The following is a 144,179-nucleotide window of genomic DNA, read 5'->3' on the forward strand; positions in this document are numbered from 1 at the left end:
ATATACTTTTAACATCAGGGGTATTTCTAACCGATGTCTAAAGTGCGATGTCTAATGTCATTTTTCTAGTAGTGATTGAAATTTGTACTAATTAGGTCGAGAATGTGTATAATTTTTGTTTCTGCCATCATTCATTTTAAACTATTTTTCACTCCATTCTTCAATAATTCCATTCCATATCCAAGTGAATGCAACCTTACAGTGTAAATGTGACATTCTTCGCAAAAGCAAGTCCTGCATGTACACTGTATAATGTTACACTAATTTTTATTTTATAATATGATAAGGTAAAATTTATACTAAATGTACATTTGGCACCAAATATGGAGTACAGTAATATTCACCAGAGTGTAATTTTTATTATCATAGATTTGAGTTGTTATTATAGAATTATTGTGTTGGGTTGGATGTGCTCTAAACATGTTTAAAAAACATTATCAACTAAAATAAATTGGCTGGCAGAATAAAATTATTAAGTAGATGTGAAAATGCAATTTTCAATTCCTGAAATATTGGAACACCAATTACTTACTTGAAACATCCAAGCCCTGCAACAAGGTGACCAGCAAAGCCCATGGCAATTCTAGACTCAACCATTCCACCAATCATCAAATGCAGGCCAGATGCACGTGCCAACTCAATGATTTCAAGGGCGCCTAGTACCCCTAGTTTGGCGAGCTTGATGTTAATGACATCTGCTAGATTTTCTTCAACTATCTTCTTTACATCAGCTAAACCCCGACAGCTTTCATCAGCGGCAACAGATACCCCGTATTTTTCTTTTGCAATCTTAGTAACACGACCAAGACCTTCCCAGTCATCCCTGTGAACTGGCTGTTCAAAAAGCACTGGAGTCAACTTCATCTCTGCAAAAATATTAAATTCTTAGAAAACCAAACATTATAAAAAAATTGTAACAACGCAATAGATTAGTTTTGACAAAAGGCAGATTCCTACCATGTAATGTCTCAAGAACCTGAATAGCTTCGGTAGAGGTGTAACCTTCATTAGCATCTAAGATAAACGCGCAATCAGGGTGGGCAGCATGTATTGCTTGAAGCACTTCAATGTCTCCTTTTAAATTCTTACCCACCTTAAGCTTCAAGGTTTTGAATCCCTTTTCGCGAAACTGTGAAGCCAATTGAGCAGCTTCCACCGAAGAAACAATTGGAATCTATACATAATTTTTTTTTCATATCTAATTAAGAATTCAATAGATAAATTATATGTTTATGTTCAACAGTAATTACAAGGAACAACTGTGAAAAATAAGCTTTCATTTGATTATATTAACAGGCAAGAAAAATGTGCGGAACTCAATGAAAAATAAAGTTTATTTCTTGAAAGGATATTAGAGATATCTATTTGATTTTTTTTTTTATGACTTTAGTGATTCAAATGAGACCAAAATTTTCTGAGTGATCCACATGATATTTTCAAATGTGAAAAGTCACCTAGTTGATAATTAACCTAATTTGATAAAGGGTAGTCGTGGACTTTATAAACACAAACAAACAACATCGACTATAAGACCCGTATTTATAATAAGAGTGACCAATGTTCAACCAACTAATACCCAAGTATATTTATAAATTAATTTATATTTTAAAGACTCCTGAAAAAAGACTATAAAGAAATTAAACGGAAACTGACTGTCATATCTGTGGTTATTGTGTTTGAAACACCACCAAACAATCTCCACAAAGGCTTGCCAATGCTGTAAGAAGCTGCATCAATCAGAGCCATCTCAACTCCTGCTCTAACCTTCAATTAATCAAAAGAAACTATATAACTGGAAATGCAAAATCTGAAAGATAACCTTCAAATACTAATTTATATATTTTTTTTTATTAACTTGAAACTCGTTGCAACTTACCGAAGCAAATGCATGGCCTTGTAGAATGCTACCAACCTCTCCCAACACTAAACCCAAAGTCATAGGAGGACTCCTCTTCAAAAACTCACATGCTTCCGCAACCTTTGACATAGCCAACGGCAGATCCTCGGCAGTTATAGGAGGGAGAATAGGAGCCTCACCCCACCCAACACATCCATCAACCAACTCAATCTTGATAGCCACATTATCAACTTTTTCGATCTTTACAGTTGCAACAGTAATAGGGGAAATCAAAGGGACATTTAAGGCTTTTCTTTCTGCCTTCTGCACGTCAACTATGAATGTCTCTTTCAAATTCTTGAACCCAGAATTTGCATCTGTCACCATTGTCCTCCAATGTATCAAAAATGTTTACCATGTGAGATATTACACTATATGTATTTATATGTTTTTTTCCGAGTGGTGTAAGTGCACACAGACATATGCCATGACCAGGTGCATTCTCTAATTTTAAATATCTTAAAAATGAGTTGGATCACACTAAACATTTTTCTTTAATTTTAATTATCATATATTCATCAATTAATTGGATAACGGTTACGAGAAATGAGTTGGATCTCATTACTTTTTTATCCTTTTATTTTATATATAATGTACTCACGTGTAAGAGAATGAGCTGGATCCCACTTAACATTTTTATTTTAATTTGATTGTCATATGTTCACGAATAAACTCAACTATTGATTGGATAACGCTTATAAAGAATGAGCTGGATCCCACTAAATATTTTTATTTTAATATTATTATATATGTATCAATAAACTCATCTATTGATCGGATACGCTTATAAGGAATGAGCTGGATATCATGTACTCATGTGTAGGAGAATAAAGAATGAGCTGGATCCCACTAAATATTTTTATTTTAATTTGATTATTATATATTGTATATATATTAATAAACTCATCTATTGATTGGATACATTTATAAGGAATGAGCTGGATCCCATTGCTTTCATTTCTTCTAGGAGGGTGTATTCGATTGATATTTTAATTGATTGTTCTTAATATATGGATTTCAATGGACTGCATGTGATCTTAATTTTGTGCAGATTCTTGATAAATTGTCATAGATTTGGTATAGATTCTTTAGGATTTAAGCACAGTACTTCAAAATGTCATGGATTTTGGTGTGATTTCGAAAAACTTAAAATACATGATAAATCCAAAATATCCATCATTTCATGAAATCCTAAAAAATCCATCAGCATTTGAATACCATCAGATTTTAATTATCTATTTATAAATATTCAGAATGGTGTAAGTGCACACATACATATGCAATGACCAGTGCATTCTCTAATTTGAATTATCCTAAATGATTTGGATCACACTAAATATTTTTCTTTTATTTTAATTATCATATATTCATCAATTAATTGGATAACGATTACAATGAATGAATTGGATCTCATTATTTTTTTTATCCTTTTATTTTAAATATCATGTACTCACGTGTAAGAGAATAAAGAATGAGCTGGATCCCACTAAATATTTCTGTTTTAATTTGATTATTATATATTTATCAATAAACTCATCTATTGATTGGATACGCTTATAACGATCCCACTGCTTTCATTTTAGATTATCCTAAAAATGAGTTGGATCACACTAAACATTTTTTTTTATTTTAATTATCATATATTCATTAATTAATTGGATAACGATTACGAGGAATGAGTTGGATGCCATTACTTTTTAATCCTTTTATTTTAAATATCATGTACTCACGTGTAAGAGAATAAAGAATGAGCTGGATCCCACTAAATATTTTTATTTTAATTTGATTATTATATAATCATTAATAAACTCATCTATTGATTGGATACGCTTATAAGGAATGAGCTGGATCTCACTACTTTCATTTATTTTAGGAGTATGTATTCGATTGATATTTTAATTGATTGTTTTTAATATATGGATTGTATGTGATCTTAATTTTGTGTGGATTCTTAATAAATTGTCATAGATTTGGTATAAATTCTTTAGGATTTAAGCATAGTACATCAAAATGTCATGAATTTTGGTGTGATTTCAAAAAACTAAAAATACATGAGAAATCCACCACTTTATGAAATCCAAAAAAATCCATCAGCATTTGAATACCATCAGATTTTAATGCGAGTTGGAACACACTATATATTTTTCAATTATTTTTATGTTATTAATATGTGATAATTTATTATTTCACGTTATTAATATGTGATAATTAATTGTAATATTTTATGTTATTATTATGTGATAATTTATTATTCAATTAATTTTAAATCATATTTTTATATTTCATATATCTTCATCATATGTATGAAAAGAGATATTTGTCGTGTAATTCATTAGAGTTAAAAAGAGTTAGATAAAGGTTCTTGTTAAAAAAATTCAAAATTATATATTTATAATTTATTTTTTACATCAGTACAATCTTCTTTTATAAAATATTATATGATAATGTATTATTATGAGTATTTTAGTATTTGAAACTGTTTAAAGAGCCCTTTAGATGCTCTTATGCTCTTTCTTCCTAACAACTCTTCTCTCACACTCTTGTCTGTCCTTACACACCCTCTTCACTCTCCTCACACAAATAAATTAAGAGCGAACACATTAATGTCCCGTTTCATATACTCTTCACGCAACAAGATGATCGGTGCTTTGAGAAAGCGGAGGTTTCCACCGATGATCGTGATTAGAGCTTTCACCATCGCATGTTCGGTGTCCGCTCATGATTGGGATCGGAGCTTTCACCGCCGGTAGCTCGAGAGGATGAACTTGGCGACAACGAGAGTGGCGAAAAACTGGATGCTGATGTCGAGCTATTTCGTGTTGTAGTAGAGATTGATTAAATTTGATACTAATTGATCGTTGTGTGTGAATGAAATCGAGGGGGTAAGGGTTTTAATAGGTGTGGTGTTGTGTGTGGTGATTTCTTGATGAGGCTGAAGGTTGGTCGCTTTTAGTTAATTTTCTGCTTTGCTTTTAGTTAATTTCTTGGTTACTTTTGTATTATCAATTATATCAGCCCCATAGGGGCACTTATTTTTCGCCGGTGCAACCACTTGCAACTTATTATACAATTAAACGTAATTTTCAAAAGATTTTTTCCAAGTTGTATCCATGGTTGCATGCATATAGGGTTGCTAGTAGTTAGTAGTGGCAAATGCAACCACCATATATTTGAAAATATTTTTTAGGACATAGTATTTTTGCAATTTGTTTTAAAAAATGATAATATTTTTGCAAAATTTCTTTTAGACTTGGTTATTTTGTGAAAAAAGCCCTATAATATACTATTATTTAATTTACTGTATGAATAGTCTTACTAATATTTTATACTCTTATTTATACGTGATTTTTTTTGTCATAATTTATACGTGATTTTAGAATTAAGGCAGATGGGTGAAAGTAAAAGGATTTAGTGATGATTTAACCGTTATATCTAAATTATAATAGAAAATAAAAATTGGTAAAATAGTTATGAATTTTATAATAAGCATCATATTCCATATTTATAAAACCTTCTTTTATTTGATTTTGTATATAAAATAAATAAAAGTCATATTCTAGTTACAAAACTTACTTTTATTTTTTATTTTCACAAAATTTACTTATATTTTGTTTATAATATAAAAAGAATACGTATTCTATATATTTACAAAACCTTCTTCAAACTGATTTTGATCATCGAAAGTATAAATTATTTTTTATATTTAAATATTATATATGTATAAATTTTATTATTATAAATTAAACCATTTATTAAACAACAAGATCTATCGATTCATATATATATATATATGGGGGAGGTTCAAAAGAGACCGAGACATTGTGAGAGACTCGAGAGACCATACATCAACCATCGGATATGATTTGATCTTGTGGTCAAAATTAATTAAATGAATTTTCTATATTTGTTAAGATTCAGTTTAAGGGTAGTATATTGGCAAAAAAAAAAATCTATAACTTTTGTACGTACATTTAACGTATTCAATCAATACAAAATCTCTACGTTTCCTTCCATGAAGAGATTGTGTCCTTCCATCTTTCACGCTGATGATTTAATTACTATTTATGAGCATAATACATACACATATATATTAATGATCTTGTCAATACAACCCACGTAACAGCTTGCAAGTCTTAATATACCGATTTTACTTCAACAGTTTTCATTCTCATTATATATTGGATTATATCGGAGCTTCAATGGAGAACAACTTGACGGATTAATTCATTCTTGAGAATATAGGTTCTATCTTTTTGTGTTCACTAGAGTGTTCATGGTGGTGTTCTGCACCAGTGATTTTTGTCAGTCAACTTGTTGCTAAGAATTCGATGATGATTTGGTTGTGCTTCTTGATAGTTAATAGTATGTTCTCATTATATATTGGATTATATCGGAGCTTCAATGGAGAACAACTTGACGGATTAATTCATTCTTGAGAATATAAGTTCTATCTTTTTGTGTTCACTAGAGTGTTCATGGTGGTGTTCTGCACCAGCGATTTTTGTCAGTCAACTTGTTGCTAAGAATTCGATGATGATTTGGTTGTGCTTGGGATTCACGACGCTGGAGGATTTTTTGTGAAAAAATTTACAGAGGTTCACAATCATCCTTTTGCAGGTAAGGGAGGAATGCAGTTCTTGAGGTGTAGCAGGTCCCTGACGGAGTTCCACAAGAGGTTCATTGTCGATGCACTGAGTTCCAAAAGTATACCTATTGTTTTATATACAATTTATGTATCCAATCAGTATATTTCCTTTTTTAATAAGATTTGTAATGATTTCAAGATTCACCAGCTCGAGCAATCAGGCTTGCATATATCAGGCTTCCCATATATCAGCTATATTCATTAATGTCATTAATTACTTACCTTATAATTTGTTTCAGTTACTTTTTCTAATAAATTGATGATGCTATATGACTAAGATAAAATGCTCAACTAAGATACAATGCTTAACTAAGATCGTGTTCTTAAACTGATCATTGAATCCAAAATATGACTCTGTAAATCACACGTGAGTTATTATTTAGTGTTCTGATTAATGTTCTTTTGTTGAGTTCATAAGTACACCCACAATTGCACTATTTTAAATATTTTATACTCTTAATAGAATTTTTATTTTAAATAAATAATACACTTTATATTTATAAGATAATATATATTGAATCTTATACTATAATATCTAAATGAATTTTTATAGTTGAACATCAAAACAAGTCTCTATAAGATAAGTGAAAATGTATAAAACTTAAAAATCATAATATTTATTGAAAAACACATTAAATTTTATATCACAATAATTAATGTAACATTTATTCATAGTAGAACCCGTATTACAATTCTAATAATATTATTAAAAATTTGTCATTACATAGAAAGTTTAATGTCTCACTCAGTAGAATCTTTAACAATGCATCACTAAATTATTTAAAATTAAATTTAACTTTAATTGAAAAGAACACATTACAAAATTAAATATTATATATGACCGATTTCCTAAACATCTAACAAATTTTTTTAGTAGAATCTTAATGTAGTTAGAGAATAATATAATAATAATTAATATAGCATAAAAATTTTTAATGTTAAAATATTAGAAATATAATATCTTAGTGAAACACTTAATTTTATATGAAGATTTCATAACGTGTTCGTGAAAGTGAAAATAATTATATTTTAATATTAAAATCAAAAAATAAAAATTATAACTATATCAATAAGGTTCTATTTGTAGTGTCCGCAAAATCTCCTGTATTTATTATTACTTTAATATTAAAATTCACAAGATTTTTTAAGGTATTCTTTACACGGAGGATAAAAACTTCAAGATCAAATATCTTGTTTTATTAAAAGTTCGATGACAAAGTATAAATATTTTCAACTATTTGAGTAAGAATTATATTAATCAATGAGTTATTCACCAATATAACACAACTTACTGAATAATTTATTTTTTTCTTATTGATTCCATATATAGATATTCAAGTAAAAATTTATACCGGAGATTCCATAACGTGTTCATGAAGGTGATATTTACATATTAATATTTAAAGGAAATTAAAATTACAATAATATCAACAAAGTTTTACTAGTAATATCTGCAAAATCTCTTGTATTTATTCCTATTATAGTTTAAAGAAAAAAAATCTTGCTTTTTTTTTTTGTTACCGTTTAATGTAAAATTTCATGTAGAGAATCGAAAACGTTGCTATTAATGATTTAATGTTTCAATTTATATTTGATATTCCATAACGTGTTCATGACAGTGATAAGAATAAATACATTTAAATATTAAAAAAATACAATGATATGAATGAGGCTGTGCTGGTAATTTCTGTAAAATCTCCTGTATTTATCACTATATTATATTGATTAATTTATATTTTTTATATTAAATTATTAACTTAATTTCACAAGATTTTTTAAGGCATTCCTTAAACACGTGATAAAAATTTTATATCAAAAGAATTAATGTAATATGTATTATTAGTAGAACCTTTATTAAAATCTTACATGCTAATTTAAAATTTCAAATAGAGATTCTTTAACGTGTTATATAGCCATATAATAAAAATACATGGTTGTGTTCTTTTAAAATTTACTAATAGAGATTTATTATTTTGATTAATATGGAGATTTATTAAGGTGTTCTCAAATACTAAGGTTTTAATGAGAAATCTAACACCATTTTGTAAAAAATAAAAATTTATTCAGGGGATTCCATAACGTCTTCATGAAGGTGACAAGAATAATTACATATTAATATTAAAAAAAAAAAATTACTATAGTGTCAACAAAATTCTACTAATAATATCTTCAAAACCTCTTGTATTTATTCCTATTAGGGTTTAAAGAAGAAAATCTTTTTTTTTGTTACCGTTTAAAGAAGAATTTTACGTAGAAAATTGAAAATTTTGCTATTAATGATTTAATATATTAATTTATATGGAGATTCCATAACGTGTTTATAACAGTGATAAAAATAAATACATTTTAGTATTAAAATAAAAATAAAATTACAATGATATGAAATTCTACTTGTAATTTCCGCAAAATATCTTATATTTATTACTATATTTTACTATCTTAGTCTTTTTTTCTATATTAAATTATTAACTTAATTTCCCAAGATTCTTGAAGGTGTTCTTTAGACACACGACAAAAATTTCACGATTAAATCTCTTGTATAATTTTTAATAAAATAAGGTGGGAAGTTATTATTAGTAGATTCATTAAGGTGTTCGTGAAAGGAGTGTTAAAAATTATAAATTTTAGTTTATCCCACGACATCACAACTCCCATAACAATCTCCGAGAAAGCAGCATAAAAAATTGAGAACGGTAAAGAAAAAAAAAATCTTCTTTAAACCATAATAGGAATAAATACAAGAGGTTTTGAAGATATTACTAGTAGAATTTTGTTGATACTATAGTAATTTTAATTTTTTTAATATTAATATGTAATTATTCTTGTCACCTTCATGAACACGTTATGGAATCCCTGAATATTTTTACTAATATTCCATAGGTGTTTGATCTAATAAGTATTTTAATAAACTCTTAGAGATAGTTAGTAGAACATTAGATAGAACACAAGATAGAACACATTTTACACTCTTGGAAGAGAAAATAACAAAAAAAATAAAATCTCACAATATCAAAACTTTCTCTGGAACAACCACCACAAATCAATGAGACGTTCACTACGTACCCAATTCAAGCTGCAAACTCTCTGCATCGGATAATGGAAGATACATACAAGTTTTAAAAAAGAATACAATTATAATAAGCAAACCAACCCAACATCACTGAATCTCGACGCTTCAGCTTTGCCATATCATCTACATCGATACAACCCATATCTATCTCCATGAACTAGAACAAAACGTTGCTCAAAACTGTTCAATGTTTAGATTCTTATAAGGTTATATAACTATGAAAAATATAAGGATCACAAAAAACACCCAACATCAAAACCTGACTTTTTATTTAGGTGCTTTTAGAGAAGATCCATCAATGACCCCAGTCTTGAACTTTCGGGTTTTGAAAGCATGTTCTCTTTCTTCGATAATCTCGATGTAAGAACATATAATGGAATCATGTAACTCTCCTACCTTGTCATCTCATCTTTTCTTCATGACAAGAATCTACAATGCTTCTCGAACCCGGCTTTTGAAGATAAGTTGCAGCGATGAGTGTCGATGATGATTGGCTAACGATATGGATAACATTTCATATTAGGGTTCTGTGAAACCTTCTTCCATCCATGGCTGATGCACTCTGCGTTTGATACTAGGGTTCTGTGAAAATTTGTTTTGCGCCTCTGGTATGATGATAATGATATTGTATTTTCTAATATGCAGCTGTGCAAGAGTTTCCAGAAATAAGAAAATACATGATTGACGCTTGCAGCCAAGAACAGCCGAGTCTTTCCTTATAGCCGCTGTACAAGGATCGTATATGTATATTTGTTTTTAGTATTTTGCACATCATTTTGACAAGCGTGTCCCTGATGATTTTCAGACTATGCAGATCTAATCAACGGTTGATCTTGAGTCTCTTGGGTCTCTCAGAAGCTAAGGTCTCCCTGGAACTTGACCCATATATGTGTGTATATATATATATATATATATATATATATATATATATACTAGCCTTAAACCCGTGCAAAGCACGGGCGGCTATATAAATTTAAACTAATTATTAATTATTATATAATAATAATATATATTAATGATAGTAAATTTACTATTTTTATTTTTTAACTAATTATAAATTTATATTTAAAAGTATAATGGTGGAGTTTTTATCTTGTAGTATATCAAATTGTTTAGAGATGTAAGACTATGAGAACTCTACGTGTAGCAGACTTTTAGTTATAAAGTGAATCACGAAACCAACATGACCAAACCAAAATTTTGTACGACGACAAATTATACCCATGTTGGCTTATTATATTATAGTATAGATAGTATAGATTATAGATAGCCCCGTATTTCGGCCTAAGTACCAACTGACCAAACTTTCAATGTTTCGCCTTTAATATTATAGTATAGATGCGTATATATTTTTTAAGGTTTGACTTTAGTTTTTGGTATAGTCAAATAGGTCCTATATTTGTTTTATATTTTGATTTGTTTATATTTTGTTCGAAACCACTAATTTTGTCTGAAGCCCGCTAATTATAAAAGCCCGTGTACCGTCCGATCAAATTTTTAATGTTTCGGCTTTAATTGTATAGTATTTTTTGGGGTTTGACTTTAGTTTTGGTATAGTCAAATAGGTTTTATATTTGTTTTATGTTTTGATCGTATATTTGTTTTATGTTTCGATTTGTTTATATTTTGTTTGAAGCCCACTAATTTTGTTTGAAACCCGCTAATTATAAAAGTCCGTATAAAAGTCCGTTATGTTTCGATTTGTTTATATTTTGTTTGAAACCCACTAATTTTGTTTGAAACCCGCTAATTATAAAAGTCTGTATAAAAGCCCGTTATGTTTCGATTTGTTTATATTTTGTTTGAAGCCCACTAATTTTGTTTGAAGCCCGCTAATTATAAAAGTCTGTATAAAAGCCCGCGTACCGACCGACCAAACTTTTAATGTTTCGGTTTTAATAGTATAGTATAGATATATTACAGTATTTAAAACATATAAATAATAATAATAATAAATTATAAAACTTACTTCTATTTGAATTTTACTATACTAAAATCTATTTGATTTTTACAAAATCTACCTCTATTTGATTTAGAACATAAAAATAATGATGATTGTATTCTACTAAGGAACGTATTTGTAAATATTAAAGAATATATTTTATTTACAAAACATACTTCTATATTGATGTATAAATTTTTATTCTATAATTAAAAATAATACATAAATATATATTATTATTATCTCAAGTGTTTATCAAATAATAAGATCTAATGGTTCGTATTTATTTGGTGGTACTATATCAAACAACCATATTATCCTCCATACGCTTATGTTAAATAAATAGCAATCTTACCAAAATCAAAACATAAATTTTTTGACCAGATTTCATATTTTGAAAAAATGACATAATTAATTACTACAATTTCTTTTGTCAAAAAAAAAATTACTACAATTTCTACATATTTGTACCAAGCTACTAATCTTCAAATTGAATGTCAAAAATATCACTCTAGGGTAATCCGACTTGCCCATATTTGATGTTTATATGTTGAAGGAGACATGCATGCATTATAACAATACTAAGCACATTTGACCATTGTAAGAGAGATTAAATGTTGAAATGTATTCCAAGTAGTTTGTAATAGGTGATGACTGTATAAAAATATTTTTCTCTCTACAACCAAGTTCAAACTATAGTAAATTTTTTTGAAAAAAGATTTAAAAAATATTCTATGTATGATGTCGAGAAGTTACCGATGTACTACATGTCGATAAGTTTATTTGACTTATCATGAACTTAACTATCTGTTAGGTCCGGATACGATTGTAGAAGGGGGTTGAATACAATCGTCACAAAATAATCGCGGCTGAATAATCTGGTTGAAGTATAACTTGTTAATCAGATTTAAATTAATTAATATAACAATTTTTAAGTCGTTATATAAATAATATGGTTCGTTTTAATGTCCACTAGTTCGTAGAATAAAAATGACAGGAAGTATTCTAACTTAGCGGATTAAAACAACCGAGTGATCAAAGCACAGAAAACTGTGGATATAACAATAGCAAGTTACTAATAACTTGAAAGTTTACAAAGCTTTGAACTAGAACAAATGAAGAGGTTGGAGCCATATTTATAGGCAAAACCTTGAACTAATATGACAAAGCTAGGCATGACAACTCTAGGAAGTTCTATGACAATTTAAACAAGTGCTATGACATTTATATGGAAAGGTATGACAATTAGAAACATTGTCATGGCACAAGTGGGAAGGTATGACAATCAGAAGCATTGTCATGCCTTATAAATTCGGTATGACAAGTGGTATGACAAACGGTATGACAAACTAAGGGAAGGTATGACAATTGTGACTTGGTCCCTAAGCATCCAAGCGGCATGACAATCAATGGATTGTCATACCTTGTGACAATCAGATCCCGGGGTAGAGAATTTTTCCGAAGCCCTTCAACTTCAGTGTCTTTCTCTATATGCATTTGGTCCTTGTGAGATGTCTTGTTATTTTCTTCTGATCGGCTAGTAGGAACCGCATCCTTTTCTAATTCAAAGACTAGAATCTTATAAATGAATTCTCTTATTTTGACCCACTTCAAACTAGATATCCTCCTTAGATTATCTGTATAGAGCCAAATTCTAGGATTGGAGATTATTGTTTCCGAAAAAAGATCATTTTCCCACCATCCCCAATCTCCCAATTCCTTAGTAATCCTCTTTAAATTACTTTCAATTCATGCTAGGCAAGGAAGCCCTCTAATTTCTACCAAGGCTTTCTTTTTTACCTTAAAATCTTCCTTCTCCAAGTTTCTTGGAAAAATAAACCAATCCTTTAAGTCTTTGAAATCGAAACCCTCCTTAGCCTCCACCGTTTGGAAAGTCAAGATAAATTTCTGACAACTCAACTCTTTAACCATTATAGATTTATATCCCAACTCATCTATGATTTCTTGCAAAATACATCCTGTGAGAGGATATTCTGAAAAGCAGACGACACTTCGCCCTGATAATTCTTCAAGATCTGAGTTTTTTATCATGGGGATGGGATTACTTGAAGGCATATTGTCCTTTTTTTGAACCTTAAATCCTTTATCTGGGCTATAGGCTTTCCTACCCTGGAAGCTTGAAGTCTCTTTGGGTGATGCTGAAGCCCCTCCTACTAGCTTATCATTCACCTGGTGTGAGCCTTCCAATCTCTCCTTATTCGGGGAAAGATTATTCACATTATTTTGACTATTTATTCCTCTTTGTTCGCACCTCATCAGAATTCTTAGGTTTAAATTGATTTTCCTTCTTGACATCATTTGCGAAGATAATTTTTAAAGGCCTAGAATAAAAAACCTCATACCTCAAAAGTTCCATCACACGATAAGCTGCCTGAAGCGAAGTTGCCTTGACAAAACCATATCTTCTGTTGTGAATATCTCTCTATATCTGAGAAGCCTCAACTGTATTGAAAAAGTCCCATATTTCTCTAGTTTTAGCTCTCTCAATCTCAGGGATGTCTGAGACGAACATAGTATCCTGACTTCTATTGCCTTTCTTCCTCCTTTCCACTATTCTCCAACCTTCCTCTCCTGATTGTTGCAGTAACGACTCCTTTTCTTGGATTATTTCTGCATTATCATTCCTTTGACCTTCCATCCCCCTCATACTTTTGTAGTGAATCTGGTTCGTAGCCATCCTTATGCCTTCTTTGTCTCCTCTCTCCACTAGTATACAAACATTTTCATCTACCCATTTAAAATTTGACTTGATTAACTGCAGATGCTTACATTCTCATTCTTCCAATCGATGCTGAAGACGTTCATCTTTAAAGCGAATCAAATGTCCTTCCCATGGCGAAAGCGCGCGTAAGCATTTTCAATGTTTCCTCTTCGGCTGCCAGTTCTCCTCTAACAACTCTTTCAAGAGTCTTTTCATCCACTAATCTCTTGATTCGAGCGATCCGATTAGCTGCAAATCTTAAAACTGTTTCACTATCCTTCTCCACGGCCTTGAACCTGATTCTTGATTTCCTCCTTAACCGTTGACGTATTACTTTTACAAATTAAATCAACAAAAATTATAGAATAGATGTAATACATGTATGATACGTTATTTTCAAATTCAATACAAATCTAAATTTGACATTATATCATACTGGAACATATACATACATAAAATAAAAAAAATTCCTAAAACTTTACCCACATCAAAAATTTATACTCCCGTGTTTCCTTTCATTTGTTTAAAAAAATTCACTGTTTAACACGCATTTTAAGCCTTTTAAAATTTCATTACGTATTTTCTTTCTAAAATTTTATTTTATTTACAAAAATTAAACATCAAAATTTTTATTTAGAAAAAAAATAGTTTAAAATAATTTATGAAACTCTATAATGAAGTTTTAAAACATGTGTCAAATCCTTTGTCCCCAATATAAAGAATCCAAGAAATAGAGGGGCTAGTAGTTTGATTATAGGGTCGTTTGGATAAACCTAAAAAATATGATTTTTTCTTCAAAATAAAGAAGTGGACGAGAAGTGAAAAGTGATAAAAATAATATATTATAATATAAAATCAAAATAATATTTCTTATTTTATCATTTCAAAAAAAATCAATTAAGACTTAACTAATAAAAAATCGTTAATAAAAAATAAAAAATACATTTGCAACCAACTTTGCGACTGCATTCGGTCGCTAAAAGATGATGTGGAGTTTTCTGCAACAATATTCAGTCGCTGACAGTGTTGGTCGCAGATGTATAGAGCCGAAAAATTCGGTCTACTTATTATAGAGGGAAAAATTATAGCGACGGCTTGTAGCTACCATCTACGGTCGCTAATAATCTGATGATGTGGCACTTTCGGCAATGACTTGCAGTCGCAAATAGGACGCGGTCGCTAATAGAATTAGCGCCAAATTTCCCTCCACTTTTTACGGGGGAATATTTATCTGCAACCAATTAGCCACGACGGTCGGTCGCTAAAAGTTATTTGAGACCAATTTATATGCGGTAGCTGACGTCGGTCGCTACTAGTCAAATTTTGCGACCAGATTTGTGGTCGCTGATAATTTTGGTTGCTAATAGGCCAGTTTCTTGTAGTGAAGTAAATTAAGGGGCCGTTTGGTTAGGGGTATTAAGGAAAAGGAAAGGTATTCAGCCTGATTGATTCTCTTTGTACCTGTTTGTTTTGTAAAAATCATCATTCCCTTTCTCTTTTTTTAGTAGTGGGTTTACCCAATAATGCTCATAGCTCATTCCCCACCCCCAAGTAGGTATTTGGATTCCCTTTCCTCACATTTTTCTATTTTGAGTTATAATTCATATTTTAAACAATTTAAATAAAAGATTATCATATAAAATATTTTTAAGAATTAAAAATAATTTTTAATTTAGTTTTTTAAATTAAATATAATTGTGACATAATTCACATGTTAATTTATTTTAAAAAATTAATAGTATGGTTAAATAAATTATATTAATTTATTAGAATGTAAATAAATTATCTTGTTATAGATATGAATACATTTAACTCTTTTGAAATTATATAATATTAAAAAAATCAAATATAAAATTAATCACACAAATTTTCATTCCGTTTCTGCAACAAAACCAAACAGGTAAAACAATTCAGGATCATTCATTTCCTTTCTCCGCGTTTCCCTTTCTGGATTCCATTCCGTTTTCCTGAAGTGAACCAAACGGCCCCTAAGAGTTATAAGTTATAAGTGATTAAACTGTTTGGGAAAGAAGTAGAAGTCCTCAAATAAAAATTAGCATTCTCAGCTTCTTATAAATGCTTCCAAATTTATATACAAACGGGTCAAAGAAAGTAGAAGTCGACTTTTTATCAAAAGAAGCACTTATAACATAAAAGGAGGTTGCATTCTTAGAAAGCCTCACTTATTCCTCTCTCTTTTCTCTCTCCCTTCCTCTCTCTTTCCTTTTTCCTCATTTCGTTCTATCGTTGGTTCCGATCTCCTCCGTGACCGGAATTTCGATATGTATAAAGATGGTAAACAAGCAGCGAGAAAGAGAATAAAGGTGATTTCGTCGATGGTGAATAAAGATGATTTCGTCGATGGTGATTATACGGGCTTTATTATAGATCCGGTAACATCTTTCTTTCGATTTATTTGTAATCAACTTCTCTCCGTCTCTCAAAAAAGGTGCGTTTTATGTTCGTGTTTTGTTGGTTTTGGTATATTGTTATGGTATCATGTATACATCATCGCATTTTTATTCCTTTTCTTATTTGTTTTGTTCTTAAGGTTGTATTGGATTTTCTCGGTGATCGGAATCATTGTTTTGTATCTTCTTTGAAATTTTATTCGGATTAGTTAGTGATTCATGTTGAGTTTTAAGGTCTTAATTATTCTAACATGCTTTGTCTTGTCCGAATTTGTTGTGGTCGGCCAGAATATTGTTTAAAATGTGGGTCTTTTTTATTATATATGTTCTTGGTGTTCTTGATTGTTGATTGTGTGGATGTATTTAGTGAGTGTTTGATCTTTTTATATTATAAATTTCAGTTTTAAATTTTTTTTAAGTGAATGTACGAATAACGATTATCTTGTTATGATTTGAATATCAATAATTTTATATGGTATAGTTTTATATATCATACTTTTTTTTTTGATAAAAAGGAATCAATTCATTAATTAAAAGCCATACGGCATCTACAAATATAATCGAAATTGGACAGACGCCGAATAATATCGCTGTTGAATCCTTTCTTCTTGAAGAGGCAAATAAGCGATTTGAAGATGATTTGAATATACACACTTGTTTCCATCTGATTGGTTTTCACCTGAATGTTTTGAACAATCGACCATAGATGCGATCCCATAATAACCTTCAAACCTGAATCAAACCCATGAAAATCATGCCGATCTATAACCTCGGTCATGAAAAACATAAAAACACACCCAAACATAACAAACCAACTCTCACAAGAAGGAGAGACTAACAAAACCCAAATAAATTGGGAACTTATTGAATAGAAAATAAGATTTCAAAATAAGAAAGTAGAAGAAAAGAAATCGGGGCTTTCCACCGGTGGAAACCGATGGAAGCCCCTTCAAAAATATGTGATGGAGGCTAGGGTTTTGAGAGAGAGTGGGAGAAAAAGAACGGAGAGAAAATTTTATGTTGGTGTATATTATTTTTTAAAAAAGGATAGCATTAATTTCTTCAGTTATATTTCATAGATAGAAATTATTTGTATAATTGGAATTTTATATTTACTTGTATAAATATATTAGGTGCTAATTGATAGCATTTTGATTTAAATTGTTTTGTGTTTGGTAAGTATTTTATGTGTATTTATTCTGCTTAATTGGCATATTAAATTTGTTGATTCATCTTTCACTAAATAGTAATGAGAATTTATTGGTTGCCATATTTGATGGCTTTTATTTAGGTCTTGATTTTGATCAAGAAGTTTGTACCATTCTGGGTGGTCATAATTGGTGGCATATATTTTGGACCATTATGGGTAGTCTTGATTAGTGTCTAACCAAAGGTGAAACCTTTGGTTAGATATTTTTCTTATAATATTTAGTATTCATCTTTTATATTTTATATATTTATATTGATGTTGAGACTTTAATAATTAGCAGGGATTTACATATATTAATAGTGCGTTTTTGTTTTTATATTTCAGGGATGAGGTGGATTTAAAGCCTCGGATGTTTTATTTCAGACATTAAGTGTTATTGTCTAAACTTCCGGGGACATTTTCATGTCTTTCGGTTAGATAATAAGCTTTTTGAATGAAAGAAACTTCTCGGAGTATTGGCGTATCTCGATGCGAGCAAGTGTTTCTTTAGTAAAAAAAAAAAAAGAAGAAGCACTTATCGGCAATAGCTAAACATGCACTATATTTTTTTTAATCATTTCTAAATTATCTTTGTTTGCCTGTTTTGGAAAACATATAGAAAAAGAGCAAATTTTGGCGGGGTGGTTATGTTCTGATTTTTATAAAGTAGCGGCTATTTTCCAGAATAGCAAAAAATTCGTTCTTTTCTTTCTTCTTAAGCGTCCGTCAACTTTGAAATTATAAAGTAAATGTTAAAATATTGGTCAAAATTTTCTGATTTTCATAAAATATTGGTCAATTATCAATTAATATTTTGTGATATTTTAAAAAATTTAGCCACTATCCTAAAATTTACTCTATATTTTTTAATATTTAACATATTATTAACTGTAATTAACGGGCATCACTTTTTAAAAAGAGTGGAAAAACTTGCCAAACTATAGTTATTTGAAAAATAAGCCAACATCTATACTATAATATAATAAGCCAACATAGGTATAATTTGTAGTCGTCTAAAATTTTGGTTCGGTCATTTCCCTTTATAACTACAAGTCTGCAACAAGTAGAGTTCTATCCCCCTTACACCATTAAACAGTTTCATATTGTTCAAATTACAAACACTTTGTCATGTACCAGGAGATAATAAAAACTCCACCATTCCTTTTCTAAATATAATTTATAATTAGTTAAATTTTCAGGAATGAATATAATTATCCAATTAATATAATTTAATAAAATTTTAATTCATTAATACTAAAACACTAATAAAATAATATTAAAATTTAAATTATAAATAATAAATATACAATTACATAGTCGCCCGTGCTTTGCACGGGTTTAAGGCTAGTAATACAAAAATATGGGAACTTTAGTTAGTACAATGATGCAAAATTACACAAACAATGAGAGACTTCTCTTAATTCCGACAAATACGAATCATCATCTAATTTTTCTTTTTATCTAATGCGCGTACTTCGACACAAACACGAATCATGGACACAAACACAAATCATCATGTTATTGTTATTAACTTATAATGTATTTTACTTCAAGGACAATGAAAAATTACTACAAAACAAACAACAATATTTCATTACAAATGAAGAAATAAAATATATAATAATATGATTTACAATTAATAAAAACATCTACATTTGAAATTATAAAATCATATACAAATTGATGAAATAAATGTTATTATTTTTCCTAATTATTAACAATATAAAAACTAAGAAAAAATATAATGGAATACTAATATTTAATCCATATAATTAAGAAGTTTCTTAAGAAAAAATGTAATATTTAACAATATTAGAATACTAATAAATTAATATTAAAAATAAAAAAATAAACCCAAAATATATACTCACAAAAGCACAAAGCGGACACGGAAACTTTCTATCTGCCTCCTTTTTTAGCCGTCGTCGAAAATTTCATCAGTTTTCACCGATGAAAAGCTTATTTTTCTTGATTTGTTCTCGTTTCCTCAATAATACTCTCACTGGATCTGCTCCTAGATTAGATCTACTCGATTTTCAAGATTTTGATTTGGTGATAAATCAGTTGGTAATTGGTATTGAGTCAAAGACAAGTGAAGTGACTGCAATTCAAGTTTAGCCATATTCGGTGGTTACATGTATTCATATTCGATAAGATAAGGATCGTGCGAATTAACCCCTCGATAATGATATGAGTTCTAAATCTTTTGTCGTAGTGCTTTTAAACATTCTTGTCTTATATGTCCTTTGTTATTGATTTTATATTTTGTATTTAAATTTTGTGATTCATTAATAATTAGATTTATCAGAATTTGTATTGCAAATTGTGTTTTAGACTAGTTGTATCTTTAGTTTTAATTATAGTGTTCTCTTCGAGCGAGTGCCATAGTTGATGGTTTTTTGATTGCATATTGTGATTTTGTTTGTCTTTTATTAACGATTGTGTTATATCAGATGACTTTGTTTCGATGCCCAACATAATCTTGCCAAGCGTTTTTTCAGACATAAAAATTTATCTAATTTTTGTGAGACATTTCGATATGCCTTTCACGTATGAGAGAATCTCTTTCGATCCTTTCAGTATTGTATTTTGGTACAATTTCATGAAAGTCTTGTAACCAAAAAACAAAAATACTACACCCCTAATAAAATGATATTAAAATTTGAATTATAAATTAAAAAAGTCGAATTATACACTCTTCCGAAGAACTATAGGTGGAGCACTTAGGCATAAATTGATACATGTCTCCTCGAGAGATTGAAGAGACATAGTGATAAACTAATCTATGACATGTGCTTTTAAACGTTCTTGTCTTATATGTCCTTTGTTATTGATTTTATATTTTGTATTTAAATTTTGTGATTCATTTATAACTAGATTTATCAGAATTTGTATTGCAAATTGTGTTTTAGACTAGTTGTATCTTTAGTTTTAATAATAGTGTTCTCTTTGAGGTAGTGCCATAGTTGATGGTTTTTTGATCGTATATTGTGATTTTGTTTGTCGTTTATTAATGATTGTGTCATTTCAGATGACTTTGTATCGATACCCAACATAAACTTGCCAAGCGTTTTTTCAGCCATAAAAATTTATCTAATTTTCGTGAGACATTTCGATGTGCCTTTCACGTATGAAAGAATCTCTTTCAATCCTTTCAGTATTGTATTTTGGTACAATTTCATGAAAGTCTTATAACCAAAAAACAACAATACTACACCCCTGTTAGGCCAAATAAACTCACTATATAAGATAATATAGTGAACACAATCCAAGACAAACACAAGTATAAGAGAATAAATCAATAAACTCTTATTCACAAATCACAGTAGCTTACAAATAATCTCTTAGTGATTTATATGTTATCACTAAGAGCTGCTAGGTTACACGAATGATATTCAATTGTTAACTCTTCTAGAGTAAACCCTAAGCTGTGTTTATATACACAGTTACATGATATCTACTGATTGATTTATAATTATCTGCTTCCTAAAATAATCTAATCAGTAGCTATCCTTCTGTTGTCCTCATCTGCACAATCTCTCTTGATCTTTATCTTCCTTATTTAGTCAGATAAGCTCCTGAAAATCAGCCGCCTGCAAACTCTGATCATCACTTAAACTCTGATCCAGCTGGCAGTCGTTAAACTCTGATTTCCAGCTAAACTCTGATATTTGCCTCTGTTAGATACCTGTGACATCATCAAATATGTAACAATCTCCCCCAACTTGTGCATTAGACAGAATGAACAAGTTATATATATTTACCGATGATGTCAAAAACAATCAAGGACAAATGCACGAAGTAACTAATCTGCATAAATAAATTAAAACTTACAGAGTAGGCAGAACTAATTACCACTTACAGAACAAAGCAGAACTAATTAGCCAATCAATCTATATCCATAGCTCTCCTTAACGAACTGAGTAATCAGATCTTCTTCAATTTGTCTCAGAGTTTGTATCATTTGAGCTTTGACAGTCTTTAACTCTTCATCTTCATCTCCTGTCTGGTATATAGCTGATCTCAAGGCATTAGCCTTGCTTCTCTTCATGGCTTCTCCCAACTGAATTGCTCCTGGTCTTTCAGCTTCATTATTGTAACCCAGAATTCTGGTTCCAGCAATAGTCTCCATAACAGAGCTATTTTTCTCCATATCAATCTCTGAACCATCTTCTAAGGTTATCTTAGGCACATATTCAGCATCAGAACTTATCCCATAGAATCTTCTTTTCTCTTGGATAGTTCTCTTCATTCTGTCAGACCATCTCCTGGATGCTTCATTCTTTATCTCAAGCATATAGTGAATATGCTCAAGTTCCCTCAGAGATTTTATCAGTAGATCAGCTTCAGAAATTCTGTAAACCCTGCCAGATTCCAAAAATATAGCAATTTTCTCCTTGTCTTCTGGTCCATCATGAGTGTCTATCAGAATTTGTGCTGATTCTATTATGTCAAGGTCTTTCTGTGTCACAACTTCTCCAGCCTTTTTAGTAAGAGGATATGGATCCCTGAAGATAGTTGCTGCACTTGTCTGTATTTTCTCCTTTCTGTGACCTAGACCTGTAGTGTCTCTTGCCTCTTTCCCTCTTGTTCCTTTTGCTCTGATCTGAGTGAATAAAGAGCTTTCCTTGTACTGACCTGTACCAAGGCTTCCAAATAAACTCTTCTTCTTAGGTTCAGCTGTGTCAACTTGAGCCTTGTCAGAGGTTGACTTGATCCAGGTAGCTTTGTCTTCAACTGGCTTCAGCTTTTCTTTCTTCATATCTTTAACTTGAGCAATGTCAGAGGCTAAAATCTGATCAGTAGACTCAGGAATGATTGCAAGAGTTTGCTTAACTTCTGATTCAGCCTTCCTTTTAGATGGAACACCATCTATAATCTTTTTCCCTTTTTTACTGGAATCAGAGTCAGACTTCTTCTGATAAGCTCTGGGCCTATTGATATCAGCATAATTGACTTCACTGATCACAATTCCTTTTCTTCTTGAAGAAGTTGATTTCTTTGAAGAGGAATCAGTGACCAGTTTCTTGCCATCAGAGCTTACTTTCTTCTGATCAATTTCAGCTTCCTTTTCATCAGACTTTGATTTTCTGATCTTCTTATTCTCAGCAGCCAACCTTTCTTCTTCTTTTCTAGCATCTTCAAGTGACACCCCTGGATTTTCCTTTTCAAATAAGTTCTTTGCAACTGCTTCATCAAAAGCCAGTTGTGTAGGGGCCTTGTAGAAGAAGGTTGTTTCCTCTCCCTGAATCTTCATTGTGTGACTCAGAATCTTAGATTCAGGATTACCAAGCTTAATTAATTGCTCAGAGAGAGCTCTTGTTTTACTGTCAGCTGGTATCAGAGGTTGAGATTTTGTTTTCTGAGATTGATGGGAACTGCTTCCAGCCTTATCACTCCTCTTTTCCTTAGATTGACTCTGAGAGTGTAAGATTATTTCAGAGTTTAAATTTCCAGACTCCTTCTTATCTTCATCCTCTTCCTCATCATCTGGTTTTCTCTGTTGCTGATCAACCTTGCATTTGTCTTTCAGTACTTTCTCCCCCTTTTTGACATCATTGGGGTTGAGAATTTTTACCAGTTGAGCAACAGAGGAGCTCAACTCAGCCAAAGTTTGCTGCATGGATCTCTGAGTGGATTCTATTGAGGAAAGTCTGGCTTCCACAGAGGAAGTTGGAGCTCTGTGCATCCTCTTGGAGTAACTTAGAGTACAAACCCTGTTCTCTGTAGGTTTGGAAGGAGGAATGTCACAGGCAGGAGCTGGTGATGCAGGTTTAACAAGTGAGGGATCTCTAACTGGAGAAACTTCCCTGACTGAAATGCTTTCTCTGATCTGAGCAGAGATTTCAGCTACAAGAATAGCTGAGGCAATAGGAGGAACAGAAGTGACCTCTGTAGCATCTGCATCATCATCATCATCATCAACTGCAATACTGAGTTTCTGTGAAAACAGAGGAGCTGTAGCTTCCTCAGAATTTGCAGCATATAACATCTCCTGATCAGGAGCTGCAACCAAGTCTTCAACAGGAGTCAGAGTTTCCTGAGCATTATCTGGGGTAGTCACAATTGCTTCTGGAGTTGAGACAATTGCTTCTGGAGTATGTGCTTCAGGAGTTGTGACATGTGCTTCTAGAGTAGACACATGTTCTTCTGGTGTAATTCCTGAAGGAGGTATAGCAGCTGCTGTAGAGTGTGGCAAAAGATCCTCTGACTGAGGAATAGGTTCTGACATTGGAATGTCAGCTTCTGATGAAGTAGTTAGAGGTACTGCAGATAGAGGTTCCACCATCAGAGGATCAGAGACTGTGACCATCTCAAGAGGATTGACTATGGATTCCTGAGGAGGGTCCACAGTAAGATCAGTGATTGTGGAGGTGGGCTTGATCTTCTTCCTGGGCCTTGAGATAAGAGGAACTGGTTCTGGCTCAGGCTCAGAGTCATAGTCTGATAATCTCTGCAGAAATCTTCTCTTCCTAGGTGGAGGAGATGGCTGTTTGGATGGAGATTTAGAAGATCTCAGTACCCTTGTTGGTGAAGATATTACAACTGGCCCTTTTTGGGAAGGACCAGAGGTTGTCTTTAGATCAGATTTTACAACTGGCCCTTTTTGGGAAGGACTAGAGGTTGGTATATCTTGTGTCTGGTGGGTGGAGGATGGTAAATTCTCATCAGAGAATAAGGAACCATATTTATCTGGCATTGCCAGCTTCAGTTTATCCTGTACAGTTACAGGTATAGCAAAAACAGGCAGTTGGGGTTTCTTACTGTCCTTCTTTATTAAATCAGTGAAAGCTCGTTTTGTGATTTTGAAGGGTAGTTCAGTGTCAGTATCAGGAATAGGGACCAGAGGATAACAGTATGAGAAAATAAGCTGACAAAATCTAGCAAAGTAGACAGTATTTGCATCTTCTAATTTCCTATCACCAATAAATCTCAAAATAGATGTAGCTATATCAAAATTGAGATTATGGATAAGAGCATACCCAATCTGCTGACTGAAGAGAGGAATAGCATCAAAATTGCTGCATTTATTCCCAAAAGCTCTTGTTATGCAGTCATAGTAGAAACTCCATTCTTTGCAGAGACAAGGGCGCTTGAGTTCCCCCATCTTATCAGTGTTACCAGAGTATCCAAAGAATTGCATCATATCCTTCAGAGTTTGTGTAGAGACAGAGCTATGATACTTGGAATGCTCTGGAAGGTGAAGAGCCTTTCGAACCGTTTCAGGAGTTACAAGATACTCCTGACCCTCATAGGAATATGTCAAAGATGGTGACCCGTGTTCACCACCATCATTGTATCTTGCTGAACGCCAGAGAGTCAAAACTTGTGCCGGAGATATAACTTCTGGTTGTGTGAGTGCATACATGAACTCACTGTGAGCAAGATAGTCTTGAATGAGATGAAACTCGTTTAGAGCTTCAGCATTTGACAGGATTGCAGCATAGTTATTGGTGACAAACTTTGCACCAGCATATTCAAAGGCTTTGGTCGACATTTTCTGAAAAAAAATCAAGAAATCGTGAAGTGTAGATGAGATGTTTGATGAAATGCGCACAAGAGTTTTTGAAAAGATTATCAGAGAGAGAGAGAGATATATCGTGTGAAATAAAAGGAAATGATCGTTCTCTGAGTATATATATGTATGTACGCATGTGGGTGAGAGTGTAAAGCCGTAGTGGGGCACGTGGCAAGCTCTGAACGGTAAAAAAAAATGGTAGTGGAGAAGTAATAATGAGTAGCGTGTGAATCTGTATAACTTTGTACCATTTACCAATAAAACACAATTAATTACCGTGTTTTTCTCCACTCAGGAATTCAAATGGTTTTTCTACCGTTTGATAATCAAATCTAATATTATCTTGACCAAAAAAATTTATTTTAACTCTGACTTTGATCAGATGCTGACCATTAACCAGAGTTTAAATAAATGACATATAATATGACAATCCAAAGAGTGATCATAGAATCTTGTAATGATGAGAGATAGATATTCAAGGTCTAAACGACACTTGTTCCTCAGAGTTTGCAAATATTTATTTAAAATCAGTCAAAAATTACTCGAAGTCAAAAATTGCAAATCACAGAAGTGGAGTGAAGTGTGTGTTTACATGAATATTCTAATGTCACAGAGATTGTCAAATTTCTTAAATAATATTAGAAAGAGTCAGATAATTAGAAAATGTTTTAATCATCTCATAAGCCGAGTTTCTCATAATAAGGATCAGAGTATACTTACTTCTTCTCTTTGGAACGACATCTGTCTTTAGAAAGGAAACTCCTCATGGTAAGTGAGTCATAACCTTTATCAGACTTTTGTTTTTCTCAGTGTATTTCTCCAGTAATCAGAGAATGTGAAAGGTCCCCAAAAAATTATTTTAATTTTTGATGCATTTGCTTAATACCAGCAGTGCACTTGGATCTTTCCTTTCACAAATATTCTAAGATCTCAAAGGAGTACCTGAGATTATTTTCTTTTGTTTTTCTTTTCTTTTGATTTTCTTTTCTGAGAAGAAATATCTTTAGGATCCATAATTGAGATTTATTAACTCTTAGCTCATAAGGGGAGTAAAGCAAATTCTTTTCTGAGTACATGTCTAATATTTAAGAAGTAAGACAATTTAGGTAACAAAATTAAATCATGTGTAGTGTGTTAAAGATTTCCACAACTGTAATATTACACAAATCAGACTTTAGAGATGCTTATGACTTAATTCAGGTAAGTGCAACATTTTCTTCACAGGAGTATCTTTCATTATGGAAAATTCAAGTCATCAGAGTTTGTCGGGTCAGAGTATAAATATCTGAGTTTATCAAATCAGAGTATAATCATCAGAATCTGATTAGAGAATAACAGATGCAGTTGTAGATTAGATTTATAATAACAAATGCTAACAGATAAGGTATCATGCAATGTATCAGAGTTTAGAGAGGACCAGAGATCATCCCTAATTCGTTTACAAGCCTTGTAAATGTTGCTTCAGCCAGAGGTTTGGTGAAGATATCTGCCAACTGCTGATCTGTTGGAACAAAGTGAAGCTCTACTGTTCCTTCCATCACATGTTCTCTGATAAAATGATACCTTATGCTGATGTGCTTGGTCATGGAATGCTGTACTGGATTTCCTGTCATAGCAATAGCACTTTGGTTATCACAATAAATAGGAATTTGAGTCAGAGTTAACCCATAGTCCAGTAGTTGATTCTTCATCCATAAGATCTGAGCACAGCAGCTTCCTGCAGCAATATACTCTGCTTCTGCAGTGGATGTGGAGATAGATTTTTGTTTCTTACTGAACCAAGAAACTAATCTTCCTCCTAGAAATTGACAGCTCCCACTAGTACTTTTTCTGTCTATTTTGCACCCTGCAAAATCTGCATCAGAGTAACCAATCAGTGTAAAGTCTGATTCTCTGGGATACCAGAGTCCCATCTCAACTGTTCCTTTGAGATATTTGAAAATCCTTTTGACTCCTACAAGGTGTGGTTCTCTTGGATCTGCTTGAAATCTTGCACAGAGACAGGTTGCAAACATGATATCAGGTCTACTAGCAGTCAGATATAGTAGTGAGCCTATCATACCTCTGTAGTTAGTAATTTCTACTGGTGAACCAGTATCTTTATCTAACTTAGTGGCTGTTGCCATTGGAGTGGTAGCAGCTGAGCTATCCTGCATGCCAAATTTCTTTAGCAGGTTCCTGGTATATTTAGACTGATTAATGAAAATACCCTCATCAGTCTGTTTGACTTGAAGTCCCAGAAAATAGCTCATTTCTCCCATCATGCTCATCTGATATCTGGACTGCATAAGCTTTGAGAATCTCTCACAGAGTTTAGGATTAGTAGATCCAAAAATGATATCATCTACATAGACTTGAACTAAAAGCAGATCATTACCATGGTTGAGATAAAATAAAGTTTTATCAATTGTACCTCTGTTGAAACCATTGTCCAAAAGAAATTGAGCCAGAGTTTCATACCATGCTCTTGGTGCTTGCTTTAGTCCATACAGTGCTTTATCCAATCTGTAGACATGATCTGGAAATTTTGTGTCCACAAATCCTGGAGGTTGTTCAACATATACCTCTTCCTCCAGCTCCTCATTGAGAAAAGCACTTTTTACATCCATCTGGTAAACTCTGAATTTCTTGTGTGCTGCATAAGCCAAGAAAATTCTGATTGCTTCCAATCTGGCAACTGGGGCAAAGGTCTCATCATAGTCAATTCCTTCTTGCTGAGAATATCCCTTAGCTACCAGTCTGGCTTTGTTTCTTGTAATTACACCATCACTGTCTGTTTTGTTTCTGAAAACCCACTTAGTACCAACTATTGATCTGTTCTTTGGTCTTGGTACAAGTGTCCAGACTTTATTTCTCTCAAATTTATTTAACTCCTCCTGCATTGCTGTTACCCAGTCTGCATCCTGTAAAGCTTCTTCCACTTTCTTTGGTTCTGTCTGAGATAGGAATGAATGGAATAAACACTCATTTGCTGTTGCAGTTCTGGTTTGCACTCCAGCATCTGGATCTCCAATGATCAGATCTGGTGTGTGAGACTTTGTCCACTTCCTTTCATGTGGCAGTTGATTTCTGGAACTAGATCCTCCCCCATAATCCATGCTAGTATTATTTTGATTCTCTGATGTCTCTCCCCCATAATTCATGCTATCTCCATGAGCATTCTGAGTTTCTGATGCTCCCCCTGAAGATGTGTTCTCAGAATTCTCTGATGCAGAATGATCAGAGTTTGAGGGGTCAGAATCAGAGTTTGAGTTTTCTGCCGAGTCTGCAACATTTTCATCCAGATTTTCATTTTGAAAGTGCTCCCCCTCAACATGTGCTTGAGGTTGATGAGTTGAAGTGACATGTTCTGATGTTGTCTCAGAGTCAGAGTTTATGGAATCAGAGAATGCATCTTCATCTTCAAATCTTAGTTGCTCATGATCTTCAAAATCTTCCATTCCAGTAATTTTCTTATCATCAAAGGACACATGAATGGATTCCATGATTACCCTTGTTCTCAGATTGTAAACTCTGAAGGCTTTTGTTGATAAAGGATAACCAACAAAAATTCCTTCATCAGCTTTTAAATCAAATTTGGTTAGCTGTTCAGGATGATTTTTCAGAACAAAACATTTACATCCAAAAATATGGAAGTATTTGAGATTTGGTTTTCTGCCTTTAACCATTTCAAATGGAGTTTTCCCATGCTTGTTAATCAGAGTTGCATTCTGTGTGAAACAGGCAGATTGCACAGCTTCAGCCCAGAAGTAGGTTGGTAACTTTGCTTCCTCCAACATGGTTCTAGCAGCTTCAATCAGAGTTCTGTTCTTTCTTTCTACAACACCATTTTGTTGAGGTGTTCCAGGTGCTGAAAATTCCTGTTTAATGCCATTTGCTTTATAGAACTCCTCCATTTTAAAATTCTTGAACTCAGTGCCATTATCACTTCTTATGATCTTTACTGCATCTTTAGAGATTTTGTTCAACTGTCTGACATGCTCAATCAATAAAGATGGTGTTTCATCCTTGCTGTGTAGAAAATATACCCATGTGTATCTGGTAAATTCATCAACTATGACCAGAGTATATCTCTTCTTTGCAATGGACATTATATTTACTGGTCCAAAAAGATCAACATGAAGCAGATGATATGGCTCAAGAATTGAGGACTCAGTTTTACTTTTAAATGAAGACTTCCTCTGTTTTGCTTTCTGACAGGAATCACAGAGTCCATCTGGAGTAAAAACTGATTTTGGAAGTCCTTTCACAAGATCTTTCTTCACAAGCTCATTTATATTATTGAAGTTCAGGTGAGATAGTTTCTTGTGCCAGTTCCAGCTTTCTTCAATACTGGCTCTGCCAAGTAGACAGATTGCAGAGCTTTCAGAGTTTAAAGATAGCTTGGCTTCATAGATGTTCCCATGTTTATATCCTTTTAGAACAACTTTTCCAGTGGTTTTACTGATGACCTCACAGTGTTCCTCCAGGAAATCAACATGATATCCTCTGTCACAGATTTGACTTATGCTCAACAGATTGTGCTTAAGTCCTGAGACCAGAGCTACAGATTGAATGATGACATTTCCAAGATTGATATTGCCATATCCCAAGGTTTTCCCTATGTTGCCATCTCCATAAGAAACATTTGGGCCAGCCTTCTCCACAAAGTCTGATAGCAGGGCTTTATTTCCTGTCATATGTCCTGAGCATCCACTGTCCAGAACTAGGATGTTTTTCCTGTTGCCCTGCAATCACATACACAACTAATGATTAGTTTTAAGGACCCAGACTTTCTTGGATCCTTTGTTCTTGTTAAGTTTGTTAACACTAGCAGCGGAAGATTTATCAGAGTTTAAATCAGAGTTTGTGCTGACAGACTTTTTAACAGATATGGAACTAGGAGAATCAATCTTTTTCTTCAAAGAAGGTTTCAGTTCATAATAATCATGATATAAACTATGGTATTCCTTACAAGTGTAAATGGAATGCCATAAACTACCACAATGAAAACAGGGATTCTCTGGTCTAAATCTAGTATTCCTAGTCTTGACTCCTGATTTTGAAGACATAGCATTTATGTCCTTATTTTTCCTGCAAAAAGAAGCAAGATGATTAGGATTACCACAATTATGACAAGTTTTCCTAGGAGCATTTGGAACAGGCATGTAATTGTTGCTTTTGTTTATTCCAACCTTTCCATTCCTATTTTTCCTAGGTTCCTTAATCCTGTTTTCTTTCTTAACCTCCTTGAGTTTATGCTTAAGTTGTTTCTGAGTCATTAAACCAATGTTAACCTGTTTAGGTATTTCAGTTTTTGATTTGTCCTGGACCTTTGATTCTGCAACAAATCTCACTGGAACCATCCTAGGTTTTTCAATTTTAATAGTTTTTTGTTTATATGACTCAGCTTCATTCTTATCAGAGTAACCTAACCCTTTCTTCCAGTTTCCACTTTCCAAGATATTCTGAGTAGTCTTCCCTGAGTTAGTCCAAAATCTGATTATCTGTTTTTCCTTAACTAGTTCTGATTCAAGAGAAGCATTTCTCTTTAAAAGTTCATTTTTAACAAGGATACAGTCATCTCTCTCCTTCTGAATCTCTAGCATCTGAACTAGTTCCTTTTCAAGATAATCATTTCTTTTCTTGACATCTAAGATCTCAGATTTTAGTCTTTCATTTTCTAAAGTCTGATCTCTATAACTAACATGCAGAGTTTTAAGAAATAGTCTTAACTCAGTTATATCTTCAGTATCAAAAGCAAGAGTGGAATGAGGTACCTTAGTTTCAACAGTCTCAGTGCTGTTGTCCATGTTTGCCATCAAGGCATAGTTGACTTCATCCTCTGATTCTGATGTGTCTGCCCAGCTTCCTTTCTTTGTGATAAAGGCCTGTTCCTTTTCTTTCTTAGCTTTCTTGCACTCAGTTGCAAAGTGGCCTTTCTCTCCACAATTGAAGCAGGTGTACTTAGACTTATCAGATTTTCCAGATTTTTCTTCTTTGCCTTCATTCTTTTTGAAGACCTTTCTATCAGAGTTTCTGTCTTTGGTTGAGAACTTCTTCCCTTTGTTGAAGTTCTTGTAAGCCATCTTCTTGAAGCTTTTTACCATCAGTGCTGCCAGCTGCATCATCTCAGTATCACTGTCATCAGAGTCTGAAGCCATATCAGAGTCTGAGTCAACATCAGAGTTTGATGACTCAGTATCAGATTTTTTTTTGACATGAGCTTTTCCCTTGCTTTTCACAGTTGATTCTTCTTGAACTTTTAGAGCAACTGGTTTGGGTTTCCCACCATGTCGTTTGCTCCTTTGCTCCATTTCAAGTTCATGAGTTTTCAACCTTCCAAAGATTTCATCCAGAGACATCTCTTCAAGATCATGATTGTCTCTTATAGTGGTTACTTTCAAATCCCACTTTTCAGGAAGAGCAAGCAGAAATTTGAGATTTGAATCTTCCAAATCATATTCTTTGTCCACAAGAGACAAGTCATTCAGTAGCTTGACAAACCTGTCATAAAGATCAGTCAGTGATTCACCAGATTTTAAATCAAAGTGTTCATACTCTTGAGTAAGTATGGTTCTTCTGTTCTTTTTGATGGCTTTGGTTCCTTGACATCTGACTTCCAAAGCATCCCATATCTCCTTTGCAGTTTTGCACCCAATTACTCTATTGGACATAGCATTGTCCAGAGCACTATGCAACAGATGCTTCACCTTTGCATCCTTACTGATAGATGAGATGTCCTCTGGAGTATAATCCTTCTTCTCTTTAGGGATCATCTTCTGGGGTTCATCTCCCACTGCAACAGAGAGCTTTGTTGGCATGTGTGGACCATCATAAATTCTATCCAGATGATCTGTAGATTCCAGAAACATGATCATTCTTACTTTCCAGACAGAATATTCAGATGCCCTGAGGACCGGAACCCTAAGAGACTCATATCTACTGTTTTGTGATTTCTCAGACATGATTGTGTGATTAAGATCTCACTGTAGGTATATCAACAGAGCTCGCTCTGATACCACTTGTTAGGCCAAATAAACTCACTATATAAGATAATATAGTGAACACAATCCAAGACAAACACAAGTATAAGAGAATAAATCAATAAACTCTTATTCACAAATCACAGTAGCTTACAAATAATCTCTTAGTGATTTATATGTTATCACTAAGAGCTGCTAGGTTACACGAATGATATTCAATTGTTAACTCTTCTAGAGTAAACCCTAAGCTGTGTTTATATACACAGTTACATGATATCTACTGATTGATTTATAATTATATGCTTCCTAAAATAATCTAATCAGTAGCTGTCCTTCTGCTGTCCTGATCTGCACAATCTCTCTTGATCTTTATCTTCCTTATTTAGTCAGATATGCTCCTGAAAATCAGCCTCCTGCAAACTCTGATCATCACTTAAACTCTGATCCAGCTGGCAGTCGTTAAACTCTGATTTCCAGCTAAACTCTGATATTTGCCTCTGTACACTAAACAAGTTAGATACCTGTGACATCATCAAATATGTAACAACCCCTAATAAAATGATATTAAAATTTGAATTATAAATAAAAAAAGTCGAATTATACACTCTTCCGAAGAACTATAGGTGGAGCACTTAGGCATGAATTGATACCTGTCTCCTCGAGAGATTGAAGAGACATAGTGATAAACTAATCTGTGACATGTTATACCAATCATCTGTTCAGAACATATTACAAATCGACCTTTTTTTTTGAATAAACAAATAGCCTATTTTTTTTTGTAACTTACGGATTCAATTCATTCAAAACGAAACATCATAGGAAAGAGCCTCCAACAAACACGTAGGAGGAGACGTGAACACATTATAGGAATTTACTAAACAAGGGATTCTAGCTACCTCATGTGCTACCCTGTTAGCATTTTTCCGAACAAAAACAATTGAAGCTTTATGCAAACCATTGAAAAGCTATTTGCAGCTCTCGATGATCTCTCCAATCTCTAAATAATTCATACTCTGGCTTTGAATGGCATTAACAGTGAGCTGAGAATCTGATTCAACTAGTATTTCATTATCTTTCTTTTGTAATTCTTTGATCCAAGATAAAGCTTCACGTACACCAATAGCCTCCGCTTCGACTACAGATACCTCACCCCAGATTTTGTAATTTTTGGCTGCCATAAAAGTACCTTCAGTATTCCTCATTACCATCCCAATTGAGAAAGCATTGGTTCCTGGATAAACAGAAGCATCGACATATTTCTTAAACACTCCAGCTGCAGGTGGTTGCCACTTTGAACTCGATTTTTGATTTGCTCTCCTAACATCTGTATCCTGTTTAGTGTTTTTCTGGCTTTTTCTCGCATGAACCCAGTCTGCTAGCATCCGAAAGCTGCTGTCCATAGCAAATTCCGATGTAACTATCTTCCCCTCCCATACCTTTTTATTCCTCCAGTGCCAGATACCCCATAGGAACACATAAATTTTGATCTTCTCTTCATTCGTTGCAGTGCTAAGCTTTTGAAGTAGCCACTCCTGAGAAAACTCTATTTGACTCCAGTCGTACATTAAACCAACATGATTCCAGCATCCAACAGCAAAGCTATAGTCATAAAATAAGTGTGACATATGTTCAACATCACCTGCACACATAGGACAAGTAATGGGAATTCTGAGTCCTTTAGAGCTTAATCTCCAGCGTACTGGAATTGCATTTCGACAAAAACGTCATACAAAAACTCTGATTTTGTGAGATATTTCAAGTGCCAGATGTTTTTCCAACCCGTACATTGCGGAACTACATTAGTGCCAAAGTGAGCATCATACGAGAAACGATAAGCATGTTTAGCAGTATAAATACCATTACTCGAATCTGCCCACACCATTCTATCAGCAACTTTACGTTGTGGAATAGGCAATGCTAAAATTTCATCATCATCTTCTTTAAGAAAACTCTACTGGATCAAGTCCGTATTCCATTTCTTCTCACCTGGCAAGAATAAGCTGGAGACCTTTTCATTTCCTGAATAAAACTGATTTTGCTCCACCTGAAAATTCACTTTATTTCTCAACCATGGATCTCGAGTTGCTATAATATCATCACCATTGCCCAACACCCATCTAAAACCTTTAGCTAACTCCTCCTTTGCAGTCCATATTCCTGACCATATAAAGCTGGATCCCTGCCCTTTAACTGCTTTCAATACAGGAGTATCAGGGAAGTATCTTCCTTTAAACACTCTTGTCACAAGTGAGTTCGGATTCTGTAGAAAATTCCAAATATCCTTACCATGTAAAGAAATGTTGAAACCAGTAAATTCCAAAAACCCAATCCACCCTTACTCTTTGCATAGCTCATGTTATTCCAGAAAATCAAGTTAATGCCTTTTGATTATCGCCTCTACCAGACCTCCACCAATAATTATTGTACATTTGTTCAAGTTCATGACACAAGGATGTAGGGAGCAGAAAACATGACATACTGTATGAAGGAATTGCTTGGGCCACATTCCTGATTAACACTGTTTTACCTCCTTTGGATATTGGTTTAGCTTGCCATCCTTGAATCTTTTTGCACGCCTTCTCTTTCAGATAGCTAAAAACTCTTTTTTTTAACGACCCACTAAAGATGGCAATCCAAGATACATTGTAATTGTGATCTCGTTATGCACCTCCAAGATCTGTAATATCTCCATTCGTTTATTCTCAGTGACATTCGCACTGAAACACACACCTGATTTCTGAAAATTGATAGATTGTCCTGAACATTTCTCATAATTGATGAGCAAGCTTTTGATGCTTCTTGATTCCTCACTAGTAGCTCGAAAAAACAGGAAACTATCATCGGCAAACAAGAGGTGGGAAATCGTTGGTGCAGCTTGCCTAATTTGGCATCCATGGTCAGATCATTACTAGATGCATCATCAATTGCATTTGAGAGACCTTCAACACACAGTAGGAATAGGTACGAGGAAAGGGGGTCGCCCTGTCTCAATCCTTTTCCTAGGAATAACTGGTCCAACAAGTGAGCCATTTAGACTGAAGTTATAAGTAACTGTTTTGACACAGAGCATCATCCATTCAATCCATTGTTCACAAAAACCCATAGCTTTCATTCGTCGTCGTAAAATTGACCAATTTACTCTGTCATATGCCTTGCTGATATCTAATTTCAAAGCGACTTCTCCTACCCTTCCATGCTTTTTGCGAGACATATGGTGAATCATTTCAAAGGCTATGAGCACATTATCCGTTATACCTCTATTCTGGATAAAAGCAGATTGGTTTTCTGAAATTAAAGATGGGAGTACCTCCTTCAATCTATTGGCCAATACCTTTGCCATAATTCGATAAAGGACATTGCACAAAGCAATAGGTCGTAAGTGTTTCATACTAGAGGCATTCTCTTTTTTCGGGATTAAGACCACATTTGTACTATTGAGATCTCCTGGAAAAGTCTTTGCTTTAAGCCACTGTGAGCATTGTTTAAACACCTCATGCCCCATTACTTTGCAAAAACTCTGAAAGAAAGCCGGATTAAGTCCGTCTAGACCCCCCGCTTTGTCAAGGTGCATCTACTTTAATGTTGTAGTAAACTCCTCAAATCTGAACTCCTCAGTTAGTTTACGATTCTGTTCTGCAGACAACATTCTATGACTCTATCAGGATTTTTTCATATTAGTTATCCCTTCCTCCTCAGTAAATAACTTGGCAAAATACTCCCGAACAACTTCACACATCCCACTGTGATCCTCGATTTTTTCCCCATCATCATTGGTCAAGAAAGAAATTTTATTTGCCTTCTTTTTAGCAGAGGCAGAGGCATGAAAGAAACGAGTGTTACCATCACCTTCACGGAGCCAAAATAATTTAGCACGTTGTTTCCAGTAGGTCTCTTCCTGAAGTAAAAGTGTATTTAATTGTTCCTTCTCACTTAGATACTTCTTCATACTATCAGCATCCTCACAATCCACAAGTTCATATAGTTTTGCCTTGTGCTCCCGTATCTCCTCTCTAAACTTATGAAAGAAAGATCTCCCCCATCTGGCCATGAACGAAGTGACCTCCACAATTTTTGGGAGTAAATGAACCACTGGAGTCGAAGCCCAGATTTCATAAACTTCTTTAATAAAATTTGGCTCTTTCAACCAAATGTTTTCAAACCGGAAGCGAAAATCTTTCTTCGATATTTTAGTATTTAATAGCTCCAGAATAATTGGCTCATGATCAAAGACTGACGCATGCACAATTTTCAGACTATTTGCTGGGAATTTAGCCACCCAACTTGCATCAGCAAAACTGCGATCCAGTTTTTCTCTTACCCAAGCACTAGTATTTCGACCTCATTCTCAAGTGAACTTACCACCTCTTAAGCTTATTTCAGACAATTGACATTCTTCAATCACATTTTGAAAACCATCAAGAAGATATTGAGGATGTGCAATTGTACCTTTTTTATCAGAAGCAAATTGTAGGTCATTGAAATCTCCCCATATGCACCAAGGGACATTCGATATGTTTGCCAATCTACGAATTAAACTCCAAGATTCTCTACGTCTTGTACGCTCTGGATATTCATAATAACATGAAAGACGCCATGAGACAATATTATTATCCATAAACAACATATCAATATGGTGACTAGAATAACCAGCTACTTGACAATGTGCAGCTTGTTTCCATAGTTCCGCCAAACTTCTACTACGTCCAATTCTATCTATTGAAAAACAATGATCAAAACCAAACTTAACTCTAAGTTCTTCAATCTTATTAGAAAAAGGGGTTATATGGCGTTTTGGTCACTCAACTGACCGGAAACTTGCAATTGGGTCCTCCAACTCAAAAAGTTGTCAGTCACATCAGTATACTCTTAAAAATTTTCATTCAGGTCACTGGCCATTACACTCCGTTAAAAATTTGACAGAAAGCTGACTAAGCGTCGTGACTTGGCTTAAATAAATCCACTGTGGCATGTACAGTCAGCTGAAGTGGCATTTTGGTCACTCAACTGATTACAAACTTGCAATCGGGTCATCAAACTCAAAAAAACTTTCATTTTGGTCACTTATCATAATATCCGTTAAAAATTGAAAAAAAGAAAGAATTAAAAGCTATGATGCGACACCTTTTTTTCTCTCTTGAAAATTTCAAAATTTATTAGCAATGAAACAAATACACACAAATAAAATCAATAGTTTCACCCACAAAAACTTAATCTTTATTTATCTCTTATCGTTGTACATATCTTGAGCCCATTTTGGAAAAACTCATTAAATTTTTGATGGACTTCTCCACAATGACCAAAAGAAATTATAAAATGATAATAGATTTATAAGTATGAAGTTTTTTCAAAATGGCTTAAGATATATATATAACGATAAAAGATAAACAAATATTAAGTTTTTGTGGTTGAAACTATTGATTTTATGTGTGTGTATAAAAAGTTTCGAAATTTTTAAGAGAGAAAAAAAGGTGCTGCAAGATAACTTTTAATTCTTTCTTTCTTCAATTTTTAACGAATATTATAATAAGTGACCTAAATGAAAGTTTTTTGAGTTTGATGACCCGATTGCAAGTTTGTAGTCAGTTGAGTGACCAAAATACCACTTCAGCTGACTGTACATGCCACGGTGGATTTATTTAAGCCAAGTCACGACGCTTGATCAGCTTTCCGTCAAATTTTTAATAGAGTAACGGCCAGTGACATAAATGAAAATTCTTAAGAGTATAATGATGTGACTGACAGATTTTTGAGTTGGATGATCCAATTACAAGTTTCTAGTCAGTTGTGTGACCAAAATGCCATTTAACCCTTAAAAAAAAATTGTCTCACTTAAAAACAAGAAAATGGGTCTGTGATCCCTTCTAAGATCACCAAGTGCTCGAATTGTGCAAGGGTTCCCAAGCCCTTGACAGTTCCAACTGATGTGACTCATTGCTGCTGGCTAGCTTGCTTAGCAAGCTTAGCCATTAAATTTGAAGAGGTACCTACACATAGAGCCGGCCATTCGGGCGGTTTGGCTCGGACCGAACCGTCATTTGGCCCGTATTTTAACGTGACGGGTTCGAACCGGCACGAACCGTAGTTGCTGACGAGCCGGTTACGGTTCCCGTATGTTTGATTCGCGAACCGCTACGAACCGGCACGTCAAAACCGCTCAGGCCCGCGTTAAACCGCGAACCGTTTGTGCTATTTATACGCGATATCCGGGATTATGTTTGGCACATTCCTTCATTAGATTAGATTAGATTTGCATGCCAGTTATATTAACTTTGTTACCATGTTCATTGGAAATTTGATTTTAAATTTATTCATTACTGAAAACACGAGGGTAGTAGACTTTTTTTTTTTTTTTTTACAGACGAGGGTAGTAGACTTGTGTTTGAGAAAACCGGGATAATAATTTCTTTCATTTCTTTATTATTTGGAAATCAAACTCATGAAAAATATTTTACTTGTCATTTTATTTTAGAAAATAATATATTTTTTGAAGGATTTTTTCAAAAAGAACATGATATGAAATAAATTACTTTTATTTTTTAAGATAAATAATTTTTTAATTAGTATTTTTGATGATTTTTTTATTTTTTATAACTAGAAAAATAAGAAATCGGCTGATTTTGTGAAAAAAAATTCTTTCAATAAAATTTTTTGCAAATAATTTTTGAATCATTTATCTGTTAGAAATATAAATATTCTAAATAAAATTTAAAAGATAAATATTTCATATAAATAAACAAACTCTTAAAGTAAGTATTTTTTTAGAAATTTGATTATAATACATGTACCAATCATATCTCTTCATAATCAGATTTATGTAATACTTGATCACCTACTGTGAAAACTGTGACAGTGTGATTCCGCCTTTTGTCTGCTAAACCGCGGCAACTGAACCGCCGAACCGTGAACCGGTTGAACCGCCAACCCGCTTAACCCTCCAAACCCGTAGAATCCATATAAGACGGTTCCGGTTTCCACTTTCTTCAGCCCGGCACGGACCAGACCGCCAACCTAGACGTGCCGGTTACGGTTCCTCTTGTGACGGTTCGAAAACCGTCTGAACCGGCCCGAACCGTCCCGGGCTCCCGGCCCACCCGAATGGCCGGGTCTACCTGCACAATCACCATGAGAATGAGTAGGGTCCTTGGTTGAGATATCTGTTTGTTGTGTCTGTAGTATAGGAACTTGGGCTTCTATCCTCTGCCGCTTTCTTTCCTCCAAATTTAGCCCATATAATTCTTCCGAGTCCAGCCCACTAATATTACTTGAATTTGAATTCTCCGCCTTAGCTGTCATATTATTTCCGTATTCATCTCCGCATCCCTGATTGTTAGCTGAAGAGTAAATCACACTTTGCACCTGTAACTTTGGTACATTTTGCGATTTGGTCTCATTGTTTAAAATTTTGCAGGTTGCACTCGTAAGTTTTTAATCTGTAACGTTTTGCACCCACTTAACATTTTCCATCCAAACAACCGTTAAATCTAACGGAAGGGAGGGGTAATTTGGGAAAAGATTAACAAGGGTGTGTACTCTGTGTGTGTCTGATTGACATTTTTTTTAAGATTGAAAAAAATTGAATTGAATACAGGGGATTGATTTTATGTACCTCTTGTTTCTCAAACTATCCCAAGAGCTTTCAAATCTGGCGACGAGAGAGCAAATATTACACGAGAGAGAGACCGGTTTAAGTTGTTTTATTAAACGTTGTATTAGTTTTATACGCGAACTCATAGTGCAATAATTTTTTTATAAAACAATGAAAGAAAATTAGGGTCATTTGTTGGACTTATTATACAAATTTATGAAATTTATTTTCAAAAATATTTATATTTTAAAATTTAATATTTTAACATATAATTTATAAAATTATATTAATTTTCATATAAAAGTGTATATTAAAATAAGATTTGCTAGTTGAAAGAACATTATATTGTATTAACATGTTTTATTTATAAAACCTATTTTTATTTGGTTAAGAACATTAAAAATATAAATAAATATTTTATATTTAAATATTATATATAATACTTATTTTCATTATATAATTTACCTTATAAAAAGGGTTCGGATAGAAAAGAAAAAGCAAAATTCAAATTTAAATAGGATCTTGTTGATCAGCTCAAACCCCAAACTGCCCCTCCTTTTTGTTAGACTTAACGGTGGTTTGGATGGAAAGTGTTAAGTGGGTGCAAAGTGTTATAGATTAAAAACTTATGAATGCAACCTGTAAAATTTTAAACAATGAGACTAAATCGCAAAACGCCCCAAAGTTACAGGTGTAAAGTGTGATTTACTCTTAGCTGAATTACTCACCTTATCCCTTTGAATACGCGAATTAGTTGTTGGACGCGCAAATTCAGGTTTTTGAATTCCCTGATTTTCTGCACTGTGATTATCCATTCCTTTCCGCGGTCCCCAGTCGCCGGCACCTTCCTCCCGAAGCCACTTGCTTTTACTACCACCTGCTACTCTTCGTGGTGGAGCACGGAGCCAATGTCCCCATTCCTTAACAATTTCTCCATCAGTAGTCTCTAGCTTCGTTCTACAGAATCGTTCTGTATAAGATAGTAGGCCACAAATGAAGCATAAGTCCCCCAGTTTCTCATACTTACAATTAACCACAATCTCTCTTCTTTTTTTTTACTATCTTCTTCTTTCTTTTAAGAGGTTTCCGAACATCTACCCGGATTCGTATTCGCATGAATTCACGCCATATGCTTGAGTTGTTCTTCGCATCGTACTGTAAAAAAGTACCAAAGAAATTACCCAATTGTTTGCCCACCATTTCTGTCATATATCCTACCGGAAGTTCATGGATCTGTATCCAGAAATCCACTTCATTCAACAAGACATTGACAAGATCTTCACCCATTTTTACTGTATTCATCACCAGAAGCGCACCATCGAATGTCCATGGACCACTACTAAGCACCCAATTCATATCATCTTTATGGTAGAACTGGAACAAGAAGATCCCAGACTTGAGTTCTTTGATGTTGATGCCCATTGCACGTTTCCATAGATCAGCAAGCTTTGTTCTCATTGCTCGATGGTTGATGTTTTTTTCAGTCATAAAACGACCCACAATACACAGTTCAAACCTGTTGCATTCCTCCTCCACTCCCTCATCAAAAACTAATTCTTCATTCTCTTCATTTTCAATATTCAAATCCTCCAACTGCATCTCAATGTCCTCCATTGTTGTCATGATCACACAAGCTCTCACAATTCAATATGATAGAAAGGAGAGAAAACATTCAAACGACTCTGACACTAGAAAAGGAGAGAAAAAAACCGCTTATTTTAAAATTCGGTTTAGCGCAGTTCAAAAAGAAAAACGGCTTTTCCGTAGACATTATGTTACAGTCGCCTACTCTGGACACTTTATATGAAAACATTAAACTGTTTTGTTCCATGTCAGGCAGCTTAAGTAAATAATTAGCCAGATGTTGAGCACATAAACCTGATTTTATGCTACAGTACAAATTAAGTTTATCCCAATGAGTCTGCTGACATACGTATTATACTACCAACAATAGCCTATCAATAAAAAGCAGGAGCACTTCTACATTTTCAAAAGCACTGAGCTTGGAGCTTCCACAGGACATACTGACCCTGCTTATGGATATCTTAACCTACTTTCTCATCTGGGTCAAAAGATTAGGTGGAGGTCTCGCAGAACCTCCACTACCACTAAAAGAAGAAAAGCCACCACCGCTTCCTTGGTTGCTAAAACCTCCAAATCCACCACCTTGAAAATTTCATATATAAACAACTCAGAAAAGCACCAAAAATCTGAAACACATTTATATTCATGATGAGAACAGTGTCAAATTATCGAACATACCTGTTGCGGGAAATGTACCGGAAGCAGCCCCTCCAAAACCACCAGCAGGAGGAATGGCACTAAATCCACCAAATCCACCACCAGAGAAGCCACTACCTGAAGAAGCTACACCAGAGAAGCCACTACCTGAAGAAGCTGCACCTGAGAAACCACTGCCTCCAGAAGCTATACCAGAGAAGCCTCCACCTGCAGAAGCTAGACTAGCAAAGCCACCTCCAGCTACTGCACTTGAAAAACCACCAGTGGGCTGATTACCAGCAAAACCACCAGCTGATTGATTGCCAGAAAAACCCCCAAAGCTACCACCCACAGAAGTGATGCCAGCCCCAGGTAGTCCCGCACCCAGCTGTCTTGACTGTCCAAAAGAACCAAGAACTGACCCTAAAGCTTGTTGGCCAGCTCCAGTTTGTGCAGAATGGCCAAATCCTCCAGTAGGTACTTGAGCAGAAGTCCCACTACTAATGCCACCGGCAAAAGAAGCAAAAGTTGAAGGCTGAGACGGTTGAGAGGGCTGCGGGGATGGGAAGCTAAAAGATGCTGGTTTGAACAGCTCACCACCGGGAACTGTCATTGAAAATGGAGGGTTTGCTGGACTAGTTGTGCTAGCAAAAGTACTACCAAATGGATTTGGTTTAAGAGTGGTTGGTGTAGGAATAGTTCCAATACCAAACCCACCAAGACTACCTAATGTAAGTTCAGTTGATCGACTTTCTTCAGGAGCTTCCTCTTCCATTTCATCCTCTTGCGTATATATAACAGCTGAATTATCAATCCTCTGATCGTTCGCAGTTGCAAGACTTGAAAGAGAAGCTGAAGCTAGAATGGCAGGAGATGGTTGTTCCAGATCAGGCTTTGTGGCTGAATGTGAAACACTGAAACTGAATTGACTTCCAGACTGTGAACTGGTTGAAACTTCGCTTGTAGCCTTTGATGTAACAGGAGGTTCAAGTTTAATATCAGATCTACCTATTTGTAATCCAGAGTTTGAAGTTGAATTCAGCATTTCAGACTTCTTATCTGGTTCAATGCTTGGCTTGACTACATCAGTGCTGGGAGGCTTGTATGAGAAATTTGAAGAAATTGCAGCAGATGAATTAACAAATTTCTCTGAAGGCTGAGAAATCGCAGCAGAAACTGTTGATCCATGCGGGGGTGCTTTTAGAACACTAGTACTAGAATTAACTGTCAAGCTGCCTGATGATACAGCAGTAGATGACACGCCTGGGGACGTTGGTTTTGGATGTGGTGGCGACAAATCTCTCACTGAGTTTGATATAGAACTTGAATATGACGATGATGACAATGAGGCTGCAGTAAATTGACCGGGATTGTTTCCAATAGTCCCAGGGTAAGAAAGACTGGGCGCTGAACCAAAGGCCAACGCAGCAGAGGACTGAGTTTTGCTACTTTTACCAGAGAACAAACTTTCAGTGACTAAAGGTTCATGCTTTAAGTTTCCACTAGCAAATCCAGATAGCCCAATCTGTTTGTCAGTTGAATTTTGAACAATATCTATTTTCTTCGAGGATGGGAGTATTTTTTCAGGAAACCTAGTGGAACTTGCAGGTGTTTGCTGAAGGTCAAATCCAGATTGCTTTGTCGACCTAAGATCATCAACTGCAAATTTATTAAGACCACTCCCTGAACTTCCAGTTGACTGTGAAAGCAATGGGGAAAAATTCGTCCTAGGCTGTGATGCATTGTGCAGTTCAGTTTTGAACAATGTTGTCGCAATTTCAGGAGACCTTGGCGTTGCATTTTGTGTAACTGCATAGTATTAGAAATGTTCTTGAGCAAAAATTCTCATTTACGAATTCACAACAAAGTTGCACTCATTATTCTCTAATATGTTTAATCTTCGATTCTCTTTTAGAAGTTCAACTTTTACCTTTGCCTTTGAATGAATTCGAAATGGTAGCTGAGCTGCTGGTAGATTGTTCAGTAGCAACATATGCTGATCTCTCCAATTCACGATTAAAGAGTTGCTGGTCAATCCCAAAAGACGACCTACCAGTTTTCGGTCTCTGGCGATTGTCTTGCAGAAGCATTCTTTTTACAGTTGTTTTTGGAGGGTTAAAGCTAGACCAGTTCTGCAATCATAATTTGAAAGAATAAGTACAGTGAACTTATGCTTTACATGACTGAAAGTGATAGAAATGAAAATACGGAAGGACTTTAAAGCACAACTTGATATCATAATTTAGGCCTTTGTGTATCAATTATCCCTAACCATGGAACTCGGACAGGCCATCTAAGCTGATTAGAGGTTAAAATACATTTTGTAAGAAATGGATTACCATCACTACATGATATGCATGACCACTAAAATGTGGGTCAAATATTAGCAGAAAAAGATATAAAAAGCACCCCTAATATATGTTACCCTGTCCAAAGAATCTCTGCGTCTCCTTGCAGTTTCTGGTTCAGAACTTTTAAGTCTGGTTGAGTCTTTTCTCCAGGATTGTTCTTTACCAGCAACAGAATTTGACAAACTCAGACGACCCTGTTTTGAAGAGGTATTTGAAGTTTTTCTTTCACTCCCAGGAGAGTTGTAAGAGGCATCGTTATAAGGGATGCCTATTGTTTCAAATAAATCTCTTTTCACGTTCGGTTTTTTAATGGAAGGTGATTCAATGCTCAGGACAGCCATTTGCTTTGAGAGACATTTAGAAAGATGCTCAGCAGCTGCTAGTTGTGCGCTCATTGTATTTTGTAAACTATGCAAGGAATTTACATATCTGAAATAAGTCAAACACCGACTTCAGTTATACTTTGCTGCTTGTTCCCAAAAACCTTTAAACTGAATCTAGGTAAAGCTAAAAGAAACTTGCTCCTGCTGCAATGCTATAGAAGAATAACAAGACCTAAAAGATCTCGAGCAAGGATATGGAACTATGACGGAGACTAACAAATTGTAGTAGTTTAATTACCTCGATGACCCATGCTTGCTTTGCATAGTTCTAGGATTCATGCCAGAATCAGCACACTCAGAAAATTTATTGAGCTCAAGAGAGTTGAAATGCTTTTCCAGATCAATTAGCTGATTAGTCAACTCCTGTAATATAGCATTTGTGAAGTTATAAAATTTTTAATATACATATCTAAATAATCACATGGATTATAACTGATATGCACCTGGTTTAGTTCTAACAAGTGCCGTCGCTTTAACTCTAGTTCAGAACTCAACCTCTGGTGATCCCACAGATCCCAATATCGGCTATCAGTGGCCTGCTTGACAATGCCTTCCATGTATATCTTTCTCGCTAAAGCTGAAGTCAATTGGAAATAATTTAGACATATTGAGCAAAAGAATGAAATATTATTGTGTCATTCAGGTAAAGTTTTATCTTGTAACAAGTAATGACCAAAATATATATCTTATTCCAGGACAAAAATGCTGAGGTTAACATCAGTAATAATCATTAGCATCTATATGTGTATGTGCCTGTCTTTCGATATTAATCTCTGTAATTTCTTGGTTGAGTTTCTTCTAATCACATTTCACATTGAATTTGGCTGTCAACTTGAAAAAAAAAACTGATAAATCTTGTGTGGGTAAGATGAGAGCACCAGATTAAACTCTAATATTTATACACAATATAGATCTGAAAGCTTCAGTGCCATCCTAGTTTCTCTTATGGCAAGCTTCTTTAATTCCAAATGCTACAAAAAAATCCTACAATGATTTATTTGGCAAGAAAAAGTTAAGATAAGTAGATAACACTATATGAATTGGTTACAAGCTTTCTTCGTTATTATAAAACCAATGTTGTTAGTTACCAAGCAACAACCATAAGCAGATATGAGCATCCATACTTTTTATCAGCATTTTATCAGCCTTGTTCATTAGTCACTAAACATTATGTGGCACCAATATTATTCTTTTCCAGGTATACATTCTACCTTAACTAAAAGCAAATCATACAAAATGTTCAGGCATCCCAACTAGGGGTGTAAACAAACCAAACTGTTCGTGAGCTACTCGAGCTCGGCTTGGAAAATATTCGAATTTGATTCGGTAATAATCGAGCCGAGCTCGAGCTCGAACTATTTGGATGTTTTACCGAGCCGAGCTCGAGCTTCAAATTACTCGGCTCGTAAGGTTCGCGAACCTTATCGAGCCTCTATTATTTTTTAATTTTTTTATTATAAATATATTTTTTACAAATATATTTAATATTTTATTTATAATTTATATATTTAATCGAGTCGAACCCATCATATTTCGAATTTTTGTCAATATTTGGTGACTCGATTCGAGCTTTCGAGCCGAACCCGAGCCTATCGAACTATTTACGAGCCGAGCTTCGAACTTGAAATTAACGGCTCGGTCGAACTCGAGCTCGAGCCCCAAACTTTTCAGTCGAGCTCGAGCCGAGCCTGACAGTGTTCGACTCGGCTCGGCTCGATTACACCCCTAATCCCAACCAAAAGCTTTATAAGTTTACAGGGAGAGTGAGGACGAAATAATATAACGAAATCACTTCAACTTACAACTAAAGCCAAGTAATACCTTGAACTGTCTTTTCAAGAATGAGTTGGATCTTAGCAAGTCGCTTATCCATGATACCCTGATGATTAAGCACCACAAAATAAGACATATTATACAAATTTGCAAGTTCTTGTAATCAAGGGGATCAGAGGGGATAGCATCTTTCATATATATACCAATCACCAATATATGTAATGCCAACTAAAAACTATCCTATAAAAATTTCTCCCTTAAAAACAATGGTTTAAATCTGAGAAAATATGGAAAACATTCAACTGCGGTCACAGACGAAGTTCCACAGTCCAGAAAATATTAAGCATTGGCTAACACACTGCAAATCAACAGTAGTTACTTTCTCCTAAAGTAAATGACCCTATGACTCTGGACCCACATGATTTTCTTACCCCTGAAGCATTAAGATCAACATAATCGAAGATTCTGGCACACTGCTGCAGTAAAGTGAATCCCTGGCACCCACTTAATATCTTCTTTTAAATAAACAGTACTTTGAACTCAAGTTACTTTTATTGGGTTTCAAATTCCCACTACTTTACTGTCATGCATCAACTGTGAACCGATTCTGTTAGTTAATTGGGTATCAGGTGCTACAAATTTACATTTATAAATTCTTTAACTTACAGTTACGGCTATTATCATTACAAAGCTACAGTTAAATCTGAACTTTACTGTTACCAATTTATTATTATTTTAACTTTTGACCTCATATAGGAAATTAGCTGCAATGTGGTAATTTAGAAATGCTTGCTTAATTGGTGAGTAAGCAACAAACTTCTTACAGAACTTAGAGTCATTGTTACACGACCATGAAGGATACCATAGCATAAGGTGTCGGAGAGGGAGAGCTTCACATATTTAAAAACATGTACAGACATATATATTCCTCCTTAAATACATAATTAGTATTAATTACACACAAACATATCCATATCTAGCCAAAACATTCTAGCATAGTATCAACCTCTAGAAATCTATACATATATGATATATGCCACTGTTGAAAGATCAAGGCATCCTACAATATTATATACACCATTCCCATATGGTTATTATTTCGTCATTATATTTGACTTTTTTTGGTTTGAAAAAGAAATAGGGGCCATAAAAGATGCTTTCTCAAAAAAAGCGAGATCTCTCATTCAATGCAGAGACGATCCAAGAAAAAAAACGGAAGAGAAAAAGAAACAGAAAGACTAAATATACAAAAACACACTACACTCTCTACTAAAATACTTGAAGCTTACATTCGTTACTTCTACTACTAGACAAATCACTAGGAAAATGTATTTGGTACCCATATGCCCAAGGAATGGCCTTTCAGTGACTACAAACTGCTCCGCTTTTGGCATATTTGATAGTCAATATTAATAGTTGATACTTAGATGAGTTGTGGCTCTACAAGACTAGGGGGTGTTCGTTTGGGCCTCAAAATGGTCAAACCCACATACAAGTCCCAAATTAAAACACAGTAAAAATTGTAGTTATGAATGATGAGGGTAACTGGTAAGAACAAGAACGGGAAAAAACAAATTTATGCTAATAAAAGAAATACATAAACTGAAGCATAAAGTAAGAAACAAAAAGCTAACCTTCCAATTCCCGCATCTTTCAGACAAAGTCCAGATCCCATCTTCTAGAGCTATAACTGAGTTATTTTGGTGAGACATGGATGCATCACCAAAGCCACCAAGTCCTTCTATATGTTCAAGAAGTAGATCCAATTCTTTGGTCATCTCTTCAACCTGGATAAATTCATATGCTTACAAGCAGAAGCAAATAACACTAAATTTTCCATATAGTAGTTTTAGACAGGAAATAGACATTTATGTTCTTAGAATAAAAGGACAGATTGCAATAGCACCAGTATACATGCAAGGACTTGTCTAGAATAGCAAGCTTTGCAGTGCCTATAAATAAGAAAGATTGCCAAATTCTAACACAAGGACAGTTGCATCAACTTACTTAACATAAAACATAAGCAGTAATCTTAGTTTTAAGTTTAAGTAGCTACAGAAGAGAACTTGATCTAGAACAACTAATGCTTTTTTGCATGCTTAGGACTTGGAAACAAGCTTCAAATGGTATAACCTTGATAAATCGATGAGAAGTCAGTCAACTTCCATTTTGAAGGCCAACTAATATTAGCCAAACACACACAAATATATAAATCTATAACCTTTTATGTAAGAAACAAATAAGAATAAGAATTAAAAGTATGAGAATGATATAAGTATACACTGAGGAATTGTTTTGACGAGTTTGATCCAGAACTCAGCAGTCCCTTCAAAGATTGTAAACGGGAACGTCCAGTGGTATCAGCCAAGTTGGAAGAATTTTCCAGCGCAATTTTTTCTCTAGATGGAACTTGTGGGCTACGGGATTCTGGTAAAGATTCCATATTCCCTACTATTGCTGGAGGTTTGTTCTTATAAGGTTTGAGATTAAAGGAGCCACCAATATCTTTAGAAGGCAAATTATTTAGGTGTTGAACATGTGTAGTACTTTTGGTATTTGATTGAATCATTTGAATTTTACTAGAAGGTAACATTGAAGCCCTTCCCTCAGCAGGAGTAGATATATTGAACTGTCCACTTGAAATTGACTTGAGCGAAGAATCCTGTATAGCAGTTGATCCTTTTTGTGCTTGCAATGCTCCGTGACCCCCAAAACCTTTTGACACATTGCTGTGAACAGCCAAATCAGATATACGAATTGTAAGTTTTTCTGAAGGAGTATCATTGTTAGATATAACTTCTGCAATTGTTTGAGGTTCATTATTTTTCAGATCCTTGACCGCATCTCCAGAACTGTCAGTGTTAGATATCATGAGTGCCGATGGTCTTAAAATTTCACCTTGCTTCTCAGGTAAATCTGATAGCTGGCCCTTTCCATCATAATTCAAATTTACAACAGGAGTCATTTGTGCTTGTGTGTTGATGGTCTGTGAATCTAGAACTTGTTTGACCATCTCTTTTCCACTAGTATAATCATCATTAGATGTAATTTGAGGAATGTAAGCATGTACAGGCTTGTAAACTATAGCACTTTCTTTGGCTTCCTCAGCCCCTCTCTTTTGTTCCTCAATTCTCGAAAGAACATCAAACGGTTGTACTTCTGTAGCAATTGATAGAGGAACATCCTCATCCTCTGAGCTTATACAATTAGCATCTTGTACGGTTGAATTGCCTATGGAACTATAAATCATAATAATCAATTGTCAGATATATAGCTTTATTACCCAAGATTATTTGATCATTTGAAAGTACAAACTACAAAGATAACCTTGCAAAATGAAAGAAGGTAAGCTTTCCATCAACTGTAAGGCACGCAAGTACACAGCAAGGGGAAACTTCAGTTTCTTCTCCAAAGTTGATCTTAGCAAGTTTATCCTGGGAAATTTTGTCTATCGAGAGGCCAATAACTATATTATCTTCGCCATCACCTGTAGTAAGGCAGTACAAGCTGTTACAGAGTTTATCTTACATTTTTCATTTTCCTTTTTCTTTACCTTTCTAAAAGATCAAGTGAAGTATTAAATAGTAGTTTAAATGCATATCAGACAAAAAGTAACTCCTAGTGAAACTTCCGATACATGAAATATAAATGCCAAGGACTTAAGGAACCAATGATAATATATTCAAAAAACAAGGAATCGTTATATATTACCTAGGGAAAAAAAAACATCCCCACAAGAAACCAACAAACTGAAGTAAGGCAGGGAAGTAGCAAGAAAAGTAAATTTTAATATTTACTAGTAAATGGTTTAAAGGAAATGGATTGACCATACTTAGTGTATAAATATAGTGAGTTTATTTTTACATGTAGGGCTAGTAATTTCAGATGAGGGGATAATATATTCATACGTCCCTAAACTAATCCACTTTTATTCGATAGGTCCCTAAACAAAAGATTCCTCAAACCGGGTCATTAAACTTTTCCAAACGCTAGAATCTAGTCCTTCCGTTAAGTAGATACTAACAGAGTTAGAATCTTGCTGATGTGGTGACACATCACCCGCTGAATCATGCTGACATGGTGACACATCACCAGCTGATTTGTACCTACATTAAAAAAAGAAAAATGAAATTAAAATGAAACTAAAGTTAAAAGGATGATATAAAAAAACTTCTTCCTCCATCTCTCCTCTCTCCCTCATCTCCCTCACTAGCCGCTGCCACCGCCTGGCCGGAGAAATTTCCGACGACCTCCCTCGTTGCTCTCTCTCTCTCCTGTACACACACCTCACCTCCTCAATCTCCTCCCCGCACCAAGCTCACCACCGCCGCCTATCACTCTCCCCTTCTGCCGTCGTGAGTCTCCGTCGCCGACGCGAGACTCCGGCCTCCTCCCCACATTTTCATGCCCTTCTCCTTTCACACACAGCCAATCAACCACAATTAATTTACAAATTAAAAACCCCAATTTCTACTTATAAACCCTAACCCCGTTTTTGTTTTACAGATTATGGGGAAACAAGTTTTTGTATACATAAGAAAGGTGTGTGTATTGATAACCAAAACTTCAGTTCAGTAGAAGGGGGGAAAAAGCTATCTCTCTCTGTGCTCATCAAGTTATCTCAGACTCCTTGCCCTTTCAAATAGTATGATGGGAGTGATGGGAGTGAAGATTATCATAACATTTTCTGTTTTAAGTAAGAATGAACTTGAGTTGCTGTGCTTTACTAATAGTACAATTTCATTGTTTTAATGTCTGTAACAATCAGCAGGTGAATTTTGCCATGTCAGCATGATTCAGCGGGTGATGTGTCACCACATCAGCAAGATTCTAACTCTGTTAGTATCTAATTAACGGAAGGACTAGATTCCAGCGTTTGGAAAAGTTTAATGACCCGGTTTGAGGAATCTTTTGTTTAGGGACCTATCGAATAAAAGTGAATTAGTTTAGGGACGTATGAATATATTATCCCTTCAGATGAGTGGTAGGTTATTTATAACAAGCCCAAGCTTTTTGCAGCTTTGTTCCATCATAATTTATCCACACAAGTTTATTTTTTATATCCTTTTGTCACCATAAATCATCATTTATTAATTCTGATTTTCTGTAAGTATCTACTACATTGGCATCATTTAAATAATGAATTACAATAATATACCTTTAATAAACCATAAGTACTAAAGATTAAGCTGGCAGGAGAGGAGAAAACAGACAACATTTAGGCTGAAGCAAGAGGGTGATGAGATAGATAAAAAGTGCAGGAATAAGTAAACTGAATTTTCATTTAGTAATAGTTCTGAGAGAAAAAAGGGTAATATCGCTTAAAAGTACAGTAAAACACATTTACTGTTGGCTTCCTACATTAACTGTTTGACACATTAGCCATAATTTCAAACTGATTAGCTCTGTCGGTCAGGTAAACAATGCATGCAGCAGACGTGTTTGGACGTAAAGTCCCGACCTCCACAGATAAAGATGAAGAGTAGAAATTTTAAAGCCGTTATATCAAGGGCCATCAATGATATAAGATCATTTTCAAGACAAATAACATGATGCACCAGAAAGTTAACTTGGTATATTATGTTCAGTGCACATTATAGGTTTTGGTCACCTCGACAATCAATTCTTGGAATCCAAGCATCATTAAGAATCTCAACCATCGCAGCTTCCTTCTTATCATCTCTCGACCAATCAAACAATACAATGTGCTGATCGACATTTTTTCTGTTGGCAATAATTGCAAGCTGACTGTAGCAAAACAAAAACCCAGAAGTTGGATCAATATTCTGAACGCTCAAAATTACCAACATATGATACTACTAAACACAGAAAGACCAGTGAATAATGATAGTATCAATAATATGCAATCTGAAAGCAACAAAAAACAGTATTGCAAGTTCCTTCTTCGTTTCATCTTATCACATTTTACCATTTTAAATGCTGCTCAGCTTCGTGTCGAGAACGAAGTCTTGGACACTAAACATAAGACATCCAAGTGCTGGAATTGGGATTTCTTGGGGACAAGGGACACTGCTTTATTTTTGAACACGGGAACCAGATTTCATTATTAATAAGACAAGGACCTTCGAAACAATTTTCTAGAAAAAGAATATCAGAAAAAATCAAATAACAACTTTGTAGAGGACTTGGCAAATTTACATCTACTCCTCCTCATCTATATTCTCATTTTGCATGACTCCTTTATTAATATATTTTTCTTTTCGTGGAGTCTTTCAGTTAGTGGTAGTGTCCACATTCAATGAACGGATTGTGTCCTAGTATCTGACACAGGTATGGAAGCTGGAACCAGCGATTCTCAGCAACGTACTTTGAATTTATTTAGTTAACAGCAAGTATTACTTTTACAAAAAAAATTAAAAACAAAAGTGATTACCAAAAGGCGAACCTTTAATGGTTTACTCCATATTAAATCAAAGACAGGTACTTTACTTGGAAGAGAAATTTAGTAGAGAAATTAGAGTAACCACTTTAACAGAAATAGACTGCTGGCGGAGGTTAGAAATTTTTCGTGAGAATGTATGGCAGTGCTTTTAAAATAAAAATAAAATAATAATAACTGAGGATTCAAGTTCACGCCATATTGTGCCGAAGTTGATACCAAGTGATAAGTAGACGTCAAAGCAATTAATTAGGAGCATGGTTTATTCGGGTGTAGTGACTAATAAGCAAGAATCCTCAAACTTTAGTATACAAGTATAAGGTGCAAGCAATTATATTTTAGACAATCACTGGTCTAAATATAAAGCATACAATCTTGAACTTCTCTCCAGATCATAGCGATAGTATTTCTTCTACGGTTGAGTTGCGTTAGGGTGCGGTGAATTCACAAACTTTTATCTTAATGTTGACCCACTTTTTTATCCTTGTGCTGAATCAAATTCTCCCAAAGTCGACTGACTTGAGGTTTGTCAGCTTGCCAATTATAAGCCAGTTGTGAAAGCTCAGGGATGGTGCAAGCATAGAAGGCTACCAATAAAAAATGTTTTGTAGAAGACATTGGTGTGCCTATTGACAACTTAATATGTTGTCCTACCAACATGGTTTGTCAGCTACCTCTATGCTTATCTCAGGGATTCAATACTCTCTTGGTAAAAAATTTGTACAGGAATTTGCCGTGATAACCAGAAGCATTTAGTCCAAACAAGAAAGTTCTGATATGTCCAAGACTTGCAAGAAAGTGTCCAATAAGAAAGAAAGCTGTAACATCACTCAAACTCTGGACATAGATAGTCAAACTTTAAATTATAAATGGGCAACTAAAATTAAGTAAAGGTTACCTCCAACTCAGCTGACACGTGTAATAACTATAACAAACAATCAGGTTAACTGGCTGAATGATAACAAGCAAGTTGGCCACAAATTAAGTATGTTTTAGCCTACTAACCATCAAAAAAACACAACTGCATAAGCACAGAGATGTATAAACATCTGTTTGGAGAATAGTCCATGTATACTCACACATATATTGAACCTTATAAAAAATTACTACAATTTAATGTCAATTCATTATACACATACCATTGGTGTAGATAACTCAAAAACATATGTGGACCACTTGCAGAGGGCACAACATCATCCATAAAACCGAGGAACACATCGTTAAACTGTATTACAACTGGATTGGAGGAGGGCTGCATAAAATGAGCTCAAAATTATAAATAAAAAAAACAGTAAATTACTAACGTTATTTGTTAATGAATATGACATCGATATACAACCCCTAATACTTAGAGAAAGCTTGTCCTCACAGTGATATTACAAAAACATAACTTTCAGATAAACATTTACTTGAGTACATGTAAGCGCACACAAAAAACAGGGGGGGAAAGAAAAGCAGTGATCAGTAAATCAGAGACTAGAAGAATTAAAAGTACATAAAGATGAAAGTTTCCCAAAATTTTTGAAAAAACTAGAGAGATGTAATTGCTCACATTTTCTAACCTAATCTGTAATAAATACCTGAACTACAGGTGGTGGCATGTCGTTGAATCAATGTGAGTAACAACTTAAACTTATTAGTCCTGATAAGAACATTACTAGCTCAAAAATCAGATTCACATGGCAAGCCAAGTTATAGGGTTGAGCTTTGACTCACTGCAAAAATTTGAAGGATGTCCGGTTCGACAATTGACACACAGGCTATTTACAACACATCGTCACTTCAGCTAAAGCAAATTATCTAATACCAGGTTTTACACAGGGCTTAATGGCTTGTAAATCCAATAGCATGATCAGACTGTTACACCAAATTGTGCCCGTGGTACACTATACGAGACAGAAAGGCTCCATATTTTTTCATTAAAGAAGCAAAGGATTGATTGTCTAAAGAGCTACAGCGAGCCACTAAGTATAGTGTCAAATTTTTAGCTTAAAAGAGTTAATGTAGCTCTTAAGAAGTCTATGCAGGCTGGGACATCTGCTAGTGTTTAGTGTCTACCAAAAACCTGGAAAAAAACATATAAGTTAAAAAAAGATCTACAATGTACTGAAAAGAAGTGGAAAACAGGGGGAGCACAAATGCCTGCACTGACATAGCAATAAAACTTTTAAAAGATTCAGTTTGTTCCTGACAAGTTTCTATCACAAGGAACCAGACTCCGGGTATCATAATGAGACATTCTCATCATATCAATGATGCAATACAATCACACAATGAAATCCAAACATTTACATAAACATCACTGCAGATTGTCATATAATGATCGACCTTGTTTCACACTTCTTAGTTCTCTAATTGTGATGGTTTGGCAAATCTTGATAGACAAGTGCACAGAACAGCAAACTATATAAATTTCAAACAGAAAGACACTTGGAAAGGTCAGAGAAGTTCTGTCAAACAAGAAGAGCATATTATTTATTGTGCTATTCCGCTGTCTCTGTAAATGTGGCATAGCCCATTGCGCTATTGTGAGGATTCCTACTTTTCTGTTTTACTAAATACACGGAAAAAACTCACAAATGCATTTAGTGCACTTCTGTTACCACGGACTCAATTACCAGATAATTGGCAATATTGTCCGTTATAGTCGGTTGAGCATTTTTTTTCTTAAATCTAAACTCATTTTACTTGTAAATTACTTTGTACTTTGTACTTCGGCAAACAATCTAGTCTTACTATTGTACAATTCAAACTTAAAACTAACTTAAGAGACTGATCTCCACAAATTAAAACATCATTTCATAATATAAATTATGTCATCAGATAGGTATCTCAAATCACATACCACTGCACACTATTTTAACCCCCAACGATTCATGAATTGACCAGACCGGCAACAACTGACACCACTAACCAAACATAAGACCACAAAAAAATTATTGAGAGATTACAGACACTCCCCTAGTTTTAAATAAATAACTTCTAATGGAATATACAACAGGATTCATAAGAAACATAAGCATTTATGGGTCTTTCACAAATATTAACAGTGGAAATACTTGAATTATGTACTGACATTAATGATTTCTCCCTCCTGGCTAGTGATAACTTGGATAAGGTAACCCTCCTCTGTACCGTCATCAGTTAAATGAAAGCACCCTAAAATAATGCAATCTGGACGAACCCACCTGATGGAATCAACTGACAGGAAAAAATATATATTAAATAAGAATAGACTGGGGGGGTGTATTCAACTGGGATTTTAATGAATTTTATATAGTCCATAGATTTTAATGGATTGTATCTGATTTTGATTTTGTAGCATAATTTAAAATTTTAATTGAATACCCCAAGATTCTGATACATTTTTTAAAATCCGAGTTAAATACCCCTAGATTTCATATATGAAAAAAATCCTTTAAAATCCCAATTGAATACACCCCCTAGATATTTATAGAGAGATTTTAGTCACACTATTAATATTAGAAATAGCGGAAGAGAGCATAAAATGCTCTTAAATCACTAAGATTGTAAAATGAAACATGGAAAAACAATTTGTCAAGATTAAGTTCAAAATAGTTATTTCTTTATTACAGCTTCCAAACAAAGGAACATATAATCAACCAAGCATACTTGAACCATAGTAATTTGGCATAGCCTGTTGAAAAACTTATATGAAGGAGCCAGAGGAAAGTACACAAATAACAATGAAGGTCATATCTCATATGTAGTAAAGTTTATGAATGATAAATACTAACAATTACACACTACTGAGTATTGGCCCAAAAGGTACTTGTTATATTCAAGTATAGATACAAGAATATCATAAATGTTAAATACACTTGTATTTTCCACTTGACGGATATATCCGCTCAAACTTTAGGTATATCATTCTTTTGTTTATTGGCTGAGATTAATTAATCAATAAATATTTCTCAAGTACAAAATCAATTACCATATAAAGCGGACCTTTTTCTTTAAGGCATGTAATTATAATTAAGTTTTAGATTGTTTGTGTAGCTATCCTCTTAAATTCTGCTTAAGCTTCCACTTGTGGACTAAGTGTAGGAAGGTCCCTCCAACACTTACAGCTGCTTATTGCCTTTTGGAAAAATGGGGAAGTACGAGCTCCCTTTGCATGTAATTGGCAAACTTTCCGGAAGCTCTTTTCTTGAACAACATATTAGATGACTCAATTTAAGATACAATCACTAGGCACAATTCTCAGAAATATATATTAAGCTTGAATATAAATTCAATAACTACTTTCGCCAAGGAAAAACAATTGTTTAGAGAAACAACTTGATACTCAATAGATGTACTTGTTAATATCTAATACATTACGACTCCACCTTGTGTGTTTTTATTTGACAAATATAAGTACAGGAATATACTTGTATAATGATAGCACTAGAAGTACCTTTTATGCTGCTGTCAACATCAGGATTTCCAACAGTTGACTTTGATGATAGAGACATGCTCAGTTTTTCATCAAAACTTGAAGATAAAATGCTAATAACTTTGTTTCTTGCCACAGCAACAAAATCACCTCTCATACTCCATTCAACTGTGCATTGCAATGAAATGATGCTTAATCATATTAACAATAAAAAATGGCTTTGATTCTACACAAATGATAACATATAAAATATAACAATTTATTCATAGTGATTATATTATTCATCCTTTTCTTTAACAAAATAAATTTATCAGGGTTGTAAGAAATATTTCAGAATTAAATAGAGAAAGGGAAAGAAGCTAGTTGCATGATTAACCTGCATCAACATTGTCTGCAACGTTCTTCAGATCATTTTGAGCACACCCATGATATAACTTCCCGTTTTCTAAAAGAACAAGATAATCTTTGTCCACATGCTTTGTCCATCTTATGTCCTTAATTACACTAGAGTCTTCAATTGAGCAGGAGAATGAAGGCTTCTGCTCCTGCAGGTACCAATACAAGCATTCTTACTTTAACAACTGGCTGAAGCGTATCTATGTTTAAACAATTAAAGACCTCAACAACTAATTGTACACAATATTTACAAGCAATAACAAATGAATAAATAATAAGCTTAATCCTCCTTTTCATTCCCTAGGCCATGCAAATCATCATTCTTCGGGAAGCTATCATGGCCTCCGAATGTATAAAATATGACCATAGTTTCTGCAGCTTATTCATTTAAAAAAGTTAAACAGCACTCTTACAATCAGTGGAACAATTCGGTTTACAAACGTAACTAACAGAAGAACAAACAATCAAACAGTTACCAAAGTGTAGCTATGTAGCATTGACATTATAATCACATTCAAAATCCATTACAAAACACCGCAATGCACATACATACTACCTTATTAAGAAGCGCAGTAACCAAGAAGAAATGAAGCTCAGCAGTAGCATCAACCGAAACAGCAAGTGTCAAAGAGTCAGCAGATAATGCCAGTATGGAAACCTTCCCAATCGGTACATCCACCACACTCAACTCCTGCACCGAGGCTCTGCCTTCCGTCTTCTTCGATGAATCAATCGCATCTTTAGTCTTCACAACACAAAAACCTACACAGCGAAGTAACAGTAATTAAAAACTAAATTAGCACGCAAACATATCCTCCCTCCATCTCAAGTTACAATAGCAAATTAATGTTTAAATTTTACTTTATTCGCGTATATGAAATTGTACCGGTGGAATGAGCGACGAAGAGGAGTCCGAAGCGTTCGGAGAGCGCCAGAGGCTGCGACGGAGGCTTTTCGAGATCGAAAATATCGGAATCGACATCGGAAACGATTGATATAGGCTCGCCAATCAGACAAAATCGGTAGTTTTTAGAACCGATTTGATCGCCTTCAACTTCATCAACTAATTCTTTGTGTATTGAGACCATTTTAAATTGAATTGAATTGGGGATAAGAATATAAACAAAACCCTAGAATTGGGCGGGATAGGGTTTTAGTTGAGGTGACCTAGAACCAATTGTGCAGCTACCAGATGGATGTACACTTCAAGTCAGCTACTGTATAAAATCAAAATGAAAATGGAATAAAACTTTTATAAATAATATACTCTCTGCTACCCTTTTTAGTTGTCAGGTTTCTATTTTTGTTGGTCAAATTGACTAATTTTGACTAAAGATTATAAGTCATTCTTTCATTATTTTAAGAAAACGAAAATTAAATCTTAAAGTAGATGTGACATAATTTTTTTCTTTTTTCACTTGATAAAATATTAATAAATTTCGGTCAAATTTTGATCAATTTGACCGGCACAAACTCAAAGGTGACAACTAAAAAGCGTCGGAGCAAATATTTATGTGGATGTCCTTTGACTTTTCCCTAGACCTTTGGGTGAAACTGGCCAGACTTTTGGTTTATTTGTAATAGACACTTATAAACTTATATAAGAGTCATTTGTATAATCAAATGAATAACACAATGATATCTACCTCTTTCTCTCTTTCTCTTTTATATAACCCTCTCAACTATTTTCTGCATATATTATTACATAACACGTAATCAGCACGATTTGCTTTTTCACTTTGTTCATATGTTGTACGATTCGCTCTTTTGTTGTGTTCATATATTAGTGTACTTTCATCTACAAGAAGATCATGTTTGAAATTTTTTGATGAGTTAATTGATGATTTATTTCCCCAAAAACCATGAGTTGTTCTTTTGATATTAGAGGTTCTTATGAATGATATGTTCTACGATTTGTCTTGAGGTAAGGAATCTTTGAACTTAATAGATTTGATCGTCAAATAATAAAATTCTAAGGTCCGCATATGTTCATCATTCTTTTCATTTTTATAGTATTTCTAAATGTGTTTGAGTTACATTAGTCTGGCATTTCTCATTATTTTTCATTAAAAATCCAGATTTGGTTCTTTTTATTATTGCTCGAGCCGGATGATGAAAAATTCGAAAGATTTTAGATATTTCAAAAAAAAATCCCTTGATATTCTACATGCATATATCGATGGTATGATTTCGGAAATGAATACTTAAACTATTTTTTACCTAGTTGAGTGATAATTCCATTACTTACTCTTAATATGCTTGTCTCTATATATTTGTTATTATTCATTAAGTTGATATAAGCATATTACATTGTTTCTTCTTGATATTATTCATAATTTTTCTGTGCCAATGTTATATTTTCAGTGGTCATGTCTTATATATAATTTTGATACCTCTTTGCGGGTGATCATATAGTCTTATTATGTCCTCTAAATATGTGTAAATTTTACATAAATTCTGGTGATTCATATTTTTTACTGTTGGAGATAAATATAATCTTAATTATTCATGTATCGAGTATGATGATTCTCACTTGTATTCTCTTTCTCATGAAATACTTTGTTTTTATTTTTGACAAGTAGGATAAAACACAAATTTAGATTTTTAAATCTGTGATCAATTAGATTCAAAATGAATCCAATATTTATTAGTCACAAGTGACTCTTCAATCCAAGAGTCCTACCGAGTGATCAACAGAGAGTAGGTCGTCGTAATTTTTAAAAATCACGAGTCATTATTTACATTAAATTGAGTTTGAATTGGTAATAAGCTTAATTATCATAAAAAGTAGACTGTACATGCTAATTAGTGTCATAGCTAATATTTTTTATAAGAGATATAAAAATCTCAATCATTCTTATCTATATAATCATGTGTGACTTTATATCCAATCGTTGTCTATATATGATTTATCTCCGGTTAAAATATACTAAAAGGTTCTTGCATGTATATATTTAATCATCGAATTTATGTGTTGACTAAAAGTTTTGAGATAGTGAAAAACAACATGTAGTATGTTTTAAAGGAGATGACTTGTGCACTCACACACTTGAATGAAATACAATTTCAAATGATGTCTGTAGACTATCCTATGCCAAGGCCAAATAAAGAAAAGCTATTGGGACTTGCTATTTACAAGACAAAGTTTGGTAAAAATGGGATGAGGATGATAAAGCTAAAAAAGTGGAGGAGGAGAAAGCTCAGAAGGAAAGGGCTGAGCAGGAGGAGAAGGATGCTAAGAAAGGAAATGCCATCAAGCCAAAATTAGTTGTTGGCAAATTGGGTCATGATAGCCTGTAGAGATATGAGTTTGCATTTATCACAAGGAATGAGCAAATCATCTGTGTTCCTCCTGGACATCCCATATATTCCAAAGCCAAAGAAGAAGAAACCAAGCTAAAAGGGACCTCCACAGTTGATGATGATAATCTACTCAGGATAGCTGTAGAGTTTGAAGCTGAATTGGCAGATGAACTAAGGAATGAGTTGGGAGATGAGGCAAATCCTGCTCTTCAACTACAAATCCTGGATGAGGCCAATAAAAACTTGAAGAAGAGAAAGAAAAAGAAGCAGTCTAAGCCAGAAAGTGAGCAACCAGCAAAGAAGAAAAGAATCATGATGAGATCTAAAAGGCCAGATGAAGTTCAAGTACCTCTTCCTTCTATTTTTTATTTGCCTGAAGTTGAAGTAAACATCAATCATGAGAAGATTAAAGAAGACCCTGTAGATTTTGATTTATCAAATCTCAATTTTCCCATAATCTTTATCTCCAAAAAAGATGAGAAGGCTGATTCTCTAGGATCTAAGAAAAACAAATCTTTTGAAGAAGAAAAATTTTCCAAGCCTGTTCAGATTGAGAAGAAGCATGGAAAACTTAAGAGATTTGATCCTGTTGGGCCAGTTCAAGTAACACCTCCATCAAAAGAAGTTGTAATTTCACCTGTAACTGAGATTGTCAAAGTTCCCAAGACAAATTTTGCTTAGTCTATTCAGCTTACTGAACAGCCTCACATTGAGTTGTTTCTAAATGAATTGGAAAAAGTAAAGGCTTTGCCAGTAACTTACAAATTTTCCGAAAGATTAGAATTCAACTACAAAACTGGACCTATGATCACTTGGCCATTACAAAGAATTCTTGATCAAGATTGCTATGTTCCCAAGATTGTCTATATGAATATGGATACAAGAAGTGGATTTGCAAGGGGTGTCAACTGTCAAGCATGAAATTTTAAAGAAGTTTGAAGACATTCAAAGAAGCTGGAGTAATCCTACAGACCTACCAATGAGATTGTCCATCCCTGAAATTGGCAAAGTTGTTCATGATCAACCCTATAAGCTGATGACTTCCAGGGATGAATAAGGAATCAAAAGATTTTTCAGGCTGAAGGATCATGCTAAGAAGGCTGATATTGATACTCTTAAGCACATGCAGAAACTACTCAATCAAAAGAATCCTGAAGAAGCTGACTTTATTGGAGCTCTGCAAAGAGAGATCAATATCAAGCTAGAAAAATAAGGGAAGAAAAGGTTCAGCAAAAGGAGTGAAGACAAAGCAAGAGAAAAGAAATGACTCTAATTTTCTCAGTCTAGAGGAACACTTCATCTCCACTGTATTCTCTTTAACTCTAGTATTTTACATTCTTGCAATCTTACTCATTCTTCAATTCAATTATCCTTCTTTGTAATCTTCTTTGTATAGTGTTTTGTTATCATCCAGCACCCATAATTTATATATGAAATTTCACCAGATATAAATAAGAGGAGATTGTTAGAAATACGTTATGCTTGATGATACAAAGTACTTTAATTTTGTACTTAGTTATTTTCCACTGTAGTTGATCAATCAATGGCATGCCTATTTTAGTATCCATTGATCAGATAACCCATCAACGGATGATTTGGTGTTGTAATAGAGCTATAAGCACCCTAGGTGTTGATAGATGTTATAGTGATCAACTGATATAGCAATTGTTCTATCAATGGATGTATAGATAAGGTGACATAATTGTAAATATTTGAAGTCATGTAATCTATACAAGTGAAGTGAAGATCAATGGCTAGTCAAAGCATCAATGGCTGAATAAAATACATCATCAACGGCTGCATCAATCCATCAACGGGTAACCTGTAAAGCTATCAATTGATGATTCCAGAAAACTATCAGCGGCTACCTTCTTCCTAGCAGTTGATGACTATCAATTCACAGCTACAAGTCAAGTAAAGGACAAAAGTCACATGGGTTGATGTGAAAGGTGTGCACCAGTTTTGGAAGCTAAACCAAAAAGAGTTTAGTCAAATATTAGGAACCTCGAAGCCTACCACTTCTAGCAAAGCAACAAGAATTTCAAACTGCCAAAAGTACTATCAAGTCCAAGAAATTCTATATTTGTAGCTGTTAGAAAAAGAATAGGTGTATGCATTTGCAGACTAGCTTAGTTTGTATTAGTATATATTCACATTGTAATTTTCATTTTCAATGTACAATACATCAAGAACTTAATAGCAAAGCAGTAGAGATAGCAAGAAAGATTTTGTAAGCTTCTGCTCTTCATTCTTTTGTAAGCAGCCAAGTAAAATTTTACTTGGGAGGTTCATAATAGAAAAATCTCTCAGGTGGACAAAAGAATCCACCTGAAATTTTTAGGATCCTTGTTCTTTTAAATTTCTGTTTAGATTTTGATATCTCTTGTCTTTTGAATATGATATGTTTAGCAAAAATAGTTTGAAATTTTTGTAGATTATATTCAACCCCCTTTCTACAATCTAACTTATTGTTTACATTGTCAAATAACGTGTTCTGATATTTCTTGGATAACTGCTTTACTTCTTTGATATACACTGTCTTTTCGGTGCTTTCTTTGCATATTCTATTAATTGTTATTTTGTGCTATGGGACTTGCTGAGCATTCAATTGCTCATTTTTATAGCAAAAAGTGAATATGGCACGTTTTGAGGGAACCGCCCGGAGCGGGTATCAGCAAAGGCGAGGAAAAAACGCATCACACGAGCTGAAACTGTTAGACAACGACGTTTCTTAGTACGGACTTTAGTTATAATAATCATAGTATGTATTCGAATTAGCTTCTATGTAGTCAAGTTAGACTTAATAGTGTTGTAGACGATCGACCCTGCAACTGTGAGGTGGGAGTTGAAATTGTATAATATTAATATAATTCAAGTGTTGTAATGAGCCAGATGTTTAGTGACGATCTAAATCTACGAGATGCGAGTCTAGTGCGTCAGAATTATTATTATTAGAGTAAAGTTCAAAGTTGTGGCCAAAGTTTACACCTTTTTTCAAAATGTTGGCCAGAGTTTCAAATTCTCAAAAAAGTGGCCAAATTTTGTCTCCGTTTCTTAAAAATGTGGCTCCCGTTAAATGTCACTAACGGAGTAACGGACAGAAGGGTAAAAATGAGTTCCAAATTTTCACAAAGGTGGCCAAACTTTGGCTCCGTTTCTAAAAATGTGGCTCCCGTTAAGTGATATTTAACGGGAGCCACACTTTTAAAAAGCGGAGCCAAAGTTTGGCCATTTTTTTGAGAATTTGAAATTCTGGCCAACTTTTTGAAAATCGGTGTAAACTTTGGCTACAACTCTGAAGTTTACTCTTATTATTAATATTATTAAGTTACAAATGTTACATTTTCACATTCACATATTTTGCTAAAAAGTAAAATAAATATTTATACTAAAAATAATAAGATCTGTTTGAATATTGCCTCAGTAATTGCAAAGGCTGATCTTCTGGCATAAATCATTCTAGGAATAAATTCAGCACTGATTTCTTGCTGAGCATTATCTATTTTATTTAAGTTTGTATTTCAGTTTTTGATTTGTAGCTTATTTAAATGCCTAAGTCTGGAGCAATAAAATAAATCAATCTTTAGCATATCTTCTCTGCTTCTATATGTTTCAAGTATAGCAGTGTTTTACAAACTAAAACCAACAAATTGGTATCAGAGCGCCTCTTCTTGAGGGACCTGTGACTAAATCAAAATAGCCACACACACACCTTACTTCTATTTTTTCTATGGATCTCGAAAAACCATTCACATCTCTAGCACCACCGGTGTTCAATGGTGAGAATTATCAACTCTGGGCAGCGAGAATGGAGGCACATCTAGAGGCGAATGATCTCTGGGAACCTGTTGAGGAGGACTACGAAGTTCCTCAAGTAACAGATGCTTCCACCATGTCTCAGGCTAGGTATATACGAGAGAGAAAAGCAAAGAAGTCAAGGGCCAGAGGTACGTTGCTTGCAGCGGTTTCTGCAGAAATTTTTACAAGGGTTATGACAAAAAAATCAGCATTTGAGATCTGGAATTTTCTCAAAACTGAATATGAAGGAGACGAAAGAGTTAAAGGAATGCAAGTCTTGAATTTGGTCAGAGAATTCGAGATGCAGAAAATGAATGGGTCAGAAACAATAAAGGAGTACACAGGTAAACTTGTTAACATAGCAAATAAAATAAGGATACTTGGCTCCGATTTTTCAGATTCCAGAATAGTACAGAAAATTCTTGTTACGCTTCCAGAAAAATTTGATGCTACTATTTCATCTTTGGAGAGTACCAAAGATCTGTCAAAAATTACATTGGCAGAGCTAAATAATGCTTTGCAGGCTCAAGAACAGAGAAGATTGATGAGGGAAGAAGGTTCTGTGGAAGGAGCTCTTCAAGCCAAGTTACAAGTCAATCACAGTGACAAAGATAAGAAGAAGAAATTTCAAAAAAAGAATTTTCATCCTCAAGATTCTTTTACAAATGCAAGCAGCACCAAAGGAGAAAGATACAAAGAATTTCCTCCATGTAAACACTGCGGAAAGAAAGGTCATCCTCCTTTCAAGTGTTGGAAAAGGCCTGATGTAAAATGTGGAAAGTGCAACAAGATGGGGCATGATGAAAAGATATGCAGAAGTGAGTATTACCGTAAAGAAAATGCTCAAATGGCAAACGAGCAGGAGGAGGAGCAGCTGTTCGTTGCATCTTGTTTTACAAGCAGCAGCTCTAGTGATTGTTGGCTAATTGATAGTGGCTGTACCAACCACATGACCGGAGATGAAGAACTTTTCAGAGAGCTGGACAGATCACAAGTTTCGAAGGTCAGAATTGGCAACGGCGCATATATTGCTGTAAAAGGAAAGGGAACAATCGCCATTGAAAGTTGTAGAGGTACAAAACTAATTTCTGATGTGTTGTTTGTACCTGAAATTGATCAAAATCTCTTAAGTGTTCGACAACTGACTAGCAAGGGATTTAAGGTTATATTTGAGAATGAGCAATGTTTGATCAAGGATGCAAATAACGTTGATGTTTTTAGAATCAAGATGAAAGGAAAAAGCTATTCATTTGATCCAATGGAGGAGGAACAAGCTGTATATTCAGCTAACACAACTACTGCAGAATTATGGCACAAAAGGATGGGCCATTTTCATCATGCAGCATTACTAAATATGCAGAGAAAAGATTTGGCTATTGGTTTTCCGCATATAGAGACTGAATTGCCAAATTGCAGGTCATGTCAATATGGTAAACAAGCCAGAACTCCTTTCCAACAAGCAACATGGAGAGCCACCTCAAAGTTGCAATTGATTCATACAGATTTGTGCGGACCTCAAAGAACTCCTTCTCTTAATGGTAGTAGATACTACATCATTTTTATTGATGATTTCACGAGAATGTGTTGGATCTATTTTCTCAGGTTCAAGTCAGAAGTTGCAAGTGTGTTCTTCAAATTCAAGCAATGGATCGAGAATCAAAGCGGCTGCAAGATTCAAGTTTTAAGGTCTGATAATGGCAAAGAGTACACCTCTAGTGAATTCAACAAATTTTGTGAGGATTCAGGCATTGAACACCATCTTACGGCTCCATATAGTCCACAACAAAATGGAGTCAGCGAGAGGAAGAACAGGACAATAATGGAGATGTCCAGGTGCATGCTTCATGAGAAGAATTTGCCTAAAGAATATTGGGCGGAGGCTGCCAACACATCTGTGTTTTTGCTAAACAGACTCCCGACAAAAGCCGTAAATGGGAAGACTCCTTATGAGGCATGGTATGGTTATAAGCCCTTAATTAAAAATCTTAAGGTGTTTGGATGTTTGTGTTTTACTCATGTGCCACAGATCAAGAGAGACAAGTTGGACAAGAAAGCGGAGGCTGGTGTATTTATTGGATATAGCTTGATATCCAAAGCTTATAGAGTTTTTCAGCCCGATACAAAAAAAATTATTATAAGCAGGGATGTAAGCTTCATGGAGAATGATGAGTGGAGCTGGAACAACGAAAAAGATAACTCTGGTGCAGATTATCAGCAACCGATTAATTTAAATCAAGATGAATTGGTTGATGATCCCGCTGTTCGTGGCACCAGGTCACTTGCTGATATTTATCAAAGATGCAATGTTGCTATTCTTGAACCTGATGGGTATCTACAGGCTGAAAAGGATCCTCATTGGATGGCTGCAATGCAGGAGGAGCTCTCTATGATCGAGAAAAATCAGACCTGTGAATTAGTTGAAAGACCCAAGAATCGGAAGGTGATTGGAGTGAAATGGGTGTTCAGAAAAAAGGAGAATGCAGATGGAACAATCAATAAGTATAAAGCGAGGTTAGTAGCTAAAGGGTATGCTCAAATTTTTGGAGTAGACTATTTTGATACGTTTGCTCCTGTTGCAAGGCAAGACACCACCCGAATGTTACTAGCTATTGCAGCCCAAAATAAGTGGAAAATTCATCAACTTGATGTCAAATCAGCCTTCTTAAATGGCTTTCTGGAAGAAGAAATATATGTTGATCAGCCCGAAGCCTTCGTTGTAAAAGGGCAGGAGCACAAAGTGTATCGATTGAAGAAGGCGTTGTACGGCTTAAAACAGGCGCCAAGGGCCTGGTACAAAAGAATTGATGAATATTTGTTGAGTTTAGGCTTTGCTAAAAGCCTTAGTAAGTCCACGTTATATGTTAAAGTTGAGCAAAATGATCTTATTGTTGTATCCTTGTATGTTGATGATCTTTTAGTAACTGGCAGCAGCAATGAACTTGTTCAGAAGTTCAAGGAAAACATGGAGCAAGAATTTGAAATGGCGGACCTTGGAGAGATGTCTTATTTTCTTGGAATTGAAATCAAGCAAAGGGAAGGTGAAATTTTTATGTGTCAACAGAAGTATGCCAAGGAGATCTTGAAAAAATTTAAAATGGAGGGTTGTAAAAGTGTGAGCACTCCTATGTGTCCCAAGGTGAAGCTCTTTAAAGATGATGGAGAAAAGGTAAATGAATCACATTACAGGAGCCTGATTGGGTGTCTAATGTATCTTACGGCAACAAGGCCAGATGTTCTATATGCTGTTAATGTTCTGTCCATATTCTTGAATTGTGCTACCGAGACTCACTTTAAGGCTGCTAAACAAGTTCTCCGGTATATCAAAGGGACCTTAAGCTTTGGGATCAAATTTTGTTCTTCGCAGAACTTTGAGTTACAAGGTTACGCTGATAGTGATTGGGGAGGGTCTCTGGATGACATGAAGAGCACCTCTGGATTCTGTTTCTGCTTTGGATCAGGAATTTTTACTTGGAGTTCTAAGAAACAAGAGATAGTTGCGCAATCAACAGCTGAAGCAGAATTGATAGCAGCAACAGCAGCTGTTAATCATGCTTTGTGGCTCAGAAAAATTTTATTTGATTTAAATCTGGAGCAGAAGCTAAGTACTGAAGTTAAGGTTGATAATCAGGCTGCAATTTCCATCTCAAACAATCCGGTTTTTCATGGAAAAACCAAGCATTTCAGCATTAAATTGTTCTTTGTAAGAGATGTTCAGAAGGATGGTGCAGTACGTTTGAAGTATTGTAGGACTGAAGATCAGCTGGCAGACATATTTACAAAACCCCTTGCTAAGGGTAGATTTGAAGAATTGAGAGAAAGAATTGGTATTTGCACCTACTGAAGCAAGGAGGAGTGTTTGAATATTACCTCAGTAATTGCAAAGGCTGATCTTCTGGCATAAATCATTCTAGGAATAAATTCAGCACTGATTTCTTGCTGAGCATTATCTATTTTATTTAAGTTTGTATTTCAGTTTTTGATTTGTAGCTTATTTAAATGCCTAAGTCTGGAGCAATAAAATAAATCAATCTTTAGCATATCTTCTCTGCTTCTATATGTTTCAAGTATAGCAGTGTTTTACAAACTAAAACCAACAAGATCAAATACAAATATCATTTAAAACAACATAAACTAGTGGCCGGTACATGCCACGGATTTTATGATAATTTCATGTATAAAACAGAGAACCACTTTACAGAATTCAATTATTCAAAGTACTATAAAACTTGCACTTAGACAAATTTAATTAAGCGATTTATTCCTTTATTACACTTGCTAGTTATGAATCAATCAAGCTTAATCCACTAATTTAAACATATAAATTAATTTCGTGGCACAAGCTTAACCATTAGGCCATTCTTCATGTAAAGTGTGGTGGTTGTTTTTGGTGCAACTTCAAATCCTTCAACAACTTGAATTGAATACCTTGCTAAAATTGAAGCTGTCACCATTTTCATCTGCGTGTAAGCGAACTTCTTGCCCACACACAGCCTCGGCCCTCCATTGAACACAGCATACTTGAACGGATTTTCGCTCACGAATGCGCCTTCTTTGATCCATCTCTCAGGCTTGAATTTGCGACATTCGCTGCCCCAGACAGATTCCATCCTGGCCATTGAGAAAATGCTGTAGAGGACCTTTTCACCGCTTTTTACTGTCGTGCCATCTGGAAACACATCGTCCTCTAAAACTTCTTTGAAATCGAAAGGGAGAGGGGGGTAGAGGCGTAGTGATTCGGACAATGCTGCTTGAAGATAGACCATTTTGTGGAGCTCGTCTGTTGTGAAAATAATGTTCTTGAGTTCTTTTTGGATGTTTTGCTGTCGCAGACTGAGGATTTCATGAATTTCTTGCAGAATGTTTTTTTCGACATGAGGGTGTGTGGAAACTAGCCAGAAAAACCAAGCTAGACCCACTGAGCTCGTGTCTCTGCCTGCTAAGATGAAGCTTATGCAGAAATCTTCCAACAATTTATCCGAAAAATAACCGTTTTTACCTCCCTTTTCCAGGTTTATGACCCTGGACAATAAATCAAATTTTTCGTCCAAATTAATGTCCTGTTCTTGTTCTAATTCTTCCTTCCTCTCCTGGACAGTCTTGGCTGCAAAGTCATGCACAACTTTGACTGATTCCTTAAGTCTTCTCTCAAAGCCCAAGTCGAAGAACTTTAAAGCCTTCCACACAAATGGAGGAACCATGAACCTGCATAAAGTCGATTCAGTGGCTTCCTCCAAAGCTTTAGCAAACGGCACATCTGGCAGGCCAATCGACATGCACCCTGGATCGACACCAAAGGCTGCTACACAAATGTTATCAAATGTAAACCGGAGCAACAATTCTTGTAAATCAATGCAAACCTTGGACTCCACTAGATTTTCCAACACTTTCAGAAGCTTCTTGTGCACCAGATCCTGCATGCTCTGCGTCGAGTACTCCACGAATCGTATCGAATGCATAACAGTAGCAGCCGCCTGTCTTTGATGTTTCCAAGACTGATCATCAGCATTGAAAATCCCTTCTCCAAGCAACTCAGCAAACCTTTCCCTGTAGTATCTCCCTTTCGGAAAATTATTGAACTTGGAGTTCAACATGTACTCTATCTTCACAGGATCAGCCGTGACAATACCACAAATTCCACCAACGCTAAGACCTCTAAACGGAACCGTGCCTCGATTATCGATCAAAGCTTTTGTGATCCATTCATGAAGGCAAGTAGAGTGCATGATCATCGTCGGAAAGATTCCGACCAGTGGCCATAACATTGGGCCCTTGGAAGTGAGTTTCTGAACAAGTGAGCTGAAAACAAAGAGACAGAACAGCAAAAATGCTACGTCGTAAAGGCTGAGTTTATCACACAGTGTAGTGACTGCAGAGGAGAAGAAAACCTCCGTGGTGCTCATCTTGAAATGTGATAATTTGGAATAACAATGAGCTAGGTGAATTTATAGAATAGATTAGGGAAGTTTTAGACATGCAACTCGCTTAACAACCACATAATTGCCACCGTCTATCGTTGCTCAAGGTCTTAACTGATGTAGACAGTGCACACACAATCTCTACTCTAGCTATACATGCGTATTCAAGAACAGTGTACAAATTATGTGCTCCTCGAAAACTCGAAAACAAACATTATAAAGTCTCAAGTACCTAGATGCTCTTGTCCTTACTTAAGAATTTGTCTCGATAAATGGCCTATATATCCCGTACTTACAGAGCAACAATAAGACCTTCTTAAAAATTATAAATATTAATTTATAGTTATCAAAAATGGGTCATTACAATCATATATTATCTTTTCATAATTTTAAAAAATTACTTTAGTATTTTCAAAAAAAAAAAAAAAAAATTACTTTAGTAAATACAAAAGAGACCGTACATACTTTTTATTAATATATACAATATTTTTCATTATACTAAATTTTAGAATTGAACAATTCAAATGAAAAATCAAAATGAATCGCTAATTTGAAACAAACATAGCAGTATTTAAGCAATATTTTGCATATATTTTCGGTTCATGAGTTGGACACCGTCTTCGTTTTCTTTTTTAAAAAAAGAAGTTAAAACCGATTTAAAGTCTGATATGTATCTTTCTGAATAACTTATTTTATATTTAAAGCTACTCTTTGATTCTCAATCAACCATCAACTACTTCTTCCCGCTTTTAATTACTTATGAATTATTGTGCTGTTTCGCTGAGTTTAAAATAAATATTTTTTATCTAAAATAAAAAGGTGAAGTGGAAGTTAAAAATAAGTTATAACTTATAAATCATTAAAGTATTTAATAAAGAATTAGAAGTTAGGAAACATAAACTAGTATTTTCGATTTTTTATAAGCACTTTTTGACTCTTTATATAGATCGTACGAATAAATATTTTTAATTTATAAATCCAGTAGCCGAGTTTTTAAACCGGGCCAAACACCCCATTATTCTCTTTGTTTTCTATGCGACGCTTTTATGTTTCGTACCACATTTTTCGATCATCGTCATTGTATGGTTAAAAAGAATTATTTTTATTGAAGGAAAAAGTAATTTTTTAATATTTGATTTGATAAAAAGAAAATTTAGAAATTTCTTTCTTTTTTCTGAATATAAATACTTAATCAAAACTTTAATTCATAAAATAAAATAACTAAAAATAATGACCCTTACCATTTGACACAGCCCAACTAAAAATACGTGTAAAAAATCAAAGTGTTACACAAAAAATAGAAAAAAAATATTATATACGAGAATCTCAAATAGATTTTTCAAATAAGCTCTTAACACCAAATTTAAAATAATTATAAAAAATTAATTCTTTAATGGGTTACTAGAAACTCTTTAAAAATTTAAAAGTTTATTCTCTTTCCTCTCTTTTTAAAAGAAGATCTAAATGTCCTTAATATACTTTTACATATATAATATTCACTTACCTTCAATTCTGTTTCCCGCTTTTTTCATAAATAAAAATAAATATAAATGAACAAAGAAGTATCAAGAATATGTTAATATTATCTTGATTTTCAATAATTCACTTGTTAGGAAGCATATATTTTATGATTATTATAAAAAAATATATATTAAGAGTGTGTTGGAGAGGTCTCCACTGTGCGGGAAGAATGGATGATTTTAATATCTGAAACAAGAACAAACAAGAAATGTTTAAAAAAAAAAAAAAAAAACAAACAAGAAAAATTAGGATTCTCTTTAGGGGCACGCTCCAGAAACTGTGGGGTCTAGACAAATATAAAATTGAGGTTTAACAAGTAGGGTGACGCGCAAAGAGAACCAATCTTTATAATAAAATTTTAGAACCATTTTGCTGCAGAATTCTAAACTATAAATAGATTTTCGGGATTTAAATTTAAATACATGTTTTTTCATCATTGTGTGTATTCAAAAATAATTTTAAAATATAATACATAAATAGGATTAAATACCACATTTTTTGCATGTGCCGTTCTGCTAAGAACCCTAATTAATACTATAAGGTTCTAAAAATTCTTAGGCTAAGGGTTTCAAAAAGAAAATGACCCGATATGTATATGTGTAGGTATATATATGTAAAAAAAGTATAGTTTTATAATATATTTTGTTTATAATTTTCCAGTTCGCCCCTCAATTCATTTACTTTTTAAGCTTTGATTTTAAAAACGCAATTGTTTTCATTGCAGATATCAAATTATAGACTACTATCGATATATGTAAGGTATTTGGGTTAGACACACACATCAGATTTCAAAGTTACTGGTTATTAATTTATAATGTAACTTTCATCTCCCAATTATTTAGAATCAAAACACTTTAAAAACTTATTAAGGATCGCGCTCAACAGAAAAACAGTCCTTACTACTGCAGAACCCGAAATTTTAAATAGATTTTTAGGATCCAAATCTAAATGCATGTTTTTTTGATGTTTTTCCATCGTTGTGTGTGTTCAAAAATAATTTTAAAATATAATACATAGATATTCACATTTTTTGAATGTGAAGTTCTGCTACGGAACCCTAAATAATACTAGAAATAAGGTAAGGATTCTATGGATTCTCTCTCTGATGGCTTTCTCTTGAACATGATTAGAAAACATATTTGGTCAGCATGGGGCACCTTCACGAGCTCACTTTTGATGGGATTGATAACCCCCCAAACTAGCGTTGGAGAGGCCAAGTCACTCGCCTAGTGCGGGAGAGAAAAAATACCCCGAGCTAGTGTTGAGAGACTAAGTGCACGACCTAACGTGGGAGAACCCATATGCCCCAAATTAGTGGTGTCTAGCCTAGCGTGGGAGAGCCTAAGTGCCACGAGCTAGTGTTGGAGATGCCAAGTGCCCCTTCCTAGAATGGGAGAGCCTAAGTGCCCCAATCTAGCGTTAGAGAGGCCATGTACCTCGGCCTAACGCGGGAGAGCGAAAGTGCCCCGAGTTAGTGTTGAGAGACAAGTGTCCAGGCCTAGTGTAGGAGAGCCCCAGTGTCCCAAGCTAGAGGTGTCCGGCCAAGCGCGGAAGACCCCAAGTACTCCGAGCTAGTGTCGGAGATGCCAACTGCCCCGACCTAGCATGGGAGAGCCCAAGTACCCCGAGCTAGCGTTGGAGAGGCCAAATCTCTCAGCCTAGCGCTAGAGAGCTAAAATGCCCCGAGCTAGAGTTTAGAACTGTCCTTTTAGTGCTTAATTAAAAACAACTATTAGTGAATAACCGCCTCTTTATGATCCTTCGTTAGGATTTGCTCATTTTCAAGTAAATCGAGGGGCTTCCACTCGTTTTCTCCGACGGAAAGCCCCAACCCCTTCATTATCTTTTACTCTCGTTAACTTTTCCTCAATAAAACCCAATTTTTTGGGTGTTTTCTTGGAGTGTGTGTTTTGTCGAGTGTTTTTGATTAATTGTGATTGGGTTTATTTAGTGTTGGATCTGTTGAGAAGAAGTTTATTGAAATTTTTGATGATTTGCAAAGATTGTATCGAATCTGGGACTGTGGTGATTATTGCAAAAACTCACCTTATAACCAAAGATTGTTCATCTTTTACGGGTTTACACTTTTGACATGTCTATAGGTGGTATCCAGTATGTAGCTAGCTGGGATGCCTTCGACAGGTCTATAATTGGTGTCCGACATGTAGATAGCCGTGGTGCCGTTTCTCCATCTCAATTTTTACGATTGATGTTTCTGAACATTGGGCTAACAATGATTTTTATGTGATATGGTCAATTGCGATGTTACTATTTTCGGATATGTTAAATGCAATTTGGATCGTCTGGGATGTCTTTGATTTCATTTTTGACTTCAAAAATTTTTAAATTCTTTTTTTTTTGCCAATAGAATTTTTAAATTTTATGTGTTAAACAATCATGAAACAAATTATGTAATTATTTTTAATATGTTATTTGTTTTATCACCTGACTATATAGTTAAGAGTTTTTTTTTAAAAAAAAACAAGTAAACAACTATTAGTAGTACCGGTACACCATTAACTGCGCCACGAAATCAATAGCCCACTCTGATAATTTTCGTAGCGGCTTCGACGAATCCCTGTTCGAGTTATTTATAAAGTGGGGCTCTGACATGATTTAACGGAATTATAATCTAATTATTAGTCGGTTATAAATTAACTTCTTATTTGATTAATTCCGGTTTGACAAGTAGAAAGAGATGCGACAAAAAAATATTTAAATTTAAGTGACTTTCTATATTTTTTGAAAAAGGAAAATAATTCAATAATGAAAAGCCATACAGCATCTACAGATATAATCGAAATTGAACAAACGCATAATCATATCGCTGTTGAATCCTTCCTTCTTCGGTAGGTAACCAAGCGATTTTTTGAAGAGATATGTACATGCTGTAATACTCTCAATGTTGTTTTGAGCAATCGACCATAAATGTATCACCATACAAACCTTTATCACTGAATCAGCACCATGAAAATCCTGCAGATCTGTAATCCCGGACATGATGAACACACAAAATCCAAATAAAAACCTAACTCTCACCAGGAGAGACCAAACAAAACCCAAAAAATTGGGAACTTATTCAAGAAAACAAGAGATTAATTAATAATAATAATATAAGAAGGTAAGATTGGGGCTTTCCACCGGTGAAAGCCGATGGAAGCCCTCGGATGAATGGCGGAGGCGGCTTTAGGGTTTTGAAGAGAGAGTTTTTATAATTGGATATGTGTCGAACTCTTAGTGACTTTCTATATTATCTTCATAATTTTAATTTTGAAATAATGGTAAAATTATTCAGCGCGTCTATTCGTCCATTATCAAGCGATAATTATTAAGCATTGGCATGGAGTTTAATACCAGCACTAGCGTAGAAGCCCGTGCGAGGCACGGGCACTGTTATATAACTGAATATATTTCTGATCAGAAGTTTTGTTCATTTCGATTGTATATTAGTTTTGTGTCAACCTTCTCCTGTATGAAACTATTTGCAAAGAGGGATCATCAATTCATGTCACCATATTGCCGATATTTGTAAAGAGTGTCAAAAAAACAACTCTACTTTAGCATCAAATTAGGTATGTGCATATATTGTATAACACATACATATAGTCAGATTTTGGTGCGGATACATTTCATGTAAATATGAATAACTTATAGCCCAACAGACCTTGTAAAATTTGTTAGTCAAGAACTAAACAAAGAGAAACATACCTAAATATTTAAGAACTGGTAATTCTTTCTGCATAGCAGTACTTCTCTGCAACACACTTACCTGGCTAGAATTTCCTATATAATATCATTGATGAATTGATGAGTAGTGACATAAATTAATATTCCAAAAATAGGTCATGTTTAAGATTCTTAGTTGGGCTAGACATTCTGTAAAAACCGAATTTAAATTCAGTTAACCAAAACCGAAATAGAACAAAAATGCAACCGAACACCAAACCGAAATTAATTCGGTTTTAAAACCGAGCCGAAATTCATATTTCGATTTTTACCGAAAACCGAAGTTCAAAACCGAAATTTGACCAAATCTTGAATTACAGAAACAAACACAGAAATTACTTTACAAGTCATGAATACAAATTACTTTACAAGTCATGAATACGATTACTGAATCAGAAAGTTTAAATACATCTTGGCATCACAGTTGCACAGTCTTGTATCTTGCTGAGTGTTAATATTAAGTGTTAATTGCTAATGCTAATGGCTTATGGCTGACTGCAGAAGTGCCCTGATTGCTGAATGCTTGGAGTCTTTGACTGGATGGAGACATACAAGCTATTGGCGCTCCTCTCTGACTGGTGCTGCTGCAAAATGACAAAGGAATACAATAACATATATATGTATTTAAGTGGTGGACCGATAACTACATGGCAAGCTCAGATCATACAGTAACTTAACTTAAATCATTTACAACTTATGGAGTGATGGTGCATGGTTATGCGACTGAGTGCCTGACTGATACTATCCGAAGAAACATGTCAAGTCTTTTTAAAACACTAATGGCCTGAACAATTGCAGGGATGGGAAGATTGAACTTAGCCAACAATATTGTGCAGGGTTTGTCTAGTGTGTGCCCATGGGCACACATTATATATACACTAAATTTGATGAGTTTGGTGGATTTTAGTTGGTGGACTTTGGTGTAAATGCAGGGGGGCCATCCTTATTTATGATTAGATGACCAATAAAAATGCATCAAAATCATAGGAGTTAGTGCTTATTGTGTGCCCATGGGCACACCATAGAAAAACCGTAAAACAAATAGAATCCACGACTCTGTATCATTTCCAGTAAACAAAAAAGAGAAGCTCTTCTGTCCATGTACAATTAATAACAACTGAATTTAAAAAGTATCAAGCATCCTGAATTTTCTAGAATTGAAGTGGACGATGATCAATCACTAGTTCAGAACTATACAACTGCAAGTGCCTCTCAGCAACAGGATGCTATTTCTGATGGAAAGAAAATGAATCCAAATGATTCCCAAAGAAAAGCAAGTTCAAACTCATGGCCAGATACTCAATTATGCTTATTCTCAACTTGAAAGAGAGAAAGCTATCCAGCAGCAAAACAAGAACATGACCTTCTCAGGACGGATTAACATGGCTACCAATACAGAAACAATAAAACGACCTAAGGCATAAGGTTAGAGAACCATATACCAGAAGTACCTCTACTTTGTTCAAACAATATCATGCAGCTTCAAACTGCAAGCTCGATCAAATAATTATTGTACAACTTATGCAGCCTGGGCAGATAATTTTGAAATGCCAACTCAAACTTAATATGTACAGCACAATTACCTCCCAAAGACCTCTAACAATTACAGTAAACAAAAAAAGATACAGAAAATAAAAAGTGTACAACTGAGAAAACATAGCAGTGAAGTGTAGATTGATTAACCAAACTAATGATACAGTCTTATATATTTTTCAGAGTACCCATCTAATCTACTGCATCATATAGCTTCAAACTGCAAGTGCTAACAGTGGCCAAGGAATAAGTAGTTTGAAGGGTCAGAAAGACAGAATATATCACAGCTTCACATAGTCATTTGTATCCAGATTACAAGTAATCAGAAAAAACAAAAACAAATTAAATACTTACGGTGGATGACTTGTTCCAGTCGCTGAAGCTGCTGCAGAACTTGCATCCATGTTCATTTTCTCTAGTGCTGAAAAAAGAAAATACCACTAAATATTCTTAATAAATATAAAGGTGAGCAGTGCAAAAATAATCAAATAATAAATAAATATACGTTCATCTAGTTGTTTCATTTCTTCGGTTATTCAGTTCAGTTACCGGTTAACCAAACCAAATGCTCTCCCCTAGTTACCAGCAGTCGTCGTCCTGTCTTTCTTAAATGAGGGCTTTAGTTCCCAAGATCTGCCACATCTATGTTTGCCCGAATCACATCATCCACAGAGATTGTAACAGGTTTTTTATCCCTATTTTTAATGTCCACGATCTATTAAAACAAAGCATATAGTGAAAACCACAAATTTATATAAACTGCGATGCAAAAAGTACTATGCAGTTGCGGAAACTACAATTGAAGAGGATCACCTTGGTGTGTACATGTACTATCTCATCCTTAAACCTTCCTAAAGCAGCAGCAGCAGCCGCCGAAGCCTTTTTGTGTAAATCAACCTAATGAAGTACATAAAAAAAAGAGGTAACATAATAGAAATATTACTGTAATGTTGAACAGTCAGATCCAGAAAACAACTGCAGCTTGATCCTGATCCAATCTTGTAACTCCATCACGACTTGCAACAGCCATTGGTAGAAGACAGTTTTGCGCCACCTAGTGAATTTAACAGGACTGGTTTTTAGTGAACTGCACATTTTAAAATAACACAAATTTGAGAGAAATATATATTTCACCCTTGAATTGACTGTTCCATCCCAACGCATGGAGTTTATTGTCATGGATTCTAACCCAACACCAATCCCTATTCAAATCATAACATTCAGAGATGTTCGAAAATATAAAGGTTTACATCATAGGCACCAATAAAGATATAAAATAAAATGTCACGCTACCAATGTCATAAAATCCAGCTTTGATAGCTGCAGATCGGATGAACACTGTCTATTTACTGTTTTAATTGGCAAAGTTTCTGCGGAGCCCGGAATTTTATAATAATTAGCAATATTCGGAAAAATTACTTCAACAAATGGAACCCACACAAATGGAGCAGAAGCAAGGATCTCCAATTTTGATCAGGCATACATTTTTTATACGTTATTAATGGAAAATATTGGTTGTTTCAATCTATCTTCAATTGGATAATCATTTTGATCCTTCCTGATTACTATTAGTCTTAGGTGATTTATTTTGACCCAAACAAGTGTCTTGGTTAATCTTAAATCTTAATGGCTTATCCAGTATGTGATATCAATTAACGACCTCCAGCCTATACTGATCTTTTGTACCACTGTGACTCCTGTGGTACTTGCTATCCCTACCACTCCCTGCTCTACAGTTTGCCGTTTAATTCAGCTTTTATTTTAAAATAAAAATTAATTTGGGAATAGCAGTAATACATAATGAATCAATGCCATGAAAGCTGAAGTCTAATATCATAATTTATATATATTATCACTTCTGAGTGTAACCGAGCAGGTGAAAATTAGATTTACCGTATGTTAAGTGTAATTGATCCTTCTCTAAATATGATGACATCACAGCTGCAGTTTCTGCACTATTGGCATTCCCGTCCTCTCTCCAATCCAGCAGCTTCACTATGATATAAGAATGACGAAGTTTGGTGAGATCTTTCAGATATATAAATTAAAAGGCACAAAAAGTAATCGTACAAAACAATAGCTAGTTTCAATTTGTCTCAACCACAATGAAAGCCAATTCTCTAAAAAAGAGAACTGATGGATCCAATAGTATTAGAGTAGCTAAAACATATCACAAAGAGAATGTGAGAATGGTAATAAAACACAAGTTAGATAACCAAAAAAAATCGCAAATAGATTCTTGAAATGTAACATCTGTTACCTGCAACGTCTGTTTCCTCATAAGTTACCCTATATACAGTACCAGAGCTTTATAGTATTTTATCCCCAGGTTACATAGATCAAGCTCCCAATCTTCTTTGGGTAGAGGCAAATATGGTTTTTAGGTTGATTGAAGGAACCTGTTCAAGTGCTTCTCCAACTGAACATCAAATCCTTGAGATCAACTTTGTCTACACAGAAGATCATCATCTCCTTGCCACTAAGACTTCTTGTCGCTCTATGTATCTTTTAGGCAAAGTTTAGCTCTTCCCCCTATTAAATCAAACCCCAAAGCCACATCTCCATATTCAATTTTCTTATCCTCGCCCTTTTTTTTCCTCTATAAACTTATATTCTTTTTACCAATCAGATGCAAACAAAGCAGCAGCATTCTAGTACAATCAATAGTATAGCATTCAACCCCTATCCTGTGGAAATACTTAGATCATTATATTTGAAGAAGTAAAAATACAGATCAGATCAATCAATTAAACAATACAAAGATATTGACTACCTGATCTTACATACCAATTCTAAAAACTTAAACTTTATCTAACAAAACCTTCAAATTCAACTCAGCTAAAGTCCTTTCACAACAACTATATTTTTGAATTATTTACATTTACGCTCACCAGTGACCACAACATTCTCAAAACAACAAAATTATTTTCATAAAGAAAATCCGCATATACCACTACGAATTTTAACCTTTAGGGCCATTTCGCAAGATTTCAAATGAGAAATAATTGAACAAACATCGGGTCCTAAAGATATATACATAGATATAGATACACGTCACTAAGATAGATTGGAAAGGAGAGAAGATTACCTTTCTAATTGGGTTTGAGACTCTGATAATTAGCTGCGGAAAAAATTTCAGTACATATTATACACACAAGCAGCGGAACTGAAGAGGCGAAACTCAAGAGGCAGGGAGCATATCTAATTAACAACGGGTATGGCAAAGCACGTAATTTTCAAACAAATAAAGGTATTCATGTAATTTCATAGGGATTTTTTTGGCTCAAAATGCCCCTCGTCGCACTATAATATATAGAAGTAGATTTGGTTGGACTCGCGTATTTTATTTTTTAGTTGGTTTGACTCACGCGCATTAATGTACTCCTTTTTTCTATTTTAATAGTCTTGTTTGTCAAGAATTTTTTTTTCCCATATTATTTGTCCTTGTTCCAATTCAAATTTTTATAATTAAAAGTAATTATGATTTTAAGTCTCAAAAAAAAATAAAATCATAAAACATACTTTTTTTTTGAAGAATTCATAAAACATATTTATCTTTGTCTTCAAAATATTTAACTTTGACAAAAACTAAAATTTATTTATATTCTTCCTTGTTATAAACTCCTATATTTTAATATATTATATATGTAACTATTGTTAAAATGATTATGCTTCATTATACTAATAAAAAAAATTGTTGCTATATAATTTATAAATATAATGAGTATTTTTTTCTATTCTCTTTTCAAAAGAATTTTCCACAAATAAAAAATATGATAAATAAGGAACATAATAATAATGATAACCCTCAGGAAAATGTCACTGATGTCTAACTTTTTTTAAAATTTTCTAAAATTATTACAAAGATAAAATTGAATATCTTGTAATATAAATATTTTTAAAAATAACACTTAGAATACTAAATTATAAAAGTAAAGTACAAGAAACAAGAGTCTCTAGACTCTCTACTGCGTGCACGCACAAGATTGATACTGAAACAGAACGAGCTCAAAGTTGGGTTGTGGTTTTGATAGCACCCGGGCTGGGCTAGAATATATAGCACAGATTCGGGCTGGGCTGGAATATATAGCAAAGATTTCAAATCTTAAAAATAATTTAACAGTGAACACGGTGGGATGCGGCCAGAGACGGGTCCAGCCCAAGTTTGTGTCCGCCCCTGCTTTGACTTATTTTGGAACCAGTATATAACGGGTTTTTGTTATTTGTTTAAGTTTGAATTGCATGAGTTTAAAATAAGTGCTTCTTGCTTAAAGTAAAGAAGTGAAATATAAGTTAGAAGCAAGTTAAGACTTATAAGTGATTAAAGTGTTTGGAAAATAAGCAGAAATCCTGAAACAAAAGCTAGCATTCTCAGCTTTTTATAAGTGCTTCTTGACTTATTACACAAACAGTATGAAATAAGTGCTTCTAACTTATAAGCCCGGAAGTTGGCTTAAAAGCCGTGGCCAAACACCACCTATATATACTTGGTGTCAATGTCTCCAGCTGAGTTTTGAAACTTATTCTGCATAAACTACCAAGATAACATTTAGTAATCGATCAAAATTAAACAATAATCTAACTGAAACAAAATCAAATACAGTACAACTTAAGCTTGAGATCGAAGCAAAAGACAATGTGCATGTTTGGGAACCGGAAGCAATTTCTACTTCTGCCTTCTGCTTTTCTTGACCCGTTTGTGTAAAGAAGTAGAAGCACTTTTAAAAAGCTGAGAATGCTAACTTCTATCTCACAGCTTCTGCTTTTTTTCCAAACACTTTATTAACTTATTTACTCCTCACTTCTACTCCACTTTTTTACTTTAAGCATGGAATCACTTTTTTAAGCTTGGCCAAACGGCCCCAATAATATTATGTCCACGTACATGATACATTTGCAGATGTTTTTTGTTTCATTTTCTTAGGATTTATTTGGTTATTTAGAGGACTGTGTCCCTTTTTTATACACCTTTTATGCTGTTCTATTAACCTGATCACGGATTGTGTGAACATCTATCGATATCATTATGTTTCATTTGCTTTTGATCTGGAAATTATCGCTTGCTTTCTCATTTGATACAAAGATTTGTTTGAGCATCGTGTCTTGAGTCTCGACTAAGATGCATGTTGATAATATGGTGACCAAGTCTGTCGATTCAGTGTGATAGGCACATTTTGTATTCAAGCTTAACTGCTGTGTTGTGTAATGAGCTCACCTTCTATTTGAAATCTGTTGTAGCACTACTAAAAATAATGCAATAGACATCGCCGTTTTAACATCGGTTAGGAAAACCACTGATGTTAAAAGTAATTTTAATATCGTTCGATTTTTAAGCGATGTTAAAATATCTATAAACATCGTTTTAAAACATACTCGCTGTCTAATCAAAAATTTTCGAAAATAAAATCAAAACAACTAAAGTACAAGTACCTCATTACATACATACACATTCCATTCCTCAACCAAAATTTTGAATTTTTCCTGAACCAAAACTCTATTCCCCCGTTCCCCCTTTCTCGCCCTCGCCCCCTTTCACTGTCCACACCCTCTCTCTTTCTCCATCTCTCTCACTCGTAGTCTCTTGCACGCATCTCTCTCTCGTCAAGCTTTAACCCCATGCTAGACTTCAACCAGATGCCTGAATTACCAACTCGCCGGACCTACCACCGCCGAGCCCAATCTGAGATCTGCTTCCGTTTCGAAAACGACGACCTCTGCTTAGACGACATCGTCGCTGACTTCAATGGATGGGTCATGGGTCGGGTCACGGATTGTGTGTGACTCAGGGACTCACAAGCATAGAAATTCAGTGGATGGGTCTTCTTTAAGTCTCGATTCGATGATGGTTTTGATAATAGCAGTGTTAAAAAAGCTCCAGCGCCTGATAAATTGGCTAAAAGGTCATTCCCTTTTCATTATCATATATTTTGTGTTTGTGTATATGATTGATTGACTTTGTTTTTCGTTTTTCGATGTGATCTTGTTAGGGTTTCTATTCTTCAGCTGGGGGTTTTACCAATTACGAAAGGCACTCTTTCTCAAATCTCTCTATTTTCTACTTTTGATCAGTTACTCTTTGTATATATGTATGATTCAAAGCGAGAGGCTACTTGGGAATTAGAGGATTCTATTCGTGAGAGGTATCCGCATTTATTCGATTCAGGTACGAGTTTTAGTTTCGTTAGATTCCGGGGACGGAATCCTTTTTAAGAGGGTATATATGTAATATCCGTATTTATTTATTATTAGTAATAAAATCTGAATTAGAATAGAATTAATAATGTTAGTTAGTAATTTGATTAGAAAAGAATTAGTAATTTAGGATAATAATAATATTTGTATTAAAATGATTAGATTTGAAATAGAACTAGTAATTAGATTATAAAAAGATAAATATTAATTATTAGAGTTCTATTAGCTGTAGGATATTTTAAAAAGCTATATATATTTAGAGGCCTTCTCGTTAAAACCCTAAGAAATAAAGTGAGGAGCTGCGCGGCGAGAGAGCAAGTACCGGGGAAGAGCTTTGTCTCGGAAATTATAGGCAGAAAAGGTATCCTGCCATTTGATATTGAATAATGTTTTGCCTTGTTATGTCGTCATGCTGTATTAGTTTGTTAATTGGCTACCCATTCATGCACGGTGTATTGGGTACAGGGGATATAACAACTGTCACACAAGAGTATAGTTTTTACTCCTTAGTATTTATGAAAGGAAATGGGTTATGGCATGCTTCCGCAACAAATATCAGCCTGTGTTGACTAGAGTATTAATCACTGGATTTGAGATTTTGTTGGTATATTATCGAGTCTGTGAATATCTCAGTCGATTATTATAAATCTTTAATAATAGATTATAATCTTATATTTAGGTTCGGAGTTGGGAGTTTAGCGAATAATTTACGGCGTCTCGTACGTGAGTGTTCGATTAGCTATTTTCGAGGTACGGATTCTATTCCTTTTATTCAGCGCTACTCCTTTCGATATTAAATGATTTTGATCTGTCCTATTTTAATCCGTCCGATTTGCTAAATTTGTTTTGTGCTATTCATTTGACTGTTTTGATTTCCGAAAAATATTTTAAAAATCTGTTTTGAAAGATTTAAATATTTGTAATGCGGTTTTCAAAGATTTTACAAATTGTGATTTGTTCAGATTATTTTTTTTTTTTTTGAAAATGAGAATAAATCTCAACGAGAATTGGCAAATCACTGTGATAATTCTTTCATTCAAGAAAGCTTATTATCTAACCGTCGGTCATGCAAGATGACCGGGGAAATTTAGACAATAAAACTTTAATGTCCGAAAAGAAAACCGGCCTTCTTCCAAGAATCCTGAAAATAAAACAATAGAAACAAAAAGAATATAAGTCGATATATTTAACATATTACATCAAAATATTTCCACAATCATGATAACTCATGATTGAGACAATTAAGCTCTTAATTAAGGCATAATAATAAAATATTAATATCCTTAATTAAGACACAATTAACGCCATCAAATAAGGCCCAATTAACGCCCTCAATAAAGAGGCCATCAAATAATTTGTTCAGATTATTTGAATTATCTGTACCATGTGATTTTAAAGTTGTGAAAACTATTTGTTTTGGAGCCCTTAGAGAGATATAGGGTATACCGAGTTACCCAGCTGTAGGGGTACTACAACCATGTCTTTGCGGCACCATTGACATGACACTTCCGTGACAGTGTGATTGGTCACGGCGTATCCTTCTGTTAGCTTTTGGGAGGAGATTTGGCCATTTTGATTATTTGTTTAGGATACGTGGGTGCACCCGGTTCAGTTTGATTTGATTTGTGATTTGCGGTGACGTTGTATATGCCGTACACGTTATCCGATTTGTTGCACACATTAGGTACCCTATGATGTGTGTATCTGTATATATTCTGATATGATCTCGGTATGAAATATCCTAACCCCTTGTTGCTTCAGCCTGTTATTTTAAAATAACTGATTTATATTACTGTCAAAATATTTTAAATGTTTCTTGTTTTGTAAATGCTTCCAATCCGTACTGGGCATTTGGCTCATGCCGTATTCTTCTTCTAGCAGGTACTTAGGGGGATTCGGAAGTGTGTGATGGAGAGCAGCCCTTTCTTTTCATTGATTAGGATTTATGGACTTCTAGTATTTATTCAGTTTTATTGTTAGAGTTCTATTTCTTCGCATTATTCGGATTTAATTATTTTGGAGGATTTAAATCATTTTAGGAATTATCAGACTTGCTTATTATCGTTGGAATATATATAGTGCTCTGTTTGCAGGTTTTGGATTTGTAGGTAACCTCTCGTCTTAATTTAAGATGGGGGTGTTACATCACCACTGGGAAGTGGGAACTGTCACTGAAAATGGAGGGTTTGCTGGACTAGTTGTGCTAGCAAAAGTACTACCAGTTCAATAGCAAACCCACCAAGACTACCGAATATAAGTTCAGTTGATCGACTTTCTTCAGGAGCTTCCTATTCTATTTCATCCTCTTGCGTATATATAACAGCTGAATTATCAATCCTCTGATCATTCGCAGTTGCAATACTTGAAAGAGAAGCTGAAGATAGAACGGCAGGAGATAGTTGTTCCAGATCAGGAGATGGATTACCATCAGTACATGATACACATGACCACTAAGGTGTGGGTGAAATATTAGCAGAAAATGATATTAAAACACGCCTAATATATGTTACCCTGTCCAAAGAATCTCCGCGTCTCCTTGCAGTTTCTCGTTCAGAACTTTTAAGTCTGGTTGAGTCTTTTCTCCAGGATTGTTCTTTACCAGCAACAGAATTTGACAAACTCAGACGACCCTGTTTTGAAGAGGTATTTGAAGTTTTTCTTTCACTCCCATGAGAGTTTTAAGAGGGCATCGTTATAAGGGATGCCTATTGTTTCAAATAAATCTCTTTTCACGTTCGGTTTTTTTTTTGGAAAGTGATTCAATGCTCAGGACAACCATTTGCTTTGAGAGACATTTAGAAAGATGCTCAGTAGCTGCTAGTTGTGCGCTCATTGTATTTTGTAAACTATGCAAGGAATTTACATATCTGAAACAAGTCAAACACCGAATTCAGTTATACTTTGCTGCTTGTTCCAAAAAACCTTTAAAATTTTATCTAAGTAAAGCTAAAAGAAACTTGCTCCTACTGCAATGGTATAGAAGAATTACAAGACCTAAAAGATCTCGAGTAAGGATATGGAACTATGGTGGAGACTAACATTATAGTAGTTTAATTACCTTGATGACCCATGCTTGCTTTGCATAGTTCTAGGATTCATTCCAGAATCAGCACATTCAGAAAATTTATTGAGCTCAAGAGAGTTGAAATGCTTTTCCAGATCAATTAGCTGATTAGTTAACTCTTGTAGTATAACATTTGTGAAGTGATAAAATTTTAAATATACATATCCAAATTATCACATGGATTATAAATGATATGCACCTGGTTTAGTTCTAACAAGTATGTCGTCGCTTTAACTCTAGTTCAGAACTCAACTTCTGGAGATCCCACAGATCCCAATATCGGCTATCAGTGGCCTGCTTGACAATGCCTTCCATGTATATTTTTCTCGCTAAAGCTGAAGTCAATTGGAAATAATTTAGACATATTGAGCAAAAGAATGAAATATTATTGTGTCATTGTTGGAATTATGATTCAAAATTGTAACTGAAATATTAATTAGTTGATTATGTTTTAATCTCTCTTTAATTAGAGAAGATTTGTAACTCCATAAATTTATTATGTGGCACTAATTGTGCCTATGTGATTTGTATGAGCTCTATATAAAGAGCCTTTTGATTATAAAATTATAAGTTTCTATGTCTCTCCTATAAGCTTCCACCTAATATATTATATCTATTTCCCTCTTGTATCTTAAAAAAACCAACAAATGGTATCAGAGCTTAATGATGGTCTTAACAGATCTGTGAGTATGAGTGCTCCATGTTTGTGGTGAGAAGTGCACCACGGTTGTGGAGAGAAGTGCTCCACGTTTGTGGTGAGAAGTGCACCACGTTTGTGAAGAGAAGTGCTTCATGCTTAGTGATAAACGTTTGTGGTGAGAAGTGCACCACGTTTGTGAAAAGAAGTACTTCACGGTTGTGGAGAGAAGTGCTCCATGCTTGGTGATGATGAGAAGTACATCGTCATTTTCAAATTCTGAATAAATTTTACAATTTCGAATCAAGAGGGAGTATTGGAATTATGATTTAAAATTGTAACTGAAATATTAATTAGTTGATTATGTTTTAATGTCTCTTTAATTAGAGAAGATTTGTAACTCCATAAACTTATTATGTGGCACTAATCGTGCCTATGCGATTTGTATGAGCTCTATATAAAGAACCTTATGATTGATAAAATTATAAATTTCTATGTCTCTCCTGTAAGTTTCCACCTAATATATTGTATTTATCTCCCTCTTGTATCTTAAAAAAGCCAACAGTCATTCAAGTAAAGTTTAATGTTGTAATAAGTAATGACCAGAATATATATATATATATATATATATATATATATATATATATATATATCTTATTCCAGGACGAAAATGCTGAGGTTAACATCAGTGTTAATCATTAGCATCTACATGTGTATGTGCTTGTCTTTCGATATTAATCTCTGTAATTTCTTGGTTGAGTTTCTTCTAATCAATGTTCATTACAATCACTGACTAAACATTATGTGGCACCGATATTATTCTTTTCCAGGTATACATCCTACCTTAACTAAAAGCAAATCATACAAAATGTTCAGGCATCCCGACGAAAAGCTTTATAAGTTTACAACTAAAACCAAGTAATACCTTGAACTGTCTTTTCAAGAATGAGTTGGATCTTAGCAAGTCGCTTATCCATGATAACCTGATCATTAAGCACCACAAAACAGGACAAATTATACAAAATTTGCTAGTTCTCACAATAATATATATTATTTTCAGGGAGTAAATTTCAAGGGTGTGGCTGAAGTTTACACCGATTTGCAAGTTTGTGGCCAAACTTTAAAAATTACAAAAGCGTGGCCAGGGTTTGCCTCCGCCTTTTAAAACTTTGGCTGCCGTTAAGTCCGTTAGATTTCAGCTGTTAACTCACTTAGAAATTAAAAAAATAAAGGGGTAGATATGTAAAAATATATAAATAAAATTATTTGGGGAAAAGGGGGAAGAAACAGAAAGGGCTAGGGTTCTTTAATCAATCCATCTTTCTTTCCAAAGATAATTACAGAACAAAGCTCAACAGGTCCATAATCCAACAATTCTTGGATTATCTGTTCAATATATTCCTCTTCTGGTGACTTGAACTCTTGAATACTCTCCCCTTGACTTCCTTAATCTCATTTGAGGCATTGTAAATGAAGTTAGTACGTGCTCTTGGTCAACACATGAGTCGCGCAACCTGGTCGTATGCTTGTACTACATCCTCAACTGTTTCAAATGTGCCGAGCCAGATTCTTGTTTTCCTGTGAAGAAAATAGAAACAATGGCTCCTTTGATGTGAACAAAAATGTGGACAGTTTTGAGTTAGTAGTGAATTACACTACAGGGTCGCGAATTTCGGAGATCCAAGAACCCCAATGCCTCTGACGAACTCCGCTGTATCTCTGTTGAGGTCTGACCATATTGAAGCAAAAAAAATATTTGCATAGAGGAAGTCCCCACCATTGGTAATCGAGTTTCCAGGACAAGGAGAAACCGAGTGAGATACATGGGACTTCGGAGGATGTAGAGGAGACTGTGGTGTGGAGAGAGAGGAAAAAAAAGAGAGAGAAGAAAGAGAGATGGAGAACGAAGGACAGCAGCGGCGGCTGAGAAAATAAAGGAAAAAAAAGAGAAGAATTTCAAAAAATCCAAAAATACCCTCAACTCCGTTAGCTCCGTTAGAGGGCATTTGACGGGAGCCAAAGTTTTAAAAGGTGGAGGCAAACTCTGGCCACGCTTTTGTAGTTTTTAAAGTTTGGCCACAAACTTGCAAATCGGTGTAAACTTCAGCCACACCCTTGAAATTTACTCTATTTTCAGGTGATATACTATTATTTATAGTAATAACAAATTTTGACGTTAAAACAAGAAATATAAACTTGATTATACTATCTAAATTGATGAAATTTTTTCATAAATCTAACATAAAAGATATCACAAAGATCAATTAAAGACATAGATGATAATGTAGAAGTTTTTTTAAGAAAATTTGTATAATAGGTATCAAATTTTTACTTTTCACGAAATGTATAAAAATGTACGTATATAATTAAAAAAAAATCACTTTATGTGAAAGTTGGGATCAATATTTAGCACTAATATTTTTAGAAAAATATATTAATTATCACCATAAAGAGGTCATTAACTTTTAATACTGATCCTCATATCAAGATTTTCAACATTTTAAAGAGTTTACCATTCCATATAATATTTTACTTAGAGGGGTTTCTAGTGTATTTGTCTTATTTAAAATATTTTACACACACATACATATAATCGATATATATATATATAAAGGAGGATGCGGACGTCTCTAGAATTGTTCGATTCAGTATTTTGATTTTTCTTAAATTTCGGAGAGAAAATATAGTTATAATTCAAAAAATCATGTTCAAGAATTCTAAAGGTAATATAATTCTAATTTCAAAAAATAAGGTTTAAGAATTCTAAAGATAACACAATTCTTTTCTTATTGGAATCCAAAGGTAATACGGTAGAATCTAGAAAAGAATTCTAAAACTAATACAATTCTTTTTCTTATTTATAAATCATAAAAGTAATAAAATTTTAATTTTTAATTACATATTAATATAGAAATTATTAAAATTTAGAATTCTGCTGTAAAATCTTAATAATTCCATGATTCTATTTTAAGAATGAATTTTCTAAATTTTTTTAAAATAATTTAAAATTACCTGAATTACTCTTCATATTTAGTTAAAAAAAGATTATATATTCGGCCCTATCCGATTTATATAAATTTAAAATTCCCGCATCTCATTCTTCTTCATTTCATCTAAAACTCCCATTAATAGTTTGTGAGAACAGACCACACAGTAGTTTTCAAGATTCTGCTCATATATATAAAAGAGGATACAGGGCGCTTAGATGGCGCTTCTAAAAATCTTTCGTTTAATTTTTCTAATTTTTTGAGAAAAAATTGATAAATTAGTTAAAAATACTAATCGTAAAAGAGATATAATTCTAAGTAGTTAAGAAATAAAAATCTTAACAAAAATATAATATCTAAAATTTGTGAAATTCTAAATAGTTAACAAATATGAATCTTAAAAGAAAAGAGATATAATTATAATCAATTAAAAAAATAAAATCTATGAAATTAAATATATTTATCCAATTATAATTATAATTTTATTATAATGTAAATGATTCTTGAGAGTATACGCGAGAGGTAATATGGAGTTTTAGAAACTTTCCGTTTAAATTTTCTAATATTTTAAGAGAAAATAGATAAAGTAGCTAAGAAATAGTAGATATAATTCTAAGTAGTTAAGAAATAAGAATTTTAACAAAAATAGAATAGCTAAAATCTATGAAATAAAAAATAGGAATCTTAAAAGAAAAAAGAGATAATTCTAAACAATTAAGAAACATGAATCTTAAAGAAAAATATAATAGCTAAAATTTATGAAATTGGATATATTTATCCAATTATAATTATAATTTTATCATAATTAATGATTCTGGATTAGTATTGTATTTGAGGGGAGGGCGGCCCAAATTAATTTTTATCTAAATAATGATAAATTTTCTATCAGTATTATGTTTGACGGGAAAACAGCTAAAACAATTTTTTATTTAAGTTATAATATATATTTTTTTTATTAAAAAGGAACCACGGCTTAAAATAATTTTTATCCAATTATAATCTTTAACTTTATCATAATTATAATAATTTTTATTAGTATTTGTGTTTGAAGGTAGGGCGACTAAAACTAATATTTATATTATAATTTTTTGTTATTATATTGTGCTTGACAAGAGAGCGGCTCAAACACACACACACACACACACATATATATATATATATATATATATATATTATTATATTTAATTTTATCATAATTATAATAATTATTGATTAATGTTATCTTTGATGGGAGGGTAGTTAAAACAACTTTTTTTATTAATGATATGTTTGATGGGAACATGACTCAAAATAACTTTTATACAATTATAATATTAATTCGTATCAAAATTTATAAAAAATTCATAAGGCCGCCGCGAAGCGCGGCTTTATTCACTAGTATCTCATAATACACTTTAATTATGTATATATATACAAATATTCTTTAATGCATTCGTTTTTGCAATATCCCGTAATGTACTATTAATTTTATTATAAGAGTGATATTCAATTATTCTTTAGTAAAATATATGATCTTAAAGTAAAATACTACGCGACATAGAAATTTTTTGAAAAGTTTGACACTTAAAACTTGTAAAACACCCTCCATTCTTAATTTGATTTTACAAAAAATAATTCTAAATAATTTATATTTTGTTGAAAAATTATATTGGGATATTTCACAATTTAGGCCCATCAATTTATATTTAAAATTTTGATATGGTTGTAGAAGTCGGGAATAACTAATAAATCGACCTACTAATGCAAATTAGTCAAGTTACCAATGCAGGATTCACGGAGGATTGATCGGATATTTTTGGACAAATCAAAATTTTATACATAATGTAATTGATAAATTAATAAATTGATTAGAGACCTTTAAAACAGCGCATGATAGTGATAATTCATATAAATACAAGAATAATTTTGATATTTTTTTTTTTGAAACTAATTCTGATATTCTTACTTAACAAGGTACTATTTCATTTGTTTTTCAATCTTTTGCTTGCTTACATGAGCGGAAGCCGCGCAACAAAAAGCAGTTTGAGTAAACTTAAAAAACGTGCTTTTGATTTAAAATAAAAAAATAACTAGAAGTGAGAGGTAAATTAAGACTTGTAAGTGATTAAACTGTTTTGACAAAAAATTCTAATTTCTACACAAACTGACCAAGAAAAATAGTTATCGATTTCTTATAAAAAAAGCTGTAAGCGGGACTGGCCAAACAGGCACATATACAAAATTATGAAATATAAACATCATGTTTATATCAATTATCAAGGACATTATTCGCGCCACAACTGAAAATGAAACCAGAATCTCTAACACCATCATTCCTTGATTAGATGTAGAGATCAATGTACATCTCCACAATACCTTTGATTTCCCTGCATCAAAACAGATGCTAAGTCCTATGTCTATACCTGTCGTCCTAGCTAGAAAATGAAAATAATTGCGACATTGTTAAATCACGGATTCAAGAGAGTGCGTATGGCGAGAGCTCGCTACTCACAAATTATTTGGGGTTGTCGTTGTCATCCAGGAGATCATCGTAAGGATCTCTGCGACCTCGAACCTGACTAATCTTGGCATCCCAGAAGATCTGAGAATTATGGCGATCGAATGTCCAGAAGCCGTATGGACGAAGCGGCAATGCCCAATTCTCTTTAGCTTTCTCGCACCTAGCTCTAGTTTCGTAAATGTGTTGTCTAAATTTCTTGTCTCTCTCGCTTGGATCTTCCATTAAATTCAGTATCAAATTCTCCGCATACTCCCAGAAATTCATTTCTTCTGATCACAACTCAATACAAGATTTGATTTTTTCGTTGAGATGGATTTTAAATTGACAACACAACAATGTTCTGCTCTTCTCCCGCGCAATACAAGGAGGCAGTTATTGATTTTATCTATTACTACTACTTAAAAAAATAAGTAATTTTTTTGAGTAAAAAAAAAATAAGTAATCTTTTTGAAAGCGTTCTTTTTGGTTACGGAAAGTCTTCATAATAATTTTACAATATGTTATAAATCATCAATATACTTATATAAAGGAGAAGCGAGGGGCGTGTATTTGGCGCCTCTCATATCGTTCTGTTCTATTTTTCTAATTTTCTGGAATTTTTCGATGAAAAATATCAAAAATGAGAATTACCGTTTGGCTATATTAGAAGCAAGTTTCAGAATCTGATTTTGTTTCATATTATTTATGGAATATAGTAGCTTGAAAATTTTAATCTGATTTTGTCTCAGATTATTTAATTATGGGAAAGATTAGCACACAAGTCTCTCTGCACCTATAAATACGCGTATAGATTGTAGGGTTTTGGATCATTAAAACACAACCTGCTCTTTCTCAATACCAGAACCCTACCTATCTTTGGTGATAGTTGTGGCGCCTCTCATATCGTTCTGATCTATTTTTCTAATTTTCTGGAATTTTTGGATGAAAAATATCAAAAATTAGTACTTTTTTTAGTTTTGGGTATATTAGAAGCAAGTTTCAGAATCTGATTTTGTTTCGGATTATTTATGAAATATAGTAGCTTGAAAATATTAATCTGATTTTGTTTCAGATTATTTAATTATGGGAAAGAGTAGCACATAAGTCTCTCTGCACCTATAAATACCCGTATAGATTGTAGGGTTTTGGATCATTAAAACACAATCTCCTCTGTCTCAATACCACAACCCTACCTCTATCTATCTGGTGATAGTTGTCTTACTCGATTTCTAACTCGGTGGTGCCGTTCTTCTACGATGATAAGTGAAGGCTGTTTATACAGTATTAAAAAAAATAAAGGTTGTTGCAAGCAAAAGTAGTTATAGAGGGAGTCGACAAATCCAAACACGTGAAAAAGAAAAAGTATATAGTATTGACATGATATTTATGGACGATATCAATAAATTAACTATTAGTGATGTATGTTTGTTGGTTATTTTTTTTATAATATTTGTTTTTGTTCAGCGAACATGTTTTTTGTTGTTAATCTTTATATGATTTACTCTGTATATAAAGAAAAAATTATTCATGCATTATCTGTTTGCTCCGTTTAACCAACTTTTAAGTGAAGGATATTTATACAGTATTAAAAAATAAAGGTTGTTATAAGCAAGCGTAGTTATAGACCACTATCTCACGGATTTAAGTTAAATGTTTTTGTGCACAATCAATCCAGAAAAATTGGAGGAAAGTGATAATGTAAGAACATGATTACTTTTTAAAAAAAAACACAAATAAAATTAAGATTCGTCGTACTTTAAATTGTTAATTACGTGTATAAATTTATTTTCATTTTTTCACCGTGAATTATAGTCCAATTTTACAATTTTATATATTATTATTGGTATAACATTAAAATTATTATAATATATAATTTATATTATCCTACAAATATTAATTTTGAATCATTAATATATTTTTTATAAACAGTCACAAAATTATGTTATTCTACAAATATTAATACTAAATTATTAGTATAATATTTATAGGCCGCCGCAACGCGCGGCTTCTCAACTAGTTGTATATATAGCAGAATATGTTATAAATAACTTCAAAAATCAAAAAATATGCTACAAATAACTCCGAAAATAACATTTTCATTCTAAAAGTCTGTTCTCCAATTTCTATAGTAATTTCAAACTAGATTATCCCGAATTTGATTTATATATAAACTAGTTGAGAAGCCGCGCGTTGCGGCGGCGTATAAAAATTATATTAATAATTTAAAATTAATATTTGTAGAATAAAATCAATTTGCGGCGACTTATAAAAATTATATTAATGATTCAAAATTAATATTTGTAGAATAAAATCAATTTTATATTATAAACATCTCGAATCAACACCAATATTAATATTTAAAATCGTAAAATTGGATTATAATTCATGAGTGAAAAAATGATAATAAATTTCTACATGTAATTAACGATTTAAAGCACGACGAATCTTAATTTTAATTGCGTTTTTTTTAAAGTAATCATGTTCTTAAGTAACATTGTCATTAACTTTTCCAAATACTACTTCTTAGACACATATACCACTCCCTGCATATAAAAAGCATATGACTCTTTAACAGAACTGATTGACGACATCTAGCCATATGCATCAACCGCCCAATAAAATAGACGGTAACCTTGCAAACAACAACAAATACGTCCGATGAACAAAACAAATATTATAAAAGAATAACCAACAAACATATATTTATATTTTAAACATCTTAATACAATACCAATATTAATATTTAAAATTGCAAAATTGGACTATAATTCATGAGTGAAAAAATGATAATAAATTTCTAATTACGATTTAAAGCACGACGAATCTTAATTTTAATTGGTTTTTTTTTTTGAAAAGTAATCATGTTCTTGACTAACATTGTCATTAATTTTTCCAAACACTACTTCTCAGACATACACAACTCCTTGCATATAAAAAGTATACGGCTCTTTAACATAACTGATTGATGACATCTGGCCATATACATCGATCGCCTAATATAATAGACAGTAAGCTTGCAAACAACAACAAATATGTCCGATGAACAAAACAAATATTATAAAAGAATAACCAACAAACATATATCACTATCGTATTGAGAGAGAGTATAGGTTGGGTTTAGATGATCCAAAACCTAACTCCCTGCATATAAAAAGCATACGGCTCATTAACAAAACTAATTGATGACATCTAGCCATATACATCGATCGCCTAATAAAACAGACCATAAGTTTGCAAACAACAACAAATATTATAAAAAAATAACCAACACATATATCACTGTGGTCTTGAGAGAGTATAGGTTGGGTTTGAATGATCCAAAATCCTACAACCTATAGGGGTATTTATAGGTGCAGAGAGACTTGTGTGCTACTGTTTTCCATAATTAAATAATCTGAAACAAAATCAGATTAAAAAATTTGCAAGCTCCTATCTTCCATAAATAATCTGAAACAGAATCAGATTAATATTTGCAAGTTATTATATTCCATAAGTAATCTGATACATAATCAGATTAATTCATGCCAAGATATATACCATATCAATTAATCTGAAACAAAAAAAAGTAGTTATTTTTGATATCTTTCATCCAAAAAATTAGAAAAATAGAACGAAGCTGTCTGAGAGGCGCCACCTACACGCCCCTCGCTTCTCCTTTATATAAGTATATTGATTTTTCTGTCGTATAAAAGTTCGAAACTTTCGAATGTAAACACATTCCATTAACGTAACATAAACTCTATTCATTCCACAAGTTGAATAGAGTATGTGAGTAGTGATATATCTGTTGAGGAGTCAGTTTCAAAGAGTCATAAACCACGAGTTTTGTAGAATCTTTTTAATTTCTTGTGGAGAAAGAAACAGTGAATACGCTTATTTTCAAGTCAAAAGGCGAGAGCCTAGATGCATACAAATGTGCAGAACAACAGTCAACAGTGGATTCAATGAACGAAGCAGCAGTACTATGAGATGTTAGTTCATACTGGGGACGACATATTTTAAGTATTAGGTGCCAGGTTAATATGCAGTGACAAGTGACAACGAACCGGCGTTGAGATTAGAATGCAACTCCGTCAATTTCCTTCGCATACTATAATCCCGGTCGACTTGAAAATATTAAAAAAAACCGTTTTTTGAATAATCACGAAGACTCTGAACTTTCTATCCAAACAAAGTTAGGGTTTGTCTAGTATGTGCTCTGGGCATATATTAAGCGCGAATTTTTTTATATTTAAATCATTTTGATTAATGTGGGTGGTGTATTTACAAGGGTCCATCGATTAAGTTATGCTATAATCTGGTTCAACTTCAATGTGGATTAGCCTACACACGACTATCTCGTACTTGTGATTTTTGTTGCTGTACATGTATAATGGTGAAGTCTAGTGGCTGGGCAGGATCTTACACATAACACATCCATGATCCAACCACAATGGTTGGACCTTCAAATGGGAATGTGGCCTTTTTTTGGACCACTTGTTTTTATATCTGGGTTCTGATTCTGGATATATAGCCAAAAACAGCATTAATAATGATATGATTGTATGGTAAAAAGAAACAACTGATCAGTGCTCTTCAACCACTAAATTCCCCTTTACAAATATACACACTAACCATAATTTAGGATATAAACAAGTGTGTATGTGCGTTCATTGGTCTCTCGTGGGGCTTAAACGCAAATATGACCTCTGCTTTTGAATGCACTTAGCTGCTTCTTCAACTTTTCATGCACTATCTCATCTCTACTTGCTTCCTTTTATCTTATTTTTTTAACAAAACTTGCTTCCTTTTATTATTCGTCGCTTTATGTTATTGCAACCAAATCTTCAGACTAGTTTCGAAATGCCATTGTATCCTTCAGCAAGTTGAGGTTCATCGAAAATTGAATGACTAGAGTGCTCATAGAGAGCTTCAAGGTACTCCCAACCTAGCGAGCCAAGAGCTGGATTCGGGCATTTCAAAATCTGCAACTTAAGTTTACTAAAACAAGTTTTAGCCCTCGTTTGACTTAATTTATAAGATGTATAAGAGGTGCAGCAGATCTTTTGTGCACTGCATATATACAGTTAAAGTGAAATCTCCAGAACCATAAATTGCACTCTGAAACACATGCTAATAATGCACTCAATCTTGTAATGATGATGCTTACAAATAAAAACTCTACTAGCACTGGATTTACCTTGGATACCCTGTCTTTAACCCTGTGCTGCTGAGCTTACTTTTTGTTAGCTTTTTCCTCACTCAGCACTTCAATGCAATTTAGCTGGCTTTCCTTGAAAAAAGCTGGACTCGTACTACATTTCATTATCATGCATTCATGCTTTCAAATTTCCGATATCAACATCAATTAAGATAGTAATGAAACAATTTACCAACAAAAAATCCATCTAATTTGAATTGGATTTTCATCTTGGTACTAATAAGACAGAGCTAAAAGATTGACAGAGAATTTGGATAACATTATATGATACAAGTTAATAATGTAAGACTACAAAACGAAGTGTGCAAGATTGTCATTGTAAATTTAGTTCTCTCTGCTTTCAAAATTTATCTCCGATTTCTTTTTCCCGAACTTTCTAAGTAAACTCAAAGTGTCCTATGCTCCGGCTCCAAAACGGGATAAGTAAACTCAAAGTATCCTATGCTCCGGCTCCAAAACGGGATATAATGGGTATGTTTGATATGTCATTGTCGGATAGTCTCAACTTTCATCCATTGCATCACCGGCAATCTCTCCGCCATCCCCAATATGGTCACCTTCTCCATCATGATCATCCTCCCACCTCTCCGGGGGCGTACATTCAGCCTTATGGCGCGTCCTCCAGTCGAGTGCCTGACAGGCTCGTGAACAATAATTCACATCCCCACACACGGAGCACCTACGAAACTCATGCCTTCTTGATTCAGGGCGTCCACACCCTAGATGCGAACATAGTCTGAGCCCGGGACCAGGGCTTTTCCCCCCAAACCAATCACTCAAAAACTGATTAGCCGGGTGAGGAAGCCGCTCAGGAACATTACAACCAAAATCACTGAGCAAAGGACAATTAGAACAGCCCCCAATAAGCCATGAACTAGATTTAAAAGCCTCGGGAGTGTCCTGGAGAACACCTGCTAGCTCACGAGCGTTTGCTTGGACTAAGAACCGACGTCCCTCGGCCACATTCTGACGCACCCCGTAGCCGTCTTGGAGGCAATGGCCTAGCTCACGGAGCGCGTCGATGTGGCCGAGGAACGCAGCTCGAGCGCAGAGTGCCACACCGGCTCGAAGATCCTTGTCGGTCTTCGAGCCACCGCTGCCATTAAACTGAATGACCGCGAGCGCATAGAGCGCCGCAGCGTGCGACCTAATCGCGGCTTTCGCTAGAAGTGATGCGCCCGTACCTCTGCTACGCAAGCAATAAAATCTGATCTGCATGACCGAATAAATAAACAGAGTCGCTTCAAAACACAATTACAAATTCACATGATTTATAATAATTTGTTAATTATAAATTTATAATAATTCGTTAAGCAATAGTAACATGTAATATATATATAATTACCATGCCAAGAGTGTAACAAGCTTCAACATTTCCAGAATGAGCACATTGCTTGAGAAACCGGTGAGCTGATTCCGACCACCGGGAAGCTTTCACGGCAAACAGTTTCGGAGACGCTTTCGAAAGTACCATCGAATGAAGTCCCAGCTCATTCAATCTCTTGCATCTGTATTTTCGATCATCATAATTCATAAACACTTCACATCAATTCCGATCAACAGAACAAAATTTACGAAAAAATTTAAATTTTGTAAAAAATTATCAAAACTCACGTCATCAAAACACGGCCAAAATCCGCGGGACTATCCGCGGTGGAGCTGAGTTTGCATAGAATAGAAAGAACGAGATCATCCGGCAAAATATCCAAATAATCAATTTTCTTGCTACGTTTTCGAAAATTCCCCGTCGCGTTAAATTCTTTTTTCCGCTTGAAAACATTTTTTTCGAAACCAGAATCTCTAGGATAGCATAGCCCTCGCCTCGTTCTCATATCGTACCGCACCACCTTACACAAAATGTGCACCGATATCTATATCTCAATATCTACATCAATAAACATATTTGTGGTGCATGAAAATACGTAAAATTAAATAAAAAATGAAAATCTTTATATGTGGCTCTTCAGTTGTGTATGTGATGAGGATAAGGAGAAGTGAAAAAAAGAGAGGCAGAGGGTGTTAAATAAGAACAGAAGAGGAGATTAGAACGACGACGATAAAGCGGTACGTAATTTTGAAGACTTTGTTTACGGGATATTTACGATTTTAGCCTTTTGTCGTATTGTTTGTAATGTAATCGGTCAAACTGAGTTGACCGGATCCATGTGTACGTCTTCTGACGGTGTTTTTACTGTGGTAGTTTGAAAAGCGGTTAATCTTGTTAAGAGTAAAAAGTAACTAACTTTTTATTTGTTTGAACAGACCACAGAATTTACAGGGCGGTTAAAATGTAGTTACTGTCTGAATTGGTTTGCGAATTTTAGGGTGACCGTGGTGTAACGCGAGATGACAGTGCGTGTTTTTATCCTGTAATTAAAATGAATTTTTTCAATTGTTTTTCTTGAATATATATGGGTATTAGAATTTATTTGTAAAAATATTTAAAAAATATTAGTTTTAATTTTTGAGTTAATATTGAATCCAAGTGCCAGCATAATCTTTAGCATTTTAATATGTACTAGATTCTTTTTTGTCAGGATATTTATCACAATAATACTCCCTCCATCCCAAATTATATGACCCTTTTGAGAAAAAAATTTATCTCAAAATAGTCGAGTATCTCACTTTTCAATGCATATCTATCAACAATCTTCCATTCTCATCCTCTCTTATTTATCATACCACTAGCTAATATACAAAAGAAATCAACACAATAAATATGGGTAAAGATGGAAAAAGAAACAATTATTTAATATTTCTTAATATGTGTGAAATGAGAAAAAAAACCCATCTAATTTGAGATGGAGGGAGTATTCGTAAAAGTATTGAAGTTAAGTATTATTATTGAGTTAGAACTCCTTGTATTATTGGATCCTCATAGCACATGTCTCAAGCATTTTACAAACGTCGATGTAATGATGAATATTTTGACTAACGATAGGATTAATTTGATTATAAATGCTTAAGAACGATATTTGCATGTTATTATCAGCTAATTAACTTGATGCTTATCTCTATAGCCTCCATCAACTAGAAACTTTATTACTTCAAGCAATTAATAATATAAAAAAGTAAATGATCAACGTCGCGTGAATAACATAAGTCCGCCGTCCCTTATGTCACACCGCCGTATAGTTTCAATTTCCATCACCTCAAATATGAAGTAACGTGCTTAATTTGAATGATCGCAGTTCTTTTTCGATCCTTAACAATTTCATAAGCGTTACACCGATTAAAATTAGCATATTATATTACTATAATTTATAGCATGCATGCTAGTAGCCCACCAAACATCAAGAAATTCGAGACCGGCGTGCTTGCATTCTTCCTCTATATTATCTCATGTTATTGTATAATATTATATTTAAAAACAAAATATTAAAATACGTGCGTTGTGTGTTGATATTTCATGAAACTATGATACACTGATGAAGGCTTATATATATTTTCCGTTTTCTTAATTGTTCGATATTTATATTCGGATCACGGCTGTTTTATTTTAGATATTTGCTAATAATGAATTATAATTATTACAAAATCTAATCTGTAATTATTTAATTCTCTGTTTTGTTATGAGATGTAAGACCAATCATAATCAAGGTTGATCCTGACTCAACTAAACAAATAGTCCAATTCTTGATTTAAAACAAAGGATAACGAAATATTGTGCGGATGCTGTCACAAGATACAACAGATAGAGCTGCTAAACCTGTTTTGTATAATTATTGATCATGATCGAATAGAATTGGTAATTAATTAAAGCACCCATCAAAATCACTAGGCGGCATATATTGCTAAAACATGATAAAGACATGAATTATTTTTTGTTTAGCTATTGATCGTCATTAGCTTAAACTATAAAATTGCAGAATTCGAATTTATTTTTTTTGTCACATAATACTTTCACGTATGATAAATTGTATCATAATACAATAGCCGCTCTTATGAGTTGATTCTTTCGTTTAAAAAAGAGAGACACTTAGATAATAAAGTTTTAATGTTTGATAAGAAAACACCCATAAAAAATCTCGCTGTCGTTCTTTCTTCCACCTCGCGCCTGAAAAATACAATACAAATAAAAATCATAATAAGTTCATACAGATAATAGAATATATAATAAAATATTCGTGGAAAGTGATTATTATCAATAACTTAGTTAGAAAAAAATAAGTAGAGTGTATAAATCATGGATAGAGGGATGACCTCCACATATGCATAAAAGATCTAAATTTAATGTATTTAAATTATAGAAAGTCAACAATAAATTGTTATAAATTTTTATAACACTTGTCATGACTCGGGTCGTAATAGTAAAATTTGAAATGAACTAATTAATTTGAAATGAATTAATTAATTAAAAACGAAAATTTATTCGTCCTTTTATTTTAAAATAATAGCTAAATGCTTGCATCTCTTTTCTGTCGGCCGTTAAATAACTTTGTATTCGATTATTTTCAAACTAAATCTTCTCGCGATTCTGCGTTGTTTTTGTTCTTTAGTGGGATGCCTTTTGTTCTCATTCAATAATTTCTCCATTATTCATTCCCACCTTTCGCTGTATATTATGTAAACTATATTAAAAGCAATATATCTCTTCTTTTAATATTACTCGACAAGACAGCTTCTGGAACACGAACTTGTATAAACAAATTCAAAACAATATTTTTAAACTTTATCGGACTTTCTTTTAGCTTATAAAGAAAAAGATACACCTTGAATGATGCGAAATTTATAGTATTTTATTTTGTTGAATTAGATGTTTGATGTGAATGATAAAATCTGAGCAGTAGTACGTATGATTAGTTACAACATTTACTCATTTTTTATTTCATTTACTAGTTATTTAATTTGATGATTGAGTCCGTTATTCTTGAAATATTATGTATGCTCAGACCACAGTCATCTTCATTTTATTCGTAATGTAACTACCTTCAATTACATAATGTGATGTGAGATGAATATTTCAGGATGTTTCGAGTAGGGCTGTCAAAAAAATTCGAAAGATCCGATATCCGTCCGAAAAATCCGTCACCGTATCCGGAAAAAAGCGGATATAATCCGTATCCGGAATAAAACGGATATTATCCGTATTCGAATCCGGGGTTTGCGGATACGGATATTGATACAGGCGCATCTGTATACTTATATAAATTTATTATTTACTTATATTTTTTATTTTATCATATAAATTTTGAAAAAGAATTAATATTTAAAATAAAAAAGAAACATTAAGTATCTTGCAAATGGAGAAAATGGAACTATCTTCATTAAGCTTTTTCTTTTTAAAATTGTTGCAGATAGTGTTGTTTTGTGATTTTAAGTTGTTAAAATTAATATTTTGTTCAAAATATTTGGCCAAAATGCCCAAATTTCTGTTAAAGTATGTTATTAATTTTTGATTGGGTATACATTTACTGTTGAACGGTTCAAAATATGTTTTTTTAATTAATCTCAGAATGTATATTTGATTTTTTGGTGATGTTTGAAAAAGCGGATACAGATATTATCCGTATCCAGATAATATCCGGCTGGATACGGATACGGTTTTTTTTATTCTAAAATTTGCGTATCCGTATTCGGATCCGGATCCGATTTTGAGTAGGCGGATACGGATACAGATATGGGCAAATCCGTATCCGTTTTATCCGTTTGACACCCCTAGTTTCGAGTATAGGTTTAATGTGAATACCACATTATTATTAATTAAACTATACCGTTATCACCGGGTTGTAGTGGTCGTGGTATAAATTATGAGTTCTGAGTTATTGTTCACTATATGATTATCGTATCGAATAAGAATATGAAAGTGTTTTGAAAGTATTTGTTTCGTATATTGTTTTCGTGTAAAAAAAGTATATTTTATCTTATGTGTATACCGTTAAACCTCGATTAAATAATATCTGATAAAGTAATAACCTCGCTTAAGTAATAAATTTTGTCAGTCCCAACTTGGGCCAATGTCGTAAAGTAATATTTTCGCTAAAAGCATAAGATGATAAAAATTTAGAAATTCATTAAAGGCGCAGGTAATATGTAAAGTAATAATTCATGAATTAAAGGCCTGACAGTTTCAAGGAAGCCAAACACCCTTTAGATGCTGAGGCTTGGATCGGTCACATGGAGAAGATATTTCGTGTACTAAATTGTTCTGAAGAGGAGAAAGCTCGCTTTGGTGTTTACCGTCTTGAAGGGGATGTGGCACTTGGTGGAAATCAGTGGTGGCTTCCCATCTGGCTGGATATGAGGACACTCTCACCTGGAATGTTTTTAAGGCGCAATTTGATCAGAGATATTTTCCAGCTTGTGTTCGTGAGGAGTATGCTCGTGAGTATCAGAATATTGCTCAGAAGGAGGATGAGTCCGTCACAGATTTCCAGATTCGATTTCAGAGGTTGGCTAATTATGCTCGGTCTATTGCTGGAAACGACGCTGATAAAATTATGAAGTTTAAATGGGCTTTGAAGGATTCCGTATGTAACCATATCATTTCTAATCGCTACGCTACCATGGATAGTTTGGTGGACAGTGCTAGAGATCAGGAGCTCCATCAGATGGATTGTGCCAAACGTCTTGAGGTTCAGGACCAGAAAAGAAAGAGGGATGATGATCCTCCCAGATTCCAGAATAACGGAGAATCTTCGGGCGGATTTAAACAAAACAATCAAAGGTACAACACCCGCAGTTTTCAGCAGAAAAATGGGAATCAGCAAAATAGGTCAGGCAATCAATCTGGGAATCAGTCAGGCGGTCAAACTGGTCAGAATGGAGGAAATTCTGCTTGTTCACACTGTGGGAAAATGCACAGTGGTGTTTGTCACTGGATTTCAAGAGCATGTTTGAATTGTGGACAGGGTCATACTATTCGGGACTGCAACGCACCGTTGCAGAAATCGGGAGATCAGAACAATACTAATAAGAAGGATGAGCAGAAGAGTTCGGGACGTGTGTTTTCTCTCACTGCAAATGATGCTGCTAACTTATCAGGTCTATAACTTTAATTTCGAGGACGAAATTATTTTAACGGGGGAAGAATATAATATTCCGATATTTTATTAGATTATTTGAAGTTTATTTATATAAATGTGTTAAAACTATATTTGTTTATACTTTAATTCGAAAATAGTCTATAAATAGTTTTGGAGTCCTAATCGAATTCTAGTAAATGTTGATAAGGACAGTTGGTATCCAGAGCAGGCTGTCCTTCGGAGTGTGTTAGGTATGAGACTAGCTCATTCCCTAGGGTGCAATCCGTGGACCGAGGTTTAAGTTTGACTTGTCTGTGGTTAATGAGTTTTTAGTTGTGTGTCTTGACTTTTAGATAGGATTTTTTTTAGAGTAGATTTGGGAGAATTTCGGGACCAATTTTTTTTTAAGGAGGGTAGAATGTAATATCCCGTAATTTTTAGAATAATATTAATTGCTTAGTAATAATAATAAAGGACTTAAAATCGGATTATGATTAGGATTTAAAATTGAAGTAGGATAATGGGCCTATAATATGGATCAGACTTGTATTCAGATAACGGGTAGGTATAGAATTAGGGTTTGGAGACTTTTTATATATCGACTGCGTTTCCTCATTTTTTTTATAATCTTGTGCGAGCCGCCCAACTTTTTCTTATTTTTTATTTCAAAAATTCGTAGGGATTTTTATACACAAATCAGTTGTCTTGTAAAATTCGTAGAAAATTCAATTCTTATCGGATTTTGATGATTCTTGATGTTTCGGAAACCTCTTTTAATTGTCTACAACTTTCGTTCACAATGTTTTCTCATATTCCGTTTCGAACTGTTCTAAAAATCCCAAAACTTATTCAGACACTGTTTTTCGCTTTGAATTTGAATCAGCAGACGTTTTATTTAATTCCTGATTTGTTATGAGTTCGTTTTCGATGAGCCTTACCTTTTCTGAAAGATCTTTTCGTCCTCTACAGCTTTTGTGTTTTGAGTGTTTCCAGAAAATATCGTTTAGGGGGTCAAAACATTAGATTAGTGATCTGGGCAGATTGGAATCATGGAGGCTTTTGGAGTTTTAAGAGGAGATAATTTTGGTTGGTTGCTGAGGATTGATTATATGATCTAGGATGGTGTTGAGTATTTGATTTCGGTGTTGAGGTAAGTTTCTGATTGATCTTTCCAGTGTTTTAAAAATTATGTGTTATATATTTATATTTGATTGTATATGTTAGGTCCAAAGTATCGTAGAAGGGGGGGTTGAATACGATACTCACTACAATTTAAAATTCTTTCGAATCTTGCGGATAAACAAATTGCAGTTCTGTAATGGGTTTCGTGTTCCGGATATTTATTGGGTCGGTTTCTGAGGATATGAAAATATTAAACCAACACACAATATTTTCCAAGGTATATCTGTATATTGATAAATACCTCGAAGGTGCTATAAATCCAAACCCGAAGGTTGGCTACAATGGCTACTACTACGTACACTCACAAACCCTAGCTTCTAAATATATATATTACAAAACTAAGCTATGATTTATTTGTGTGTAGTAGTGTGCAAGGCACAAAGCCATTCCACCATAAAGGTGGTGAAGAGTGTGTTACAAATGATAACAAAATCCATGGGTATTTATAGACTTGTCACTAACTAACCCTAGTTAACTTCATGAAGCCAAACTTGCGCCTTAGGAGTGAAGAGGAGTGAAGTTGCGCCACCGTTAATGAGCTCCTGTATATTCACTGTGTCACTCTTCTCTCTCCTGGTTAACACAAAGTTGCGCTAGGGTTTGAGGTTGCGCTTACAGGGTACTCCAGTGTGTTGAACACTTAGAATTTATTCTAAGTATCCAAACTTGCGCCACCATTGCATATATATATGAAGTCAAACCTTGCGCCATGACCTAGGAGGGTCAAATGTTGCGCCACACTGTTATACAGTGTATGAGTATGCTTCCCAGGACTTAGAAATAATTTCAAGTGCTTCAAACTTGCGCCAACACAGTGGAAGAATTCCACTGTTCTCTCTCCTGGTTAACATGTTAACCAGTTTGCGCCAATGAGTGTAGCAACAGCCCTGTTATCTCTCCTCCCTTGAACTTGCGCTTATGTTCATTCCACCAGCGAAAAGATTCATCTGCCTTAGCCATTTACATCACAGTTGATACACATATATATACAAAGCCATGCAAACCCTAGAGTGCCCTAGACACCTGACATCATCATATGCATGCATAATATATATAATATAATATATTATGTTGTTATTATATTAATAAATAAAAGTATATATAAATATATACACATATATATATTTTATTTATATGAACATATAATAATATATGTACATATATTTAAATATATTCTCATATATTTAAATATATATAATATATAATTATATGTAAATACAAATGAAAATATATATATAAATATATATAGAGATATATATAGTTATTTATAAATATAAATATAAACATAAATATATATATAGAAAAATATATATAAATATATACATATATATAATATTTATATAAACATATAGTAATATATATATACACATATATTTAAATATATTCTCATATATTTAAATATATATAATATACATATAACTATGTGTAAATATAAATATAAAAATATATATAAAGATATATATAGCTCTCTCTAAATATAAATATATTTATGCACATAATATAATATATATATATACACTTAATTATATTATTGCTTATGTAAAATATAAATACATATACTATATACATATATATTTATTTAAATATACATACATATAAATATACATATACATATGTTTTAAAAAAACATATATACATATATATTATATATATTATATTTAATTAAATATACATATATACATATATATAAATATATTTGTACATATACAAATATATAAGTGCACACATATAAAAGATAGGTCACTTCCTGATATGGCTTTCTGTGGAAGCTTTGACATATGGTATTTGAGCAGTAAGCTTTGGCATAGCTTGCAGAGGCTAGGCATATGGCTTGGCTTGGCTTTGGAACAAATGACTTGTTATGACTTGATCAATTCTTCGATTGATAAATACTTTGCAAACTCCGTATGTGCTGACGCTTAGTGCACTGGTCTGGTTCACAAGCGACTAACACTGAAGTCACACATTGTACCTTCTTTGTCAGCAAACATTGATCAGTCGGTTCCGGGTTAGTTTATGCTTCAGTTTGTTGATTATAAATAACCAACCAAGATATATAGAAATATCTTGCTTCAAGAGTTGCACTGAAATCTTTCGAGTACTTGGACAACATCTTCATTGCTTCCGCAATCTTGAATACTTCAATCTTTATTCTTCACTGAGGCATGAACATATTAATGAACTTCTTCCAGTGAACTTATTCCTTCAAGACTGTAGATGGCTTCTTCAACCTTTGTCTTCGTATCTTCCGATTTCGGTGCAGGCGTAGTGTTATTTACTTGTCCTGTTCTACTGTTGAGTTATCATCCCTATGTAACAGATAGGGTTGTCTTTACATTTAGACTTACAATCTCCCCCTATTTGTTTGTTAATCATAACAAGCAAATCCTCTGGAGGATAACTCAACTAACACTAGAAAAAGTAAAGCCCTGGACTAGTAAATAATGCTACAAAGTTTCTGGATCATATAATACATTTCCAGATTTCATGAATAAAAAAAAAATGTGCATATCACCCTTTATTTCTCTTGTTCTTGCTTACCTGCCTGAAAATCCTCATAGTCTGTCTTGAAGAGAATTCAAAACATTCCATTATGCAAAGAACAATCAGCAGCTTCATTGAATTCTTCAGTGGTAATGAATAAGTTCCTGTCTACCACTTACTGAAGAATAAATGTATCACTTTATACATCTCCTCCCGTTACCTTGATCAGGTTCCCCTTAGTTATAAGTAGTTGTCTCCCCTTAGATGAAAGATCAATCCTCCTCCTTAGTCTCAAGAAGAATCTCCCCCTCAGTAGTACACAGCTAAAGAGTAGTTTAATCCTCCTTAGTTGTAGACAGCTAAAGAAAGCTAACTTACTTTTTCTTCCCTTTTTCCTCCCCCTAAATATATTCTCCCCCTTAGTTGTGGAATCCTCCGAGGATATGTGGTATCAAATATGGTCAAGGAACGAGTACAATACTTCCTGTACCAAAAGATAATCTCCCCATAGAGAACTAAACAACGCTAAAGCTGGGGTCGAAGAAAGAGTTCAGAAGAAGGGTTTACTTTGATTGGGTTGGTCCCTATGTTGAAAGAATAGGTTCCAAACGGAAAAGTAAGAAATAAAAACTGACATTCCAGTAACAACATCCATTTTGTCTTTAGGTATAAATTTGGTAATTAGTGGGTGTCTCACTAAAATGTTCTGCAGGTGTATCACTCAACACTCAATTTTCTCTCGGTTTTTGGGTAAGGGTGTCACTCACGAGTTCTGTAAGTGTATCCCTCCACACAAATACTGAGCTTCCAAAATGCTGAGTACCTGCAAGAAAATCACCTTAGCCACCCTTAAAGGGGGTCACCGGTGGTGCAATGGGAGTTCGTAATTCCCAGTCCCTGCAGACTCATCAGATAAATCCGAATCATGGTCCACAAGTTGCCAACCACTAAGTGGCTTATCCAATTAAGGATCCAGAGTTGTTTGCTCTGGGAGGTTAGACAAAGGCTTAATTATGGCAAAGGCCTAAGTCCTCCTCAATGTCTGTGAAGACACTTGATTCAAGAGAATCATCAACCATAGGTTCACACCGTGAAATAGAATGAACTATAGTTGCTTCCGTCAATTCTTTCAACAACTTGTGAGCTTTCAATACCAATTATTATTATATGTACCTCACAAGTGTTTCACTCTTCTCAATTTCCTATGTGTTTGCACTCACTCATGCTCACATATTTCTCATTCAGATATCTAACTGGTTCTTCTCAGAATCTCACCAAGTGTTTAACTCTCAGTGTTTGGCTCACAATGTTTCTCTCAGCACTCAAAGTATGGTCTTCTGTACCTGCATGAGAAAATCACCATAGCCCCTTCAAGAGAGGTCACTGGCGGTGCAATGGGGTTTCGTAAATCCCCGATCCTCAACTGACTCATCAATAAATTGACTCATAGTCATAGAGTTGCCGATCTCCTATAAATAGGAAATCCATTCCGATTGGATCCAGATCTGTTCTTATCTGGGGAGGGAGACGAGAATCCTGAAGATTTGGCAATTGAGATCCTCGTTTCCTCCTTACACCTGTAAAGGCATCAAACATCTTATTTACCGTAAAATGATAAATGAAGAAGTTGCTTCTGGAACAAAACCTTTAACCTTACTGTGCACTCTCTTGTATTGTGTCCATAAGATTTTTTTGTTTAGGCTCTTCATCAGAGTGATTACTGATGATGTGCTTGACTCAATACAAGATGCTCTGGCTGACGAGCGAATTTCAATGGACTCATCCTGTTGAGAGAATGATTCCAGAGACTGTTTAATTGCCTTTTCAGCTCTATATTCTTTTGGGAGAATACAGATGAGCAACAGTTACCTCAAGTTTGAAAACACCTTTTCTCTTGAGAGGTAGAGCTGTGGGTACACTATCCCTCACATCCTTATTTGCTGCAACAAGTACAGTTTCTCCCTCATTGACTTTTTGTTTGAAAAGTTCCTTATTACTCCAGGGGGAAAGTTGGGATGTGTTCTGAATTTGGTTTTGTAGTCTGGGATAAAGATTGTTGGTTTTCAACCTTATGACTATCTAGGAAAGCCAAGAGGCTGATTAAGTTCCGAAGAACAGAAGGAGATATAAATGCATTTTAGAAAATCTATGATTTTGAATGAGAGCAATTGCATTTAATCTTTTGAGGAAAAATGAATCAGTTGTGATTGTAAAAATAATTTTCATAAAGAATGACAATCACAACCGATGAAAGAATCAAAGTTTTCCATTAAAAACTGGTTTGAGTACGAGAGTCTGAATCTATGCATAAAAGGTTTAAATGAACTTGTCTTTGAAAAAGACACAGACTCCTGTTTCTCACTACAATTTTAAAAAGAAAACAAGAAAATTTATGCGCTACAGTGTATAAAGCACTCGCCACACTAATTAGTGAAAAGGCCTCATACTAGCACATCGTCAAAACAGACGCTGCAAGTGACAAAGATCACCAAGTACACAAATACAAGATAATCAATATCTCGTCTTATGACGCTACATGTGTAGATGCAAAATATTCTAAGAAGTATTTATGAAATAGAGTAGTGGATACCAATTGTTGAAATCAATTGATAAGAAAATTTCTTTGAAGAAACTCACCACTCCAGAACATAAATATGAGACAGAATAAAGATTATGTTGTCTCCCTTGTACTCAGGATATTAAACACCTAAAAGATATTAGCACTAGTGGTTTTAAGAAATATGCAACAATATTTCACCAGTGCCAATACATCACAATTGATTCACAAATAAAACATCAATAAAGCATCAAAAATAGATACCAATTAAATATTTCAAAAATGAATTAATCATGCTTCTATTATTCTATCAAAGTCAATCATGAAACAAATAAGCATATAATTGTCATGGATCACAATCTAACTAAGATAAAATAATAATTACCTACGCAATATCATATAATTATCAGATCAGCATATAACAACTAAAATTATGACAATCATACAAAGATATTCGCAAGCCCGAGGGAAAGTTGAAGAAAAGTTCACAAGTCCTATACATGTAATCATTAAACACAAGTGAATTCACACAACTCCTCGCAGAAAAATATTAACAATTAATATTAGTGATCTACATATAAGCATGCAAAAATATCACTAACACTAAAAGTATCGCAACTATATGCAGTTAGACATGAAATGAAATATCAATTAATAAATCATCAAATATCCAACACAAATAGTTATGCTTCAAGTATATACACTAATATAAATGGATTCAGCCTAGAGAGAATCTAAGTAACTCCACAAATACTAGTATATCATGACTAAATTCTAACTAGATTCTAACCACATACCAATTACTGATACAAGTCATAAGTCTAGAAACAAATAAGTCATGCTTCAGATTTTATACCTATAAAAGTGAATTCAACCTAGAAAATAATCCTAAGTATGTTCACAAATACAGATATATCACGACCACATTATGACAAAGTTCTTTACTAGATACCAATTGTTAAATAGGTATAGATCAAGAAAAATAACATAATTAAGTCATGCTTCATGTCATCTCTAATCATTTAAATCATGAACAAATAAGTCACTTAATTGTCATGCACCATAATTTAAGTAATTTGAAATAACAAACACTCATGCTAAAACATATAATCACCATCTAAGCATTCAAAGCAATAAACATGGCAATCACATATAATAGCAAAAAGCACGAGGTACTGGATTTTAAATAAATTCACAAGTCCTATGTATAGACAATTTAATACTCATGAATTCATTCAAGAAATACGATAGACATGCTCATGAAAGAAGTAACACCTTATAGAAAATATAGTATGTGATCTACTTGCAGTTAAGTAAAGTGATAAGTTGAATACCTCTGAGACTTGACATTTCAGTTGATGTACCTTTCTTGTACTGATCAAGTCCAGTGGTTGTTGGCATAAGTCTTGGCAGGTCTAGAATCTTCCAAAATGCGCATATTCAAAAGATCATTGACTTACTTTTATTGCCATCATTCTTTAGGCTAACTAGTAGACCATGAAGAATTGCAACTTTCCAACAAACTCATCATATCACTAATCTGCATTCACTTAGCAATTATCTTGCACAAGTGACGTTAGTCCACATATAATATAATCATGGTATCACAGCACAGATAGTCATATTGTGTCTGCCTTGTATCATGAGAGGTAATATTTTGAATACCAAATATGACTCTAGCAAACAGATATTAAAATAATATGCTAGTCAGAAGTCATACCATGTTCGTGACGATCATCAGGTGTTGGATAGCAACTCATAGAGAGTTGGTGAATAAAGAGATATACAAATTCTGTTGGATCTGCAACTGCAAAGTCCTTGAAATTTTGTATGAATCTTCATCTTCTAGCTCACTGTAATATCCTGAACCTGAGTCTCGTCAATGGTGCTTTAGTTAAATCATGAAGGTCGTTGAGTCCCCTAAGATGTAGAGTCCTGAACTTGAAGATTCCGTTTCCATCATCTTCATAACCTTCTCCTTTGTAGTAACTCTTAGCAACCAAATTGGCTTGTCCCTCGTAACAGAGCCAAAATTATCCAGTTGGAATCTGAATACCCGACAAGTACTAGGTACCGAATTGTCTTTAGGTCAGGGTATCAGAATCCGCACAATCTGCTTTTCAAATTGATTGAGATCATCTTGCTGTGCAATCACTCAATCTGGATCCCTTTAAGAGCTTCTGAATCTTCCTCAAGTTTCACTTCAGATTGAAACTCAAAGAAATAACATCCTTTCACAATAGCTCTCCCAGTCTTCACTTCACCGTTAGGAACATTTAAGAACTAGAACCCGGGAATGATATTGACTCCAAACCCTTTGTCTAAGCAGATACGTTCTTTATATGTCCTGTTCATCTTGTGTGGTGTTGAGTTTGACTAGTGGATCTACCAAATGCTCCCCCTAAGCTGTTGCTGGGATTTCTTTAATAATCCTTATCCTTGCAAAGAGATTCCGCTTGGATCTGAATCATCATTATACCAATAATATCACCTTTAACAGCTTGGAGCAAAGTGTTGTTCAACGTCCCATCCAGACTTACAATCACCTTCTGTTGATCAATCATAATCACCCTGTAGACTATAGACTCCATTGAGTAGCTGAGGAAAATATTCTTTGATTTTCAAATGCAAGACTTTCAAAGAGGCATTTTCCTCCAAACACATACCAAGAGTTAGTGTTTGCTTCTGATTGGCCACTGAAAGAATGGTGTCTTTCTGGATTTATCAATGATCAGGGTTCATCTTGATCAACCTTCATTTGTGACATCTTGTCCTTCGAACACATATGAACAACACAAAAGACTCTAGAGTAGTCAACGATCATCACAAAAAGATATCTGGCTTTGTTGTAGATATAACATTAACTGATCCGTAGAAATCCATATGTATCATCTGAAGCGGCTCGGAAATGTTGATCATATCTTTGCTTCTTTGTGATGCTCCTTCGACTTCCCTATTGACATACCTCATAAGCTTCATCCATATAGAATCCCAAATGAGGTAGTCCTCTCACTAATTCTCTTCTTACGAATAAAAAGAGCTCCTTGTTTTGACATACAAGTGTGAGAGCTTCATGTTCCATAGCTAACACTCATCCGATGAAGCTTTACTATCGAAATAGCTCACTTCATCTTCAATTGAAGTTCCATATTAGCTACGAGCAGATTCACATCTTTCCTGATTTGAGATAAAGCACTATTCCATGAACTGACATAATGTCCTTTGTCAGAGAACAGTCTGATACTCAGAATTTGTGTGCTTTGACTCTTTCAAGAAAGATATGTTTCCATGATGACATTCCAGGAAAACAGGCATGTCCCGCAAGTAAATCTTTGTTGTCATCTTTCAAAGATTATTGACGGAACTGCTCACACGATCACATTTGCTAACAGGGTACTTTTGGTGAATCATATGATTTCAGCTACTCAGCAAACAGAGTGCACCAAAAATCATATGGAACATATGTAACCTGCAATCACAAATGGAAAGAGTTCTATGGTCCCCAAGCATAACTGGGTCCGAATGGATTAGAGATTTATCTTTAACAATGGTAACAACAGAAGCAACCTTAACATGCTAATTCTTATCTAGACATTGCCCTAATGTGATTCTCAAACATGCTTTTCTAAAATCAATGCAAGTACAAAGACGTGCATTCATGACATGAAAATAAGCAGACATGATGTTGAATACACATGGCAACCAATCAAAGATAAGACAAGACAAGAGCAAGACAGGCAGTTATGCAATTCAGAAGATTCGGTACTCTCTACTTAAACCAATTAACACAAGTGCAACAGGTAGCAAGTAGAATTACAGATATTCAATAATCTTCTAAGAGCATAAGGATCTGATTCCACTCTGTTGTTATATGGCATTATACTATCTCTATTACCTAAGTCAGTTTTAGATCTAACATGAAGTTCTAATAGTTCTACTGACACAAGGTAGACATTCCATCATAGAACAAAATAAAATTCTTAACAAACAATTCAGATAAATAAGCAAATCTAATTGTACTAGGGAATCTGAAACTAAGTGTTTTAACAAAGTTATATATGCTAGGATCATAACCCCTAAAACTAAGAGCCGTGTTCCAAAGGAAAGCTTCTAATCTCACTATTGCAAATAATCAAATCCTAAATATTCATACACATGTTAAGAATCTGCTAAAGACACATGCATAAGATTATCAACAATCCTAGTAACTAGAAAAGTGATCTAGCATACTAGTTCAACATTATCTATGGTGATGCTATCATGCTTGTGCTTGTGTATTAAACAATTCTACTCAGAGATTTATAACATGCTTTGAATATAAAGAAATAAGTATTGCAAAGTTAGAAAGAATTCATGCCTGAGATGTGCAAAGTGAATCATCTTCAGAGAATGCTTGGATAGCCAGATAACCATAATCATCCTTCTCATCAGCAACTGATCCAGCTCACACCTTTCCTAAAATAACATAAGAACTTGTTGTGATGTTTCTTTCAAAACATCCACTTGAATTTCAGACAAGCCCTATCATCCTTGTTTGTCGAGGCATCAAATATATATAGCAACCCTTCTTTGCTAAAAATACCAATCAATATTGTGTGTACTGACCAACTCAGTTTTGAAAAACAACCTCCTTGAACTGAACCCCGAAGAGTCTCCACTTGAAACCAACGGATTCCATCTGAATCTGACATGACTAAACCTCTCAGGCAGTGTTATGTTAATCCTTGAAGTTCTGTCCTCACATTCTTCAAAAGTGTTAACTTTCGTCGACTTGAGCTTCCTCAAATTCAGCAGTTACAAACTCTTCTGTTCAATCATAAGGTTCTGACATAAATGCACGAAACTGATTTGGTGCGGTAGTAACTCGATAAATATCCATAAACCTCCACAGTTCTCTATATTTGATCTCAGCTGATTCCAGATAGATTTAGCATTGGTACAATTCACTGAGTAATTGTATATCCCTGAATCACTAAGTTAGATTGAAATCCCTTGAAGATTCTTCGGCAAAAACTTCTCTTTTCCTACTAGTGGTGCCATTCAAAGTTGACATTCCGAGCCCTGGAAAGATGCTTCATTGCAGATGTAGCAAATTTCCATCCTGATCTGGTGATCTGATAATCAAGTCAGAGTAATTACTCAGATCAAGGCCTGAAGTACCTTATTCAAAATTGACTGTCAGTAGTGTCCAATCAGTCTTCAATAGAATCTTCTTCGAATCACAATCAGCTTTGTTGAACATAGAAAAAACTGCTTCTAATAATCCTTTGAGAAATTAATTGGATTGGGTCATCAATGTACTTTCATTACCGGTTCTGAGAATCTGGTATTTGAAAGCCCGGTGTTTGTCTTGTAATCTGTCATCCTGATATGTCTCAACTAAATATCAATCTGATTTGTCTTGGAGTAGAATAATCAAAAAGGTTACGGGACACTTGATTATTTAAACTAAGTTTAAATTATAAAGAAAATAAATTTAAAAATAAGTTTTAAAAGATGAAAGAAAATAAAGTATAAAATAAACTTAGTTAAATCTATAAAGTAAATTTAATTATATTTAAAAAATAAATTCAAATAAATTCATAATAAACTGAATAAGTTTAGAATAAATTTATTTCAAATTTATTTAGTAAATATATTAAAATTTATTAAATAAATTTAATTTTTGAAAATATTCAAGTGTCTCGTCTCCAATTAAATCATAGCTTCCAGAACAAACTAAATTGAACCCTTGAACTTGAACTTATATCCATAATCAGTTAAATCCTCTGAAATTTATATTTTATATTGTAACTTAAATTTAAATCACAAACTATAAAAATTTAAATAATAAATTTATAAAATTTATGATAAACTTAATAAAGTCTAAGAGTAAACTTTACAAGTCTAAAATAAATTTATTCAAATTTATTAAATGAATTTATAAAAGTTTATAAAGTAAATTTAATTAAGTTTATAAGATAAATTTAATTAATTCATAATAAACTCAATTAATAAGTTTAAAATAAATTAAATCAAATTTATAAAATAAGCTTATTAAAATTTAAAATATAAATTTATAAGTCCCAGTCCAAAGTTCAGTATCCGACAGATAATCCTTGCTTAGGCCTACGGACAAATTCAGCAACACAAACCGGAAGAACATTTCCCCTAATCAAATATCAAAAGCTAGGTTATTGATTTTCCATACGATAAGGATCCTGATTTGTATATCAATCAACCTGCGCTCTGATGCCAATTGTTAGGTCCAAAGTATCGTAGAAGGGGGGGTTGAATACGATACTCACTACAATTTAAAATTCTTTCGAATCTTGCGGATAAACAAATTGCAGTTCTGTAATGGGTTTCGTGTTCCGGATATTTATTGGGTCGGTTTCTGAGGATATGAAAATATTAAACCAACACACAATATTTTCCAAGGTATATCTGTATATTGATAAATACCTCGAAGGTGCTATAAATCCAAACCCGAAGGTTGGCTACAATGGCTACTACTACGTACACTCACAAACCCTAGCTTCTGAATATATATATTACAAAACTAAGCTATGATTTATTTGTGTGTAGTAGTGTGCAAGGCACAAAGCCATTCCACCATAAAGGTGGTGAAGAGTGTGTTACAAATGATAACAAAATCCATGGGTATTTATAGACTTGTCACTAACTAACCCTAGTTAACTTCATGAAGCCAAACTTGCGCCTTAGGAGTGAAGAGGAGTGAAGTTGCGCCACCGTTAATGAGCTCCTGTATATTCACTGTGTCACTCTTCTCTCTCCTGGTTAACACAAAGTTGCGCTAGGGTTTGAGGTTGCGCTTACAGGGTACTCCAGTGTGTTGAACACTTAGAATTTATTCTAAGTATCCAAACTTGCGCCACCATTGCATATATATATGAAGTCAAACCTTGCGCCATGACCTAGGAGGGTCAAATGTTGCGCCACACTGTTATACAGTGTATGAGTATGCTTCCCAGGACTTAGAAATAATTTCAAGTGCTTCAAACTTGCGCCAACACAGTGGAAGAATTCCACTGTTCTCTCTCCTGGTTAACATGTTAACCAGTTTGCGCCAATGAGTGTAGCAACAGCCCTGTTATCTCTCCTCCCTTGAACTTGCGCTTATGTTCATTCCACCAGCGAAAAGATTCATCTGCCTTAGCCATTTACATCACAGTTGATACACATATATATACAAAGCCATGCAAACCCTAGAGTGCCCTAGACACCTGACATCATCATATGCATGCATAATATATATAATATAATATATTATGTTGTTATTATATTAATAAATAAAAGTATATATAAATATATACACATATATATATTTTATTTATATGAACATATAATAATATATGTACATATATTTAAATATATTCTCATATATTTAAATATATATAATATATAATTATATGTAAATACAAATGAAAATATATATATAAATATATATAGAGATATATATAGTTATTTATAAATATAAATATAAACATAAATATATATATAGAAAAATATATATAAATATATACATATATATAATATTTATATAAACATATAGTAATATATATATACACATATATTTAAATATATTCTCATATATTTAAATATATATAATATACATATAACTATGTGTAAATATAAATATAAAAATATATATAAAGATATATATAGCTCTCTCTAAATATAAATATATTTATGCACATAATATAATATATATATATACACTTAATTATATTATTGCTTATGTAAAATATAAATACATATACTATATACATATATATTTATTTAAATATACATACATATAAATATACATATACATATGTTTTAAAAAAACATATATACATATATATTATATATATTATATTTAATTAAATATACATATATACATATATATAAATATATTTGTACATATACAAATATATAAGTGCACACATATAAAAGATAGGTCACTTCCTGATATGGCTTTCTGTGGAAGCTTTGACATATGGTATTTGAGCAGTAAGCTTTGGCATAGCTTGCAGAGGCTAGGCATATGGCTTGGCTTGGCTTTGGAACAAATGACTTGTTATGACTTGATCAATTCTTCGATTGATAAATACTTTGCAAACTCCGTATGTGCTGACGCTTAGTGCACTGGTCTGGTTCACAAGCGACTAACACTGAAGTCACACATTGTACCTTCTTTGTCAGCAAACATTGATCAGTCGGTTCCGGGTTAGTTTATGCTTCAGTTTGTTGATTATAAATAACCAACCAAGATATATAGAAATATCTTGCTTCAAGAGTTGCACTGAAATCTTTCGAGTACTTGGACAACATCTTCATTGCTTCCGCAATCTTGAATACTTCAATCTTTATTCTTCACTGAGGCATGAACATATTAATGAACTTCTTCCAGTGAACTTATTCCTTCAAGACTGTAGATGGCTTCTTCAACCTTTGTCTTCGTATCTTCCGATTTCGGTGCAGGCGTAGTGTTATTTACTTGTCCTGTTCTACTGTTGAGTTATCATCCCTATGTAACTCTTATTTATGCCATGGTTTGTGAAAATAAAAATAAGAATAAGGACCGAGTCACCTGGATATAGTGACAGTTTTCAGAAAATTAAGGACCGTTATCACCGGGTTGTAGTGGTCATGGTATAAATTATGAGTTCTGAGTTATTGTTCACTATATGATTATCGTATCGAATAAGAATATGAAAGTGTTTTGAAAGTATTTGTTTCGTATATTGTTTTCGTATAAAAAAAGTATATTTTATCTTATGTGTATACATGTTACTTGGCCCGACTAGTTGGATCGATTGGTTGCTTTCTGGCTGTATAGCTCATTACTTACAATTTTCAGGTTTGATTTAAGAGCGAGTTGATGTGCATTGGATTTGGAGTTCGGTGATGTTAGATTTGGATTGACGTTTGGACTTCCGTTAGCTGCGCATTTGTAATAGTTATCGTTGTGATAGAATTTTGGATTAATAAATTGTGCTGTATTTTAGTTTTGGATTTAGTATTAATATTCCGAAAAGTCGGGATGTTATAGTTGGTATCAGAGCGTGGTTATAATTCTGTAGACTAGCCTTAGGGCATTTGACCTGTGAGTTTGGGTTTAATTCGTATGGGTAGAAGTAAGATTTTTGATATAACGCTGCGATATTTACTCGATGTTTGCTCTATATGTGTTTTCATAATAAATGTTGCATGATGCCGCCTGGAAGAGATACCTCGAGAGGACAACAAATAGTGATGGACAGGGAGACTTTCTTGGACATGGTTACGGAAGTTGCAAATCAACAAAGACAAAACCCAGGCGCTAATAATGTGCCAAATCAAGAAGGTCAAACTATATTCAACCGTTTTATGAAGCAAAGGCCTGACATTTTCAAGGAAGCCAAACACCCTATAGATGCTGAGGCTTGGATTGGTCACATGGAGAAGATATTTCGTGTACTAAATTGTTCTGAAGAGGAGAAAGCTCGCTTTGGTGTTTACCGTCTTGAAGGGGATGCTGGCACTTGGTGGAAATCAGTGGTGGCTTCCCATCCGGCTGGATATGAGGACACTCTCACCTGGAATGTGTTTAAGGCGCAATTTGATCAGAGATATTTTCCAGCTAGTGTTCGTGAGGAGTATGCTCGTGAGTATCAGAATATTGCTCAGAAGGAGGATGAGTCCGTCACAGATTTCCAGATTCGATTTCAGAGGTTGACTAATTATGCTCGGTCTATTGCTGGAAACGATGCTGATAAAATTATGAAGTTTAAATGGGCTTTGAAGGATTCCGTACGCAACCATATCATTTCTAATCGCTACGCTACCATGGATAGTTTGGTGGACAGTGCTAGAGATCAGGAGCTCCATCAGATGGATTGTGCCAAACGTCTTGAGGTTCAGGACCAGAAAAGAAAGAGGGATGATGATCCTCCCAGATTCCAGAATAACGGAGAATCTTCGGGCGGATTTAAACAAAACAATCAAAGGTACAACACCCGCAGTTTTCAGCAGAAAAATGGGAATCAGCAAAATAGGTCAGGCAATCAATCTGGGAATCAGTCAGGCGGTCAAACTGGTCAGAATGGAGGAAATTCTGCTTGTTCACACTGTGGGAAAATGCACGGTGGTGTTTGTCACTGGATTTCAAGAGCATGTTTGAATTGTGGACATGGTCATACTATTCGGGACTGCAACGCACCGTTGAAGAAATCGGGAGATTAGAACAATACTAATAAGAAGGATGAGCAGAAGAGTTCGGGACGTGTGTTTTCTCTCACTGCAAATGATGCTGCTAACTTATCAGGTATATAACTTTAATTTCGAGGACGAAATTATTTTAACGGGGGAAGAATATAATATTCCGATATTTTGTTAGATTATTTGAAGTTTATTTATATAAATGTGTTAAAACTATATTTGTTTATACTTTAATTCGAAAATAGTCTATAAATAGTTTTGGAGTCCTAATCGAATCCTAGTAAATGTTGATAAGGACAGTTGGTATCCAGAGCAGGCTGTCCTTCGGAGTGTGTTAGGTATGAGACTAGCTCATTCCCTAGGGTGTAATCCGTGGACCGAGGTTTAAGTTTGACTTGTTTGTGGTTAATGAGTTTTTAGTTGTGTGTCTTGACTTTTAGATAGGATTTTTTTTAGAGTAGATTTGGGAGAATTTCGGGACCAAATTTTTTTTAAGGAGGGTAGAATGTAATATCCCGTAATTTTTAGAATAATATTAATTGCTTAGTAATAATAATAAAGGATTTAAAATCGGATTATGATTAGGATCTAAAATTGAATTAGGATAATGGGCCTATAATATGGATCAGACTTGTATTCAGATAACGGGTAGGTATAGAATTAGGGTTTGGAGACTTTTTATATATCGATTGCGTTTCCTTATTTTTTTTATAATCTTGTGCGAGCCGCCCAACTTTTTCTTCTTTTTTATTTCAAAAATTCGTAGGGATTTTTATACACAAATCAGTTGTCTTGTAAAATTCGTAGAAAATTCAATTCTTATCGGATTTTGATGATTCTTGATGTTTCGGAAACCTCTTTTAATTGTCTACAACTTTCGTTCACAATGTTTTCTCATATTCCGTTTCGAACTGTTCTAAAAATCCCAAAACTTATTCAGACATTGTTTTTCGCTTTGAATCTGAATCAGCAGACGTTTTATTTAATTCCCGATTTGTTATGAGTTCGTTTTCGATGAGCCTTACCTTTTCAGAAAGGTCTTTTTGTCCTCTACAGCTTTTGTGTTTTGAGTGTTTCCAGAAAATGTCGTTTAGTGGGTCAAAATATTAGATTAGTGATCTGGGCAGATTGGAATCATGGAGGCTTTTGGAGTTTTAAGAGGAGATAATTTTGGTTGGTTGCTGAGGATTGATTATATGATCTAGGATGGTGTTGAGTATTTGATTTCGGTGTTGAGGTAAGTTTCTGATTGATCTTTCTAGTGTTTTAAAAATTATGTGTTATATATTTATATTTGATTGTATAAATTTGGGCTAAGTGATTATATTTTGAATTGGTTTTCGTTCTCGTACATGTGCGGTGTTGACGATGATTTCGGAACTCTTATTTATGCCATGGTTTGTGAAAATAAAAATAAGAATAAGGACCGAATCACCGGGATATAGTGACAGTTTTCAGAAAATTAAGGACCGTTATCACCGGGTTGTAGTGGTCATGGTATAAATTATAAGTTCTGAGTTATTGTTCACTATATGATTATCGTATCGAATAAGAATATGAAAGTGTTTTGAAAGTATTTGTTTCGTATATTGTTTTCGTATAAAAAAAGTATATTTTATCTTATGTGTATACATGTTACTTGGCCCGACTAGTTGGATCGATTGGTTGCTTGCTGGGCTGTATAGCTCTTTACTTACAATTTTCAGGTTTGATTTACGAGCGAGTTGATGTGCATTGGATTTGGAGTTCGGTGATGTTGGATTTGGATTGACGTTTGGACTTCCGTTAGCTGCGCATTTGTAATAGTTATCGTTGTAATAGAATTTTGGATTAATAAATTGTGCTGTATTTTAGTTTTGGATTTAGTATTAATATTCCGAAAAGTCGGGATGTTACAGTTGCAATAAAAGACATTTTGCATGGCATTTATATCCGTTTTCAATGTCACAATTTACTACTTTTAACAATTTTCACTCACTATTTCTTCACGACAACTTAGTTATACTCGCTTTGGTTCATTTTCATTAAATTATACTAGCAATATGTTCGTGTTTTGCACGGAGAATTTTAATTCTTTACATATATACTCTTTACTTAAAATTATTTTTTACATATGTTTTTTTTATTGATTTTACACTATCATAAAAGTCATAAAATAATTGACATAGAGAGAAACATGGCAGAGTAATACATGCAATATCATTATATCCTCCAATGTGCTGTTATAAAAAATCGACATGTCTGTAAAACATTTACATAGTAGAATAAAACCAAATTAAAGCACTAAAACTCATATTTGCATCCTATTCAGTAATATTTAAAAGATAAAAATGAGAAAATTGCAACTTAAATAGATAACTGAACATATCACAATAAAATAATTTACAGAAGAGTAAAACGTAGAGTGGTAATTAAACTTTTATCCGTTTTTTTATTTTAATGACTACAATCTCAGAATTATATATTGATGGCCAAACATTGTTTTTAAAATTTTAAAAAATTGTTTAGAGCCATTTTTTTGAAAAAAATTTAATATATATATCTTTTCTAAAGAATGACCTTTAGTCACTTTTTTGATGGAAGTAAAACAATTTATGGCCACCTTAATATAATTTTAAAATTCTGGCCAACAAAATGAAAAAGCGAATTAAATTCGACGAACAATTTGTACTTACTCTATATAATGATATATAAATTTATTTTTCTAAAACTAATGTAGATAGCTAATTTTTGTAAATTTCAAAAATTATATATATATATATATATATATATATATATATATATATATAATATGGCCCATAATTTAATATAAAATTCTATGATTTTGCAAAATTTATTTACTATCATAAATTTTGAAATAATTTAATAATATAAAATAAATTTTAAATTAAGATTCTTGTATTTTAAATTAGGGCTTTTTCCATAAATACCCAAGTTTAAAGAAGTTTTTACAAATATATTGTCATTTTTTCAAATAAATTGTAAAAATACTATGTTCCAAAAAATATTTGCAAAAATACGAAGGTTGAATATGCAACCATATCTGCAACTGCTATCAACCATATATGCAACCACAAATGCAATTTAAAAAAATATGTTGAAAATTACATTTAATTGCATAAAAGTTGCAAGTGGTTGCAAGTCACGAAAATGAGTATCGGGCCCATACTAATATAACAAAAGCAACTATGAAATCAATTAAAAGCAACCCTGCTTCTTTGTAAATATCAATCCTCGTAACATTGATTTCATTTACTCGTATACCAAACACGCTCTTCCCTGGTTTCTTATACATATATAATCTTGCACTGAGGACAAACTGATTTCCTTCTCGCCTCTCATACTCATAGCAGGGCTTGCAAACTGAAAAAACACATTCACTACCAGCAATAAATGGATTACCTGCAGTTGAAAGCCCGACATCATCACCGCAGATCTGACATAGCTTTGGGAGGCAACAAATGGAGCTATCGTTTAATTGATGGTGAAGGAGTAAGGTGTGTAACCTCGATGAAGTAGAAGAAAGCTGCAATTGAAGAAATAAAGAAGATGAGACCCTGTGCTGTGACAGGAACGATGTATACCTGCAAATATTTAAAGCAGACTTTTAAAAGAATCGTACTTTTTCAAGAAAAATAGACACACGGACACGGTAGCTTTGCAATTAAAAAGTTAAGAAAAGGGGCATATTTGCCAAATTCCCTTTAAATTATGGTGATTTATCACTAAATTATACTATTCTTAAATAAAAGTGTATAATATATATATTATACATGATAACATGGAGTGAATTGGGCATTATCACTCAGTTAAACAAATGTGAAAATAAAATATATTATTTAAAAGAAATTAATATTCAATATTTATAATAATTTATTAATAATTATAAATAATTTACACTTCAACATGTACAATAGCAATGGCTGCTAGAAGCTAATAAACAAAAAGACTGTGGAACTTCTTCTTGCTTTTATGAATTCCATTTCAATATTACAAATTTGGTCATTGCCAACGCAAGTATAGGTGACACTTACCATAAACACATAGTTTAAGACTGTTTCTATTTTTAACTGAATTAGCATCTTTCACTTCTGCTATCTCATTTTGATGCTTTGCCTATTATTATATTAGCTTATGATTATTCATCTATTTTTGTAGATGCATTATAAGATTGTTCAATACAACCTTGTGGATAAAAGAATGGAGTTTCTATATGAATTATCACCATCTGGCTACCTAAATGATAAATATGATGTAACCATACTTCTATTATCACACATAAATTCTCTGTTGCTTCTCTTTGATTATTGGTGCGCTATCAGGTTTAACTAATTATAATGTATGATTTGATTATTGCAATGCACTTTTCCAAGTTGGAATAATGAATCTTCATCAAAACAAAGCTGTTATAAAGAGCTGAAAGTTTGCAAAAATATATAGAAAACTAATTGCCTACTAAAATAGCATGAGCTATTGTAGTTGGTACCTTACACTTTTGTGTTCACTTCTTCTTTCACAATAGTTAGATGTCTTAAATTAAAAAACAAAGCATGCACCTGATATTTTAAAACTAATAATGTGTTATACTCGAAATTACTCGGGCTCTAGGAGGTCAAAGTACCCATCCCACGTAGTGTATGAAGTGCTCTAATAGTAGAGGTTCTTTTTGGTGTTTGTTAATGTAGGCATGTACAAAGATCAACTATAAATATATAATTCAATTATAATAAGATTCAATATTATATACAACATTACTTAATACATAAAAGCATTCATAAGTACCCGTTGACGTCGCTCAAAAGAGTAAGAACTTGAAGTATGAGTGATTTTGACTTTTCCTCGCCAACTCCTAGCAGCAACAGACCTGCTAACAAACTGATCACTCCTCAACTATTTTCAAAATTTTCTCCAAAATCCCTCACCCAAATATCTTCTTCTCAACCTTGGTTTTTTGGTAATTGATGATCTTGCGCACATTATTGCGAATGTGATGCATAATATAGAGTCACGAACATTCTCCTGGGTAGCGTACTTGGGATCATACGTAAAGTAATGTTGCAAAAGAAAATGAATAGAGAAATTGAAAAAAGATTATTCCTACAACAATAAGCCTCCTTCATCTCTTCTTCCCATTGTTGATTATTCCTATTGTTGCAAAAGAAAATGAATAGAGAAATTGAAAAAAGTAATCTTGACTCCTTCATCTCTTCTTCCCATTGTTGATTGTCTTTAGGATCCAGAACTTCTTGTATGTTAGAAGCCTCGCTCTGATACCAATTGTTATTTAGACAATGCAAACAATAAGTTAGATTGTAGAAGGGGGGGTTGAATACAATCTACAAAAATTTCAATAAATTCTTGCACAACAGATTATATTCAAACTACAAGAGAACATGTAAACTAAAATAGAAATTTAAAGAACAAGGATCTTAAAAATTTCATGTAAATTGTTTGATCCACCTGAGAGTTTTTTATATTAAGAACCTTCCAAGTAAAAATACTTGGCTGCTTACAGAAGAATGAAGAGCAGAAGCTTACAATTTCTTGCTAACTTTCTCTAGTGCTTTGCTCTTCAGTTCTTGGTGTTTGGATACTTTGAAATGTAAATTACAAAGTGAATATATACTACTACAAACAAAACTAGTCTGTAAAAGTATTTTCCTACTCAATTTCTAGCTAATACAAATATAGAATTTCTTGGACTTGATACTGCATTTGGCAGCTTGAAATTCTTGTTGCTTTACCAGAAATGGTAGGCTTCGAGGTTCTCAATATTTGACTAAACTGCTTTTGGTTTAGCTTCTAAAGCTGGTGCAGCATCTGTCACATCAACCCATGTGCTCTTTGTCTTTTACTTGACTTGTAGCTGTCAATTGTTGATTGTCAATTGCTAATATTATCGATTGATAATGTTCTTGAACTATCAATTGATAAGTTGTTCAAAATGAGCGATTGACAGTCTTCCTTGAATTATCGATTGATGGTGTTGATGCAGCGATTGATAAGCTCCCTTTAAATTAGCCATTGATACTTCAAAAATAGCGATCGATCTTCACTTCACTTGGATAGATTACATGACTTCACATATTTACAATTATGTCACCCTATCTAAACATCCATTGATAGATTAACTGCTAATGTAGAAGTATTCATAACATTGCATCAATTGCTAAGATACTCCAGCTTTGTACAGTACCTCATCATCCGTTGATGGGTTTATCTGATCAATCGATATTGTCTTAGCATGCTATCAATTGATCTACTACATGCAAATTTATTCTAAGTAAGAACATAAACATTTTGTATCATCAAGCATCACATATTCCTAACAGGTTGCTTAGAAAAAGAAATAGAAGATGTGACTTTGCAGAATGCCCCTAAGAACGGTAAACAGATATCACCTAACATTCAGAAGGACTTTGTAAATGCAACTACAATTGAAACCATCAATGTGATTATCAAAGATATTGGAGATTCTTTATTTTCCAATTTTGATAGACAAGCCACATGATATTTCAATGAAAGAACAAATGACAGTTGTGTTGTGTTATGTAGAAAAAAAAGGTTGTGTAATTGAACGGTTTTTCGGTCTTGAGCATGTACAAAGTACAACAGCCATTGCCCTCAAAGCTGCAATTGATAGTTTTTTTTCAAGATATGAATTAGGTATGGCAAGTCTAAGGGGTCAGGGTTATGACGGAGCTATTGATATGCAAGGCAATTTCAATGGGTAAAAATAACTAATTTTAAAGGAGAATTCTTATGCCTATTACATACACTGCTTTGCTCATCAACTACAATTAACTCTTACTGGTGTGGCCAAGAAACACCTTCATGTTACAGAATTCTTTTCTGCAATAGCTAGTATCATGAGTGTTGTTGGAGCATCGGCTAAATGTTCTGACATTCTTCAGGAAAAACAAGTTGCTCGTATTGCTGAAGCATTACAAAATGAAGAAATTGAAAGTGGTTGGGGTCTTAATCAAAGCACAAATCTGAAACGGCATGGAGATACATGTTGGGGCTCCCACTATGGTACATTAATAAGTTTACTCACTTAATATTCATCTACAATCGAGGTTCTTGAAATTATTATTGATGCTATCTGCAGATTCTGAGCAAAGATTTGATACTACAAATACTCTATTAAATTTGCAATCTTATAGTTTTGCATTTACTCTTCATTTAGTGAGGAATATATTGGGAGCTTCCAATGAATTGTCAAAAGTTTTACAACGAAAAGACCATTGCAAATGCTATTACTCTGGTAAAAGTTTGTAAGCACAGATTGCAATAAATGAGAGACAATGAATGGGATACTTTTGCTAGTCAGGTTTCATCTTTCTATGATAGCCTTAATATTGAAGTTCCTATTATGAATGATATTTTCATACCTCGGGGTAGATCACGTCGCAATTCATACAAGACTACAAAGTTACATCATTACCGAGTGGAGCTCTATTATTCAATAATTGATATGCAACCTCAGGAATTAAATAGTCATTTTGATGAGATAAATACCACGCTACTTTGGTGCATTTCATGTTTATGCCTAGATAGTATGTTTGTTGCTTTTGACTAGGAAAAGCTTATTCAACTTACCAAGTATTATCCGAATGATTTTTCCTCGACTGAGCTTATGGCACTTGATGATAAACTTCAGAATTACATCGTTGACATGCGCTCAAGCATAGAGTTTTCAGAATTGAAAGGTATTAGTAAAATCTTTGCTTATTATAGTAATGAATCTATTATGCAACATTTTCAGAACATGAAAACTCACCTTAGTACTTTGTACTATTTCTCTTCAATTTATATTTATAATTTCTATAATTTATCTTGCTGGAAAATTTTAGAGTGCCCACTCAAGATGTATGTTCTGACTCCGCCACTGCTGGTCATGCTTAATAAGCAATTCGGTTACCACATCAGCACTATGATAAAAGTTTTTTAAAAAGTTAACAAATGATATATAATAATATTTTAATAGTTTATGTGAGCCGTCATTAAGATCAGATAACTGCTCAATATATTTTAGGATTAACTATCTAATTAGACACTCACTTCACACCAATATATCATCCGGGCTACTCTCGAATTCTCGGTCTCATTTGAAATACCGTTTTCAAAAATTGTATTAGTCTTAAAAATAAAACGTTAAATTCGAAGAGTAATTTAATATCGTTAAGAAAGCTCGGAACAAGCAGGGATTTCAATTTAAACACGAAACTATCCAAAAGTATATATTATATAAGTTGTCATTTCTAATATTAAATAGTAGAAAACACTGTCGACGTTCAAAATAATCTTCTTATGATAAAATCACATGCGAAAAACTTAAAATTCTGTGCAATATTTGTACCAAGTTCAATAACCGTTTCTTTTGATGACTAGGGCTCTAAATTAATAGCGGCGGAACAGGAAAATGAAATAGTTAAAGCATTGTTTCAGCGTCTTTGGTGCATCATGTCAATGTAGTCTTAATTGTTAACACCTCAAAGAGTCTCCGTAGACTCATTTCCTTCCAACCTACTCCACCATAATAATGAATTAAAAGGTGATCATCGATCATCAAAAGCCACAACAGACCGATCCATGATTGATCTACATGTTACTACTTACCATAACATATTATAATTCAATATCTCTGGCCCCTTCTTTAAACACAATCTAGTTGAACACTATGATGAATTGCGGGGGCCAACTGATGCATCTATTTCGGGACACAATCGAATTGCTGCACTACTTAGTACTTTATGAGCTTATCGAATCAGTTATACAAATGTCGGGTTTTTCTATGATGTGTTCATGGACACATAATAAACAAAATATTTGATAAATTTATCTTGTTTTAATTTGCTTACACTCTTTGATAATGGTTGACCCTCCTGCATTTACAACAATCACACTATCAAACCATCCAAATTCAAAAATTTCAGTGTTTAGCATGTACCCGACACTAGAAAAACCCTATAAATATATATACCAAGGGGCTGCTGCAGATAATATATATCATAGCTTGTTGACCTCGCAACTAAGGAAAGATGCAAAGGGCTTTGTAGCATCAACTATCAACAAATTGATGATTACTGATCACCCCATTATACACACATGAACTATTTGGAATTATGAATAAAGTAGCACACAAGCAAGGTCAAATTAAGATTCACATGAGGTGAAACTATCAGTGTGTTTTTGCATAGCATATGTGCATGCATCTTTTTTACCTAGAATCATCGATATGTGGTGAAAATAATTTAATACATTATATATGGGTACACATATTTTTATCTGAGAATCTTGGACATCAGCTAAAAATGGACAGAGATTAGTAGAGATACTCGTTATTAAAACAGTACATTGTTTATATGAATGTTGTAATTTAGGAAAAACAGAGCTAAAGCTTGCATTGGCATATAAATTTACTGATGAAGATCTTACCAATATTACTCATCATAATTGTAATTAATTTCTTCAAACACTGTGATAATGGTGTTGTTTGGTGAATGAGCATAGCTAGAACACACTAATTATTACTGTACTAAAATAACTATAATAGCTAGCACATGCCAGGGCAAAGGAATCGAGACTAGCTCAAGTAATCAGCTTTTGAGTAGAATTAATCATAATGCTAGCTGAAAACGATCCAAGCCATGTTTAAGGGTACTCAACTGATAATTGTTGACGGACCTGAGACCACTTTGTCTAATTAGAAGACTTATTAATTACGTACCACTAATTTAATTATAATTGTACCCCTAGCATGCTGTGCATTTACATATCCTCTTCGAGGACGATAGCATGTGTAAGTTGGGGTAGAGATTAGTTACCAACACTAGCTAGCTAATGCTCCCTCTTATACTGCACTTTTATACATGTGTTAACAGGGCCCTCGGATTCATAAGTTCCAGCGGCACTATCATTGAGTTAGTTGACTGTAAATTTACATTGCGAGCAAAAAGTATATATTTTAGTTGCTTACGTGGTAATCTTTTTACTGTAACTGCAGGATGTGGTACCAGAAATATTAAGGGTAGTAATCGAGCCGAGCCGAGTAAAACAAGGTCAGGTTTTGCTCGAGTTGGATTAAAAAATTCGCTTGAGCTTTAGTTTGACTGAGCATTTTATTATTTCAAGTTGTAAGTTTGATTCGTAAATATTTTAATAGGATCGAGTTCGGGCTTGAAAGCTCGAATTAATTCATCCAATATAAATAAAAACTTAAAATATGATTTGCTCGAGTTCAATTCGAATAAATATATATCATATAAATAAAATATAAAATATTTTTATGAGATATATTTAAAATAAAAATTTTAAAAATAATAGAGGCTGAATAAGTCTCGCGAACCCTACAAGTGTAGCTCAAACTCGGCTAACACTCAAGTAGCTCAAACTCGAGCTCTGCTCGATTATTAGCAAACAAAATTTAAATATTTTATTAACTGAGTTCGAGTAACTCACCAACAGTTTGACTTGTCTACGCCTGATACCACAGTGACTGAACGTACACAGTTACAAATCCAATCAGAATTTGAATCGACATGAATTATTATTTACTTAATTTTAAACATATATTGAAGTCAAGACTCAAAGGTCGAGAACATGATTAGAATTTCAGTTTCAGTAAAATGTTGATAAATCATACATACAGAGAAAGTGGTTTCACATTTGTTTTTAATATCTAAACACATTTGCATGTTTTGTATTTTTGACAAAACTCGAATTCTGAACACCTTGTAAATATAGAGAGAACGATGTCATTGAAACTAAGTAGGTCGGGAATAATTCACGTTTATCTTCACCAGCTTGGTAAAATGTCTATTCAGCCGCATATTAGAGATAAGATCGAAGCTGCGGCACCTAGTTGATGAAACAGCACGCCTGCTACTTATTTTAGTTATCCATTTAGCTTTAAACAAAACCGGGCCTATTTAGCAAAGCACATTATGAATCTCTCTCATTAGTATATAATATTGTTTGTATACAGCTTAAATAATCTTTGTTTCTTAATCAACTTTACGTATCTAAATCTAATAAATTTAGATAAGTCTAGGGTTTGATCAACTCATGTTAACGTTTTTTATACATGTAGGTTACGTAATTGTAATTGATACCATATATAATAATCATGGAGAGTTCATTTATATATCATATACATGGAGGTTCCTGCTGAAAAAAGTTCGAGAAATGTTTTATATAATGTACTAATGATGTATTATATATCACTACGATGAACTCTCAAGATCTTATTTGTGAGGAACCTCTAGCATTGTCCTACCTTGTATTTTGTAATAGATTAGTAGGGACATATTCAAGAAAAAACCCACATAATCCTTACCTTAATTCTAATATTATTTAGAGTTTTTCAGCAGAATTACACATGCAAAAAATGTTTTATTTGTGTATTATATTTTAAAATTACCTCTAAATACATACAACGATGAAAAAAAAAACATGTATATAGATTTAAATCCTGCAAATCTATGTAAAATATTGGGTTCTGCAGACTGCAGTAGAAGGTTAGTGATTCAATGGTTCTATTTTCAGTATCGGTTCACTTTTGAATGTAATCCTAAATTAGTATACACACTCCTTTTCTCCTTGTACTTTATGTTATTTTTTTCTCCCTCCATCCCAAATTAGATGAGCTAGTTGACTTTGGGCACGCAACTTAAGGTGTATTGACCGTCTAGTTCAGAAATTTATTGTGTAGTTCAGAAATTAATTGTTTTAATTTTTCTTTTGTAAACGAAAATTTCATATTTTAATTTTTATTTTCAAAAACAAATTTTTAAAAATAAATAATGTAGCTATGCGGTCAATGGATTTTAAATTGTGTGCCCGAAGTCAACGAGCTCATCTAATTTGGAATGGAGGGAGTAATGATGAACGAAAATCTTTAAAAATAAAATAATTAATATATAATAAGAATAAGACATATTGTTAGAGTTGAAGTTAGTTACATATATTCGAGATATAATATTTTATATCTATCCTATACTTAGATTGCTAGTTATATATAATACTCCAACTAGGATATTGTTGGGCTTGCTCGTGGCTTCAGAGTTCTAAACAAATTTTGCTATATCCGACTAGGGATGTCATTGAGCCAAACAGTTTTTGAGTTGCTCGAACTCGGCTCATAAAATATTTGAATTTGGCTCGAAAATAATCGAGACGAACTTGACCTCGAGCTATTCAAATAGTTTACCAAGCCGAGTTTGAGTTTCATATGACTTGATTCGTGAGGCTCGCGAGCCTAATCGAACATGTATTATTATTATTGTTTTATATTATTTCTATATTATTATATTGAATATTTAAGTTATATATTTTTTCATATATTTAATCGAATCGAACTCGAGCCAAACCAATCATGTTCGAGTTTTTGTTAATATTTGATGAAATTATTCGAACTTTCGAGCCGAACTCGAGCCTATCGAACTTTCACGAGGCGAGTTTCAACTTAAAATTAAAAGTTCGGTCAAACTCGTGTTCAAGCTCGAATTCCGAACTTTTTAATCGAGCTCGAGCCGAGCCTAGCAGTGTTTGACTCGATTACACCCCGATTTAAGCCCAACATATTATGGTGTTTGCACACAATCAAGCAAAGCCCTACCTGGTTTTGGTTTCGATTTAAATAGTGTGGCCCTATTTGATCTTAGCCCAAATGGACTGGACGGAATATAGGGAATCTATACTATACTATAATAAGGCAACATGGGTATAATTTGTAGTCGTACAAAATTTTGGTATGGTCATGTCCGTTATAACTAGAAGTCTCTAGAGTCCAACATGTAGAGTTCTCTTGTCTTACATCATTAAACAGTTTTATAAAGTTTAAATTACAAACACATGTGATGTACTACAAGATAAACACTCTATCATTATTTTTTTCAAATATAATTTATATTTAGTTAAAAAATAAAAAAGATTTTATTATTTATACTAATAATTTATAATACAAAAAAATATTGTTAAAGCTAAATTTATAAGAGTGAATTCAATTAAAACACTAATAAAATGATATTTCAATTTAAATTATATATAATAAATTCAAAATCCTTTGCACGGGTTTAAGGCTAGTATATATAAATACTAACAGAGGCAACGTTATTGGATTTAACTATCATTTGGCAGTCAGCAAGACCCATTGGAAGAAATGGGCCGAAGTTTAATCCAATAAACAAAGAGCATGTGTTTATTAATCCTATATTCCTATGCCAAATCAATAATCTCAAAATGAGTACCACATTGATGTTATAAGACTCAATGTTAGGTTCGATTAAAAATAATGGTTAGGTAAATTTGCTCAAATCGTAAGGTGGTGTTGACTTTGATAGAATGATATGAAAGAATAATAAAATGAATTTTATATTCTAACATAAGATTGATTATAAAAAATGTACTGATTTTCATTTTTTCGATCATTCGATTCATACTATTTTTACTAGGGAAAATACTAGGTAGCCCAAAAAGGGGTTTCAATTTTTTTTTCACAAATCCAAGTGGAATTGTATGATTGGTTCCTCTCATATTAGTAAAAATGAGACCCCTTGTATGCACGTCAACCATCCAATTAAAAATAGTCATATTTCTGTCACGTCATTTGGAAAAAGATTTTGGGACAAATTTTGGGGTACGTAGTATTACCCTTTAACTAGAATTCTAACACACATGTTTTTGTAAGGAATACTCATTCCATTTCTACATCATGTTTCCTTACGATCTTTATGACAAAAAATTTCAACTCATTCATATTTAGTCACTATTATCTCATACTTACTTCTTTCTCCATAAAACTTCCATATAATTTTTCATTCTATTCTCCCCTCATTTCATTTCATCCAAGTGAATACAACCCAAGGTCATACTTTATTGATATCATTATTTTTTAGTACTTTAAAATATTAGTATATTATAATTTTAATATTTTAACATTTTAATTTGGCGGAGTTAACATGCTTTTGTACATTATCTATATTTTAATCATAGGCAAGCATTTTGTAATCTGTAAAAGTATGTTAATCGCTCTTATGGTTGGAATGGGTGATTTACTATTTTATTATCTATAAATGACTATCACGTCAGGGACGAAAACAAGTAAAAAAAAAATGAAGTTATATAATTTTCACTCTTATTCGTATTCCCAAATTTTTCAAAGGGACAGAAACAAATAGAAACAGATGAAATTATAGCATAATTTCACTTCAAAATTTTCATTCCAAAATTGAGATGAGAGTGAAAGTTCATTTTCACTTACATTCATGTACTTTCTTTTCTTAAAAAATTCGAGAGCACGACCTTGGAGGTGTTCTGATCAGCCAATTACGTGTAATGAATGCATTGTTCTCTGACATAATTAAATTAAATTTTGGTTGAAGATACGGAGTACCAACGGGCTAAGTGACTGCTCTACAGGCCGGATTTCCCCATTTTAGTTGTTCACACCATCAGCCTCTAGAATTGAATGTCGAGGCCACTCTGGTTTCATATAAATCAATGGTCATCAGTGATCACCTCAGTTAACCAAGTCAAGATACTTGATCAAAGTTGGCTGATTTTCATCAGGTCCCTGTCAACAAAATTCAAATAACAGGCACCAAATTTTTGTTTTTCTCTTCTTTTGTGTGCATCAAAAAGTTAAGAACACATAGTATAGATACCTCTTATGCATCAGGTGTACAAGTTAGACTTCAAACAAACAATAACAAATTGAGGCAACTGCTAAATAGGCTTTACTAATCATGCTCAATTCAAACAAACTCAACCACTAATCCATCATATTAATCTCCAATCCTGATACATTATCAAACCCAGAGTGGGTTTTTTCAATCTGTTTGAAACTTACAAAGTTGATAAAACAAGTCGGTAACAACTAAAAAGAGACGACGGAATCTAGCAAAAGGACTTGGATTTAGCAGCAGGAGTATTCACCGCGGAAGGAATGAGAAAATGCCATAACCTTCCTTCACCCTTTACCAAATTCTTTCGACACAAAAACTCCTCTGCATAAGTCTTCTCGATTTTTCGATCAACATCATGCAAGTACACATGCGTCCCTCCCGGTCCTTTCCGGTTCCTCGCCATCACCGCGGCTGAGTAAATCGCTGCCATTCTCCCCGGTGCCTCCGCAAAGTACCCCTTCGGGGCATCGATCATAATCAAATCCCACTCCGTCTCGTACACCTCGTCCGGAAGCATATTCAACGCTAATTTGCACTTCTCATTTTGTTTCAAGGGAATCCCCTTAGACGGATCACAATCCGGCTCGAATTTATACGAATTTAAGAGCTCATCAGCTTCCGTCAGCTGTGTCCGATACTTGATGTACTCTCCACGTAAAAACGGGGCCTCCTGTAACACATTCTGCAGCCATTTCGGATCCTCTTCGAGAAAAATCGTTTTCCCACCAGGATTAAACGCATTCCACATCTGCGAATCCAGGCCCAGCCCGAAAACAAGAAAATTGCACGGCGCTCGCTTGCGCAGAACGTCGTACGACAGCTTAATCTCCTCCTTCGTTTGCTGCGGGACCATGCGCGACGTGGCGTAGTGCAGAACCGTCTCCAACTGTGCGTTCGCCGGATCGTTTCGCGATCCGGCGAACGAACAAATCAAAGGACTGTCGATATTCAACATCAACGTCGAAACAAACAGGCCACACGCTATCAGGCCCCCAACCCCGATTATCAAATATTTCGTCTTGTTAATGATTAATCGGACGTTATCATTATCCTTCATTCTGGAAAAAAAAGAAAAAGACAACAAAAAAAATAATTATTACAGAGTCCGAAGTGTAATAACAACAAGAACTCGAAAACTCCTGGAGTTATGGATCTAAACACACGTGTTGTTTTTCTTTCTACAGAGATTGACGAAGGAGAAAATAAGAAGAATTTAATAAAAATATATTTCGACGATGCAAAATGTAAAACTACGAAAAAGTAAGTGGCTCACCGCGATTTCATGGCTCTACTGCGAAAATGAAAATTATATTTAGGCTGATGGACAGGGACTCGAAATGCACTCGAATGGCGATGGTGTTAATCACAACAGTGCGAGGGGTATAAATAGTCAAAAGCTGGAGGATTTTTATGGATATAATAAATTTTTCGTTACTGAAAGTAAATATGTTATCTTTTCAAACTTGCTACCTACCAGAGATATTCGGTTAAATTTTTTAAAAAGTTGTACAGGTACATTATCCAGAATCTGAAGTACTATTTATTGCATAATCCAGCAGTGTCAAACAAAATTTTGTCATAATTGTGAATAAAAATGAATATATAGAGTATTTTTTGTTCCCACGAGTTACAAGGACACTGCAAATTATAAACAGTGAGCGGAAATCTAACTTTGTTACATGTTAAAATGTCTAAATTAAGAGGTTGTATATTATATGAAGGATGATTTATTTTTATTTTTTTTGAAACGAAAGGATAATTTATATTATAAACATGGAACTAATATGAATTTATAAAATGTCAGACATAATTTATTTTCGAATTTCAGAATATATAGATATACATAAAGTAATGTTGTGTTACTGACAGACAAAATTTATTTTCAAATTTTAAAAAATTATTCATGAGATAATAGTATTTAATGTACGAGAATTATAAGTATTTATTTTAGGATCCACTGATGTCAAAATATTTTGTTATGATCATGAAAATCATATGATACATTGATACCCGAAAGATTTTGTACGATATTATATACTTTTTTTTTTTTAACGTAGGAATCCGCAGCCGCTACCCTTCGGGTGCGCACTGGGTAAATCCACGAGCTCACGCAATAGCCTGCAAACTACGTGAACCAAGGTAAACCGCACCTAAGCGCGACAGGCTCTGATCCAAGAGGCATAATCACAAATTCTGCTCCCTTCAGGAGTCGAACCTGTGACCAAGAGGATACGGACTATCCGGTGTCTCGGCTCATGTCCGAGTCAAAAATATGATGCATGTCTCATATCTGTTTCGTAAACGATTCAAATCTGGCGAAAAAATTAAGCCCGTATAATATATGATCGCGGATATGAGCACACTTATACGCGCTCATATTCGGTCTCATATAATTTTTCAATATGATTCTACCCAAATACCCGAATATGATCCACGGTTCATATTCGATTCGAATTAATATACATATTATATTTTAAATCCATTACATTTTTAATTAAATAGTCATTATTTTATAAAAATTTATTATTTATTTAAGTTTATATCTTCATAAAATATAGTTTATTTAATGTGATAATGCTTATTATCTCCATATATATTTAATAAATGATATATACCAACATATAATTATAAGTTGTAATTTAAAATTATTATATTTTATAATAGTATGTTTACTTAGACTGAATGATAATTATTTGAATAATTAAACTAATAGTGATATTATTGTTAGTAGATCATATTTGGCTCATGTTCGATGTATCATAAACTATCCGGTTAAAAATTAGAAAATACGATATTAGATCATATTTGGTTCAGATACGGATTTCAAATACCCAGGATCGATTTATATCCGAATAAAATGATCCTGAACCCAAATCTGAACAAACTAAAAATAATATGATCCGATACTTGAGCATAAGGGTATCCGATATCGCTCGGATCATTTTACAGTCCTTAACGGGATTAGCCAAATCTGACCAGACATTCAATATAGAAAAAAGTTATCATAATAAACATCATGCAGGTCAAACATTTAAGTTAGAATTGTTTAATGACAAATTCGCGTGAGATTTCATCCAAACACTTAATTACATTTATTAAATATGAGATTTGAGGATAGTGATGATTGCATGAAGTCGAACTTCAATTTTTCACAATGCTATTTTGAACTCTAATATCATGTTAAGTGATTAATTCTCAAACTATTCAAAATATTGGGAAAAGAGCTTAGATAATATTGTATTCTAACAAGTGTATTTTTAATAAAATCTCTGGTAAAATTGTATAAAAGATATCATCACAAAAAATTTAGTAAATAAGTATAAAACAAAAAATATTTAGAAATTCGTTGTAAATTTTTATATCAATAATTATTATACTAAAAGAATATATTTTAAATATAACAAATTGCTTTAGAGTGATTATTGTTATTATATATTATTTTAATCGATTATTAATTATCGTATTCTTATATATATTAATTATTAATTATATTACAGTAGTCACAGACATATATACCTAGTCATCGTCGACGTTCAGGTATATGAATGCATCTCCGATATCCTTGTTCACAGTAGGGGTTGGAAAAAGTTATAGAATTAAAAGATATAGGCCGTGTTTAGAAGTTAGAGATTTGAGCAAAAATTAGAGGTTTGACCATTAGAATCCGCTAATTTCAGTGTTTGGTAGTTAGCGAATTGAAATAGTGGTTTGGGTCCAAAAAGTTAATTTTGAAAAGTTATTTTGAGGAGTTTTTTGGATTAGAGGTTTTGGTTTGTGTCAAAAAAAGCTAATCAATCAGCTATTTGCCAAACAGTTTTACGAGAAACAGCTAATCCAATCCGCTAGTCAAAACATCTAATTTAATCAGTTAGTCAAAACATTTAATTCAATCCGCTAACCGCTAATCCCCAAACAAGGCCATATTTTGAAATGTAGAAACAAATTATGACTTCTTCAAAAAAAAAAATTAAGTCATTGAAATCTTTTTCGATTGTCTTTAGACGTTCGTACGAACGCAACTAGCGAAGTGCTTTTATAAGGATTATAGACTCCCACCCGCACTAAAAATCAACTCCGATGCTAAGGTAGAAAGAGGGATTGATAACACATCACGTAAAAGTTGTAAAAGGATTCAAAATCTACTTAAATTAACTTTTCATCATTTCAAGATATCGAATTCATCATCATTTTTCCAGACATAAACACTCTTTAAGATACATATCCAACATACACTTCGGTTCTATTCCTCCACTCTTCATGTCTCATAAATCTTTCACGTAATGTCGATTGTGTTTTTGGAGTTGAAGATGTACTCAAAATTTTACTGAAAAATTGACCTTGTTGATTGTCTTGAGTATTTTTAGGTTGACCAGTGTTTTTATACTCATCAGTCAATTTTTTTGTCATTAATCTTGTGACATTTGTCAACTTGCGACCAATTTCATTTTCAAATTCTTCTACAAATGCAAAATAAAAAAAATCTAATTTGTACCTAGGATCAACAACCACCTTCACACAAGTGAGTTTGTTCATCCTGTTTACTTCAACCCAATACTTGTCATATATTTCTTTTCATTTTCTCACCCATCAATTGACATCAACATCATCACTTTTCATCCACTCTTTCAATAAGAAATTAACCGTGTTATGCTATTCTCATAATAAAATATATTAAAGGTGATATACAAAGAACCCGATATCTTCAAGATTAGTTTATAAAAATGAACATACCCCCACCCCAAGATGTAGGTAACCCCCCCCCCCCCCCCCCCCCGGTTCCTTCATTAATCTCATGTAGAAAAAATGGACCCATTCTTTCTAATAATTCAATTGCTTTCTAAAGTTTTAGGCAAAATTAAGTATCAAATAAGTGGAGCTCCATCTCGTACTTACATCTAAGCGCAACAAATATTTTGTAAGTCAATACACTCCTTGAATTTGGCTAGTCTAGCTGGAGATTGATTTACAAATCTAACCATTTTTCTCACCCTTTAAATAAATATTTACATATCAAGAAGTCCATCATTCCTAATCAAATTAATAATATGCGCGATACATCTTATATGCATATACTTTTCATTCAAAAAATCAGTTGCCCGTAAAACAATCTCTCTTTCAACAATTGAATGCAAGTATAATCTGAACTTGCATTATCAACCATAATTGTAAACACTTTTGTAATTTCTCATTCCTTCAAATTTATGTCAAGGTCTCTAGCTAAGAGCTTGCCTTTATGCCCCTATAGACCAAAAGTTAATTATTTTTTTATGCAAGTTCTAATTTTTATCAATGTAAAGTGAGTCTTGAAGCACATATAATTGATCTTTTGGATGGAAGTCCAAGTATCCATGGTAATACCAACTCTTCAACCCAACATCTTATAATATGTAATCAACATTTTCTTCTCATTCAAAAAGATTTAGTAACACACTCGTGCGATGGTAAAACGAGATGTCATCTTAAAAAATGATTGAATGATTTTCATGAAATCATTAAACCCCTCACCCTCAACAAATGTAAATGGAATTTCATCAATAACGATCATAGTTGCTAACTTATGTCTCGAAGTTTTTTTAATCCAAATGCCATTTTTTTAATAATATCTCACTTCTTCTTACGGATTGTAAAAACAATTGTGTTTGTTTTGATTCAATACTAAGTGGAAGTTTTTTTCAAAATTTAAGATGCTTATTAAGTGCACTATTGTTATTTTTACTAGTGTGTAGTATACATTTTCACAATAGTTACACCTAGCTCTCAAGCACCACTACGTATCCATAAACTTGGTGAAATGATCCTATACTTTTGACCTTTCTTTCATATACTTTTTTTTCTTCGCGAAACTTGCTTGAGTTTGAGTTTAAGTATTACCATCATTGAAATACCGCATCCCAACATCTGGTTATGACGTTTTTCCGATTGAAATAAAAAATAAAGAATTCTTATAATTAAATTAAATTATCATCAATTTTATCAAAGTTATTGTCTTGAAAAACAAGAAAGAAAGTAATAACGAGAAATCTGTGAAAACAAGTAATATCTCATGTTTATAATTCTATATCACGAAAGTAAGTAACAAAAAATCTAAAAAAACAAGGTTACAGGCATCAATCAAAATCCAAGAAATTTAGCATGCGGCAACAAATTAAGAGATAACACAAAACCCTAATCTAATTAAATAAAAATAAATCTAGCTAACTAAGGACAAGATTACAAGTGATACTATATAAACTATTCTTACAATCAGGAAATTTATCAAAAAAGCTAACAAACTAAAGATATTAATTAATAACTCAACGTACATGTGAACTGTGATTTTTTGATTCTTGAACGTCAAAGGTTGCTTGATCTGTTAAGTGTTAAGTGTTGAGATTAGGTTACTAGGTTCAGACTCACGAGTGGGATGACTGAGCGGCGGAGGATAATAGATACAAAATAATAATACATATAAAATTAAAATCTGACTATAAAAATCACACACACACACACACAGATATATATATATTTGTGTGTGTAATATTCAGTCTATTCGGTCCGAAAAGAAGAAAGTCATAATTTTGCATATTATCATGTACTATCTGATCACGTATTCAATATTTCATAATAAAATTTTGTTATTATTTACTCCATCCGTCTTGTTTGACTTTTTGTGGTCAAATTGACCAAATTTTGACCGGTAATAATTAATTATTTTAACATGATTTTTAAAATTTAAAAAAGACATCTTAAAGTAGATTAAATGTAGATTCTAATGATATATTTTTTGTAATTTTTTTCAATTATTTAATATATGTAAATTTTAGTCAAATTTGGGTCAAGTTGACCACAAAAAGTTGAACAAGACAAAAGAATTGGGACGGAGGGAGTATTATAGTACCTGAGTCTACCACACCATTTAGTTAAACAATCAACGATTTTTGAATTACTTTTATTCAATCATATATCATACATAAATTTAAAGACCAATCATATATCTTCTTTTTTAAGTAGTTTAACCAATCTCTCGTTAATCACTTAATAAATTTTAATTGATTTTATACCTAAATTTTAGACCAATCATATTAACTTATATACAACTAAAGTTTAGACCAATCATATATAATAGAAAACAACTAAATTTTAGACTAATTATATTCATTCTTTCAATATTTAATTTTAGATCAATTATATCTATAATTTCACTATATTTTTATAATAATTCTAACCATATTTTGGAGGTTATGTGCGAATCATATTCTCATTAAGGAATTCAGTATTATACGTTTCATATTATTTTTTTGTGATTGACATACATTGCATTTAACATCAAAATCTCACGCCTATATCCATTTATTTAGTAATCACAATATTTTTGTTATACTTATTTTTTTTTGAAAAGCTAAAGATTTCATTGCAAAAAACGATTACATATCATCAGCAACCAGACAGCATAAGGCCGAAACAGCAGGCCAAAACAAAAGAAATGTTTCAACTACCAACCCAAAAACTAATCTTGACATAGCTTCTACCACTAACTAAGCCAAAAGACAACACCTGACAAAATACTTAGATAAACTGAAAGAGCATCTTAACTTCTTAAAAAGACAAATAGCGGCTGAAAATATAGCAGAGATAGGAGTAGCAGAGGCCTCAACATGCATGTACGGGATTAGTCTAGGATCTCAATGGCTTCGACAAATTCACCTTCTTCATTTTCTGGAACTGCAGTGTATTTTATTTTCCTGAGCAGCAGCAGCCTGATCTAGATTAAAATGAACTCTACCGTTACTTGGCCCAAAATAGATCCATTTGAGCATAATGGGCTCCTCTCTTGGCCAGATGATCTGCGAGCATATTTAAATCTGAAGGAATAAGTTTTATTTGAATTCCATACGAGCGAATGATCGATCTCCAC

At 33.6% G+C, this 144,179-nt stretch overlaps 8 protein-coding genes, 2 long non-coding RNA genes and 1 pseudogene across 19 annotated transcripts in view; 3 read left to right on the forward strand and 8 right to left on the reverse strand.

Moving 5' to 3' along the window:
• The window catches only part of LOC108194591 (L-Ala-D/L-amino acid epimerase), a 6,111-nt gene extending 3,885 nt beyond the window's left edge, over positions 1–2,226 (reverse strand). The window contains exons 1-4 of the mRNA XM_017361551.2: positions 1,877–2,226; positions 1,654–1,764; positions 958–1,174; positions 533–866 (exon numbers count right to left, since the gene is read on the reverse strand). Of these exons, the coding sequence (XP_017217040.2) occupies positions 533–866; positions 958–1,174; positions 1,654–1,764; positions 1,877–2,224 (1,010 nt within the window). The 5' untranslated portion in view covers positions 2,225–2,226. The remainder of the gene's footprint in view (positions 1–532; positions 867–957; positions 1,175–1,653; positions 1,765–1,876) is intronic.
• Positions 2,227–36,018: 33,792 nt separating this feature from the next.
• LOC108194592 (uncharacterized) lies at positions 36,019–41,559 on the reverse strand. The gene is made up of 5 exons (XM_017361552.1): positions 41,115–41,559; positions 40,674–40,915; positions 39,470–39,680; positions 36,720–37,073; positions 36,019–36,620 (listed from the first exon to the last, which is right to left on the reverse strand). The coding sequence occupies exons 1-5, from the start codon at positions 41,557–41,559 to the stop codon at positions 36,019–36,021; spliced, it is 1,854 nt and encodes a 617-aa protein (XP_017217041.1).
• Positions 41,560–41,641: 82 nt separating this feature from the next.
• On the reverse strand, positions 41,642–59,101 carry LOC108195851 (nuclear pore complex protein NUP214). 2 transcript variants are annotated; one of them, XM_017362841.2, is made up of 17 exons: positions 58,754–59,101; positions 58,424–58,629; positions 57,848–58,016; positions 57,493–57,639; positions 56,149–56,273; positions 54,212–54,324; positions 52,284–52,420; positions 50,000–50,159; positions 48,954–49,911; positions 48,307–48,459; positions 46,721–46,778; positions 45,343–45,476; positions 45,138–45,262; positions 44,591–44,945; positions 44,096–44,297; positions 42,208–43,974; positions 41,642–42,111 (listed from the first exon to the last, which is right to left on the reverse strand). In XM_017362841.2, the coding sequence occupies exons 1-17, from the start codon at positions 58,953–58,955 to the stop codon at positions 41,996–41,998; spliced, it is 5,127 nt and encodes a 1,708-aa protein (XP_017218330.1). In that variant the 5' UTR covers positions 58,956–59,101; the 3' UTR covers positions 41,642–41,995. The 2 variants fall into 2 exon arrangements, with proteins under 2 accessions (XP_017218330.1, XP_063937684.1); XM_064081614.1 differs by lacking the exons at positions 56,149–56,273; positions 57,848–58,016; positions 58,424–58,629; positions 58,754–59,101 and having other exon boundaries at positions 57,493–57,634.
• A 10,148-nt stretch (positions 59,102–69,249) lies between these two features.
• On the reverse strand, positions 69,250–70,868 carry LOC108194593 (cytochrome P450 86B1). Its single transcript, XM_017361553.2, has one exon. The coding sequence runs from the start codon at positions 70,866–70,868 to the stop codon at positions 69,291–69,293; it is 1,578 nt and encodes a 525-aa protein (XP_017217042.1). The 3' UTR covers positions 69,250–69,290.
• A 5,483-nt stretch (positions 70,869–76,351) lies between these two features.
• Positions 76,352–80,897, reverse strand: LOC108195689 (uncharacterized). 8 transcript variants are annotated; one of them, XR_010285408.1, is made up of 8 exons: positions 80,752–80,897; positions 79,924–80,350; positions 79,557–79,658; positions 78,798–78,865; positions 78,477–78,717; positions 78,247–78,358; positions 78,018–78,084; positions 76,352–76,714 (listed from the first exon to the last, which is right to left on the reverse strand). It is a non-coding gene; the product is annotated as an uncharacterized LOC108195689 (long non-coding RNA). The 8 variants fall into 8 exon arrangements; XR_010285407.1 differs by having other exon boundaries at positions 78,213–78,358; XR_010285406.1 differs by having other exon boundaries at positions 78,247–78,378.
• Positions 80,898–83,017: 2,120 nt separating this feature from the next.
• Positions 83,018–87,201, forward strand: LOC135147660 (uncharacterized). Of its 2 annotated transcripts, XR_010285374.1 has the most exons (4): positions 83,018–83,563; positions 83,651–83,826; positions 84,535–84,605; positions 85,737–87,201. It is a non-coding gene; the product is annotated as an uncharacterized LOC135147660 (long non-coding RNA). The 2 variants fall into 2 exon arrangements; XR_010285373.1 differs by having other exon boundaries at positions 83,023–83,563; positions 84,535–87,146.
• Positions 87,202–88,708: 1,507 nt separating this feature from the next.
• Positions 88,709–89,652, reverse strand: LOC108194595 (ethylene-responsive transcription factor ERF003-like; annotated as a pseudogene).
• An 8,801-nt stretch (positions 89,653–98,453) lies between these two features.
• LOC108196834 (F-box protein At1g67340) lies at positions 98,454–100,288 on the reverse strand. Its single transcript, XM_017364285.2, has 3 exons — positions 99,837–100,288; positions 99,568–99,730; positions 98,454–99,434 (listed from the first exon to the last, which is right to left on the reverse strand). The coding sequence occupies exons 1-3, from the start codon at positions 100,052–100,054 to the stop codon at positions 98,724–98,726; spliced, it is 1,092 nt and encodes a 363-aa protein (XP_017219774.1). The 5' UTR covers positions 100,055–100,288; the 3' UTR covers positions 98,454–98,723.
• Positions 100,289–104,339: 4,051 nt separating this feature from the next.
• On the forward strand, positions 104,340–105,214 carry LOC108194596 (uncharacterized). Its single transcript, XM_017361554.2, has 2 exons — positions 104,340–104,420; positions 104,495–105,214. Exons 1-2 carry the CDS (start codon positions 104,340–104,342, stop codon positions 105,212–105,214), a joined length of 801 nt encoding a protein of 266 aa, XP_017217043.2.
• A 15,394-nt stretch (positions 105,215–120,608) lies between these two features.
• Positions 120,609–121,619, forward strand: LOC108194597 (uncharacterized). The gene has a single exon (XM_017361555.1). The coding sequence runs from the start codon at positions 120,609–120,611 to the stop codon at positions 121,617–121,619; it is 1,011 nt and encodes a 336-aa protein (XP_017217044.1).
• A 14,694-nt stretch (positions 121,620–136,313) lies between these two features.
• On the reverse strand, positions 136,314–137,677 carry LOC108195622 (arabinogalactan O-methyltransferase 2). The gene is made up of 2 exons (XM_017362604.2): positions 137,559–137,677; positions 136,314–137,343 (listed from the first exon to the last, which is right to left on the reverse strand). The coding sequence occupies exons 1-2, from the start codon at positions 137,567–137,569 to the stop codon at positions 136,497–136,499; spliced, it is 858 nt and encodes a 285-aa protein (XP_017218093.1). The 5' UTR covers positions 137,570–137,677; the 3' UTR covers positions 136,314–136,496.
• Between the last annotated feature and the right edge of the window lie 6,502 nt (positions 137,678–144,179).

Source organism: Daucus carota, chromosome 7 (assembly GCF_001625215.2).
Source record: "Daucus carota subsp. sativus chromosome 7, DH1 v3.0, whole genome shotgun sequence".
NCBI classification, from domain to species: domain Eukaryota; kingdom Viridiplantae; phylum Streptophyta; class Magnoliopsida; order Apiales; family Apiaceae; genus Daucus; species Daucus carota.

What these genes read in the sequence shown, in the direction of transcription:
- LOC108194592 (XM_017361552.1), bottom strand. Translation starts at nt 41,559, where the DNA reads ATGGAGGACATTGAGATGCAGTTGGAGGATTTGAATATTGAAAATGAA. An exon ending in ACAATTGGGTAATTTCTTTG is followed by an intron (nt 40,916 to 41,114) that starts GTACTTTTTTAC and finishes TATCTTATACAG; the next exon opens with AACGATTCTGTAGAACGAAG. An exon ending in CGCGTATTCAAAGGGATAAG is followed by an intron (nt 39,681 to 40,673) that starts GTGAGTAATTCA and finishes GCTAACAATCAG; the next exon opens with GGATGCGGAGATGAATACGG.
- LOC108195851 (XM_017362841.2), bottom strand. Translation starts at nt 58,955, where the DNA reads ATGGTCTCAATACACAAAGAATTAGTTGATGAAGTTGAAGGCGATCAA. An exon ending in TCCAAGAATTGATTGTCGAG is followed by an intron (nt 50,160 to 52,283) that starts GTGACCAAAACC and finishes GCCTTACTACAG; the next exon opens with GTGATGGCGAAGATAATATA. An exon ending in CGTCAAAACAATTCCTCAGT is followed by an intron (nt 48,460 to 48,953) that starts GTATACTTATAT and finishes GAATTTATCCAG; the next exon opens with GTTGAAGAGATGACCAAAGA.
- LOC108194593 (XM_017361553.2), bottom strand. Translation starts at nt 70,868, where the DNA reads ATGAGCACCACGGAGGTTTTCTTCTCCTCTGCAGTCACTACACTGTGT.
- LOC108196834 (XM_017364285.2), bottom strand. Translation starts at nt 100,054, where the DNA reads ATGAGAACGAGGCGAGGGCTATGCTATCCTAGAGATTCTGGTTTCGAA. An exon ending in TTTGGCCGTGTTTTGATGAC is followed by an intron (nt 99,731 to 99,836) that starts GTGAGTTTTGAT and finishes TCGAAAATACAG; the next exon opens with ATGCAAGAGATTGAATGAGC. An exon ending in CTTGTTACACTCTTGGCATG is followed by an intron (nt 99,435 to 99,567) that starts GTAATTATATAT and finishes TCGGTCATGCAG; the next exon opens with ATCAGATTTTATTGCTTGCG.
- LOC108194596 (XM_017361554.2), top strand. Translation starts at nt 104,340, where the DNA reads ATGGAGAAGATATTTCGTGTACTAAATTGTTCTGAAGAGGAGAAAGCT. An exon ending in ACCGTCTTGAAGGGGATGTG is followed by an intron (nt 104,421 to 104,494) that starts GCACTTGGTGGA and finishes AATGTTTTTAAG; the next exon opens with GCGCAATTTGATCAGAGATA.
- LOC108194597 (XM_017361555.1), top strand. Translation starts at nt 120,609, where the DNA reads ATGCCGCCTGGAAGAGATACCTCGAGAGGACAACAAATAGTGATGGAC.